The sequence below is a fragment of the Leptinotarsa decemlineata genome, unplaced genomic scaffold, assembly GCF_025532065.1.
Source record: "Leptinotarsa decemlineata unplaced genomic scaffold, Ldec_3_MD MMD2_tig00001719_RagTag_RagTag, whole genome shotgun sequence".
Classification (NCBI taxonomy): Eukaryota; Metazoa; Arthropoda; class Insecta; order Coleoptera; family Chrysomelidae; genus Leptinotarsa; species Leptinotarsa decemlineata.
Genome location: NW_027412569.1, coordinates 185,672 through 329,850, shown reverse-complemented (window position 1 = coordinate 329,850; position 144,179 = coordinate 185,672). Strand labels below are relative to the sequence as shown.

The 144,179-nt window shown below is 36.2% G+C and overlaps 1 protein-coding gene and 1 long non-coding RNA gene across 3 annotated transcripts; both read left to right on the top strand.

Moving 5' to 3' along the window:
• The first annotated feature begins 29,366 nt into the window (after nt 1-29,366).
• Nucleotides 29,367-129,721, top strand: LOC111507341 (cell adhesion molecule 2-like). Of its 2 annotated transcripts, none has more exons than XM_074176219.1 (7): nt 29,367-29,584; nt 63,835-64,037; nt 70,132-70,349; nt 99,404-99,539; nt 115,913-116,046; nt 121,174-121,396; nt 125,381-129,721. In XM_074176219.1, the coding sequence occupies exons 2-7, from the start codon at nt 63,983-63,985 to the stop codon at nt 125,458-125,460; spliced, it is 846 nt and encodes a 281-aa protein (XP_074032320.1). In that variant the 5' UTR covers nt 29,367-29,584; nt 63,835-63,982; the 3' UTR covers nt 125,461-129,721. The 2 variants fall into 2 exon arrangements, with proteins under 2 accessions (XP_074032320.1, XP_074032321.1); XM_074176220.1 differs by lacking the exon at nt 29,367-29,584 and adding an exon at nt 36,653-36,829.
• LOC141482645 (uncharacterized) lies at nt 81,401-82,794 on the top strand. The gene is made up of 2 exons (XR_012465636.1): nt 81,401-81,686; nt 82,126-82,794. It is a non-coding gene; the product is annotated as an uncharacterized lncRNA (long non-coding RNA).
• Nucleotides 129,722-144,179: the final 14,458 nt, after the last annotated feature.

Sequence of the window (144,179 nt, the reverse complement as noted above, 5' to 3'; positions counted from 1 at the left end):
AGCTACTACACCACCAGAATCAAACTTGCGTAAATATCATAAATAAACGAAAGGATGGCATCGTGCGTGTTTTTATTGCTTTGAAAACCAAACTGGCTTTCACTTGAAAGATTGTGGTGTTTTAGGAAAATTGTCAGACGTATTTTCACAAGTTTTTCGATAACTTTGGCTATAGTTGGAATGAGAGATATCGGGCGAAGATTCGCGGGATCATCTGAATTTCCACCTTCATATAATGGAAGGACAACGGATATTTTGAGAAAATCAGGAAATATTCCATTGTGGAAAGAGGTGTTGATTAGAGATACCAATGTTTGCAGTGCCTCAATTGGAAGATTTTGAATAATTTTTATGGATATTCCATCATATCCAGTCGCATTTTCATTCTGTATATTCCTCAAAATTTCTAGTAATTCACTAATAATTGTATCGTCCAATATTAGGTTATCCTCAATTCTGACATCTTCAAGATTTTTTAAGGGATCGTAAGGTACCACTATTTTCTCACTAAGATTTTTTGCGATCGAACAATGATAATCATTGTTTTTATCAGGACTAAGTGATATTCCCACATGTTTTTTTTTATTTTCCTGTAATATCATCGTAAACATATCTACTTTTGTGAAAGTCTCACTTGACGGATCAGAATTTTAGCTTCAGACTATATGTTTTATACTTCGTTGAAATCTGCTCATCGTGGTGTTACGTTTCAATTTAGCACTAGACCTTTCAAGCCACTACGTTACCTTTTGAGATCTTTATTCAAAGGATATCAACAATGTAATTCAGTTACAACTTGATTTTATTCATTTAACATCATAGTAATGGAATCTTCCGTTCCATAGAAAACCATACCTGAAATGTACAAGAATAAATGTATGCTCCCTGACTAACTGCTTTGACCAGTACTTACGCATTCTCCTATTGCCAATCGACGTTGGAGATCCGAAATTCCTCGCTAGGTTGAAATAGTTGTTATTGTTTGTTTCTCAGTTTACTTCGCCTATCATTTTTCAGCCGTTGTCTGCCTTATTCTCTATACCTTCCCAAGAATATTTCTTGCATAGATTGTTATTCATCACTTCCAGAAGGATTACTACATATTAGAGTCATATCGCCTGAAAAACAATATTAGTTAGCTCTGGGTTTCTGAATACTGTTTGATATTTTCGGTAAATATTCTGCATAATATGAATGCTCAAATATTTGTACTGAAAGGGAAGGATGTGGCGACTTACCTTATATGTTTCTATTCCATCGCATGAATAAGGATTGGTAAATAGTTGAAAATAGGTTGGAACATTATTTTTGTAAACATTCGATAACAAGGTTAAGAGACAACTGTTGGTTGACATCTGCCGAACTTTCGTAGTGTCGTTCCGACGACTTACACCGAACTAGTTCTACAGTTGTTCACGGGTGAGGGATTGATCGGTTACTCAAGTTGTCAAGGGTTATTTTAGGGTTGCATTGCTTTGAGAAGGAGTTTTGATGGGTCATGGACTTGTTGATGATGTCTCAAGTGGCTGTGGAGGAATTGATAGATTTATGATGTTGTGCACAGCGCCCCCTTGGTGCTTGTAGGGTAGGTTGGACGCATTGTGGCAACAACTAGTTAGCTGTCAGATGTGGCAGTCTCTTAGAATTCGGAAGTTGGCCTTCGATGAGCTTGGTTCGGAGTTCAAGCGTACTATCAGACTGATTGTAGGATATATATGGTTGTATTTGTGCCATCCTTCACGGGGATTATTTCTACAAGTCAGGATTGTATAGTGGAAGACTGATTGGTCATTTTGGTGTGGATATTTGCAGTCTGAAACTTAAGCTCTTTTGAGGATTTGTGGTGGTTACCGAACTCGTGCCAGGTGGAAGGATTTGCGAAATTAGGTATGTCTGAATCACTGTCGCATCTCTCATGTGGTCTTAGCTATGATATCACCTCTTCAATTCTACAACCTTCGTTTCTCGTCTCTAGATTCATAAGAAACAGAAGGCCCTCAGTCACTCATCAAGTCCCAGTAGGACTTCCGTGCAGAGCACCGCACACGAAGAAACGTATAGAAAACCCCTTGGCCAGGGTAAGAGTTTTACCATTGAATGTGTTTTTAATTATTTTAGTAATTTTTGATTCCATCGTTATATCTCAACTGAATATTAGTATTGAAGAGAGGTTTCAACACTCATTCAATTGCTTGATTTTTACGGGTCATATGGTTATACAGGGCACCCAAAAATATACTCTTGTTATCTTGCTACTTGCTACTTTGCTTAATGAAAATATACCAGGGGTATTGATTAGTCAAATAGTCCCTATTGAATGGGGGTTGAATATCACCTTGTTTTTATCTGATTCTGATTGAGAATTTTCTTCCGTAGGGTTTTTTTTCTTCTTCAAGGGTTTTTTTCCTATCTTCTTCTTGGGTCTTATTTGGTGATCCATTTCTGGTCCAGCTTGTTGTGCCCTACCGGGTGATCTATCTTGGTGGTGCTACAGGGTGATCCATCTCCGCCGTACTACAGGGTGAACCACTTCCGTCGAATCACGGGGTAGCCTAACACCATATACCGGGTGGCCCAAAAGGAGCACGCAAGTTATAATTGATTTAATTGAATATTTGTGATATACTGAGTTATTTGAATAATTGTTGCCCTTCTGTTTATTGATACCTGTTTGATATAGTGTTTGTTTATCGTTTATTGATTAAGAGTTTGTTTATTGATACCTGATTGATATAGATATTTGTGAAACGGAAATTGAGGTATTCTCGTCCTTTCACGATTGCTTGTTGACACCGATGCGCCTACGCCTGAGCTCTCGCGACGCAAACGAGATTGTCTTACCTACCTATACTAGTACTTACGATTTCACCTACTCAATTTCCGTAGTAGTTTTACTTGACGTTTTGTAGTTTCTTTTGAGCGTCGTTACTACCGTAATTTATGGCTGATTGAATTCGTGGTATATACACCGCGCTCTTGTATTGACATTTGAACATCGCGTAGTAGTGTGAATATTGCATTGTTGTCTTAGAAGCGTTGTTGGTTAATCCATGTAAGTTAGGATTACTGAATAAATCATATTGGGGATCTTTATCTTATCTTTTATTTCCAATATTTATTGGTAAGTTATTGATATTGTGAGTTACTTAGGGTATCTGGAGGATTAAATTTACCTGGCGCCCATTAAGATCTATTTAAAGTTGCTAAGTTGTTTAACCCACTCCCGTCTCCACTGTTTAGCTTAGCCGCGGATACCCATCTGTCTTATTTGTTACCGACAGATGATTTAGTCTCCTCTTGTGGTTTGTGAGGTGACAATGGAGCATCTGATAATGCAAAATAATAAAGGGTGATCCATATGAAAAAAATTGTGTCATACACTGGGGGTGCGATAGGGAAAGTTAGATCAAATGTGAATATATCAGAATGTTTCCCCCTTTATACTATTGTTGACGTGTTTTTTCATTTATCCTGGAAATCATTGAACTTAAAGTTATTCAGGGTGGCTAGTTTTGAATAGAATGCACTGTATGTGGTCTGTCTCGAGGGCCAGTAAATGGTAGATTGGTAGATTAAAATTCACCAAATGTTCATACTATATAATATTTTTGAATTAATTTTTAAATAATTTTGATTTCATTTTCATGGAAAATAATGCATTGACACACTTGCTTGAAGAATAAAGACAAAATTGTATTTCAAAATCAGCAGTTTTTTTTATTTGTTATCGACATCAAGAGATTAATTAATTCCCTAATGATGGTAGAATTCATATTGAAACATTTATTATTGAACTATATACTTAATTAGTTAGTGGGAAAGAAAATGATAAAAATCATGAAATTGTGAAATAACAATAAAAACTGACTGGCGCTGCGGGGCGCAGCTGCAGGAAAACTCGAAAAAACCTGCAGCACCACATCATCTGAAGATCTTGATCTGCTAATGTCCTCTCTCTTATAAAACAAAATGTAGGGTGTCTCCAGAGGATCCAATAAATTCAATGCATCGCCAGAACACTTCGTGACACGACTATCGTCAAACTTAAACCAGTCCGTTTCGTCTTTGAACAATGCGTATTAATGACCAGATTCAACGCCAAAACCACAGTGAACAATGATTGCATGATTATAAAAGTGGTCTGCTAGATTGAAGTGTTCATCTATTTCAAACAATCGTAAGAGTTTGGTGCTTCCGTCATTGGTTGAGCCATGCTTGAAGATTATCAGTGTTATTATTAGATTGACTAATGCCTCAGATATACTTGTTTTCTTATGATAGTCAGTTAGTTTGGCGCATGTCATAAAATATTATTATTGAAACTGGACACAGTTGAACACAAGACTAACTATTAATGTTATGTAAGATTCCATTAATCTGCAAATATCAGAATATAGTTATTTTCCTTTTAGTTTCTATCTTTTATATTTGTCATAGTTAAAACGTCAGAGGCAACTGATTGAAATGATTGAGTTGCCACAATTTGAAATAACTTTTTGAATTTATAATTTTTATATCTGATGAAAATGAATGTTCAAAACTTGAACAATCATCATTTTCTGGAAAAAAATTTGTTATATTTAATTTTTACATTATGACATATTAGTTCCTGTCGTAATCCGTTCTTTCATATCTGTACAAAATAATTTTTATGTTTAGCGGTGAATTGGCGTGGTGTTACTGCGCCCGACTCACGACTGGAAGCTCCACGTCGGGAAGAGTAGCTTGTCATATCCTTCAAGGCGCGTTGGACGTTGTTCACAGTTGGTGCCTGAGGGAGCAGATGTCTGTTAACCCCAGCAAAACTGTGTTAATCCCCTTCACCAACAGAAGGAAATCGAACGATCTAACGCCACTTTCCCTCAATGGTGTAGTCATTCCATTTGGAACGTATGTGAAATATCTTGGCATTGTCCTTGGGAAAAAACTCACCTGGAACGCTCACTTGGAAAAAGTTTTACACAAAGCCTGACTGTCTGTATGGACATGTCGAAGGATTTGTGGTGAAACTTGGGGTTTAGGTCCCAAACAAATCCATTGAATTTATGTTATGATTGTCAGACCAATGATCATTTATGGTGCAATTACTTGGTGGCCGAAGGCTTCACAGAAAACGACCCGAGCGAAGCTCTCTGGCTTACAGAGACAGGTTTGTCTGGCTATCAGTGGTGTCATCAGTACCACACCGTCAGCGGCCTTGGAGATCCTTCTACATCAACCTCTTCTTCACATTTTTCTGGAGAGAGAGGCTAGATGGACTGCATACAGACTTGTGCACATTGCCAATTGCACAAATCAATTCAATGCAGAGTGCAATTAACATACTGTTGGTTGACATTGGAAGTCACAGCATTCTGGAAATGACCTCTGACTTTATTTCTCCAACTGTAAACTACGACTTTTCAGTCGCTGCTTCAGGACAGAGATATCAACCTGCCTAGGAACCTATGCGACTGTATGTCAAGCGGAAATTTACGCTATCGAATTATGTGCGAAGAGATTGAAAGAATCCAACCTCATACATAAGTCAATAAAAAACTTTTTGGACAGTGAAGCGGCGTTGGAAGCTCTTGCCTTCTATCGAGTAACGTCTAAATTGGTAGCAAACTGCCAAAAAAGACTCTCCTCGATAGGAATATTTAACTGAATACCCTAATTAATCACCTTGACAAAAATGGATTTGCATACGCAGATGACATAGTTACCTTGCAGACCGGCAAATTTGTGAACACACTGTGCGATAGAGCGCAGGATGGGCTCAAATTGATAGAAACATGGTGTAAGGAACACTCACTGTCGATCAATCCCAAGAAGACTGAGATGGTCCTTTTCACCAGGAAAAGAAGTTTAACGGGCTTAAAACCTCTCGAAATCTTCAAAAGCCAACTAAACTTCTCGGAAGAGGTGGAATACCTTGGTATTATCCTCGAAAAGGAGCTAACATGGAACTCTCATCTACAGAGTAGAGCAAAAAGAGCATACGTAGCTTATGAGCAATGTCGGAGGACAGTGGGACGCGCATGGGGCCTTTCACCCCGTGTAGTCGCCTGGATCTACACTGCAATAATAAGACCTATGTTAACGTATGGAGCCATTGCATGGGGACCGAAAGTTCTACAAGCAACGGCCATCCAAAAATTATATCAAAAACAGCGACTGGCTTGTTTAAACATCACAGGAGCCATGAGAACAACACCAACCGCGGCAATGGAATTAATCACGGGTCTGACACCTCTGGATCTGTACGTTAAGGAGGTTGCGTTAATGGCCATGGTACGATTGCACACGGCTGGTGTAAACCTAGAAGTAGGAATGGGTCGATTGAGGCTGGGCCTATGGCGGGAAGCGCTTACTGCGCAACCTCTGCTGCAGGCAACAAGTGATGCAATTGAACCCAGGTTTGCGTTTAATAAACCCTACAAAATACAAATTGAGCAGAACACAGAGTCAGATGCTACAAATGCAATACGGATTTATACAGATGGCTCAAAAACCAAAGAAGGTTCAGGATGTGGAGTGTACTCCAGATCACTAAGCCTAGGGATCAAATTGGGAATGGGAAGAAATACCAGCGTGGTCCAAACAAAACTGGCTGGTATCTCAATCGCCACAAAAGAAATAACCAAGAAAAGAATTTCTGGCAAAAACATAACAATCTGCACTGATAGCAGACAAGCACTATTAGCCTTGAACAGACACCGTGCTACTTCAGGGCTAGCACTAGAGTGCCACCAAGATTTAGCCATGCTCACCCATGCTCAATCTTTAAATAGATGGGATGAAGTCAAAGGATATAATCTTGCCAGGATCACCTTGGGCGACCCTGGGAAGCTGGCGCCGAAGAAATATCTGGCGATGACCAGGAAAAATCTACGCCTTACAGTAGGATTTCTGACTGGCCATTGTCAGCTAAGGAAACACCTACATAATATGGGGCTAGTGGACACACCTCTATGCAGGATGTGTGAACAGGAAGATGAGACTGTCAGGCATGTCCTGTGCGAGTGCCCGGAGTTATCGTCAATAAGAGAGTGTGAGTTTGGCGAGTCTTGGCCTACACCTGCCGATATAAAGAAGATGTCTCCCAGCGACCTGTCCACCTTCCTGAGAAGGACAGGATGGACGATGACCTAGGAGGACATCTCCTCGGGAGGATGTACAATGGGTCACATGTGGCCTAAGTGCGTAGGCTTACACTCACCCTCCCTACTCTACAGATAAAGATAGGAATATTTGACAGATTGACTCTGGTCTGGATTCCTAGCCATATTGGCCTGGAAGGCAATGGAGCTGCTGGAGGGTGCTGCAAGCGGCTTCATTGGACCAGAACCTGTCACTGGCATCGCTTTGCGCTTTGCTAAACAAACACAGAACACCTGGATGGCAAGAAGAGTTATGGGCTTCTGGCAGAATCTTCCAGGATTGACTCACTCAAAGGCGTTCATTCACCCTTCGAAGCTTGATTCCAAACAGTTGTTGGACTACAGTAGGGATGAACCACGATGTCTAACAGACCTTCTTGCATGTCACTGTCATTTGAATCATCACATGCAGAGACTTGGACTGTCGGAAGACAGTGTGTGCCGCCTCTGTCTGGAAAATGATGAAACTGCAGAGCATATACTTTGTGTCTGCCCCGCTGGGTACCGAATCAGGTTCTTTGAGTTCGGCAGATCCGTACTCTCACCATCTGACCTGAAAGACCACTCACCATACAAACTAATCGGCTTCGTTAAGAAGCTGAGTTTATTTGGCCGAGTGTGAATAGGTGTGAGCCACAATAAACCCTTATGAGTTGTGAGTCCACTTCAGACCTACCTACAGGGTGAGTCCACTTCAGACCTACTTACTTACCTACCTACCCAGAGAAGCCGTGGTGGACATTTGAGAGATGTTGTATTACACACATAATGACATCAATTAATCTCACCCACACTCTGTTTTATTTGAATTCGAAAATGGGAAGCCCCCAACGAAAGATTCTACATCAATGCACACACACTCATAAACATGATAACCTAAGAAATATAAATCGTCAACTTGGTTATTTTTCAACCTTTTCTCTCAACTTTTAATGTGTCTCAATGATGAAGCTACCGTGTAGTGAATTGCATCTTTAATGAAATTCATTGTGGAAATTTTATAATTATCATTATAGATAAACATTTGAGAAGTGTATTTGTTGTCATTTAATGAATTGGTACTCATAAAGGAAAACAACCATCCATTTTATTGCTATTACTGCATTCTTTCATTGTACACTCATTGGCACAAAGAGGTAATTTTAATCACTCCCAGAAATCTCTTTTCTCCATATCCTTCATCCTGAATCTTTATGACTTTATGTAGTATCAGTAGTGAAGTAGCAGTAGATATGTAAAATAATTCATAGGAATGTATTATTTCATTTGCTTGTACTAGTCATGTTTTCGTGCAAATTCTGTATAAGATTGATCCGAACATAATCATAAGAATTTTCTAATGTTTCCACTTCAGAAAAAAAGTGAATTTTCATTCTACAAATACTACACTACAACTACATTTTGATCTTAGCCAAGGGCCGAGACGACAAATCCTTTCAACACTGACAAATAGTTAGTGGAACTGCAAGAATGGAAACAAATCTCAACGAATTGGGGGACATCAGGAATATGATAATCCTGAATTATTACTTATTCACCTGTCACTTTATTGGACAGTAAGCTTTTACGTTTTCTCGCAGCCTGAAAATTCACTAGGGCAATACGATTCTTTTTAAATAAATGGTGGAATCAGCCCCCATAGAATCTGTCTCATTCCAATCCATTTCGGTTTACTGTAAAGCTGTAGTTGAATGCTGATCTCATATAGAATTTACCATATATTAACGATGTGCCATTCATTAGACTTATTGAAATCAAAAATGCTTTATTCAGAATTTTAAACAGTGCATTTCTTTAATGCCTCCACCACTTTAATTTTTTGAACGGGTCAACTCAAAAAACTGAAATTTTAAATTATGAAATCAATGCATGAGTACTTCAGTTTGAAGTTATATTTACAGATGAAACTTTTAATATGGCGACTGGGCATCACCTGGAAAAAAAAATGAATGTGAAGGGTGGTCTTGTGACATACCATTTTGAAGCTCCTGATGAATACTTCACAACCCTAGAATATAAAGTCAATATCTTCACCTACTACAAAATGGCGGAGCATTTAATAATTTCCTGAAGACAGAAACAATAATATTGATATTTCTAGAAATATTCCTTTTCATCTGCCATTCGGCAATTCCAACAACCTGATAATGTTTGTTAAGTTATTTTTTGTTTATGAAACGACAAAAAATCGAAGAAACAATGAATATCATTGTTCAGTTAGAATATTCTCATTTAGTTTTCGGTTTTACTAGTAGAAAAGTACAACAATCTCTAAAATGGTCAATTCTTGTCTATCATAAGAAAAATTTGAAGCGATTTTTATTTACGGTGCGACGCGTAACTTTCACGAAACCAGAAGAATTTTCAATGAACGTTTTCCGAAGTGTCCTATATGTAGAAAATATTTGAGGAAAGTTGTATTCAAATTCACAACTACCGGCATAACAAAAAGCCCCCAGGTCATCTATCCATTCCGGAAAAACAGCAAGTGCAAATAATTGGTGAAATGGTAGTAAATTCTGAACAGTCTGCTTATTCCGTCGAAAATGTTGGTGAGGTGTCTCTTTCTACTGTATGGAGACTTTTGAAGGGGAATAGGTATCATCCATACAAAATTAAAATGATAAAGAGAAGAGAAATTAAACTTTCTATGTTTTCATCACTTTTATTTGTAACTAACTGTAGTTTCGTCCTATACGGACATTTTCAAACTCATACAGTAAAGTTTGTATAAGTTTGAAACTGTCCTTATAGGATGAAACTGCAGTAAAGTTATGTACAAATAAAAGTGGTAAAAAACATAGAAAGTTTCATTTTTCTCTTCTTCATTATAATTTCCTACCACGTAGTAACGGCTACATCCATCAATTTTTTGAAAATTGAGATGGTACACCAATTAACTGAAGATAACCCTTATCGAAGAACAGAATTCTGCGAAATCATGACGGAAACCATTGCAAGGCATCCTACCTATCTCCACAATATTTGTGTAAGTGACGAATCTACATTTTTTTCAAACGGCAATATTCACAGACAAAATTGCCGTTATTGGAGTGACACCAACCCTCCCGTAACCCTCCCGTTTTCCGCGTAACACATACCCAATATCCAGAAAAAATTAACGTTTGGGCAGGAATATTGGAGAACCATATTGTAAGACCTCTATTTATTGATAAAAATTCAATAGGGGAACTGTATTTGAATATGCTGGAAACTACTGTTGATCCTCTTATCACTGAAATCGTCGAAGTGAATCTTAAAGAATTCGATATGGATATTGTATTCCAACAAGATGAAGCACCACCACATTACTCCAGAAAAGTGATAAACTATTTGGATACTACTTTTTCTGGTCGTTGAATTGGCCGTCGAGGTCCTACAGAATGGCTCGCTCGCCTAATTTGACACCTTTGGACTTTTTTTATGGAGCTATCCGAAGCAAAAATTGTACGGAACTGAATCTGCTTCAATATTGAATATACGGCAGAGAATAATGAATATTTGCAGAGATATTGACGATACTGTGTTCGAAAATGTTCGCCGTGAAATGTCGGATAGGCTGTTCATATGTCAAGAAGTTCAAGGCAACCATTTCGAGCATCTTCTGAACTAACTCTACTCTGCTCTTGTCTCTAAGCATTATTTTATAGTTTATATTTATTAATTGTCCCATATACATGTTTTACTTTACTAGACTAGATGTTCATATCTTGGGTAATGAAGCATATTTTGATTTGATTTGATTTAACCTCAAACTCATTACCTACCTCATATTATGTAGTTAAATGTCAATGTATTCAGGCAATTATTGAAAGTTCCGTCATTTTGTAGTAGTTGAAGATATTGACATTATATTCTAGGGTTGTGAAGTATTTATCAGGAGCTTCAAAATGATGTGTCACAAGGCCCCCTTTTCTATTAATTTTTTTTCTCAGATGGCGTCCAGTCGCCATCTGTCATCTGTCAATTTCACTTCAAAAAAAAGTATTCATGCATTAATTTCATTATCCCAAATTTCAATTTTTCGACTTAAAATAAAACGGGAGGGAACATTAAAGAAATGCATTGTATAAATGTCATTCCGTGTCTCATTTGTCTAATTTTCTAATTAGACTTATCGATGATTCATTAATTTTGAAATAAAGAAGGACTTTGTCAATTAATATTTTTGATATATTTATATTTTTCAAGAATTTCAGATAGTCGTCAGTACTTCTTAAATTTATATATCTCAGTAGTTGTGGAAAATTCACCAATTCAATTTTAACTCAGGCAGTGATGATTTTTCAGTATATCAGATCATTTTTCAATACAGGGTGTCCAATAATAATTATTCATTGAACTGCAAGAGTAACCTCTGTGAGGTATTTTGCTCAAATATTTGTCGGATGTAATTCAAACTGGAGTTTGTGATGAATTGGCCGATACTTGATGAAAAGTCATTCAAGACATTCACATATACTGGAAAAAGATTAGATAGAATGAAAAGATTACTAAATAAACAAAATATCACCATAGCATATACGACTGGTAACTTCTTTGGTTGATATATAAAGAACAGCAAGTCACACATTGACAAGGATAACAGATCAGGTGTCTACAAACAAACATGCGGATCATGCCCTGTTATGTTTTACCTGAAATATCTAGGTTTAATCTGGTCTCGAAGAACGAAATATTGAAATTCACTGTTAGTCAAAAAAGTTTTTTTTTATTCTCCTTGTTTTAGATACAACAACTGAACATCAAACTAAATATAACTATATACAGGGTGAAACAGAGGGTAAACAAATAATAGTAAATATAAATACTAACCATGCGCAAACGTTTATGTAGGAAGGACTTTAAAACATTTAAAAAGAAAAATCTTCGAATATGAAAGAAGTTTTGAACTGAAGAAGACCAATTCCACCTATGCGTGCCAGCTTTTGGAGAATAATCACGATTTCAAAACTATCTACGACATACTACATATAGAAAAAAAATGTGAGCTGCCACGGGACGCCTGGTGGATGTGAAACATCGAAATTATTTTGTACAAGTAATATGCATAAAAAACAATTACGACAGGACCTTATCTATACTAATATTATAAATGTGAAAGTTTGTGAGGATGGATAGAAGTATGCATGTATGTTTGTGGCGCTTCCACGCCTAAACAACTGAACGGATTTACATGAAACTTAACATAAATACAGCTTTTACATCAGAATGATATATAGGCTACAATTTACAAAGTTACAAAATTTTTGTGTAATTTTGGTCATAATATAACGATAAGTGTTAAGTAAGTCGAAAAAAATGTTGATCCCTTTGAAACGAAGGTGAAATATATTGGCATTGTCACCGATAAAAAAGTCACCTGAAACGCTCACTTGAAAAAGTTGTTTCACACAAGTTTACACAAGTTCACTATGGGCATGTCGAAGAATTTGTGGTAAAAATTGGGGTTTAGGTCCCAAACAAATCCATTAAAATTATGTGATGATTGTCAGACCAATGATCACTAATGGTGCAATTGCCTGGTGACCGAAGGCTTTACAGAAAACGACCCAGGGGGAGCTCTCTGGCTTACAGAGACAGGCTAGTTTGGCCATGAGTGGTGCCATTAGTACCACACCGTCAGCGGCCATGGAGATCCTTCTAGATCTACCTCCACTCCACATTTTTCTGGACAGATAGGATAGATGGAATGCATATAAACTTGTGCACATTGCAAATTGCACAAATCAATTCAATGCAGAGTGCAACAGATTGTTGATTTACACTGGAAGTCACAGCATTTTGAAAATGTCCTCTGACTTTATGCTTCCAACGGTCACCTAGGAACTGCTTTATAAAGTACTGTTCCCGATTATAGAGGACTGAATCATTCGGGAGAAGGAAATACTGAGAGCAGATAGTTGTTGGTTCAAAGATGGATCAGAAACACATTCCGGTTCTAGTGCACGTGTTTTCAGTCGCAGACCCTGAACAGAGATATCAACTTGCCTAGGAACCTATGCGACTATATTTCAAGCGGAAATTTACGCTATTGAATTACGCTATTGAATTGTGTGCCGTGAGATTGGAAAAATCCAACGTCATACAAAAGTCAATGAAAAGTTCTTGGAGTGTCAAGCGGCGTTGGAAGCTCTTGGCTCCTACCGATCAACATCTAAATTGGTAGCAAATTACCAATAACAACTCTGCTTGATAGGAAGACTCAACAGATTGTCTCTGGTCTGGAAGGCAATGAGGTTGCTGATTACTTTGCAAAGGAGGGTGCTGCAAGCAGCTTCATCGAATCAGAACCTGCCATTGGACTCGCAGAAGGCTTTGCCAAACAAACATTGAACACCTGGATGGCAAGAAGATTTATGGACTTCTGATAGAATCTTCCAGAATTGGCTCACTCCAAGGCGTTTATTCACCCTTCGAAATTTGATACCAAACAGTTGTTGGACTATAGTAGCAATGAACTACGATGTCTACGAAGTTCTTACAGGTCACTGTCATTTGAATCATTTTAGAGTTAGGCAGAGCGGTACTCTCACCATCTAACCTGAAAGACCACTCACCATACAAACTAATCGGCTTCGTTAAAAAGCTGGATTAACTTGGTTGACTGTGAATAGGTGTGAGCCACAATAAACCCTCGCGGGTTGCGGTGGAGAGTCGAATAGACCTACTCACTTTGGACATGATCCAAACCTAACCAAAGCACCTGAAAGCACAACAATTGGCTGGAAAGTTTAGGGCCTCAGTATTGTGGTATGTATGTTGTGTAATATTCATAGACTACCTAGAGAAAAATACCATTAACAGTCATTTATTGAGTTATTGAAGCGTTAGGAGGACGACATTACAAAAAAAGGTTCCTATTTGAAGAAAAAAAAATGTAGTTTCAATACACAATGTGAAAAATCATCAAAAACGATAGCAAAATTGAATGAAATGGGCTTCGAAGTGCTCCCGGCTCCCAGCGACTACTGGCTGTTCGCAGACCTCAAAAAAAAAATGCTCACCGGTAATAAATTTTGCTCGACTGAAGAGGTTATTGCTGAAAGTGAAACTTTTTTTGAGGCAGAGGGTAAATCGTTCCACAAAAGTGGTATTGAAATGTTACAGCGATGCTCCAATGATTGTGTGGCTTTTGATGGAGATTACGTTGATGAATGGCGTCAATTTTGAACAAAAAAAAAAACGCGTTATCTTTCTCAGGCATGGTACTTCTCAGTTCATTTAAGAATTGGAGTCCAGTATGTTCTATTTATTACTACTGATGCAGCTACGGTGTTACCAAAACGCGGTTGAAATAAAAAAAAAATGTGCACATTTTTTAGTTATCATCATCAAAAAAATTGATCTTCTTTTTACCTCTACCCCTTTCCACTGGTAATCTATGATCTGGAATTATTATTCAAAACAGAATTTTATCTCATCCACTTCCAGCAATTACTAAAAACTAATTTTTGCGTTCATACCAACTCTAGGCTTCTACAACTGCTCTATTGGAAGAGACATAATATAGCATGAAATATTTCCACTCAAAATATGGATTAACAACTGGAAATTCGCTTTACACCGCTTCGTTCCACTAGACTGGGATTCAGACTGGAGTTGAAGTAAGTGCTCTCAAAGATCATCCAGTTCGGAAAGAGGACCGTCTTTCATGTCTCAGAATGGAAAACCACCGAGTACTTTCTGAGAGACAGGTACAATTACAAAATAATGAGTTCAAGAACCTCAACTCTATGAATTCGAAGCGCAGCTTGGTAATCATTAATTGAAATTTTATTTTTCCTGTTAACGTGGAAATGGAATTTTATTGTGGATTTTGCGTTATTGAAATTTATTGCGGAATTCTTTGGATTACAACTTCCGGCAGCATTCGTTGGACCCGAGAACTGGGAGGGGTTATGTCAAATGAACGAAAACTGTGTACAGGGTGGATCAGAACTGTTCGGTAGTGCGTGTATACAGTGTGTAAAAGCCAAATGGAATAAATTCGTTATTTCGGTTACTGTACATATTTATAAAAAAATACCAAAATACTTCAAATGATGAGGTTTAGAGCGAAACCGAATAAATCAATTTTTTACAAAAATTTAGTTAGCTGCGAATATCGGTTCATCTTGCTGACTTACATCATATCAGCAAAATATTTACGTGCAAAAACGAATAAATTCTAGTAAATTTTAATGGCAATATTGATGTTTTCATGCAAAACCGAATGAATCCACTTTTTGTTCCATTTCAAATTTCCTACTTTATCTTATTATATAAATGTATAATTCGAACAATATATGGCTAGCATGGACAGGGGTTACCAGGTATTGTGTTAGTCGGTATAGTAAGAAGTGTAAACATAAACATTGGGTGCGGTAGTTTTATTGATGTGGTTGAGTTATAGTCGTGCTGTATATTATTTTTGGTTTGAACTGTTCTTTTAGTGGTTTTTAAATGAAATAAAATACAAGCTGCAGTGATAGGTACTGAATAAAAAATATGGAAGCAAATTTTTTGGGAGATTCAGTAGCTGTGGAAGAAGCCAATCAAGGGAGCAGAATAAGGGAAAAAGCCCCGAAAAAGCTAAGAGGAAAACATGAAACATAAGATTAGGTATGATTTAAGATTAGTATAATAGGTTATTTTGGCATATTTACTTAAAAGGAACTTGTAGCATTTTTGTTACCTATTATTCGACTGCACTAGGGTGTTATCTTTTATAAATCGTAAATATTGTTTCTTAATTTACAATAAAGTTTTAAAGTTTTAAAATTTTCAAGTTCTCAGGCAATTACATTTTGTTCAACCTTATTTATTTTATTCCAGATACGAAGATCCAGATCCAGACCTGAAAAAATTAAGCGTCCTTGCTTACATGACAATAATAAAACATACCAATGCCAAAATGTTAAAATATCAGATATTAAAAATGTAAGAAGCGAGCTGTATAGCGTACCAAACAAAAATATTGAAGAAGTGAAACTTTGTCATATGATAAGCGTTTCCAGTACCATAAGGAAGAGGTCTGTTAAAGATAATCCTCGACAAAGAACAAGGGTTGCAAACTTCTTTTTAACAATTATTGAAAAGAAAAGATCAGAGGCAGTAAAAGTCTGCAGGAATTTGTTATGGCAGCAACAGGTATTAAAAACTACAGGTTGTTTCCCGTATGTAAGATTGTCGACTCAGGGGACTGTCCTAAAGAGCGAAGAGGAGGTGACCATATTTCAACAAAAAGTTTGGACAAGAGGGAGAGTGCACGCGAATTCATTGGTAAATTGCGTGGCACTGAAAGTCTTTATAATCGGAAAAAATCTCAAAGGGTTTATTTACCTGCCCATCTAAGAATTTAAAAGGTACAACGTATGTATAATGAACAGGCTGAAAGTAAGTACCAAGTTGGCTACCACATGTTTAGGAAGGTTTTTCGGCTTCTGATACCTGTTCCCAATGCACGCGTCTAAAGCATTTAATTAAATCTGAAAAAGACCAAAGAGAGAAAACCAAGTATATGACTGAATATCAATTTCATAAAAGAAGAGTAAAAGCCTTTAACGAGCTTTGTAAGCAAGAGCCAGAAAATTCCCTGACATTCTGCTTTGACCTGCAGCAGGTTCAACCCTTACCACGCACACCAATTTCCGATGCATTTTATTCGCACCAAATAAGCCTCTATTCCTTTTGCTGTGTTGGTATGACCTCCAAAAATCCAAGGTTTTATATTTGGACTGAAGATCAGGCTGGGAGAGGCGCTACAGAAGTGTCATCTGCTTTGTTCGATTACCTAAAATCCTTGGAACTTGATACTATAATCCAGATGAGATTGTTCTGCGATGGATGTGGGGGCTAGAACAAAAATTCACATCTGATTCAAATGTTAATGTTTTGGCTGTTGAAGTATTCTCCTGAAAATATCACAAAAGTTTGTATCATTTACCCAGTAAGAGGCCACAGTTTTATGCCAGCAGATAGATTTTTATGGGCGAGTTGCAAATATATTTAAAAACAACCCAACCATTGTTTCTAAAGAAGAACATATTGGTCATTATGCAAAATGCCATCCCTACCTTCAACCCTCTTCGAATGACAGGTACAACCCCCAATTTTTCAAATGAGAAGTATAGGTTAGTGATATATCAGAAGCTGGGTTTATTTGGCCGGGTGTGAATAGGTGTGAGCCACAATGAACCCTTATGGATTGCGGTGGAGGGTCGAATAGGCCCACTCACTTTAGACCTACCTACCTACCTAGTGATATATCGTTTATTACAACAATTAAGATAAAATAAATTAAAATCATGTGGTTACCGAAATTCGATAAAATACACTCAAAAACTAAAATGAAATGCAAAATGTAATGAAATGTAGAATACGAAAAAAACTATGGATGTTGACGAAGTAGATGTTCGAAATGTTTACCGCGAACGTCTTGGCAACATCCTAATCTCAAATAAAACTGTCTGCAGTCAGGCGTGACCGACCTAATTGCAAGCGTTATTCGTTCTTTTGAGTCATTTAAATCTGAAGGTTTAGTTTTGTACATATTGCTCTTTGAATATACCCATAAAATGAAATCCAATGATGACAGATCAGGTGATCGAGTTGGCCATTCAATCGATCCTCGCCTCTCTATCCACCGATTGGATTATGTTGTATCGAGGTATTGCCGGACATTGACTCATTAATGTGGTAGTGCTCCATTCTGCTGAAACCATATCCTATTCACTGGAACTTGAGGGTTTCCTGGATCAGCATATAAATTTGCTAAACTTGGAATGCCATAATTTCGAACTAGTGCCAAATAATTATTGCCATTCAAGTTGCCTCAATTAAAACATCATCAAACATCAACCTTTTGAGGGCATTGCGTGTGTTCTTCTCTCATCCAGTGTAGCGGCAATTTTGCCGATTAGCATGATGATTAAGAGACAAAGTACTCTCATCAGAAAACATAACGTCTTCTAGTGGGATGATATTTGTTATCCACCATGTCCAGATAGAAAAAAACTGATTTTTTGAACAGATGTTCATCATTTGCTCACAAAAATAAGTTCTTCTATCAAAATCATCTTCCATGAGCTCCTGAGTAAGTATCATTTTATAGGGATGAATTTCAATTTCTTTCAATATGTTTACTATCGATGTATGGCTAACATTAAATGTAGTGGATGCATGTATACCCGATGTATGTGGGTTTTCCTCATCAAACTCGAGCATCACATCTAATTGTTGTGGAATTGGCCGCGGTAGTAGTGCGCCTGACTCACGATCGGAAGGCCGTGGGTTCGGTTCTCGCCTCGACCAGATATTTTTCTCGAGAGAATTTATCTGGTTGAAGCTGGAATGATTCTGCACCCGTGTTAGAAATCACACGTTGAAAGGTAAGACCTCGTTGGTCCTTATCTCGCACAAGTTTCTCAACTTCTGAGAGTTGTCGTTCGTATGGAAGCGACAGCTGATTAACGGAAAAACAGATTTTGAGCAGATTTCTATTTGAGTTCATCACTCATTGCATTGATAGCTGCTTTTTTTATCTGCTCCACATGACCAAGCTTGCGAAACTGCTTCTAAATTTTGCTTATTGTTCCTTGAGATATGGGCAGTAAATTAGGAAATTTATCATGAAATAGGCGAGCCACTTCCTGTTGTGTTTGAGTTTTATCTCTGTAACCAATCATTTGTAAAACTATTATTTCAATATTTCCGTTAATCTAACCATCTGTCAGACTTGAAGTTAACGAACTCTAAACTCAAATTGAAATACTGACAACTACTGTTGACAAGGCGTTTTGAACTAACGTTGCTACGGAAATTTTTTAAATTTTTTCAAAGGATACCATCTAAAAAGAACGTTGCTATGGTTGTTGCTTACTTTCTTATTATCAAAATCTCAACATGAAATAATTTTTGAGTATATTGCAATAAGTTTTGAGTGTATTTTATCGAATTTCGGTAATCACAGGGTTTTAATTCATTTTATCTCAATTCTTGCAATAAACTTCAAAGTGATAACATTGTTTAATAGAGAATGCAGAGACCTTTTGAATGATATATCACGAGCCTATACTCCCCATTTAAAAAATTGGTGGTTGTACCTGTCAACCTGTCATTCAACGAGGGTTAAACGTAGGAGTAGTATGTCAGATTCGCTAGAACTGCCAGTTCAAGGTGTGTTCAGAATCAAGGAAACTTTCATTTCGTAATTTGTTAGTTTCATCAAAATTATATATGAATGAATCTGTCTGAAGTAGCAATGCTCCTGAAAATAGATCGATACTTTGTAACCGGTTTCAGCAGAACAGAATATAACAATAATTTTTCACACCATGTCATGTGGATAAATGAAATGAATTTTAAAAACTCTGTGATGTTCAATCAATGTAACAAACATTTGATCTGAGAAGTGAGACATCGGTATCATTATTCTTCGAATATTCGTTGCTGCCCGATATACATTAATGTATTGGAACCCTATTTCATCTGAATCTGAGTGCAAATGAGTTTTTAAAAATCTTAGAGGAGATGATGGACCATCTTCCTATAAAAGTCGAAATAATCGAGGGCGATTTGGTGGCCAGCCCAATTTTCGGATTTGAATCTTTCGAATTCTTATTCGTAAGGTTATCAGAAAAATAAGGTGTATAATACATCCATTTGATCGGTAAATGTTCCCTGCAAGAGCGTTGAAACTGCTTTAGAAACCATACACCAGATGAAATCAGAAGATGTATAGGGTCTTCCATTGAGCGCTCACCATCTTCAAATTTGAATGAATCAAGGTGTATATGAGATATCATCAATTTTTTTCATTCATTCGAGAGGCCTATCGATGCCATAATGTCTGAAATACAACATTGTTCAAATGTCCGCCACAGCTTCTCTGGGTGGAACGCATCCGAAACGTCCACTTTTCCATGACCCTGGCACATAAATCTGGCTGAATTTGACCGATGGCATGGGTTATGTTGGCTTCGATGACCGTTGTGGTTTGTGACTCATTCACATATACCTGCGACTCAAGAGAACCCCACAAAAAAAAGTCTAACAGGGTCAAATCACACGAACATGGTGGTCCGTTTACAACACCTCTACTTGAGATGACCATGCACCCAAATCGTTTGTGCAGAATATACAACGTGGCATGAATTATATGACACATAGCGCCGTCTTGTTGGATCCACATGTCGTTGGTATCCAGAACATTCAATTCAGACCAATAGAAGTTGGCCATTATCGACCTATAGACCTATAAACAGTGATGGCCTGGCCAGAGTCGTTCTTAAAGAAATGATGGACGCTGAATTGGACGCTCTAGGATCCCATGTGGAGTGATATTTTCTCAAATTTCATAATTCGGATTGTTCAACGTATCCATTCATCCAGAAATGGGCATCATAGCTGAAGATGATTTTTCGATGAAAATTAAAATCAGTTGCCAACATTCATCAGAGCCCAAAATCGACTGCCTCGAATTCTCCTACACACTCTCACAGACTATGCCGATTTTTCAAGATCTTACGTTTCGTCGACGTACGGGTGTTGATCGATGGTTAACTAAACCAGTGAACTAGATTTCATCTACCACATTGCGAATAGTCTTCTCGGTAGTACGATTCTGTTTCTGTAGAGTAGGGAGGGTGAGTGTAAGCCCACAGCACTCAGGCCACATGTGACCCATTCTACATCCTTCCGAGGAGTTGTCTTCCTAGGTCATCGTCCATCCTGTCCTTTCCAGGAAAGTGGAAGGTCTCTGGGAAACATCTCCTTTATATCAGCAGGTGTGGGCCAAGACTCACCGAACACATACTCTCCTAATGACCATAACTCCGGACGGATGAAACATGCCTGGCAGTTTCATCTTCCTGTCCACACATCCTGCATAGAGGTGTGTCCACTAGCCCCATATTATGGAGGTGTCCCAGGGTCGCCAGGGTGATCCTGGCAAGATTGCATCCTTTGATTCCATTTCATATCTTCAGGGATTGGGCATGGGTGTAACATTTGGCTAGTTTCGCAATTGTCGAAGTCATCAGGCCGTAGGTGCCATTGGGTCCTAAAATTCTTTGTCCAGCCGTTTTCTTAGCTGAAGAGTCGGCAATGCGATTACCTTTACTCCTGTGGTACCCTTCAACCCACCTCAGGATGATGTTATTATCTACCGAGGTTTTGACTAAATCTTGGTGGCACTCTAGGACTAGCCCTGAGGTAACATGTTGTCTGTTCAAAGCGAATAGGGCTTGTCTGCTGTCAGTGCAGATTGTTATGTTTTTGGCAGAAATTTCTTACCTGGTTATTTCTTTTGTGACGATTGAGATACCAGCCAGTTTTGTTTGGACCACGCTGGTATTTTTTCCATTCGCCACTAAATCCTTAGGCTCAGTGATCTGGAGTACACGTCGCATCCTGAGACTTCTTTAGTTTTTGACCCGTCTGTATATATGCGTATTGCATTTGTGGCATCTGACGCAGTGGTCTATTTTATTTGTATTTTGTGGGGTTTATTGAATACAAACCTGGATTCAATTGCATCACTGGTTGCCTGCAGCAGAGGTTGCGCAGTAAGCGCTTCTCGCCATAGGCTCAGCCTCAATTGACCCATTCCTGCTTCGAGGTTTACACCAGCCGTGCGCATTAAAGCGATGATTATAGCGACTTCAAAATGCTCGAAGTTTACCGAAAGTCGCCCAAACAGAAAACCCATTTTGATAAAATAATTTAATTATTTTCACGTGTTGTTGAATGCTATATGCGTCCATGGTGATTTGTCAAAACAGACTGAATAAATGTCAACTAGTTTGACAGATCTAAGTTCAACAAGATGGCCTTTACCAATTATCAGATTTCGGAAGTACCTGTTGAAAGACCCTATATAAGGCTAATGAATTCTAGAAAATGGTAGACACTTCGAGAACTTACTTGAAATTCAACTGATTTTCAATATTTAAAAAATCTTTTATTGCATGTTTTCTTTTCTGCTGCTGTAAATTTTAGTATTGTATAAGTCAATTTCCACTGACTGTTTTTGGGATTTATTTTAGTAGTGACTTGAATATTTTATTGGAATATATCACGAACTAATACATATGATAAGTGAATATGAGTAGAGATAATTCGATTAGGTTACGAACTGTTATTCTTCTGAACATTGTGAAAACTGGTTTGGTATTGATGAAGACATGACAGTGACTCAAATAATACAAAACGTTGGAATGGAAATCTGGTACAGCAAAATTGAAGGAAAAGTATTTTCAGATAAGAAATATACAAAATAATTCTTAATATTTCTACAAACAGCAACAAGAAACTCAAAAAACGAAATTAATCGAATTTGTTTAGTCCAATATTTTCGAAATCGATCCTGATATCGAGATTTCTTTAGCATGAGTGGACAGAGCTGCAGACTGCAATTGTTCTCCATCCAACCGACTTTCTATGTTTTATAATTCAAAAGTTTGCCATCTTGGCAAAGTCCACATCGGAAAGTGTAGCTTGTAGTATCCTCCAAAGCACTATGGACGTTGTTCAGAGTTGGTGCCTGTGAGAGCAGATATCTGTCAACCCCAGCAAAACTGTGATATTCCCCTTCTTCAGAAGGAGAAAATTGGGCGATCTATCGCCACTTCCCCTCAATGGTGAGGTCATTCCATTTGGAACGGAGGTGCAATATCTTGGCATTGTTCTTGATAAGCAAGCAACTCACCTGGAACGCTCACTTTGAAAAAGTTTTACACAAAGCCAGATTGTCCCTATGGACATTTCGAAGGATTTGTGGTAAAACTCAGGGTTCAGGTCCCAAATGAATCCATTGGATTTATATGATGATTGTCATACCAATGATCACTTATGATGCAATTGCCTGATGGCCGAAGGCTTTACAGAAAACGGCTCAGGCAAAGCTCTCTAGCTCACAGAGACAAGCTTCTTTGATCATCAGTGGTGCCATCACTACCACAGCGTCAGCGGTCATGCAGAACTTTCTAGGTCTACGTCCTTTCCATATTTTTCTGGAGAAAGAGACTAAATGGACTGCATATAGACTTCTGCCCATTTCCAATCGCACAAATCAATTCAATGCAGAGTGCAACAGACTGTTGGTTGACACTGGAAGTCACAGAATTCTAAAAATGACCTGTGACTTTATGCCTCCAACTGTCAAATACGAACTGTCTTATGAAGTACTGTTCCCGAGTAGAGAGGACTGGATCCTTCGGGAGAAAAAAATATTAAGAACAGATAGTTGTTGGTTCACAGATGGATTGAGAACACCTTCCGGTTAATTTCCAGGACAGAGATATCAACCTAGCTAGAAACCTATACGACAGTATTTCAAGCGGAAATTTACGCTTTTGAATTATGTACGAATAGATTAGAAAAATCCAATATACAAATCAATAAAAATATTTTTGGACAGTCAAGCGGTGTTGAAAGCCACTATCCTCTGTAGGAAGACTTAACAGATTATCTCTAGTATGAATACCTGGCCATAATGGCCTGGAAGGCAACGAGGCTGCTAACTCCCTTGTAAAGGAGGTGCTGCAAGCAGCTTCATCGGACCAGAACCTGTCATTGACATTGCTTCAGGCTTTGCCAAACAAAGATTGAACATCTGGATAGCAAAAAGATTTATGGACTTCTGGCAGAATCTTCCAGCATTGGCTCACTCCAAGGCGTTTATTCACCCTTTTAAGCTTGATACCAAACAGTTGTTGGACTACAGTAGGGATGAACTACGATGTCTAACAGGCGTTCTTACAGGTTACTGTCATTTGAATCATCATATGCAGAAACTCGGACTGTTGGAAGACAGTGTGTGTCGCCTCTTTTTGAAAAATGATGATAAAACAGCAGAGCACATACTTCGTGCCATCCCTGCTGGAGACCGAATCAGGTTTTTAGAGTTCGTCAGAGCTGTACTTATACCATCTGTCCTGAAAGACCACTCACCATACAAACTAATCAGATTCATTAAGAAGCTGGGTTTATTTGTTCGAGTGTGAATAGGTGTGATCCACAATTAACCTTTGTGGGTTGCGGTGGAGAATCGAATAGACCCACTCTTTTTTGGACCTAACCTAACCTTACCTACCCATACGATCACATTGAAATAGAAGAGGACCATTGAAATTTTTTACTGTACTGTATATCGTTTCCAGTTGTTTCAATATTATCGAATTTTTTCTATGCCATAAAGAAAGAAAACAATTGATGAATGATTAAGTAAATTCAAACAATCCACTTAAAAGTGTTGAAATTTCGATGATACCAAAAGATGAATTGATAAGTCAAGATAGCCCTGTGCAATTTTCCAAAGATCCCTTCTGTAGTGGTTCAGGGTGCGGAATGCGGAATCGAATTGATTAGAACGCATCATTACCCCTAACGAACGAGAGATACCACCCCAGTTATTGGAATGCCGGCCCTCAAACCAATACCCAATCAATGAATAACTTAATGCGAGCCGCTTGTTATCCTCAGATGATGGGAATATAACGATTGGAAATAATAGGGCTTGTACGCTGTTCTACGAAAGAAGATTTACTTTTCATCTTTCCCGGTCTTCAAGAATACGGAGAGCACAAAAAATACCACCTTTCGATTCCATACGAACTTTTCCTTCACATTGTTGTTCAGAACAATATACACTCAAACCTGAATTTATACTTATAGTCGGACAATGGTTCACGGATAAAAGAATATTATTTTGATAACGGTATATAATGCAATAGGTATTACGTGATTCGCCTCAATTGAATGTTATATTTTCGAAGGAGTCGGGGGGAGTTCAGGGAAGAAAAGATCGATAAAAATACATCAAGAATTATTGAACTTGACATAAAAGAGAAAAATCCCAATCCGCAACGATAACCCTGGATAAACACGAACAAAAACGGGAAACACAATCATTTGACCAGTGTTTCTGACTGATTGACAGCGCACATTCCATAGATAATGTCTGTAGATTTTATTTTGAGTGCTTCGATAAGAAGAAGCAGTGATATTTCGTTGTACCAGACTTTCTTCAAAAAATATAATCATATTCTTCTGTTTCTTGGAAGCTTCTGAATTATCAATTTTTTTCCCATGCGAGTCATGGTGTCAGCGGATGTTCCTGTAATAACTCTTAGGTACCAGTCGAAATGATGGTAAACGACCAGATGGTATGTCTCTCATACCATGGAAATATGGTAAACTTGTGGTATGGGACTTCACTTGTGTTGACACGTTTGCGGCTTCCCATCTAGCCGAAAGTTCGAAGTCTGCTGGAACTGTAGCATTGTCTGGCGATAAATTGAAACGAAAAATATACAAAAATCTTGGTAACAACAATCTGTTCCATCCAGTATCGGTTGAAACTTTTGGTGTTTATGGCCAGGAGTCTCTGTTATTCGTTCATTGACTCGGAAGAAGAATAGGCCAAGCAAAGAAAGATTACCGTTTCACTTCTTTTCTGATAGAAAGTATTAGTATTGCTATTCAACGTGGTAATGCTGCTTCGGTCGGCACTATTCCTTCTCCATATAATTTTGATGAGATCATGCATTACCCTCATTTCAGCATGGAACTGAAATACGAGATGCAGTCCTCGTGGTTCTAGTTACCTTTCAGTGGAAGAGCTTCATGAAGCAAGAGCAAAATCGATCCTTCTATGAAACCCTTCATCACATGGAAGGATCGATTGCAGCTTAAAAATGGTTCTGATACAGATTCTGTGAAACATGTTCTTTCTTACGAATCAGTAGACCTATGTCCTGAAAATCTTGAGAGAAAAATTGGTCTAGATAATTTAGGAAACACTTGCTACATGAATAGCTTGCTTATGACGAAGGATTTCAAGAATGAGGTTTTAACGGTGAACGATGAAAAACAATTGTTCATGCAGTTGAAATGTCGAAAGAATGTATCATCTTTCCCACCAACCGCTTTCAAAATCCACGTGATACTCTTCAGGACAACAAGAGGATTGCATCGAATTCTTGGGGTTCTTGTTGAATACTCTTCGTGAGCAAACGAATAGAATCAATACTTCTGATCGCTCTGGATTGAATGATTCCGTGCAGTCTTGTATTTATAGATCTTTTGCTGAAAAAATTCCTACTCATATATTTTGTAGTGAATGTTTAAGAGGTAGCAGAAACGTATGTGATTTTCTGGAACTTCAACTAGCGTTGAATGACTGATAACCAGGCCGTGCAAAGCTTATTGCTAAATCATCTGAAACTTTTAACAGGTGACGATCGACTATACTGCCAAACATACGCCATACTAACTGACTGTAATAAAAAAACAAGTATAGCTGAGGCACCAGTCAATCTAATAATAACACTGATGAATGATCTTCAAACATGACTCAACCTCTGACGGAAGCACCAAACTCTTAAGAAGGTTTGAAATAGATGAACACTTAAATCTAGCAGACCACTATTATAATCTTCATGCAGTCATTGTTCACTGTGGTTCTGGTGTTGAATCAGGTCATTATTACGCATTGGTCGAAGACGAAACAGACTGGTTAAAGTTTGACGATAGTCGTGTCAAAAAGTGTTCTGGCGATGTTTTGAATTCATTGGAGCCTCTGAAGACACCCTACATTTCGTTTTATAAAAGAGAGGACATTGGCAGATCAAGATCTTCAGATGATATGGTGCTGCAGGTTTTTCCGGGTTTTCCTACAGCTGAAAAAGCAAATGCGCCACTGGAATCAAAGAAGTCGCCCAGGAGCGCCAATTAATTTTTGTTGTGTCATGAGTCCATGATTTGTATTGCTAAAAACTGACAGAGTGCAGCCGTGATCGATAAGGTTGTAACATTTCACAAGCTGAAAGCCTGCTGGACATTGAATATACAGTGTGGTACCTTTAACTGGAATAAATTCAGTAGAATTGTAGCAGAATGTTTCTTGCAAAATTCCTGAGACAGGTCGATTTTGTTTTCAAGAGAGATACATTTCTACATTCTAATTAACCAAATTACATGCATCCCTTACATAGGGTAGCTACCCCCTAAATTTTTTTAAATAGCAATAAGGGTTGATTTGTATTAAATTTTAAAGACATATTATTCTTCTAAACAGCAGTGCTCGATTTTTATAATTTCGTCGATTAGTTTCCGAGATACTATCAATTCAATAATTTGCATAAAAAATTAGCATTTTTCAAATTATCCTCATGTCTTATGAAAAATGCGCAGCTTTGAAGAAAATGTTTAAACATGTCGATTTTGCCTTCAAGGGAGAAACATTTTAACAATGTAATAAATCAAATTACGTACATTCCTAAGCAGGGTAGCTACCCCTAGAAAATTATTAAATAGCAATAAAGGTTGGGTTGTAATGTGCTTTAGAAACAATTTATTTCCCTTAACAACAGTAATCGATTTTTAAAATTCGATCGAGATTATAGTGAACTATCTAGTTTTACAATAAACATAAGGGTTACGGTTGAAAAAAATGCTACAGATAAGATTTAATTTAATAGATGCTCAAAGTGTTCACCATGTACATGCTGTAGATGGATTGGCAGAAGAGGTGCAATTGAGTGGCCGGCACGCTCTCCTGACCTTACCCCACTAGACTTTTTCTTATGGGGATACCTCAAAACCAAAATTTATGTAACGAAACCAGAAACCATACATGAACTCCAAGAACGCATTAGGTATGAAATCCGTCAAATATCTCCAGACATTTTGAAAAATGTAAGAAATGAATTTCACCATCGGCTTGGACTATGCCACCATGTACTTGATGAACACTTTGAGCATCTATTGAATTAAATCTTATCTGTACCATTTTTTTTTCAACCGTTACCCTTATGTTTATAGTAAAACTAGATAGTTCACTATAATCTCCTTGATCAAATTTTAAAAATCGATTACTGTTGTTAAGGAAAATAAATTATTTCTAAAGCACATTACAACCCAACCTTTATTGCTATTTAATTATTTTCTAGGGGTAGCTACCCTGTTTAGGAGTGTACGTAATTTGATTTATTACATTGTTAAAATGTTTCTCCCTTGAAGGCAAAATCGACCTGTTTAAACATTTTCTTCAAAGCTGCGCATTTTTCATAAGACATGAGGATAATTTGAAAAATGCTAATTTTTTATGCAAATTATTAAATTGATAGTATCTCGGAAACTAATCGACGAAATTTTAAAAATCGAGCACTGCTGTTTAGAGGAATAATATTTCTTCAAAATTTAATACAAATCAACCCTTATTGCTGTTTAAAAAAATTTAGGGGGTAGCTACCCTATGTAAGGGATGCATGTAATTTGGTTCATTAGAATGTAGAAATGTATCTCTCTTGGAAACAAAATCGACCTGTCTCAGGAATTTTGCAAGAAACATTCTGCTACAATTCTACTGAATTTATTCTAGTTAAAGGTACCACACTGTATGTACAAGGTCTGGTGAAAATAGCAAATCCTTGCGCGCCATGTCAACGATTTTGTAAGTACGCGTGTGGCAGATATCCAACGAAAAACAATAACAAACTGCTAATGCCGCGAAGAATATTGAAGTAATATCATCATCTGAGCGATATCTATTGTGTTGAATTGTCCCTTCTTACTTGAATAAGGTGTGGGAAATAGTTTTTTGTCATGACAAGTACCAAAAGTTCACTGTCGAACGAGTTAGGGTAATTTGAAATAAATAATGAAAGCGTACGCAGCGCCCTCTAGATGTTACATGTAAATTAATACGAAATTATTATTTCTCACGTCAAAAAAAACTTCGGGTACGAAATTTTGTGCAAATAACTTATTTTTTGCAAAAGTTTTTATCAAAAAAAAAACCAAAAAATTCAAATTTTACACCCTGTATCTCCGAAACGAAGCATTTTCGGACACGAGTTTACTTTTTTCTTAATACGGAATACGTCACTCGATTATTTTACATACTCAGGTTACACCCTGTACAGTACTTATTCGAATATTCGTTTCCACTTTCTTTACATTGAATCAGATCGTAATCAAATCACCAGTTCTCATTATTTCATGAAAAATCACACATTTAAAAAAAAAATCAGAATTCTATAAAACTCTGTCTGGAAACCAATGAAATCCCAGTAGGTTTCATTAAAATATTACATAATGATCTATCTTCATCTTAATCGACAGCCCCCATGCATTATTTACGAGAATAGAATAAAGAACGTGTTAATCAAATACATGCGCATGATTTGAACGGAATTGAGGAGTAGGAGTTACTAGGGACTCGAATCGTTCGCTGTTCTGCAGTTCTCCGTGGATGGAAGTTGGGTAAAGTTGTAGGTGTTTTCCAAGTGGCCGGAAAACTCGCGTGAAAGTTCTGACGTCGAGAAAATTGGTGTGTGGGAATCGTTGAACTTGAACCTGAAGGACTATTGTGATTTCTGTGATCTGTCGTCTTTTGAACTTATTTGCGTTGATGGCAGTGATTTTTGATCGAGAGTTGGATAATATTGCTATAGGTGAGTGTAAACATCTTTCAATATTTCGGTTATTTCAGGAAAGTATTATTCAAACAGAAAAAACATCTAACGCTCCCAGTTTTCATTCTTTTCAATAATTCTATTATTAAACTCGATTGATTTGTACATTTGGATATGTTTTATTTCACTTTTTATCGTCTAACCCGTGTTAGGAATCATACGTTGAAAGGTAAGACCTCGTTAATTCTCTGCTCGCACTAGTTACAACTTCTGTAGGTTGTCGTTCGTAGGGGTGCGACACCTAGTTGACGAAAAAACGAAAAAACTGATTATTGTTGAAATCATTTTTATCACTCAATCAATGAATAAAAATGTTTCCCTATCAATTATTCCCATGAATAATTATTTATGAACACTTCATATCTTCTTGTCATAATATTAATCACAAATTTTCACAATATACACTTTATTTCCAAAACGTAACTTACTATATAGTGGTTTCCTCAGTAAGTTTCCTAAAAATCATCAATTTCAATTGATAGGAGTTACTAGTTGATAAACAAGTATTTTAAAGAACAGCTAGCTCTTTCTCCTATACTGCACCCAAACATTATCATCAACTACCCTGTGAGCTAAAAACTTTTAAAAACACTGAACAATTACTCAACTGTCTAGTCCAGTGTTTCCCAACTTTTTTCAGCCCATGCCCCATCTCAACATTTCTAAAATGTTTATGCCACATATACATAATTTTCAACCTTTGAAAATTTTTCTAATTCCTTAAAAAATATAAGTTATGTGTTTTAGGAAGAAATCACTATGAAATTGCTATCAAAACATCGTAAATAAAATTACAAAACTCATAATGAAAAACTGAAATTCAACATAATTTTGATATTGATTTTTCTCCATTCATGCTTGAATGCTTGCAGAACAGAGATTTTATATTAGTTTCTCAAGGCTCCACGTTGTGGTATATCAAGTCGATTTCTTTTTTATCAGTAAATCATTCACAGCACTGGATCCACATTCAGCTAAATGTGAAGATGGAAACGGTAGTAAAAGTTTTCTTGCACATTTGGTTGCATTTGGGTATTCAATTTCAGTTTCTTCACAAAGCCATGCCATCGCTTCTTTTACATTGAATAAAATTTTTACTGATTCGTCATTTTGTAATTCTGCGAGTTCTTCTTGATACTGCATATTTGGTATATCATGCAGACAAATCCACTGATGTTGGCTGCATCATCCATATTGAGAAATCAATCAAAATCAATCAATGATTGTGGAACCTGGTCCCCACGTTGGGATACACTGTTCTAGTGTCTTGTCCGTTCCATGGCAATACAAAAAGTAATTTTCTACAGCGTAATAGGGACATATAATCAATTTAAAAACAACAAAAATATAAATTGGGATTTTATTTGGTATTATGATTAGTAATATTATGAGAGGCAATATTTTTGTACTGAAAACTTTAAATACATCGAATAAATAATAATGATACTCTCTATTGCTTCAAAGATTTTCACTTTATAGCAAGGAGGTAGCCTTCATTTCTTTTCTTACGAAATATTCAGGTGAACTTCATTTCAAGAGACTTGAAATGAAACAAATATGTATGACAAAACCTTAGTGACGAATATTTTGACTAAACGTTTTATTTGTTTTATACCCTGCTCGAAAACATTATTAGCACATGTACCTAAAATTTTTCTGAAAAAAAAAACTCATTCAAGTAGAGGGGAAAACAGGGGGATGAGTAATATACATAAGATAGATAGATAGATATTTATTCATGTTATTACACAAAGTGTTTTTACATACGTCAAATCAATAATTTGATAAACTCAAAAGAACACACACATACATATACACTAGACACACATAACTCATATAGGTATAAACACATTTACATGTACATAAATAGAATTACACTATTAATTATTGAATTATTAGATACACCTTAGGGTAACAGTAACATTACATCTATCAGACTTCGTAAGATGTACATACTTATCTATTTGAATATAAAAAGAAATCAAAGTATTCTTCGAATGAGTAAAAACTTTCCGCAATGAAAATTGTTTTGATTTTAATTTTGAATCGATTCATATTCAAGGCTACGTCTTTCAGATCAGTGGGAAGAGCATTGTGAAATTTCATTGCCAGATATCTGTAAGAGTGCTTAGTTTTGGTTATTCTTGGTTTGGGCAATCTAAAGTCCATTCTCTTTCTAGTGGGGTATTTATGCATTTCTAATCATATTGCCTTTGGAGATTTCCTTCCTCATGTAGATTAGGCATTCATATATAAAACAGGAAGGAAGTGTTAAAATTCCAAATTGTCTAAAAACAGGTTTACAATGTTCATTGAAACTTTTCCCAGCCATTATCCTGAGTACTTTTTTTTGTAGGGTAAATGTTTCAGCTGAGTGACTCGCGGATCCCCATACTATCAAAGCGTACGTCATTGTTGAATGGAATAATGAAAAATATGATATCCTCAAATATTCTTCCGTTAGTTTGCTTTTCAGCTGTCTTATAATATATGTGGCAGTTGAGAGACGTTTTGAAAGATACTTGATATGATATGAAAAATTCAAGCTCTTGTCTTGTGTACACCGAGTAAATTTACTGGATCTTCATCTCTTTGTTCAACCAGTGTAAAGTTGAGATTCAGAGTTTTGTCAGAGTTGAGGAAAAGGTAGTTACTCTCATTCCACATCCGGATGAGTTCATCAGAATCTATCATAAGGTCTCCTAATGACCGACTGTTTGTGTCACAATGTATTATTGATACATCGTCAGCATAACCAAAAGGGTGAATAGAGGTGCTTAGGCTCTGTATATTGAACATCATATCATTGACATAAATAATAAAAAGAATGGGACCTAGTACAGATCCTTGTGGTACTTCGTGCTCCATGGCTACAAAATCGGATACTTCATTTTCCCAGTGCACTCTGGCTTTCCTATTTACAAGGTATGACTTAAATAAATTTAGTTGTCCACCTCTAATCCCGTAGTATTAAAGTTTTCCAGCCATAATCTTATGGTTTACCGTATCGAAGGCACGTGAAAAGTCATAGAACTTCGCGTTACAGTATTCTTGTGTTTCGAAAGACTCCAATACTTTATCACAAACATCACTCAGGGCAGTAACTGTGGATTTTCCAGATCGATAACCGTACTGAAAGTTAGTAAGTAACTCATTTTTTTCAAAGAATTCCACTAGTCTAATTTTTAATACTATCTCGAAAATTTTTGCTAGGATGGGTATTATAGAGGTATGTTTCCAAGTAAATGGAGAGAAGGGGTTGCCTCCTGTGAAACTTTTTGTGAAAGTCTAGCTCAATGTTAGCATTTCAATATTTTCTAATAGAAAAATAGCGTTTCACAAAACATATATTATACCTTCACAACGCAAAACAATTATATTAACGATGATTATGTGTTAAAGTACGTACCTGACGCTTGAATATTAATATGGAAATAAGAGAGAATTTGAAAATAAGAAAACAACTCTGGGGTAGTTAATACGTCAACAACTTTAGACCCGTACCCAGGGGTAATCCTGTTGTCAACTAAGAAGATATTTTTGTTATGTTGTAGACTATATGATACAGACTGTATTGAGGGTATGTTCAACTGGTTTGGGAAAATATTTTTTCCAAGTTTTTTCGTCGTAATTTTGACATTTGTCCTTATTTGAGCGGTTGTATGAACTAATTTCCAGATCTTATCGTCACAGTATCACTACTAACTCGACTTTTTTGTTATTCTTAATCTTAGGAAATTTTCCATGAAAATAAATTGGGCAGTGGTAATAGATTAACTTCCTGTTGGTCGTTCAACAGGAAATTCGATTGTTATCTTGAAATGATCCAAGTGTTCAATAGATTTTATTTTTGTAGTTCTTTTTCTGTATGTAGGACATCGGAGTTTATGTTGAAATCGTGGTTTTTTTCAATAGATGCCATGCTTGAGTTGAATTTGTCTCCGTTAATTCGAAGTTTTTTGTGCTCTGAGATTCTGGATTAGAGATTTCTACGTGTTTTTCCAATATAAACTTTTGGGCATGAGCCACATTTCAGCTTGTAGACACCTGATTTTTTGTCCTTGTCGATGTTGGATATATTGTTTTTTATATGTCTACCTGAGGTGTTATGAGTCTTGTACGATATGTTGATGTTCTGTTTATGTCAGTGTTTTGAAATGTCAGCATTATCTTTGATGTGGAGGTATACTTTAACGGCTTGTATGAAGAGTTTTTCATTGAGGATGTGATAAAACATGTACGGATTGAAGTTGTTATCAACTACCAGATGTTTTATCACATTAAGTTCTTTACTAAAATTCTCTGTTGAAATATGGCTACCAATGAGGCTGTGGATCTTGCTGTGGTAAGCTTCTACTTTATGGCGATGAAGGCGATCAAAATAGTTGTTGATAGTTGTGTATGTATGGATTGGTTTAAGGATTGCATTGAATTGATCGGTACGGTGATTTTTTTTAGGACAAACCACAAGCACTACTGAAAAATCCTTAAGGCGCTCTTAAAGCGGTGCCTGTGCGAAAGTAGTAATTCACATTGGATTTGAATCGCTGCAGATTAAATCCATTTGGAAAAACGTTCTTAGGAACTTTATTCCACAGCATAAACGCAGTCCTCCAAATGAAAGAGTTCTTAAACAGTGAAGTTCGAGGTGTACAGCATACATGTTATCCAACAATGTATTCAGCCAAGCTAGCGTAGAGATACACACCATATGGAAACTCATATTCAAGCGAAAAATGGCCAACTCCTGCCAAACGGTCATCTCCCACGGAACCAGTGAAGCGGAAAATGGAAAGCGGGGATAAGTGAAAGTACTCGAACGACCTATAAATAGTCATCTCTCGGAGGAATCAGTCCAGTCATCACCCGAAGACGATTGTATATACTAACAATCGAAACGTCGTGAAGTAACTTGGCTTGAAATTCATATGAAACATTGTCAATCACCTTCAATTAAAAGTACTTGTTTCGAAAGTGTTTTTTCTTTTGTGAAATTCAATGTTCATATGAAAGTAGTTGTTTCGAGAGGGTTTTTTTCTAGTTTTTGTCTGAAAGCTTTTTTATGATCTGCACATCACTGTGCTAGAATAATACTAGGACAACTTGACGAACATAGTTTTGAGATAATTGAGTTTTAATGTTAGAATTGTAGCTGATATTTACATTTCTCAAACAAAACTAACTATCAGGTACTATTCCTTGGCATAAAAATGGGAACTTTGATGACGGAAAGTATTAAAAAGGGTATGAATTACTTGAAGTTTACTCTATGTCTGAGTTTCGTTTTCTCTTCGTTGCCAGACATTTCCAGCCTAAAATAAACAAATAAAACAGTTGTGAAAGATGTTAGAAAGAAAGTACAGAAAAAAAACATTACGGAGCTCGTAGACTTGCTAGTTCCCGGTTTGATAACTATACCCTCTGATGGAAAATTATCAGTATTCTGAAAAAATATATAATTACTTCATGAATTTTTGCACCCTGTATATTAAATCGCCGCATTCGCAACATTTTTTGGTGATGCACCACATTTTGCGGCCTCTCTAATTATTCTTCGTGTCCTATTAAACATCGCGAAAACAAGTTTCAACTCCGGTGTCATCCGCTCCCTACTAAACTAATTCTCACAGACAAGTTGCAACCTTTATTTGGTTCAATACAAAGACACCTCCAACATATTTGTAATGTTTTTTGAATATTGAATACTAACGTGGAGCAATATAAAGGTATTTCAAAAAAGCAACCATTATTAGATTGAATATTGTTCATTCGTAGTGAAAAACTGAGACATATTCGATGATGCAATACTAGGATAACTTCAAAAATGAAGATAACTCATGGAAAATATCCTTATAGCTGGAGAAACAGTGAGACGACTCCTACTTTTTCACAAAACAAAACATGTCGCACTATCAAACCATAAATAAAGAAAAATACAAATTGCAAGAGTTATTTCATACTAAATCTTCTGAATATATCATATCCTAGTATAGCTCCAGAAAGAGCATTTTATCAGCATTATTTTGTAACAGATTTCTTAAATTGGTCCTTTTTCAAGTTGTCCTAGTATTGTTCTAGCACAGCAACATGTTTATGGAGAGTTTATTTTGGAAATGATTGCTTTCTTTAATTCTTCGGAAGATTACCAATTTGTTTCTATAAATAAGGAGAGGTAGAAAGCTAAAATCTTCCTTCATCAACAAAATATTATCAGATCTAATGAAAGTTGCTGATGTGTATGGCACTGAATAGATATACTATAGGTTGATCGTTGCTATTTTCAGAAATTCGGTAGGCTGTAACCGGACCCAATTAGTTTGATATATCATCATATCAATAACTACCAATCAATCTCAAGACATTTTTTTCAGATGTGTGAGTGAATAATGACTACGCTGCCTCACCAATAATAATTGATGAACTGACCACGTTACAGGACGTCTCATATCCTGTTTTCCAGATATAGAAATGTATTGATATCGATTTCATACTCCCCCGGAAATTGCGATCCGAACTTCCAATAATGTTTATTCTTCAAAATATATGTCAACATTTTCCCAATATTTTCCCTCAAACATGAAACCAAGCAGAATAACTTCCTATCAAGCAAAATGAGATGAAACGTAATTCAAAAATCGATAGAAAGGGATGAATAGCGTGTTCTGCTTTTGTAAACGAACTCTTCAATTAACAAAAAAGATCTTGATAATACGTACAGTTTGTGAATTTCCGCTCATTGTCGATTTTGTCATTGAATTTTCCTGGACCAATGTTAGGAATTCAATACTCAAGGAATATGAGGGTGACATAATGATAATAATGGTAATACTGATCGCACAGGTACCACTCTTAGATTGCCTTAAGTATTTTCCTGCAGTGCTTGAATTTTTTCCTTAGAAAAATTAAAAAATATTTCACTGTGTGAATTGTAATTATTTCATGGCATTATTTCATAGTGGACTCCGTTCAAAATGGCGACTATCCTCTGCAACACATAATGTCAGTCTTTTTTTAAACGGATTCTCTGTCAAAGTAGAAACTTCAACTATCAAAATTTCCAGTGAAAATGCTAGCCAGAAAATTTCTGCGAACATGACAAATTTGGTGGTGAGACACCACGATGCCATCAACTACCAGCATCAACAAACCTCCGGATCCCACGCATGCGGCCCAGTCCACGGGTACTATCTCGGGAAAACCATCGGAACGGGATCCTACGCTACTGTAAGAGTTGCACATTTACTATCTTATCTCAGAGAGGGGTTCAACAAGGCGATCCTCTAAGTCCTGCTCTTTTCTGCCTCACTTTGAATGAACTGACAAAGTCTATCAACACCGATTTCAATTGTTGGTACCTAGACGATGGTTCAATTGGTGATAATTTAGATTCTGTTCTCCAGGAATTTCAAAAAATAATTTATCTCTCTAATGATGTTGGACTTAAATTAAATTTTGTCAGAAAATGTCAGAAATCATAAAGATACTTTCTTATTCAATCCTCCTGAAATAGATGAAAATATCTGGAGAACACTCTCTCAGAATAAAAATATAATATATTATACTATTTTCATATGAAATTACCTTTAGATATTTCACTCTAACTGAACAACTGCAAAGGTAATCCACTGAAATTAGCTTAGATATACACAATCACTAAGAGCCTATCAGGGACTGTTTACAACCGATAGGGATATGATATTCAGTAGTGAAAAATACTTCACTGAATATCATCAACTCTTGATATAATCAATCGATACGTCAACTAGTCATAACACAAATTGATATTCAATAAACAAAATTCCCCGTGATACCAATGGTCACTGTATTTAGTATTTTTCAGGTGAGTCAACACCATCAAGGAATAATCACTGATATTGCTTCAAATAACATGATTATTTATCATTAAATGAAGATTATTCAATTCCAATTCATTTTGATAGAATGTTATTCAAAGCACGAGTAGTTTCCACACGCTATAAACATATTTTCCATATTGATTTCTTGTACGCCTTGTTTATTTTCACTTCTCTACAGCCACTATCTGTCATCAATTATATGCGTATTCATTTCGGATAGTAAATGAATCAATATCATTACCCGGGTTGTTTTTACAAATGTGCTGTTAGTTGTGACTTCATTTGGAAATTTGTTACTACAATCGTCAAAATAGACCCTGTCATTTCAAAATCGTTGCATCTGAAGGAAAGAGAAAAATGGGAAAATCACATAGTAGTTTTTCCGGATTCTTTTCGAAAAACCTTCCATTTTGTTATCTCCAAAATTGCAATTGATATAAGTAAATTCGATATGACCAATTCAAGAAACACTCATTGTATATTATGGCGGATGATGCGGGATTAAATCCCGCACGATACAACGCTTATAAAAATTCAAAAAAAAATATTTGATGGCGAATGCTGCGGGATCAAGCCAGAATTGTCAATGAAAGAACGTACGTGTTTGTTCAAGCCAATTAATACGGTATTATTACAAATTAAATGTCGACTATTCCGAATACAGGCAAGTTTAACAAATCAAAAGATGTATATTATGAAGAATGCTGCGGAAATGAACTAAAGATGTATTTATTGGCTTCAAAATGGCCCTAACTACATGTTTTTCGAGTATGCCTACAATCCAGTACGTCACGCAGCTTATGACAATTTGAGAAAAAACTATTATATGATGGCGGATGGTGCGGGTTTAGGCCATAATGTTCACGAGAAAACAATATACTTTTCCAAAGATCAAACAATGAATATGCGGGATTTATTTGAACTTGTATTTGTTAGTTTAAAAACGGTTCAATTTTCATACAGTGTGTAACAACGAAAACTTAACAGAGCCGTTTTTGAATATAAAAAGTAAGATTTTTAAAAAAAGTTCGGACACGTCGATTTCTAATTACAGGGGGACACCTTTCAGACTAATCAGGTTTTTTGTAGTACGCACCTACTCGGAGGGGTGCGTTCGACGACCCTTATTTAGATAGGGAAAGTAGGTTGAGTGGCACCTTGTTTTAAAGGCCTTTCGAATACCTTCACACCTCTATTAAAAGAAAATTTTTGTAACGATTAGTTTTCGAGATAATTTGAAGTAGAAATTGTATGCCTAAATAAAAAAATATCGAGCATTTCTTCTTATCAGTTTTTTTTAAATCAAATCCCTTTCTGAAAATCAATACCCACTCCTTTTCTTCCAGTTTTCATTAGTACATCGTTTGATTATTTTGTTTACACGGGTTGTGTATTGTTATTTGTTTAAAAATGCCTTACACTACTGCTGAAAGGGTTTCAGTTATTGCTTTATTTTTTGGCAACGACCAAAATGCTAATAGAACATCAATTTTATTTAACGAGCAAAACCCTGGTAAACACCTAAGCAGAAATCACGTTCAGAATTTGGTCACAAAATTCAGGGAGACAGGTTCGGTTTTAAATGAAAAAAGAAATATTCAGAGAAGGGTAGTGAATGACGATAATGCGATTGGAGTGATTGGTCAAGTCATCGCCAATCACAGGTTAAGTACCGGAGGCTTATCAGCAATGGCCGGAATAAGCCAAATGAGCGCATGGAGAATCCTTAAAAACCACAAATTCCATCCTTACAAAATCAAACTTGTTCAGGAACTCAATGAGGATGATTTTGACCGAAGACAGGAGTTTTGTGAGGGCATGAATGAGATATTAATGCAAAATCCCGAGCTGCTTTATAACATCTGTTTTTCGGACGAAAGCTCATTTTATTTAAATGGTTGCGTGAACCGTCACAATTGCCGTTATTGGTCGGATGGAAACCTAAGAAAATACGCAGAAATACATACCCAACATCCCCAAAAGTTGAATGTCTGGGCCGGAATATTAGGCAATCATATTATAGGTCCATTTTTCATTGATGGAAATTTAACCGGTGATTCTTATTTATAACTTCTTGAAGAGGCAATACAACCTCGTATAGTTGAAATAATTGAACAGGGTCCAAGATGTCAAGATGAATTTATCTATTTTCAACAAGACGGTGCCCAACCCCATTATGCCCAGCAGGTTCGAAAGTTTTTGAATAATCATTTTGAAGGACAATGGATTGGCAGAAGAGGTCCAATTGAATGGCCAGCACGATCACCAGATTTAACACCACTGGACTACTTTTCGTGGGGATATTTAAAGTCTAAAGTTTATGCTACACAGCCAGCCAATTTGGATGAATTACATCGTAGAATTATTGATGAATGCCGAGCTATAACTCCTGAGATGTTGAATAATGTAAGAGCAAAATTTGAACAAAATCTTTATTGTTGCATGGAGCAAAATGGCGCACATTTTGAACATTTACTCTAAATTTCCTATGTGAGTTACCCTTATTAGGTGTTACTTTTTTTGTGTGTGCTTCAAAAACAATTATTGGGATTTATTAACCCTAAAACAGTTTTTTAAACTTTTCTGTATCATCAGCATTCAAGGAAATCAGCAGGTTGTATTCGTTGTGTAGGTAAGTTTTTAGTATGATTCACTTTTTTATCAGAAGCATAAAATATCCACGTCAGAAGGCAACCTTCATAAGGAGGTGCCACTCAATTTACCTAAAATGTAAGGGTGGTAACCAAACCCATCCCCCGAAAAAATTTCTTCGTAATAAACAAATAATTCTTACTTTTTTACGAAATCAAATGGACACGTATTAGCAGGTTGTCATAAAAAGCAAAAATTTATTTTTTTTCATGAAAGTTCTGAACGTAAATTGTACCTTGAAAACAATTCGATTTATTTCAAAAAGAGTTGAACTCAATGAAATTACCTTTAAATCTTCAAATCATCTCGAAAACTAATCGTTACAAAAATTTTCTTTCAACAGAAATGCAAAGGTATTCGAAAGACCTTCAAAACAAGATGCCACTCGACCTACTTTCCCTATCTAAATAAGGGTCGTCTGACGCACCCCTCCGAGGGGGAGCGTACTACAAAAAATCTGATTAGTCTGAAAGGTGTCCACCTTTAATTAGTAATCGACGTTTCCGAGCTTTTTTTAAAAATCCCACTTTTTATGTTCAGAAACGGCTCTGTTAAGTTTTCGTTGTTACACACTGTATGTTTATTTTCCGTATAAATAACATAGTACTTCTCCGATTAGTTTTTTTACAAACTCCGAAATGTAGCACTTTCTAATCGAATAATTAAACCTGACAGATTTTTTCAATTTGGATTGAATAAGCAGTTCGATGATGCACTGTTTAGAAGAAGTCTGTACGGGTATACTGCGTATAAAGTTTGATGAAAATAACTAAAGTTGCAAAAACTTATGACAAAAACCTACCATGTTTTGAAAAAATTCAGCAATCTGTATTTCGAAAACGAATCATTCTTCGTTGAACATTTTAAAGTAAAAAATTGTTTATTTTGACGGGATCCACCACATACTTAGTTTTTGTAATGTTCTCAGCAACTTCAATCAACGCCCTAGGAGCTCAGTAATATGCATTGATATAGAAAATTGTAAATATTTTGAAAACGATCACCTTCAGCGTTGATGAGGATGTGTACCTATTTATTTGAAAAAGTTGTGGGGTTTTTTCATGAAAAGTACAAAGATTCACTGTCAAAAAAGTTAGGGCAATTTGAAATAAATAATGACAGCGTACGCAGCGCCCTCTAGATGTAACATGTAAATTAATACGAAATTATTATTTCCTACGTCAAAAAAAACCCCGGGTACCGAATTTCGTGCAAATAACTTATTTTTTGCAAGAGTTATTTTTAAAAAGCGAACAAAAAAATTCAACTTCAACACCCCGTATCTCCGAAACAAAGCATTTTCGGACACAAGTTCATAAAGATTTTTTTTCTTAAAATTGTCTCAGGAATACGTCACATGAGTATTTTAACGTACTTATGTTACACCCTGTATAATTTCAGTTAGACCCCTCAGCATCCGTCATAATGTACAATGATTTCATTTACACCTCACCGCTCATGAATGAACAAAAAAGCAGTTTACATAATAACGGATGCTGCGGGAACAAACCAGAATTGCCAATGGAGATATGATAGAACCTCATTGTATATTATGGTGGATGCTGCTGTGCCAGATTAAAGTAAAACTGTATTTGAAGGCGTGAAAATAGCTCTAACTTCATGTTTTTGGAGGATTCATCTTATCCCGTTCACCACACCGCTTGTGGATTATCAAAATAGCATTTTGTATAATGATGGAGTCTGCGGGATCAAGCAAGAACTGCCAATGAACGAATATTTTCTATATTATGGCGGATGATATGGGACCAAACTGAAATTGTATAATACGTAGACGTGAAAATGGCTCTATCTCCATGTTTTTTGATGATATCTCCGATTAAGCCACACCGCTTATGAATTATCAAAAAATCGTTTTACATAATGGCGGATACTGCGGGATCAAGCCAGAATCGTCAAAGGAGGTATGAAAAAACCCATTGTACATTATGAAACAAATCCACATGAGATACTCGTATGGAAGCGTCCAATGCATCCCAAAAAAGTCACTGCTTGGTGTGGATTTTGGGCTGGCGGCGTTATCGGTCCATATTTCTTCGAGAACGACGTTGGCCAGGCCAAGAGTGTCAACGGCGAGCACTATAGATCGATGAATACCAACTTCTTTTGTTTTGAATTAGATGATCCGGACACCAACGACATGGTCTTTCAAACGAATTAAAAATGTCGATGACACCTCATTCACACTTTGTTTTATTCAAATTTGAAGATGGAAAGCGCTTAACGAGAGACTCTTTTGTACAAATCAAATGTAGTGTATGTCAAATATGATTTTACGAGTATACGATTCATTCCCCCATAACTCCGCATTCGGTTATGCAAATTCAAATCACTGAAGTTCGATATATAGAGAATTGCGATACTTTTCAAGTGAAAAGTCACTAGACTCACGTTTCTTCTTGCGATAGAGAAGTTGATACCCAACCAGCAAAATTGTTTCATAATTTCATGGTGCTGCAACAGTTTTATTTTGTTGGTAATTTATAAATACTGTCAATTGATTTTGGTTTTTTATAATTACTGTCAATTGATTATATTAGACGAGTCTTGAACATAATTCAGTTGCGAAATAAAAGTATTTTATAAATTTGTCATAGAAACATTTATAAAATAAAATTGAAAATTCGTTATAAAATAGTCAAGAAATTATCACAGAACCGTTTCAACAATTAACTCAATTAACTTGAAAAGCATATTTTCCCATAACAGTAAATTGTTTTGTGGTAATTTTATAGCACTTTTCTGTGAGGTTTTCATGCTCTTTATAAAACTATTTCAAGATTATTTTACAACTGCTTCCTGTAGCTTTAATGAAATTATCTTATTGGAATACTTTCAAACATAACCTTGTGTTCATTACCATATTGTCACTTTAATGATAATTCATCAACTATTTCATAGTATGGTTTATTTACTACAATTTCAAAACAATAAAATAGCTGTTATAAAATCAAATTGCTTTCGCTAATATATATTTGCTGTCGCCAAGAATTAAATGTAGCATTTAAGAAGAACCAGCCGACATTGATTTAGTGGTCGTGTAATGAAGTACAATTTGTCAGTTTTATTTAACTAGCGTCCCAATCGATATATACCTAATAACGTCGTGTAATATTGGTCATTGGAAAAAAAAACAAGAAAAGTGGTTCGTTTTAGACGAAAACCCACGTAACCTAGTGCTTCAATTTTGTTCTTGCTGAAAACATAAGAAAGGTTATTAATTATTAAAATCTGTCGATTTGAGTGGAGCACCATGTTTACATATACAGTCAAATCACTAGCTCAAAACTCCTTCGAAATTGAGCCTTTATAATCGATGAAAGAAAATACTTAACCAAAACATCCAGACAGATAATATTTATCCAAAAAATACCTGAGAAATGCTGCCCTCATTTTTATAAAAAACTATAGCTTTAAAAGTAGTTCGACTCTGCAGCAGAGTCCATCACTTGTAGAATAAACAGTTTTATAGGGGTAACATATAAGCTAAAATAACTCTTGATATTGATACCAAATCATTTTATAGAACGACGCCATTTTGAAATGATAGCAATTCGGAATACCGACATTAGATGAATTGAAAATATGAAATACTGCAAATATAAGTGATATTTATTGAAGAAAGTGAAAAGATATTGAAAGATATTATTTAGAACAAACTGAGTTAATTTGCGACTAGAAAATAAATACGTCGACAGAGTGAATTTTTGTATAATTTATAATTTTTTCCAAAAATTTTAAGAGAAGAGTGGCGCGCTTGAATTTTACTACTGATAGGCTATGTACCGTGTTAGGAATCACACGTTAAAAGGTAAAACCTCGTTAGTCCTTAGCTTAGCACAAGTTTCTCAACTTCTGAGAGTTGTCGTTCATAAGGGGGCTATAGCCGATTAACAGAAAAACAGATTTTAAACAGAAACAGACAGACAGATATATTTGTTAATAAAATTTCATTCGCATCAGTTAAAATATCAATCTTTGAAGCACAAATAATGTATTCAACAGTTCTATAAGTACAAAAGTGAAATTAATAAAATGGTCCCGAAGTTTCTATTTGTTAGTTTTGAGTTGGTGACATATCTATTATATTTTCCTAGTGTCCAATACAAAATTACTTCTTGCGCCTTTAAGAAAACATTTTCAAGACTTTTTTATTTCATCGTTATCGTTTTAGGCTGCATTATATTTCATAAAGCTTACTTGGAATCACCATAGAACTATTATAAAATTAAATTTCTATTATTTTATAAGACTCTTTACTAATAGTGTTTTATAGTAACTTTTATAGTAACTGCCGAAATATTTATAAGACTGTTTTGAACTGTTTGTGGAAGGGCTTACAAAATATTGATAAAGACTATAATGTTTTATAAAACGATGTCAATCTCCTATTTATAGCTGTTTTAAGAACACATTGAAAACATTTCTGGGAGGAAAACAATTTTATAATTTGTTTCTCCGAAACGTTTTCACAACCATTATAAAATATAAAATTGCTAGCTGGGTAGCGCATTCTTTGCGGCAGTAATATCATACCATCGTTTTTCTGAATAAAAAAATTCTAAAAATGTTTCCTGTCCTATTTTGATAATATGGCTCCTTTCAGTAGTTGAGGGGGAGGGACAATTTACCTGCGCACTGTATGGAAAGCTCAGTAGATATGACAAATCCACAAGTGCCACAACACTTCGCAGCACTCCCTTTTTATTTTCTCAGTACAATCTCATTTGGATTGCAAGAACCAACCACATCCACTCGCATATCTGTAACCCCTTCTCCCATTTACATAAATTAAAGAGTCTGACATATGCTCGTTAAGCCGCTGTTCAGAACTCCCATTAACGCAGACGTGACACACGTCGCGCTGAAAACAGCTTTTCGGGATGACCTTTCAGAGGTCCCTGGAGATTTCCGGCTTCAGGCTGAAATGGAGAAATGCAATGATGGTTTCCCGCAGACGAGTTTCTTGCTATTTCAACTCGGCCGTTGGATCGGATGTCGATTTCGAGACTCAGGAATTGATCCGGCGGAAATTTTCTCGCAGAGAAGTGTAATGGAATTGAGTTCGGATCCGTGCATCAATTAAAATCCCGCGATCTATGTGAGGATTTCTTACTGAATGTGGAATAGTCGGCTGGGTGAGATATAATTTCAGAGATTGAACTTCTGAAAGATAGTTTAAAGCAATTATATTTTGGAAGACTGATTCAAGTCGCACGTATATCAAGCTTTCTATGTCGCCTCATTTTCATTGAGCATTCCTGCATTTTGATGTTGATCTTTGACTTTCGTGTTCTATACTTCAATAACTGATACTTTTCTTACATAAAATTTGACTGAAGTATAGTCCAGACTGAAAATATTTCACCAGCTCCACCCTTTTCTTCAATGGGAAACGGGTCGCAGATGAAACATTTCAAAAGTTTTCGAATCGTTTAACACCTGCAGTGGCGTGCGTTTGGGTATTGAATCAAAAATACCTGTTGCAACTGGTACTAATTGATGGATGTTGCCGATCATCACGAAAAATGGGAGATAAAACTTTTTGTTTTTTTAACACTTGTATTTGTAACTGACGTTGATGCAGTTTCATCCTATAAGGACATTTTGAAACGAATACAATAATGAACTGAAAATAATTCATAATGTTAGCCCTGGAATATAATAACAATACATCTATTACATCCGGTCAAGCCAGAGTCCAAACAGGGTGGGTCACTTTCAGAAGGGGTGTATTTCAGTGCGATTCCCTCAGTCCCCTTCTCTTCTGCATCTCACTATTGCCATTATCCGTTGCGTTCAAAAATACTCGGCACCCCCAAAAACCGGAGGCAAAAGGTCACCCATTTGTTTTATATGGATGATCTTAAACTTTATGCCTCTGGAGACAAGGATCTTTATCAGTCCTTGAGGGTGGTAGAAGAGTACACGCATGCTATCGGTATGAAATTCGGGATAGACAAATGTGCAATGGTCCATCTCAAAAGAGAACGATGCGGGAACTACGAAGAGGATGTGCAGCTCGTAGATGGAAGCATCCTACAACATCTGGATGCAGGAGAGACGTATACTGACCTCGGGGTGGAACAACGCCATCTGGTCATCGGAACTGCCGGTTAAGAACAAAGTTGCTGCAACAAATATGCTTGCCGTTTCAATCTTACTCTACTCGTTTGGAGTAGTGAAGTGGACTCGGAAGGAGCTGTATCAACTCGACGTAAAGACCCAAAAAATGATGCATCTCTATAGGAGTTTGCATTCCAAATCGTCCGTTCCACGGTTGTTCTTCCATCGACAACAGGGAGGCCGTGGAGTTCGGATCCCCTCCTCTGCATGGTCCGTGACCATGAGAGATCAGGGATTGGAGCATTTCTCTTCAGGGCACTAGGTGACCACAACTCTGTCACCGAGTTGGAACCCGTTCAGCAAAAAGCTCATAAAAGCCGCAGAGATCACCTCACTTCTGCGGAAACACAAGGATAAGCCAATGCATGGAGTCTTCTTCAATAACATTGAAAACCTTAGCTTATCAAAGCGCCTGACGTTCGCTATTTCCTCAGGTCGAGTGGGCTGAGGTCGAAAGTGAGGGGTTCATCATGGCTTGCCAGGATGGTGTCTTCAACACATTAGTCTACCGCAGTCGCGTGATGGGTATACATGTTCCTGACACAAGGTGCACTTGATATCAGCATGTCCAGCATATGCGGTCTCGGCCTATATCCATCGACATAACGCGGCCCTAAGAGTGCTATATTACCATCTACGGCACTCTTATGGTATTGACGAGACACCGGTGTTGCCCTACGCTCCGGGGGATATTGAATCCTTTGTGGGGAACGAGAAGTGCCGAATTTATTAGAGCTATTCATTCCCCACCCTCAGGCTCATACTAGCTAATAAGCTCCTGGCGAGACGAATATCGTCCGAAAAGAGAAGAAAAAACGGATAAAATATCGAGATTTTCTTTTCGAACTCCGCAGACTGTATCCAGACCACTCTGTCAAGATGGTTAGTCTGATTATTGGAGTCCTTGGTAGAATGATGCCCTTTCTACTTTAGGATCTTGAAATCGTACCGGCTTGCCACACTAAGGCAGAAATCTCAGCCGCACAGATGCAGAAGGCTATTATTCTTGGCCCACTGCGCTTGCTAAAGGCACATGATTCTAGGACCCAATGATCACTCATCCCTCGGTAAGTCGTCATTGGTTGATAATGCTAGTGTGTCTTCCCTAATGTATCGGGACTTGGGGGCCTGACTAGCGCACACTACGGTGAAATAATAATAATAATAATAATAAGTTCATTATTTACCATGAATCCACCAACAATATTAAGTTTCAATTAAAAAAAAACTAGGTGGATAGAAGATGAGAGATCAATTTTCTTTCAACACCAGGAAGAGAGAAACTGGTCTTCCACTTAGACCCTTACTTTAAACTGAACTTAAAACTAAAAGGACGAGAAGACGAGAGGAAAGCATGAGAAAAAAAAAAGATAAAAGAGAGAGAGAAGATAGGAATCCTTTTTATTATTTATTTTCACTTGTGAGGGCAGTTATTCTTTTAAGACATGAAAAGTTGTATGACGACGCTGTGAGAATTTCATTTTTTGCTCTCAGTTGGGAGATATTCTCAATTATTTTTCATTTTTGTAGTTCACGCAAACATACAGTCATGGATTTTTTCAAGGAGAAACACGACCTAGTCGGTTATCTTGTACGTATTCATGTAACTAGCAATATTATATGAAAATCTACGTTTGAAAATTTCCTTTCCATTTCGAGAAATGGTGATAAAAAAGTTTATCGAGTATTTCTATCATGTATTCCAAAAGTTTGTAGAAGTAACAAAGGATATGTAGTTTACGCCTGTTGGTCATATTGAGCCATTCAGTTTCTTTAATTTCATGGGAAATTCCCTACCTGCTTTTTATGCCATATTTAGATAGCATGGAGACTCTCCATGCTATCTAAATATGGCCCATATACAATAGTTGAAGTGGGAAAGCACTAATGAATCACAGAACATTTACCTAAATAGTGTCTTTGTGGGTAAATCATCTTCAAGCTAGTGTAACTTCTTTTCAACATAATAGCAACCTGTTCTTTGAATCTCAATTTTTGATCTAGTAACAAACCCAAGTTCTTTGCACTCACACTAAAAGGTATTGTGTAATTTCCTATCTTCAGTGCCTCAGTAGATATTTACCACACATGTGTTTTGAAGATTGTAAGTCGATATTTATTTATCTGTTGGTTTGCATGACAATATCGGGTTCAAAGTTGTGTGTCATCAGCGTATGTGGTAGTTATAGTGCTGCAGAGCTTCATGAAATGTTACTATTTCATGAGCGATGTGCTTGAGATTATCAATTTTCCTCTTTAGAGAAGTGGAAAGGGCGATTGTATCATTCAGTACTCGGTATATTTTGATAATATTCATATAGAAAGAAAAAGATTTGACGTTCTAACAATAGAAAATTTCCCATATGTTCCTAAACCTTCAACTAACGACACAAATATGTTGAGAATGCCACATGTATGGAAGAAAAGCAATGGACTGAATGGGTTGTTAATTTGTAAGGAATGTCTGTAAAGTGCAGTTGCGTCCGATAGTTTTACTCGGTAAGATACCCCAGACGATAATTTTCTGCTGAAAATTACTCCGAGCTCTAGAAGAGCACTTCAGAAGTAAGTCTGTGACTGATGGTGATGTTAAACATAACTTCATTTCTGAAGTATTCGACATTCATGATATGGTAAGAGTAGAAAGCGATGAAATCAGTATTCTTGCTAGAACGTTTCTGGATTGTACATCGATCCCATGAGTATAATGATTTCAATCAAACAGATAATGGATAATTGCTACCAGAGCAGTGAGGAATGGAGGATCAGGCAGAACAAATTGGCAATCGTTGCAACCGAGCAAAGTAAAATATTTCAGTTTGTATGAAATATAAATAAATGTGAAGTAAATATATCATTGAATATAAAAATGGGAGATTGAAAATTATAACCTGATCACCCAAAACTGTTATTGAAATTCTGGAACTGGTTTCAACAAAGAACTACATGTTGTCAGCGACTTTCTACAATAATTTTTGCGATATTTGTTTTTCAAAAAACAAGCATGTATACCCATCTCTTCCAGGGAGTGAGGCATTGATATCATCAAATTCGAACTTATGGTGCGGTATATTATACAATGAAGTACTAGGACCTTACGAGGGGGTTCCCAGAAGTACCCCGCCTGACCTAGAAATGTCGGTAGTTGTTTGAAAAATATCAGTTTTGTAAAGTAAACAATCCGTAAAATGTTTCGAGTTTGAAGACGCTGCGTTTTTCAGTATTTGTTTGGAAGTCATCAATAACGAACGTTTTTGGTGAATATGTGGAAAATGGAGAAAATTGGCCATCATTATGTAACAAATAATAACAAATACTTATAATAATGTTTATTGCAGTACAAACAGGTGAAATATAAAATATGTTTACATTCTAAGGTATTTCGCTAAGAAAAATAATTTCAGTGGTAATAAACAATGATTCCTGCTAAGGCAGAGCCAGTGCGCAGGAGCATGGTTAATAAGATAATCCTGATATGGTGAATACAAAAGATGTAAGGTAAAGAGAAAAAAAAATTAGTAAATAAAAACATGCACATAAAGATAAAAAAACACATGAATAGTACAGTTATTTATATAAAGTGAAACTGATTTTTATCCAATACAATTCACAAATTACATTAAAAAAAAGGGTTCTGAACTCAACATACACATACATATCAAATTTGAGATTACGGTAAATTAATTATACTTCAAAGGATCTATCAGGCAATGAATATCATTTCGAGGTGTATCAAATAAAAACCTTTAAGTGACAGTTTTGAAAGAGTATAATGATTTTTGGTATTCTATTTCGTCTGGGAAGTATTTAAAAATTATTGGCGAGATGTAGTTGAAGCTTCTCTGTCCCACTGTTTTCATTTGAAAAAGAACCCTCACACATTTTTTTGTTTTTAGTCTTGTGTCATATCTGTGGTCAATCAATAATGAAGAATTTTTTGTTGAAATGTTCGTGTAACTGTTCTTAGGAAACACATCCAAGGAAACACATCCAGAATTTTACATTCCGAAAACAGCGTTGATCACACATATGATCTTCAGAATCTTCAAGTTGCTTCATATGGTACGGGGAAGCAGAACCCCAACCCACTATTCCATAAAATAATCGTGCTTCAACAAGTGTATGATATATTATTTTTAAGTGAAATTCACCTAGAAGTGTTTTTAAGTTTTTGAATTTTGATAACATGACTCTCAGAGATTGTGATACGATACTTTCATTTGAGAGGCCTCAGTCCAACAACTATAAAAATTGGACTGGTGTAGTTAATCCAAACTGGTTTTAAAATTATTATTTTCTATGTGCATCCCACTGAAACATCTACGAGTTTATAGCTGAGTCACCAGTGCAATAATACTTCATTAACTGTCTATCAACCCTTGGTAACTCTTTCACTATTGCCGTGTTTTTTATTCATATAAAATATGACAGCTGCTGTCACCAGATACGAATTTCTCCACATTTAATTTCGGATGTCAGGCAGATCCGAAATAGGCTTGAGTTTTGCCTCCTGTAAGGGGAGGAGGTTTTTAGTTGCAGAGAAAAATTTAAAAAAAAATTCAAAGACACTTCCTTCCAAGAGGTTACTCTGCTCAAAACCTTCAAAAGATACTATATTCAATAATGAAGGAAATAAAGAACAAAATATATAACAAAACAGACAAAGAAAAAAAAAACACCAAAAAAAAAAGTAAAAACAAATCTCGAAAAAATAAAACTAAATATTTGTGCCATCGCCGGAAATAACTATAATATACGAGAGTGACAAACTACTCTAGCTTGACTGATGATTTCTGACCGCTAAATATCCATAAGGCAATTATTAGATCCACTCGGTCGGTAGCCAAGCGATTCAGCGTGTGTGCTTTGTTCACTCAGTCGAATTGACTGCCGTGTTGGTCGGTGGTTCAAGCCCTAGTCTGAACGATCGATCTTCACTTGGTACCGTCCAACCCGTGTTAGGAATAACACGTTAAAAGGTAAGACCTCGTTAATCCTTAGCTCGCACAAGTTTCGACTTCTGAGGGTTGTCGTTCGTAGGGGTGCGACAGCTGGTTAACGGAAAAACATATTTTAAACAGATTTTTTTAAACTCTGTATACAAATTAATTATAGCTAACTCCTTCCCAGAATTATAAAATGGTTAGTACACACGTACATTTTACTCAGCACTGCTTTTTTTCTGTTCCTGCCTTCTTTAAATTTTTGCACGATTTCCGCTCGAACCTTACACGCTCCTTTATTCCTACGTCAAAATAAAAGACTATCCAGAATCGCGCTAACCACCTGTTTTCCAAAATGAATAAAAAGAAAATAAGATTCAACCCAGGAAAACTATCTCTCAAAACAACAAAACCGCTCTTGACCGACCGTTGAGAGAACCCTTCAAACTACAAGTTCTCGATTCTCCTCAAAATTTGGGTAAACTTACTTCCCGAAAAATTTTGGCACCACTCTGAGACTGCTGCGCCAGGCAATGAGCTCCCAGAACTCTCTGTCTTTTCTGCTTCTCAAAACTCCCGATTTCAATGCTGGGATATTGCTATGCCCATTTTTATATCCTGCGCGGTTTTCAGCTATGTGCACCTTTTCAAAACACGCCGATGCACTGTGTTTATATAAACAGTATCAGTCGGACCATAATTTTACATTGTATGAGAGACAGATTCGCCGTTTAAAAAATTTTGAACTGAAGAAATCTGTCTCTTCCCGAAGTTAGAATGTATATTACCATACATAGCTTTCGCTAGGCATTACACTGAAGTCTACCCTTAGTGATTCTGCTCCTTCGTGAAAAATTGGGTAGCAGAGATTAAACGAGGTCATAGCTCTTCCCGAAGTTAGAATGTATATTACGCATAGCTTTCGTTAGGCATTACACTGGATTCTACCCTTGGTGAGACTGCTCCTTCGTGAAATATTGGGTGGCAGAGATTAAACGAGGTCATACGAGCGGCCAAAACGAGCATAGCAGTGGTCGACCAAATGAGGTGGCAAGTCCAGAAATGGTGGAGAAAATGCATAAAGCGGTACTGAATTATCGTCGACTGGAAGTGCGCAAGCTAGCGGGAATTTCAAAAAGTGAGATACATCGTATATTATCTGAAAATTCAAACATGAGAAAGCTGTGTATAAGATGAATGTCGAGTTTTCTCACACTCGAGCAAAAACAGTATCGTGAAGATGTTTCGAATAGGTGTTTATCGAAGTTTCACAGCAACAAAGCAGAATTCTTGCATCTTTTCATAACCATGGATGAAACATGGGTCTATCACCTCACACCAAAGACAAAAGAAATATCAAAACAGTGAACCCAAAAGGAAGAATCGGCTTCAAAGGAGGCGAAGACTTCTTGGGATGCGCCTGGGATAATTTCCATCGACTACCTAGATAATGATAAATCTATCAACGGCGAGTATTATGCGAACGTGTTGCAACGTTTGAGTGGATAAATCAAGCATAAACGGCCGCATTTGGCTGAGAAAAGTGTTGTTTCATGAAGACAATGCTTCAGCTTACAAATCCATTATCGCAATGACCAAAATTAGCGATTCGAAGTTTGAATTGCTACCTTATGCACCCTATCTGCCAGATTCAGCCCCCTTGAGTTATTCTCTGTTTCCACATTCGGAAAAATAACTCAGTGGTAAAAGATTTTCCAAGGATGAAGAGATGATGCCGGCAGTTGATGGTTATTTTGAGGAGCAAGACAGTTCTTGCTATAACAAGGGTATTGAAGGTCGCTGGGCAAGTGTATAGAGCTACAAGGAGATTATGTTGAAGAACAAATAGTTTTTTCCAACATTTTTTGTGTTATCTTTGTTGAAACGGGTACTTCGTATTTCAGTGAAGGCAATTCAGTTGAAGAAAAATACATCAAATCATGCAAGAAGGGTTATATCACTGAGCGATACGGTGAATTTTTAACAATCAAATGAGATAGACATGTCCACATAATTCCAGGATAATCAAGGATCATTTAAATGATACAGTTTCAAATAGGATAACACTAGATTGAGACCTAATAGATTTTCTATTCATGTAATTATCTCAAAAATGGGGTGCATGACACTACAAAACTTTCACAGTAGCGATTCTTCAAGTGAAGAATCGCTACTGCTTGGGGAAGAGTTTGTTTGGAGTTTGAAATCCATGACAAAAAAGGGCGTATCTCTCAATGATGATAATTTTGAACAATTTCTATTTTCAATCATAGAAAATTTATGTTTCAGAAACATTGGCAGTTTTGTTTCAATAATGGTTCTGTTTTCATCATAAAAATTTGATTTGGCTGCCTCTAAAAAGGTTTCTTCTATGGATCATTCGATAAGAATGATTCCGTTTTCTCAATAATTATTTTCAGTTCTCATTTTTATCTTCGAAAATAAAGTTTAATAATTCTTCAGTTGATTGTTTTACTGCAAATAAATTGTTTTTTCAATTAGTATGAATCATTCGAAAATGTGTTGAATGAGATGCCAACCCCAATGGGTCTATATCCTTTTGGTCCTAGAGCTGTTAATAAGAACTTCACAACATCCACAATTCTACCACTAACACAAGCGGATGGTTCAGTTGCAACAACAGTCATATACAAAGCAAATCTACTATCTGAACAATTTGCGTCCCACTCCATGGTACATTTTTAGGGAAAGGTACCACCCACTATTCCTACACTAGAATCCACAATGCCGTAAATTACTTTCGACAAAGTTCAATACGGCGAATTCGTAAACAGGTCAATAGCAACAAGGCGTCTGGTCCTAGTACACTAGTATTTTGCAGACTTCCCAACCTATCTCACAAGAAAGGAGTTTTTTCTCCTTATTGGAAGATTACTCGCGTTCAGCGTATTCCCAAAAAGGGCAAAAAATCTTCCAAATGACTGTAGCCTAGTCGTTTTGCTATCAGCGAAAGCCATAAACCACCATATCCTTTGATATTTGGGAGGCTTCAACATCTTGAGGATCATCAATATAGCTTTCGGAAACAAGATTCAACAGACGACTTTCTATCATATGTCACCCATATTTGGGATAACGCAATCGAGGAACATGGAGAGTCAAAAGCTGTAGCGCTTATTTCTAAGACCTTCGACGTTGTGTGGCATGAGGGTTTGCTGACCAAACTTCGGTGCTATGGAATACTACTAACATCTATGCTGGTGTTCCCTAGGAATCTATATTGTCTCCAATCATCTTGCTATTGTATAATAACGACTTATTGGAAAAAAAAACAAGAATCCAATATAATGCTTTGCTGACGACAGCACACTTGTTTTGTCATTCCATTTGGATTTCAGGACATTGGGGTGAAAATAACTAGGTTCAATTCAATGTCCCAAAAACCCAGGCATCGGTTTTCTCCAGAAAGATAAATGCCTCCGAACCAAAAACAATAATGTCAGGACAAACAATTCCACTTTCTACTTCGATAAGTTTGTTGGAGAAATGGACATCAATATGTCGTGGCAAAATCTTGTAGCTGGAATTGCAAAAACCGATCCTCAAAAGCTTGGAACAGTGTTTCGAACCAAAAAATTGTTCACACCTCAGCAACTTTTGATGTTTCATAAAGCTCAGATCAGACCTTCTTCGGAGCATGGTTCTCATGTATGGAGCTTCACCCCTAAGAGTCATCCGCCCGATTGAAGATACGAGCATGACTTGCAATCTTGATAGTCTGGAACATCGAAGAAAAGTTGAAGACTCGTCTCTCTTCCATAGATACTTCAACGGCAAGTGTTCGAGTGACTTCGCACATACCATTTCACCAAGAGAGGAATTCACTAAAAGTTTGCAGAAAACGAATAAGCATACCGAACAGTTCCTGAACAATCTTCCTAGAATACAAAGCTCCTTCTCTTCCGGCAACTGGGGATGAAATACTGGCTGGAATAAAAAGTATGGAAAATTCCCCCTGTTACGACGTTTATGGATTGATCAGTATAATATTGAAAAAAATTGCTAATGGTTTACTAGATACCCTAACCAACCTTATCAATATGTGCTTCTTGACTGGAACTTTTACCGATGTATTCAAAAAAACCAAAGTTATTCCGATTCACAAAAGTGGCGACAAGGACAGCCCAGCAAATTACCGACCTATTTCAATAACCCCGATTATTGGAAAGAAGAATGGAGAAACTTGTGAAGAAAAGATTAATACTGTACTTGGAAAAGTATAAAATTCTAAATAATACACAGTTCAGTTTCAGAAGTTGTAGATCTACGGTTCAAGCCGTGAAGGACGTGGTGGGCGATATACTTGAGAGCCTTGAAGCAGGTAAAGTAATTGCCATGGCACTTTGCGACGTCAGCAAGGCTTTCGATTGTGTTTTTCATACAATACTTCTTCAGAAACTTGAATATTATGGAATACGCGGAACAGCTCACGAATTTTCCTCCTCCTAATTTACCGACAGATTCCAGACAGTGCAAAACCAGGATTCTCAATCAGAGTTTCGAATCATCAAACATGGGATACCTTAACGGTCTGTATCATGCATGATGTTTGCAGATGATGTAACTCTATACGAATCACATGTTGATAAGCAAATATTGTCAAATTCAATGGAGTTGGCGAACCGTAGAGCGGGAGAATGGTTTCTAACAAACAAATTGAAACAAAACCCTAATAAATTCCGAAGGATTTCCATTTCAACTAACTGCCGTGAGAACTCAGCTGATGAAGTTGAACTTTTGGGTATAACCTTGGATCATTCTTTGAAATGGAACTGTCATGTTGACCAACTGTGCTCTAAACTTTCTAATCAACTCTCACTCCTAAGACAACTGAAAAAAGTAACCAGTTTCGAAGCATTGAGAATATCTCACTTTGCCCTGTTCCATTCACACATTACCTGTGGTATACGACTATGGGGAAACTCTAGTCTCTCACTTGAAGTTCTCTGAATACAGAAAAAGGCCATACGGATAGTAGCTTGTGTGGAATATAAGGAATCTTGTAGAAACTACTTCACCGAATTCAAAATTATGTCACTATAATCAGCGTATATTTTTTATTGCCGGTTACAGATCCACAAGAACATCAGTATCTACCAAACTCACTCCGATACGCATACTTTCAATACAAGAAACAATAATCCAGTTGATCAATCGGCGATACAGACTCACTACCTCGACCAAGAATTCGCTAGACTTGAACCTCTTCAATAAACTTCCCGCCCACATTCAAAATTTGAGCAAAAACAAGTTCAAGAGAATAATTAAAGTAGTTTTCAATAACAACGCATTCTATTCTCTTGATGAATTTAAGAACTGCCAACTGAATTATATGAATAATGAGTTGACATGTGAGTGATCATCCTGCTATGACTTCTATTCTCTTAACCTGCTGTGATATCTTTACTCTAAAGTCTGATTATTATTTTATTTGTATTTATAACTCATCTATTACAAATTCATGTATATGTGTATGTATATGTATATATATATATATATATATATATATATATATATATATATATATATATATATATATATATGTATATTGTTTTTTTTATTGTGAAACTTCAAATTGTGTATTCTGTACGGCTTGCTACAAATGTGGTTAAATAAAATATCTATATATCTATCTATCAGAAATACGCGACGGACTGTGGCTGCTCATCGTTCCGAGGTTCAACTCAATACACCTCGAACCTCACTGTTCTAGAACTCTTTCATTTGGAGAACAGCTTTTATGTGGAATAAGCCTTCTAAAAACATTTTTCCAAATGAATTTAATCTTCATCGATTCCAATCCAGTGTGAATTGGAGAATTTTCATGTAGTGAAAAGATATTCCTGAAATTACAGAATCGTCAACAAAAAATGAACCCGATAATTTCTGTTTTTTTCTGAAAGTGTACCTAATATTTTCGATTTGTTCACACTTATGCGTAATGATTTCCTGAATTGATAACTTCTACTCTATTTGACCGTTCCTTAAGTTTCTGTAGTTTGAAAGAATCCAATACAATTCCAAAAAGTCACCCGGTATACCATTTTATAATTTTTTTTCATGGAAACCATCATTATATTCTACCCATTCTCTATTCATTACCGTTATTCACCATCCATCGTTAATTCTACCTTCATGAAGTTCCAGATTATGAATAAACCAGAACAAGGAAATGTCCCATTAAAACTCGTTGTGTTTTCCGCTTGAGGCTCATGTATTATGAACACATTAATTAGTGGTATTACACATTAACCCCAAAACCTTCCCTTTGCCATTGTTTTCCGAATCTATTCATGTAAAATTAATTCCTGTATGCCTCTGAATTACATTGGAAGCTTGTCTATAAATTATTTGTATGCTGGTCCGAAAACGCCGACACGCATCTACACAAATAACTTCATTTCATGAATCAATTAACATATCTGTTGAACAATATGAAAATTGTCTGCTTATTTAACAAAAATCCATATATTATAAGAGAATCTGATTTTACGGCCAGAGAAATAATTGAAGGGAACAAAATCTTCGCTGTTAGACTATGGTCCAGATACTACCTTTTTTCTCGTATTCAAAGCATATATTTCTGAAGGTGTCTGCCGCAGTTGAGGACAAAACGTGTTTGGTTCTATAAATTCCATTCGATCACAGTTCTTCTCAAATATCCATGTTTTCATTCAGGTGTTGGTATATTAGATGGTAGGAAGACATCAAGACAATGAATACACAGTTTTCTCAAATATCCATGTTCATAAAGTGGCGAATTTTCATTCAGGTGTTGGTATATTAGATGGTAGGAAGACATCAAGACAATGAATACCAGTTATTTGGTAGTTACCTTTCATAAGCAAGGAGGGATTTGCCATTCCAGAGCGTGAGAAAAAGTCATTCTTGATGGAAAAAATCTGTTTCGTCCTTTTATGTGTTACGTATCAATGAGATAATATAGTCAAAATTCCGAAAACACTATCTGGGAGCTTTGATGTGTCCTAGGTCTTCGATAGATTCAGTATGACAGTTTACTTTCTAAACCTTGTTATCAGCTCATCCATTGTTTTCCAGCTTTTAACAGTCAGTTTTTCTCGAGTGCTACCTATACTCTGTCGGATAGCATCACCAACCTTATCTGGTGTCTCTATTCTTGTCATCGATGACTTATTGGAGATTGAATTGTGTTGATCTGCTAATGATGATGAATTTATCGAATTTCACAAATGAAATTTCAAGAATATTTCAATTTCTTGTTGTCTAACTTTCTTCATATTCAGTATTATTACAAAAAAATGAGGTTTGAAGGTGGTTGGCAATGTTTTGTGGTGCATTTCATCAGTTGGGACTTCCATTGTCTGATATAATATGAATTGATTTGAAATCTCTGAAAAATTCTGTAAGAAATTCAAAAGATTAGCTGAAAAATAACAATTATATTGCGAAAAATAACTGAAATTACAATGAAATAAAATACAAGCAACAACCAAAAAATCAAAGAATAGAACTATTAACACGAGATGAAAATTAAAAAAATTATTAACAAAACATGAAAATTAAAAATTAACGGCTCCAAGCCAAGTTATTTCACGACGTTTCGATTGTCAGTATACACAATCGTCTTTGATCTCCTCCGAGATCTGACTATTAGTAGGTCATTCGAGTGCTTTCACATATCCTCTTCTCTCTCTCTCTCTCTCCGCTTCTTGGGTTTTAGAGGAAGCTGACCGTTTGACGGAAGTTGGTCGTGTTTCCCTTGATTAGAAGTTCCCACATATTGCGTATCTCTACGCTACCTTGGCTAAATGGGTTCTTTGAATTTTCTCCTAAACCAGTGTTCCTGTGGATGATTTCAACTGAAAACCACTTGATGTTATGTTGATGAGTCCAAACATTCCTGCTTTGCTGGTTTCTCCTCGCTGTGTGTGTTTTTTGTGCTCGGCAATGCAAACTAATGTGGCCTCTTAGTTTCACCGATGTATGATTCTCCGCTGAAAAATTTGGGTTTCTTTTTCTTGGACTCTGTGAAGTATTAACTTCACATCAAATTTTTTGGATTAGTAGGCCATGTCCGAAAGAAAACATGAATTCGGCCTTTTGCACGAAGAAAAGGTCTTAAGTAGGTTTATCTTAGAATTTTGAGAGTTTGCAGCTTTTTTTTTCTTTTCTAGGAGGTTACGGAGTTGGAGTTTTGAAAGAAAACTCGACTTTGTAAATAAAATATCATATTGAATAATAAAAAAATAAAAAACTGAGGAACAACAAAACAACAACAAAATGTAATAATGAGAATCGGTGGATGATGAACAAAACGAAGGAAAACAAACTAAATTTCTGGTATGCAAGACACGAAACAATTAAAAAAAACCAAACAGTATACTGAAGGTACTACTAGTTTTCACTTCCTAACGTCAACATCTATTTTTGCGTGCCTTCGCCGACTATGCTATCGTATACGGAGAGTGATTGTAATATTCAGCTCGACCAGCCTATGACATTTTGATACTGGCTTGAAACTTTAAAAGAATCAAAACACACGAAAAACATTTGCGCCACTCTGTATACTACTTTTTGGCTAATTCCTTCCCAAAATTCATACAAATGTTATTCAGACAAGTACATACATCTCACCAACGACTACTTTCCAAATTTTTCCTCGGCTAATCCAAAGGTTTCGATCTCGAGTGGACGTAGTAATCCGTTATTCAATGTCGTGGAAAGACCTCACTTCACGGAGAGAATTCACTAGCTTTACCGGCCACGGTAGACAAAATTATTATTCCGAAATTTCACTATAAATCCGCCAGATATTCGCTCATACGCTCAAATTAACACTTATTCATTTCCCTAATAAACCCATATAAATCGCGCTATTTCTCCAATCTTTAGAACATTACTTATTATCGCTCAAATAAGACGCTCGACCGCGCGTTCTTTCCGCTCTATCCCCTCGATCCCCTACGCTTAAAGACCGCCGTCCACGACTCTTCTTTTCCCACTCTCTCTCCCGGCCACTTTTTCAATATCCAAAATCTTCGTCACCTCCCTCGACCAATTCCGGGAGGCTCTCTTTCTCTCGGGGTCAACTTCAATTTGTCGAGATCATGATTAATTAACCCATAACCCCGGCTTTTTTTAATGGACGCTAACCTCGGTTTCAAGTCTCAGAATTCCGACTTCCCACGAAATTGTTCACTCAGCAAAACTTCGAAAGCCTTTTGTTTAGATTACTGTCACCACTCTACAAGTCTTTATGACCTAGGCTTTTTATCTTATCCAAGATTTTCGTCCAGCGGTCCCGTATTTGAAATAATAATATATGACCCACAAGTGTTCTTACATAAACATTTTCTCCTTCTCGCTAGTTAGCCGAAAAATTTCAAACTGTTATTTCCTTCATGACTGAAATCGTTTTATTTTTTGTTTATTTTTTTCTTAAAGCGATAATTTTTTTTTCGAACGTCGCCGGTGAAATTTATGGATTTCATGCAAATGATTCTATATTTTAAAATACTGACATTGCTAGGTGTTACACCGCACTCGCAGGGTATCCGGTAAATGAAATTCTTGGAATCACAGTCAGCGTTTGGTGGCTTGGTTTTCGTCAGGCTGCTACGGATAGTGTTCCCAGATCTGAAGCAGGTTCTGATGTTATACTTGGAACCGATTCTTCTCATTCTTTCCGACAATCCTCTGATGTAGGGAAGTACAAGTCTGGTTTTGGAAGCTTTTCTTCCTTGTGAGGCTCTTGCTGTCTTCTAGCTAAAGTCTGTTTCACCATCACTTTGGAGTAACCATTCTGTTGAAGGTCATTTTCCATGATGTTTAGTTTCTTTCGGATTACAGAGCCCGAGAGCACGGTCTACTAGAGTCTTGATGATTCCTCTCTTAGTCGATTGATGGTGGTTGTATTTCTGGTTCAGACACTGTCCCGTATGAGTGGATTTTCGGTTTACAAATGTTTTCTATTTAGTGTCCCAGAATGGCAATTCGTTGTGGACTTCCTTCTCCATTGTGAAAGTGATGGAAGGGCGTACGTTGTTGATGTCCTTCAGGAAGTTTTCCAGTTCTGGATTCCCATGGTTCCATATTATAAAGGTGTTGTCCACATGTCTCAACCTGACTCAGGCCTTCTTGTGGGCTTCTCTAATGGCCAGAGTTTCAAACCACTCCATATATATGTTGGCTATAACTGTTGAAAGAGGCGATCCCATTGGCAGTCCCTCATCTTGAGTAAAGAATTCGTCCTTCAGTTGGAAGTAGCAGGTTCGTATAAAATGAAATGTAATGAAAAATAATTACATTTGAACAATTTTGGCATCATTGTTGGTCAATGTGTTATTTCCGTCAGAGAAAAAGTAAAAGTGCAGTGTATTTAAGTAGTGTTTTCAAGTTTAGGGACAGAAAATATTCTGAGGGGGCTAGATTTGGCAAATAGGGTGCATGAAAAAGAAATCTGTTTAAATTATGTTTTTCCGTTGATCAGATCTCAGAAGTTGAGAAACTTGTGCGAGCTAAGGAATAACAAGGTCTTACCTTTTAACATGTGATTCCTAACAGTAACAGGTAGCAGATCAAACTTTAATTCATTGATTTTGATCATAGCGATAATAAATTTGTGAGCTAGTGCATTATTTTGATGAGATAACACTTTTTCCCATTCAAATGCGGCCGTTTTCGCTTGATTTCTTCACTCAAATGTTGCAAAAATTTCGCATAATACTCGCTTTTGCTAGTTTTTCCTTTTTCAAGATAGTCAATGGAAATTATCACACGCGCATCCCAAAAAACCGATCCTAAACACTCAGTTGAAACATCTTCACGACACTGTTTTTGCTCAATTGTGAGCAAACGCGGCATCCTTCTTGAAAACAGCTTTCTCATATCTAAATTTTCAGATAATATTCGATGTACCTAACTGTTTGTATCCTCATTCACAAATGTACCACTCGAGGAATCTCTGAACTAAAAAGATGTTTCCATAAGATATCAACTTATTTCGATATTTACTAACGATAACTTATTTTCAATGGAACAAGTTGATAGAGTCGCCATAGGCAGTCCACTTAGCCCAGTAGTGGCGAATTTCTTAATGGAAAAATTTGAAGGAAGAGTCATTCAAACTTCAGAAAAACGACCGAAGCACTGATTGAGGTATGTAGATAACACGTTTGTTGTTTGGAGTCCTGGAAGAAGAAATTCAGAACTCCCTTGATTATCTGAATATCTTTCATCTGAAAATCCAGTTCACTATGAAATTGGAAGAAAACCTCCAAATCCGTTTCTATGATGTTTTAGTCATCAGGAAAGGTAATCAACTAGGCCATAAGGTAAACAGGAAGAAAACACACATAGATCGATACCTACATAATGGATGATGTCGGCGAACAAGGAAAAACACTAAAAATAGATTCTCTGGGGGAAATCAAATACTTGGGCCTCTACATAGAGAGAAATTTAAGGTGGGAATCTCATATATAATATACAGGGTGTTCCTTAAACACATGCTAATATTCAAGAAGGTGATTCTTAGACCCATTTTAAGAAAAAAACGTCCTATGGACGTATGTCCTGAACGCCTTAACTTTTGAGATACAGGGTGGCAAAGTTTTCAAAAATAATCAGTTTTTTAATAATAACTGAGATAATTTTGTATACATCTTTGGCATATTTGGTAAATATGTTCCATGCCTCAAGGCGCATTTTGTGATGTACAATTTTCTTAATTTTCTCTGCCAGTGGCGTACGTACGAGTTATGAAATGTATATTTTTGACGAAAAAATACTACGCCACTGCTTTATCTTGAATTAAAAGTTATTTTTAAAATCTCCATACATTTTTGAGCACATTTGATCTGTTGGGTTTTCTTTGTCCGACGCATGATTTTCGCTCAAAAAATTAAAAATCGCTTTACTTAAGGATAAATTCCTTAAAAATCTGATGCGGTATCGTCCAACGACTGAAAGCAAACTAAGAGATCAGATTTGTTGCAAAATAAATGAGGATCTGAAAGGTATTTGTTTGTTGTCAGATGCACTGTTCTCAATTAAAATTACGTCATAACGCAGCACCGCTTAATACGTTTTGAAAACATAAATTTAGTTATCCTGGAATAAATGACGTGTAGCAGAATTTATTTACTGCACCTCTTGGAAATATGGATTTTGTCGATATGTGATTTCTTTTAAAGATTAAAATCAGAAAAAACAGCGTACCTACCATAGCAATAAAAAACGAATTCTCTGTATGTACAAACGTCAGTAGCTAATATTGATGTTGGTTTAAAGTAAGGTGTTGGTGTTAAAAACTGTCACAGCGCGTTTTGATTGATTTTGAAGTTTTATTGAAGTTATTTTGGTAGTCCGCTGTTTTTCTGAATATCAGTAAATATGGTAAATTATAGGAATGCGGAAATTGCGCAAATGCATTACGTATATGTCCTTGCCGATGGTAATGCAACAGAAGCCAGGCGTTCATCTAGGTCAAATGACCTAGATGATAATGATGATGATGAAAAACTGCATCCTCACAATTTTCAATGGAACCCAACACGAGCAATACCTGAAAGACTTTTCATTCGTATTTGTCTTTTACAAACTCTGTTTCACTCTTTTTTTCTTGTTTCAGGATGAAGTCCGATAGATGTCGCTTACAAATGTGAACTCAGGAGAAACATTGCCCATTAGCTCGACAGATTCCAAAATATAGTGATAGTGAGTGTGAGTGCAAGAAACTGTTTCAACTCAGTGAGTGGGTGAATACGAATTCGAACAAAATGGAGATTTATCCGTGGATGTTCATTTGTTGCATTTCATTGTATAATGTGAAAGGTCAGTAGTACTTTTCATAAACACGAGCATGATACTTCGCAACGAAGGTTGAAAATTACGTAGAATATCAGTTGTTGGTGAACTTGTGAAATATTTGTTGATGTTTTTTTGACCTATTTTATATTTAGAAGTGGAATACCTACGGTATTCAATAAAATCGAAAACATAAAATAACTTGACAGTCTGAAAAAAATGTTTCTGTCGACAAGTATTTCGGAAATTTTATTTGTTTGGGAGAAATGAAACATCCTGCTCCTTTAGGAAAGAAATCCAAAATTATTAGACCCATATATCAGCTGTTTCTTGACCCTTTTTGTTCACATCATATTTTTTGGCAATTTTGTTTCAGAATATACATCCAAGTCATGAATCATAATAATACCATTTTTTTATTTCAAAACTTTGTTGATGAAATTGACAAAAAAACTGACATAAAACTTAGATTTCCGTATGTGTTTATCGAAATGAATAGCAGAAAGTTGGATTGTTGAATTGGGCATTAATTTTTTCTGAAATGCAAATCTATCTGGTTTTATTTGAATAATTATCCCAAACAGTTACAACTTGCTGATGGCATTTATTCGCAAATTTAATTCAATCACAGTTATAGGAAACTTATTTGAATTGAAAGGGTATATTGTTTGGAGAAATAATTTTTTGAAGAAAATAGATTGTGGCTTTCTGTTCTTCATCTCCATGCAAAAATATGTGGAAACTATCCAAAAAAGAAAAGATGATCTGAATATTTTTTGTAAATAGTCTGATTATATGTTAGGAATCACACGTTAAAAGGTAAGAACTCGTTAGTCCTTAGCTCGCACAAGTTCTCAACTTTTGAGAGTTGTCGTTCGTATGGGAGCGACAGCTGATTAACGGAAAAACAGATTTTGAACAGAGATTGAACAGATATGTGGTTTCCACATTTGTTGTATGAATATGGAAAAGTAGAAAGCCAAACCCTTTTTTTCAAAAAAATCAATCTACCCTGAAAATTTACCTCCTCCATTTTTAAACTAATGGTTGGTTTCATGTTTCAGTTTTTACCAGTATCTGTATTTGTAGAGTGAGGAGGGTGAGTGTAGGCCCACAGCAGTTGTCCTCCTAGGTCACCGTCCTTCCTGTCCTTAATATCGGCAGGTGTAGGCCAAAACTCGTCGGAACATACACTCTCTAATTGACGATAAATCCTAACACTCTCATAGGATATGCCAGACAGTTTCATCTTCCTGTTCACACGTCCTGCCTAGAGGTCTGTCTATTAGCCCCATATTATGGAGGTGTTTCCTTAGTTGACATTGGCCAGTCAGAAATTCTACTGTTAAGCGTAGATTTTTTCTGGTTATCGCCACATAATTCTACGGCTCCAGCTTCCCAGAGACGCCCAGGGTGATCCTGGCAATATTGTATTCTTCGATTCCATCTCATCTTTTCTGGGATTGAACATGGGTGTGACGTTTGGCTAGTTCCGCAATTGTCGAAGTAATCAGGCTGTAGGTGTCACTGGGTCCTGAAATTCTTAGTTCAGCTAAAGTTCAGCTGAAGAGTCGGCAATGCGATAACTTTCTCTCCTGTCGTGCCCTTCAACCTCAGGATAATGTTATTATCCATTGAGACTTTGGCTAAATTTTGATGGCACTCTAGTTCTAGCCCTGAGGTAACACGTTGTCTGTTCAAGACTAATAGGGCTTGTCTCCTATCAGTGCAAATTGTTATGTTTTTGCCAGACATTCCTTTCTCGGTTATTTCTTTCGTGGTGATTGAGAAACAAGCAAGTTCTGTTTGAACCGCGCTGGTATTTTTTCCCATTCCCCCGAACTCTAAAAACCTGACGAACTCTAAAAACCTAATTCAGTCCCTAGCGGAACAGGCATAAAGTATATGCTCTGCTGTTTCATTGTTAATGAGGTAGTCGGATAGTCAAGGTGCAAGATTTTCATCTTGATACCCGCGACAACCTTCCCATATGAGGGTTTTTGCACGTCAGCTACACCTGACAATGCCTTAGATTCAACGGTGCAGGGTTTTTTCGTGTTAGGTTTTGGTGAATCATCACTTGAGCGCGAAGTGCTTTCATAAGGTACTCCACTCTTGAGGAGACGATTCAGTCGGTCAGTTGGAATCGTTAGCTCGACATCCATCTCTTCTGTAGACTCAGCGTCAGAAAGAGTTTTTAAGTTTACTCTGTCCATAAAAGTTCTACGAGTAGCTAGGGAAAGAAGGTCAATCACGGCAGAGCCCCGCATTACCGTGACGAGGCGATGCTAGGACGAGAGGGCGCCCAGTATATCGAAGGTTCTGTAGAGACAGCTGATAGGCTCAGTGTCATTCATCCTCCTAGCACGGATACACACACCTTACAATTGAGACATCGTTGGGATGCCATTCAGTTAGGGAATAATAGAACCACAAGTGATTCTGTCATTGTCAGTGGGGCTACGTGGAAGCAGGCATCCGATGGCCGGTTTGCTCAACCCCCACATCCCAAGCCAATGCACTCGCCAAAAACAGCATGCACAGTGGTTCAGTCAGTGTAAGATTAACAAGGACAGCCAACCCGCCATCTGCATCTGACTCTGTGTTCCGTTTTATTCGTATTTTGTAGGGTTTATTAAACAGAAACCTGGGTTCAAATGCATCACTGGCTGCTTGTAGCAAATGTTGCGCAGTAAGCACTTCTTGCCATAGGCTTAGCCTCAGTTAACCTATTTCTACTTCGAGGTGTACATCAGCCGTGTGCAATCATCGTAATATGGCCATTACCGCAACCTCCTTAACGTACAGGTCCAGAGGGGTCAGAACAGTAATTAATTCCATTGCCGCGGTTGATGTCGTTCTCATGGCTCCCATGATGTGTAAACGAGCCAATCGCTGTATTTGATATAATTTTTGGATAGCTGATGCATGGTGATTAATACATGATGAGCAAGTTATTTTTAATCTGAAAATACGAACTATATATATATATATATATATATATATATATATATATATATATATATATATATATATATATATACAAATAGAGATTTCATCGAGTGTGCATGATACAAATCAAAAATGAAACAATTCGTGAACACAACACTCCAAAAAAAGGGGGGCAAATCGCGGACACGTGTTTCTGGCTATTGGCCTCATCAGCGCGGCGCAGCCAAGTGTAAAGATGTTCAACACTTGTTTGCCGAAAGCAGGAAACAACACATACGCACGGAGTCAACAACAGAAGCCAACCGCACATTTGTGGTTCCAGTTAGAAGACCTAGAATTCCCAGGCTACATCTAACATGACCACGTAGGCAGCTATAGCTACCTGCGTGACATCCGGGTCCAGGATATAAATACAAATAGAGATTTTATCGGGTGTGCATGATACAAATCAAAAATGAAACAATTCGTGGACACAACACTCCATAAAAGGGGGGCAAACCGCGGACACGTGTTTCTGGCTATTGGCCTCACCAGCGCGGTGCATCTTTACACTTGGCTGCACCGCGCTGATGAGCCCAATAGCCAGAAACACGTGTCCGCGGTTTGCCCCCCTTTTTTGGAGTGTTGTGTCCACGAATTGTTTCATTTTTGATTTATATATATATATATATATATATATATATATATATATATATATATATATATATATATATATATATACCGTCCCACATTTTATGTGACAGGCAATATCTGGTTTGTTGAAGGAGATACACAAAAATGTTTCATACAAAAGTTTTAGGAGTTCATGAGAGCTATATTTTGATACAATTTTTAAATATACAGGGTGTTTGGTGTAGGTGCTACAGACCGAAATTCAATTTTTTAAAATAGAACGCCCTGTATATCATTACATATTCAGATGCTACGTTGAATTCTGATATCATTTCATGTTTGGTTTTTGAAATTCGGTTACGGCGTTGTTGAGTTATTGCACTTTTCCTTAAATATAAAGTTTCAAAAAAACTTATTTACTCGTACACGAATCCAGTCTATATCTTTGATTAAATTGAACTAGACTACTAGTGAATACAAATCATTATTCTCACCTCTACGATACGATATCGATATCAGTTGAATATAATATTGAAATTCTTGAGAATGTGACTAACTTGAGGGTGAATTGCTTTATATTGCACAATTTCATCAAGTAGCCTATGCTTGTTGATGACATAGTAACAAATGTTGTTGAATTGTATCTACTTGTCAGTTCGATTCAGTGATTCTTTGCAAAACAGTAACTGTGTTCTTTGTGCGAAAACTCCAGTATGCCTTTCACGTTTAGTCCAAGTGATTGCATTGATATGTTATTAATTTTTGGGGAATGTCAGAAAAACTGCCGTCAAGCACAACGTCTATACCAAGAACGTTTTCCAGACAGACCCATTCCGTCACGAATGACTTTTTCGAGAGTTGTAGAAAAATTGCGAACTGGGTCATTTCCTTCTACTATAAAGCATCGTCATCATACGAGATCTGTTAGAACTGAAGATTTAGAGATCAATGTGTTGGCTTATATTATTATTCATCCACATGTTTCTATCCGTACTCTTGCAGAAGAAGTCGGTGTGAGTAAATCTAATGTACAGAGAATTCTGAAAGAAAATAAATACCACCCATTCAAAATTCAGTTGGTACAAGGTTTGAAACCCACGGACTTTGAACGACGACTTGAATTCATTGCTTGTATTCAGGTAATATTACATGAAAGTCCTAACATATTCAGTCAAATTTTGTGGGGCGATGAATCGCGATTCCACAATAATGGAGTTGTGAATCGACATAACAGTCACTATTGGTCTCAAGAAAATCCCCACTGGGTCCGCGAAAGTAATTTTCAAACTACTTGGGGTAATAATGTATGGTGTGGATTGTTCAATGGCCGCATCATAGGACCTTACTTTTTCAATGAAAATCTCAATGGATTGCGATATTTACATTTTCTAGAAAATGATTTGATCCAGTTGATGGAAGATATTCCCATAGCAGAACGACAAGGAATTTGGTGGCAACAAGATGGTGCTCCTCCTCACAATTCACAGGTTGTTACTGAATATCTGGATAGAACGTACCAAAATAGATGGATTGGTAATAAGGGTCCAATTCGGTGGCCGGCTCGTTCCCCAGATTTATCACCGCTTGATTTTTTCCTATGGGGTTATTTAAAAGATATTGTTTTCACTACTCCCCCTTTGAATGTGGATGATCTGAAAATGAAAATTCGACTAGCGTGCAGTGATATTACGCCTGATATTATAAGAGCGACTTGTACGAGAGAAGTGATTCGACGTTTCGAAGCCTGTATAATATGTAATGGGCATCAGTTTGAACAATTTTGATGACTTATTTCTAGGTACCTACCATTCTTATGAAATTATTTATCAAGTTATATTATTTACATTTTTATTAATTAAAGATTTTTTTCGAATACACCTCTTTCAATTTCGCAATTGTTCCATATTCAAAATGATTCATGACTGAATTCCACAACTCAAAATTGAAACCATTACTTCGAACACCCAAAATTTTGACTAATTTTCATGTGATCTGATGCAGAGAGAATAATTGTATGAGATATTTTTAAAAATAATAGTCGTTCTCAAGACTTTACATTTTAAGCAATAACTCAACAACACCGTAACCGAATTTCAAAAACCAAACATGAAATGATATCAGAATTTAACGTAGCATCTGAATATGTAATGATATACAGGGCGTTCTATTTGAAAATATGGAATTTTGGTCTGTAGCACCTACACCAAACACCCTGTATATTTAAAAATTATATCAAAATATAGCTCTCATGAACTCCTAAAATTTTTGTATGAAACATTTTTGTGTATCTTCTTCAACAAACCAGATATTGCCTGTCACATAAAATGTGGGACACCCGGTATATATATGTTTCAGCCTATTGGGCATCGTCAGTACCGGGCAGGCGGTCCGCGATTGAAGACAAAATGGGAAAAACCTAGAAACTACTTGATAAAAATAGCTGCGTAAACGCAAGCGAAACATAAGTGTAACCACCTATTGGTAGTTATATGTATATTTTCTGATTTCTCATTCTCAATTTATTATTTGCAATTCTCAGTGAGGTTGTTTTTTGCAGTAAGTTCGGCAGTAACCACGGGACTAAGGTGGGTCCGAGTGAACGTACCACAATACAGGGTACCAGGCGAAACAGCGATGCTTCAGTGTGACTATGACTTGGGTAATGACACACTCTATGCTGTCAAATGGTACAAAGACCACGAAGAATTCTACCGATTCGTTCCGAAAGCAAAACCACAGGCCAACTGGTATGAAGTTGAAGGTGTTCACGTTGACGTAAGTACATATTTTTCTCTTTCAATATGTGAGGTCACTACAGAATTATTGATGACATCAACATGCAACTCTTTGAATGAATTCAACTTCGACGTGATGAAAATTATTGAAATTATTCACTGAGGGCAAGATATACCTATACTTTCACTAGTTCGGACTTCCATTGTCTATTAGATGTCTAATAGACAATGGAAGTCCGAACTAGTGAAATTCATCACGAAACATTGTCAATCACCTTCAAATATACCTATACGTTTAGAGATTTTCGATGTCTATTTTTCATTGATGGGTATAACATTTTTTTCTTATTCTTCTGTATATCTATCATGGGTTATGAATACAAATCATTTATACAAATATATTTATACAAATCATACAAATTATTAATTTATTATACATTATTCATCTTATATATTTGTGACTTCCATCAGTCGATAGTCGACTGTTGGATTGTCTTATCTTCAGAATCGTACGCTATTTGTAGTATACAAAGGACACTGATCAAAAGAATTCACTTCAACTAGTGGTGCTCCTCAAGGAAGTAATCTAGCTCCTCTTCTATTTTCATTGTTTATAAATGATATTGTTTCAAATATCTTATGTTACATATTACTCTTTGCTGATGACAAGACCCATTGAATCAACCGAGGACTGTCTTATTCTGCAGAAGAAAGTTAATTCGAAACAAGCTTCTACTGAATATTCAAAAATGTAAATTTGTGAAATACACCCTCAAGCACAACAATATACAGTTTGACTATGCAATAAATGACGTCATATTAGAACAAAGCACAGAAACTAAAGATCTGGGCATCATATTCGATAAGAAACTTAGCTTCACGTCACAAATAAATCAAATCACACCTGAAAAAAAATGCTTGGCCTTATCTCCAGGATGTGTAGAGACTTTCAAAACCAAGAATTTTTCATAACAATTTTTGATGCATATGTCCGATTTCGTCTGGTATATGGCTCCCTAATCTGGTCACCTATAAACAATGTGTATATACAGCAACTCGAACCCTGTCAAAGAATCTTTATGAAATACATGTCTCACAAACTGGATGGAGCTTAGCTATCCCAAGGAATTGATGATAGAGTGTTGTTAAATAGATTTGCCCTCTTATCCTTAGAAAACAGAAGAGCATATTATGCCTTCATATATAAATTGATTCATAATCTGGTTGACTGCCCAGATTTATTATCTCAACTAGATTTTCACGTACCAAGATGAAGTAGTAGAAACGAAATATTTTTCTTTTTGCCTTTGCCTAGAATCACCGTTTTAATAAAATCCCTAATTTATAACATTTGTAAAATTTATAATAGTTTCTATTCAGAATGTGTATTTTTGTTGTTCCATTTGGACGGTTTAAGTACCTACATATTTCGTAACAAATTATTTTTCAGGCAAGTCGAACTACAATCTAATTACAATCCATAAGTGAAATACTGTGTTTCAACTCTCTGCACACTGCCAATTCTATTAGAATTCTACAGTATATGCTTTTTTCATTATTCTTATATGAATGTATCACTGTTTGTATAATTTACTATTACTCTGCTGATTTTATATGCTATCCGTTATATTCCCTTGTACTCATACTTAGTCATAGCTGTTAACTTAATTATATTTGTCTTGTAATTGGGATTCCTCCTGTTAGACAGTAAACATTTTTTTTTGTTTTTCTTTTTTTTTCTAACATTTATCATTACGCAAATAATAATCAAGTGTACTTCTCTTTTCAGTTCCCTGACATTGATTCCGCTCAAAACCTTATTAATCGTGATCTACAGATTATCTTTGATATTTCTCAGCTCATAAATTGATGTTAACCCCCTTTATGATGTTAAACTGCCTTTTTCAACTGAAGCAGAGAACTTAGGCCTGTGGTTTGATTCTGAACTGCGTTTTACAAAAAGTGTTAGCCATTTGATTCAAACGTCTTTCAACACCTCAAGGCAACTGTTTCCAAATCGGGACTCACCAAACAACCAAACTAAAATTAAGTGAGGCGCTAATCATATCGAAAGTTTCATTTTGCGATAGCATTTATGGACCTGCATTACTTCAATCTGATTGACCCCGTCTTCAACGAATCCAAAACAGTTGTCTTCGTTTTTCTCTTAGCATTCGAAAATACGACCACATATAACTGTTCATGGAGGAATCAGGTTGGCTACAACTAGAGAAATTCAGAATACTTCAGCTACTCACAAACACTCACAAAGTTTTGAAGACCAATATGCCGCATCATTTAATGAAAAAGTTGAAATCTTTCGCAAATATTGATAGCTTTTCCACTAGAAACAGGTCGGTGCTGGTCATTTCTAAACACAGGTCTTCTGTTTCTACTCGCAGCTTCTCATACAACGCAGCTCTACAATCTCCTGCCCAGTGAATTCAGATCCTACACATTGAAATTCTTTAAAAAAAAAGACTCAAAGAGCATTTATTTGAGTAGTTCTCTTTCCTCACGCTGACCGTGGCTCATGCGTTTACACAAAAGGTTTGGTGGTTGGAAAATGTATGTATGTACTGTAATTTTGAATTTGAAAACAGCTTTGCTGACACTCACCCTCATTCACCTCAATATTTTTGGTATATTCTGTATGCTCTCACTTCAGGTGAATAAAGACGTTTTATTATCACCTGTATTATCATTATACAGGAAAATGTGAAATGATTCTAACAAAAATCAAAAATACTATTAACGGGATTGACAAACTAATCCACCAGATGATGGGTCATGAAAAAAACAATAAAGTACTTCAGGTTGTTTTGTCGGATATTGGGGACACATTTGCTAATACTTCCCTACAATCAATTTTTCTGGCGTCGAGGAGGAGAGGGGAAATGATTTCATACTCACTTTTGTTAGAAAATAGTTGACATTGTTTCATAGTGAATTTTACCAGTTCGGACTCCCATTGTCTGATGTGATTCTAATTTGATTTGATATACATGAGAGAAACAATGAATAGCTAAAATATCAATTATATTGATCAATATGAGCATATGAAATAATCAAGATAAAGAATTGAAATGACCACAGAGTTAAAATAAATGAAGGGGAATGAAAGTAAGCAAAAAATTAAAAAAAGAATGAAAAAATTTAATAAAAAATATTTTGAACCGGGTTACTTCACCATTTCGTTTGTTAGTATCCACAATCGTCTTCGACGACTGACCAATTCCTCCGAGAGATGACTACTCGTATTTTATAGATCATTCAAGCTCTTTGGATTATCACCCTATTTGCTCTCTCCACTTCATCGGTTTAGCGGGAGTTGACTGTTTTTTCGGTTGATCACAGGTTTCTATATGTTGCGTATCTCTACGCTAGCTTGTCTGAATGCGTCTTCAGACAACATATATGCAGCTTCTTTGAACTTTCTCTCAAACCAGTTTTTCTTCCTGTGGAAGGTCTCAGCTTGGGATCACTTGATTTTATAATAATGAGTCCAAACAAGCTCTGCTATGGTTTCTCCTCGCTGTGTGTGTTTCTTTGTTTGAATATCTTTTTTGATTATTCCAAATTTCTTTTTGAACTTCTTCAATTTCTACTTGAACTTTTCCTTCAGTTTTAAATTTATTTCTTTCAACTCTGTGGTCATTTCCATTTTTCATCTTGAATATTTTATCCGTTCCATTGTATTTTGATTTTCATATAACTGTCATTTCAGCTATTCATTCTGATTTCAGTCTCTATTGAAGTTGTGCCATTTCTATCTTATTCTACAATTCATCAGCTACCATGTTGCTATCTGCTACTGAGAAAAAGATAAAAAGTCGGAGATTATCATTTCTTTCGACGGGCATGTGCCGAACACGGTCTAGCAAATTCAATAAAGAACAAAAGGAAACATTTGTCAAAACTTGCGTCACGATTTAGAAATTCCAGTCCGCATTTTTCCATCCTTTCCCCTAATAATCTGCCTTGATCGGTGGGATGTGACTGGATTGAAAAGAATTCACTTACAGGGTTGACACTGTGGCAGAAAATTCCCTCATGAAACAGCCTGACATATACTTTGCATCCATTTCTTAGGGGAATTTTCTACTTTGAATATTCACTGTACAATAAGGATTGAGCATATAGAATTCTACTGCAATAGTTGGGAGAACAGAACAGTTTAACGCAGCACGTGTATACAATAGCAGCTATACAATAGCTGCATCAGGATCATTCAGTATGAATAAACTTTTCATGTCAAATATATGAACGATAGCTATTTCACCTCTACATTGATTAGGTTACGTTATTATACTCATTATATCAATCATTCTGTTTCAATGGTGACATACAACATGTGTACAACTCAATGTTTATTGATAACCGACAAAAAATACGTATGGTCTGACAGTTTAATATGTTTTCGTTCAAAATATTTCATCCGAAAATCCAATACAAATTGTTCAAAACTGTACAGTTTCGAACAACTTGAGTTTGTTTTGAAGAAAAAAATATTATATATAAATTTTCATTGGGATATGACTCTTTTTCCCTTAGAATATGTTTTTTATTTTCGCGAAAAGTTTCTCTCTAGCAGTTAGCTGAACTTTCTAATTAGGTTCATTCCGATTTTCACTATAACATATTCACAATGTTCTGTTACACAGGACACGTGTCACGGTTTTGTGAATCTTTCATTTTCATCAAGTACCGGCCATTTCCATTAAATTTTTTGGCAATTACCTCTTAGCGGCGCGAAATTCATGTGATTGAATAATCCCTGCTGCAGCATTTTGAAGTAAGATTTTCTCTCAAATTATCATCATTTAAGAGATTGATGATATCAAAAACGGAAATGGGTAATTCATAAAGTAGACCTCCTCACCACAAAATAAAAACGTAATTGTTAATTGAAAAAAATATCTACAATAACATAGATATATATTTTGCACTGTTTTGAGTAGGAGAAAAATCATTATATAGGATTGAGTGACACCAATGTTGAAATATAGGAGGGTAATGATGTCAATGTTTTTCTCTTCAGATACACTACATAAAGATACGTAATTATCGCTTTCATTCTGAGGATTATCAGGGTCGTGAAAATATGATTCATCTGATTATCGAATTACTGAAAGTATCATGAATATCAGAGAAGAAAATTTTTTTATTATTGGGAAAAAAATCTTAATAAATGAATATACAGTGTCACACATAAAGTTCGCGACATATGAAAGTTTTGTTATTGATAGATACAATTAAATTTTGGACTCTTCAGTTGACTCTACAGTTGTAAAGAAGCCTGTTTTTCTTTTGTCATGTCTAAACCTGTCAAATTTAACATTTTTTCGAAATTCATCAAAAAATAATTTTTTGGAAATTTCCAAACATGCCAAAAGAAAAGTTGCTCACTTTCCAATTTCATACCCTTTCTCCAAATTTGGACTATCTACTGTCACTTCGACTTTTTCCAATTTTTTTTATTTTTCGAATCTTTCGCTCTATAGATTCGAATGAAACATGATTCAAATTCCATAATTTTGATGAAAATGAGTATGAAAGTCATATCTTACCCAGAAAATACCCGCATTGGCCTGTTACCAGAACACCTTCAGAATTTGTCTTTGTTCTTACAAAATTAATGTGTGTTTTTTATTTAATTGTTAAACTGATTCAGATTTTCAATGCATGGACGGACGATAATATTTCAGTTATTGAATAAACATATTTTTCTTCATTCTTATTACACTCGTAATCCTTTATTTCCGAAAATATCACATGTTTCGCTATAACACCAACTTTCCTGAAGTAGTTTTTCACCATAACTTTCATATATACCCTACGTAATAACTAGTGAGAACCACTTGCTCAGGTGTATTCTCAATCATAATTACCTAGAGCATACATCATTTCTACATCCACTCAACTTTTATTCACTTCAGGTACATACCCAATTATAATTACTTTGATCATACATTACCTACTTCTACCTAGAAAAACTAGGATAACATCGGTTTCTAAAAAAACAAGTGGTTCAAATCCAGTTGGTTATTCAGTAAAATATTCTTATATTCAAGTTTACTAATTTCCAACGTTTCCAATAATAAGGCTTCAAACCTTTATTTTCTATGTGCAAAATTTCGAAATATCCGTTAAAGAAATGATTTTTTTTCCAAAAGATGATTTCAATACATTGAACTTGTTTTCTCATTTATATGGTTCATATGATGTTCCTGGATTCAGTTTGACCTCAGGACAAGTTCCACAATTTGATTTATATACTCCTGATTTCTCGAATTCGGATGTTTTGTCTTTATTATTTTTGACTAACTTTCCCAACGTAATACCTGTTCTATATATGCAATTTTAATATCTCGTTTCCCCAAAAATGAAGCCACTTTTTCTTTCGTTTGTTCAAAATACGTCAAAGCTCTATAATTTTGATTTAGATTATCTAACTTAACAATAGGAAAAACGTCCCAAATCTCTTTTGCGTGGAATTCTTTGGATAATATTTTGTCTCTTGATTCAGTTTTACTTAATTAAAAGACGAAATACTTTCCTAGTCTGCGTATCTATATAAATAATATGCTTTAGGTAATCATGACTGAGTATGTACATGGGCAGGTAGTTCTCACTAGTGATCATGTGGGGTATATCAAAGATGTAGTAAAAAATTTGTCTTCAGAAATTTATTCATTACGCAAAAGATACTGTGATAGCAAAACATGTGATATTTTTGAAAATAAAGTTTGTAAAGATCAAATTCTTTGCGGAGTAGTTAGTGAAATAACTATGGATCTTCATCAAGTAACGGCCGAGTCACTTAGAAAAATAAAATAAAATAAATTTAGATTCAATGAAATTTCTGTACTGATTTATTCAATAGTTTTTAGAAATTAGGAAAGTTCCATATATGTATCACACACTGTGTACTTTTCATGTAAACTATGTAGGAAAGTCAAATGGTTAGCACTTAATATGAAACATCAATCATGAGAAATGATGCCAAAAAACTGTTTGTAGACTATAATTTGAAAATTGGTTCATGTAAACCTATTTATTTGTATCTTCATCGATTCATCAATCACTTATATCACAGTGGTGTTGATAATAACAAAAGATTTGAACAATTTGCTTTCAATCACTAAGGCACGAAATCAATAATGAATGACTATTATGAAACCAGACTGTTGAAAATATATAGTGTTATAAAGATTTGAGGAATATAAAAAATGTTTCACTTGGAACTAATGAAAGTAATTGAATTATATCTTATTGAAATATATTCCAATATACAAGGTATCCAGCTGACAAGTATCATATCAAAGTTAGGTTTTCGGAAGGGGATAACGAATATTGCTTTCCATATAAGGATTCCGTCAGAAAAGTTTTTTAGAAAATATAAGACTATTTTGGTTCATACCGATCGATGACGTCAAAAAATGAATTTATTGACCCATCCCAATTCACAATGAAACCTCATTTGAAAAGTGTATTTTTTCATGGATATATTTGTTCTGATAATGTATTGCATTCATATTCACTTATAAAACACTATAGTTGTCAAGTGGTGATTTCATGAAATCAAAAATTTTTTATTTCATGACAGATCTCTCTTTCCCGAAAACTTGATCTCTCCTCAATATATACCCCTCCCAATTTACACAAAACAATTTTTTTTGTCAATGTGATATTACCCAAAAGATGATTTTTTCACTGATGAGATATTGGGAAATTCAATGCATTCATAGATCTCATGTTGTGAAGAACCTAAGTATGTCCAAAAAATTCCTAGTACTTTGAAGCTCGAATAAACCTTGAATTTTTATTATTTTTTGTGTTCACCAACAGACTTCACTTTATGGTGGATGAACTACCATTACAAAAAGCTCTTCTTTTATAATCCCGTAAGGATTTATTCATTTTTTTTTCATTTTCACTGATGTTGAGAGGGATATATTGTGAAGAACAATTTCTATTATAACCTCTAAGTATTTACCTCTACTTCTCATATTTTTGAAAAGGAATCTTCTAGTGAAAGCCACATTCAAGAAAAATATGTTTGGAAGCTTCGATTGACCTAGTTTCAGGAAAAAAATCATAGTAAAGTTATTATTATTATTATTTTTTGAACATCTCCATAATACGACACTATATTCCTCAAGTACTTTTTGGCAGAATCCAAATGTGGAAAAGAATATATTTCAATTAAGAAATACCCACGCTCCTGTTGAATATTTTGTACATTGGAAAATATTTCAAAAAAGCACAATGTAATGATATGTTAAACTTTTATGGAACATTTTTTATATTTTTTTTGGGACAAAACGCAAGCACTACAGGTGCTTGTGCGAAGGTAGTGATTAACATTGGATCTGAATCGCTGGAGTTTGAATCAATTTGAAAAAAAGTTCTAAGGAAGTTCATTCACATTAACACCGTTCTCCAAATGAAAGAGTTCTTAAACAGTGCAATTCGAGGTGTACTGAGTTGAACCTGAAAACGATGAGCAACAGCTATTGCTGTAATCAAATGTGCCAAGTCACTTATAATAATGATATTTATTTTCCTTTTGACATCTAAAATGTATAGGAATAGTCATTAATAAAATACAATAAAATAAAGTGGTTACAAAACGAAAAAAAATACCACAAAAACTGGGTGTCACAATAAAAGTGCATGAAAATACATCAAACAAGCACAAGTTATTATCAAAAATTTTCTTTGAAATACTCATCTAGTGGGTAATAACGTTTCTCCAATAGAAAGTCATTTGAAGCTTTTTTGAAACAAAATAGTGCCTTTGTTGCTTTTATAATTTCAGGAAGATGGTTATATATCTTAGGTCCAATACAATTAGGAGAATTTGAGAATTAGGAGAATATTGAGTCTCGCATATGGAACGTGAATATCAATTTTTTGCCTTGTGTTCAATGTATGAATGTTGGAATTTTTATAAAATTTGTCAATATTCATGAATATATAGACGCATACTTCAAGAATATATAAGTTTGCTAGAGGTAAAATTTTATAAGAAGGGAAAATATTTCTACATGAATGATCATAGGAAACTCCTGCCATTAGTCTCAAAATTTTCTTTTGGCTAATGAAAACATACCGTGCATGGATTGTATTACCGCACAGACACAACCCATACCTTAGTCGTGAATTTACTTGAGCGTGATACAAAGTTATCAACTGATTTTGTTCCAGTACTTCTTTTGAATTCCAACTTTGACACTAACTGTTCACAATGAGATTTCCAGCTAAGAAATTCATCAACATATGCACCTAAAGATTTCACGGTTTCTGCAGTGCTACCGTTCGGTTCATTATCAGATGTAAAAGTGAGTTATATGATGGAATTGGCCGATACTTGATGAAAATCCATAACTAACTAATTAAGACACGGCCGAGGAAGCCATTGTATGGCGAAACTCATGTTGCGTTTTTGTAAAACTGTCTAGCGAAAATCACACAATAAACTGTTTTTAGAATACGTAAAAGTGAGTTTTTGCTGAAACGTTTTTTGCCTAGTATGAAACCTTACGATTTGTGTTTTTGACTGGTTGAAATGTAGGTCATTACCGCTATAGTAGGCAATCAATTTTTCCATAAACACATTGCATTTTTCTTCAAGGCGGTCATTATCAAAATCTGATAGAATTAACATAGAATCTTCAGCGTATGCTGTGTACATTTCATTTCCTAAAACATTCGCTATATCATTAACGTAGAGAATGAAGAGGATAGGACCTAAAATTGATCCCTGCGGAACTCCCATATCGAGTTTGATTTTATCTGAATTTTTTGTTATTATCGCATCATTACATTTATATTTCATGCTCACATATTGAGTTCAATTCTGTGAAAAAATTTAATACTTCCTGTTAAAGTTCTATGGAAGAGAGACAAATCTTCAACCTTTCTTCGATATTCCAGACTATCAAGGTCGCAAGGGACGTTCGCGTCTCCAATCAGGCGAATAGCTCTTTTCTGGATGGAATTCAGCAGCTTCAGGGTATGTTTGGGGGCGGAGATCCATACCTGAGAACAATACTCCAGAGAAGGTCTGATCTAAGCTTTATAAAGCATCGAAAGTTGCTGAGGTGTGTACAGTTTTCTGGTTCGGAACAGTGTTCCAAGCTTTTGACGAGCAACCTTTGCAATTTTTGCAATTGGTGTCCATTTTACACCTCACAAACTAATCGAAGCATAAAGCGAAATTGTTTGACTTGACATTTCTATTACTATAATTATTACTATATTTGAGTGTAAGTAATACTTGTTTCCAAAAACTTACTGAAAATATTTATGAGCAATGCCTTAAAAGTTTTTCCTTGTGGAAATCAGTTAGACTTCTAAATATTATTTAATATTTGTAACTGTTTTTTTCTCAGATTGTGAAAGATCAAAATGCTAAAAAAAGAAACTGTTGGAGATACATATTTAGTAATATCCTGTGAATATAAAATCAGCTTCCCCCAAGCTACGCGTATTTTTTTCTGTTGGTAAATCTCTTACACCTTCTGCACATACATCAAGACAGCTGAACTTCGAAGAAACTTTTCAGTGAGAAGATTAACTTGTTCGCATCGGCAACGTTGCATTCCGGAGGCTGCCTGTCAATTCGGTTAGGACCAGCCGCGAGGCGGTAAAAACTTTATTTTCCCTGCCAGGCGACTTGGATATTTTATTTCGGGTCAGTCCTGCCAGCTCCAACACTTCATAAGTCACTTCGTCGCACCATATTGACGAACAGTGAAAAAGGGGATTGTTCACTTTTTGATGAAAAGAATTCGATTTTGTTGCGGTGATGGTCCATATCATAATAAAAGGTCTTTCATTGAGCGCTTTCTATACAGGGTGTATCAAATTCGATCCTCACTATTGGGATCTCGGAAACTATGAGAGATACGAACATGGTTTAATTGGAGCCGTTGAGAAAGTTCTGAAATTCTGTGTATATCCGGAGATATCCCGAAAAAAACAGAATTTTTTGCTATATAATGATGTTTGCAGATTTGCTATGCGACGTTTCGTCTTCCGGCCACCATCATCAACTTTATTTTTTGTTATGGGCGCTATATCGCACCCTTAGAATGAAAGTGACTTAACTCAAAATTCCTGTAATACTCGATTTTACCATAAACTGACCTTATAAAGCAAACTCTATAACCCTGTAAAGAAAAAGTCACCTATCTCTAAGTATAACAGGGACAGCGCATGTTTCGGTCTCTTTTACTGTTCCCGCTATTCATTTATGCATGTTATGTGAAAGAGGCAGAACTAGTATTAAGTCAGAAGTGTTTTCTAGTGGACGTGTAAAACATCGGCGGATCTCGAATTGTGTCTGTTTATTGCAAATACTGTGAAGGTAGGTAACAACAATTTTTTTGTAATAAAGTGACCATTTATAAAATAGGTCTGTATAGAACAAAATATGTTATAGTGTTCAGTGACCATTAACAGATTAGGTCCATTTAGTAAAAAATAATAATTAAAGACAAACGGCTCTTATACGAATAGGTCTTTTTTTGACTAAAATCATACTTATTATTTTTGTTATTCTGAATATTGAGCCTGTTTAGTAGTAAAAATAAGAAGGATTAGTTGGCTATTTTTTTGAATACGTCACCTTAATATAAAAGTTTTGTACGTTATGTACCGATTTAAGTACTAAGTATTTTAACAAACCGATTGTTTGGGCATAAGAATGATGATCACGATCTTTAGTAATGAAGGATCGACTATGATAGAGAGAGAGTTTAAATCCAAACGATGAATTACAGTTTAATAAATTTGTTTTGTTTCAGACTTTACTTCACAAGTTTACTAGTTGAAATGACAACATCAAGACGAGTTCAAGAGATGTTTAGTTTGATGGGACTAACACCTCCAAAATTGCAGACTGATGAAAAAGAAAAACAAGACAGGGAGCCTTTAGTTGAGTGTCTCAATAGCGATGTTGCTCAATGGGTAGAAAATCAGTATCGTGTAACAATCACCAATCCACCTATTCCGAATGACTGGAGTTGCGATAAAGAAAACCAACCTAATTCTGATGCTGTATATCATAATGAATGCTCATTACTACACACAACACTTCCGTCTCAAATTGAGGACTTACATACACACGTCCACCTAGATCGTGATGTAGGTGAAGTAATTAATGACAGCTACGAGGGTAACGTGGAAAAAACTCTGTCACAGAAAGCCATCATTGATCCTGAAATAAATAACATGTCATCATCATCATCGAAGATTTCATCTGGATCTCACCTCAGAAGAAAATCGACTCCAATTGATACATACAAGATGTCACCATTACACTCCGGCGAAAACGATGTGGACCTAAGCGATTGCGATCCGACATTAATTGTGCCAGAGAAGAAGGGTTCCAAAAGTCGTGAGAGTTTAACTAATTTTGACTCCCGCTCATCTCACAGTCAGACGTCTCCTCCTAACAATTCACCTGCCCGTAGTTTGTTGTCAAAAAAAAATCTTCCCGTCGTAGTTCATCTTCTATGAGTTCATCCAGTAGCAGTTCTTCATCTAGCAGCAGTTCTTCATCTAGCAGCAGTTCGTCATCAAGTAGCAGTAGTGCACAATGCGACAAAAACACCAATCAAGATAACAATTATTTTTCCAACAGCAGAAAAAGGAGACGGGATACCACGAAATGGAAACAGACGTCCGCTAAAATTGCAAGGAATAGTGGGCAAGCATACACTTCTATCTCTAAATCAAAACGTCAAATCAAAGCACGCTCCGTAAAACCACCGTGTTCTCAAAGGTGTAGGTTGAAATGTCGAGACAATATCAGCGAAGAGCAGAGATCAAGTCTTTTCAAAAAATTCTGGGATTTGAATGAAATTGATCTACAGCGCTCCTTTATCAATTCAAGTATGGCCGAAATATCTCCAAAGTTAAAGTTGACGCAAATATTATTCAAGATATGAGAGACCACATTAATTCTATTCCCCGGATAGAGTCTCATTATTTAAGAGCACAGACAACACGAGAGTACATCGATGGTTCAAGAACGATCACAGAAATATACAGAGATTATGTTGATAATCAAAAGCAAAATGATAAGACCTACGGAAAGTTCAACAAGTTCTACGAGATATTTACTACTGAGTTCAATATTGGCTTTTTCAAGCCAAAAAAAGATCAATGCGACTTATGTAATCAATACTTACTATGTCCAGAAGCTAACAGACTAAATATTCAAGGAAAATATGACACCCATTTGAAAGAGAAAATTTTATCCCGAGAGGAAAAGCGAACAGATCGCGAAAACGTCAGTGATACGACTGTTTGCGCAATTTTTGATCTTCAGGCTGTGATGCAATGTCCAACGGGCGATATTTCTGCCTTTTACTATAAATCGAGGCTCAACAGTTTCAATTTTACCATAGTAGAATTGGATAAACCGAAGGAAGTAAAATCTGATTCTAAGTATTGCTGTTATAAAAGCGTAAATTGCTATTTTTGGGACGAAACTCAAGGTAAGAGAGGCTCAAACGAATTAGGATCTTGCTTATTCAACTACCTTCAATCTATTGATGCACGATCCGGAGGAAAAAAAATAGATGTCATTTTATATTCTGACAACTGTGGTGGCCAGAATAAAAATAAATTTATAGCGAGTTTCTTTTCATTTGCGGTTGTGTATTTTGAAAACATCCATTCCATAACTCATAAATTTTTGATACAAGGCCATACAGAAAATGAAGGGGACAGCGTGCATAGCTTAATAGAGAAAGAAGTGAAAAAGAGTCTTAAGTCTGGTCCCATATACATTCCTCAACAATACGTCATCTTGATGAGAAGTGCTAAGAAGAATGGATCCCCAATTCTTGTTCACGAACTTGATTTTCATTATTTTTTTGATTTAAAAGATCTACAAGTTCAATGGGGCTACAACTTCTCAGAAAATGAAGATAGAGAAACGTGTAACTGGAATAATATTAAATTGCTGAAGTTTACGAAACAAGATCCATTTCTGATCGATTACAAGACTTCTTACAAAGATGATTTTAAAATACTTAACGTCAGAAACAAAAGGAAGAAAATGCCGACACTAGAACAATTGGAACTTAGAAAACTGTATTCGGAAAGGATTGAGTTAAGTACTAACAAAAAAAAAGGATCTCCGTGAGTTACTTAAAAAAAACTTGATACCAAATGTTTACGCTGCTTTTTATCAATCTTTATTTAACAATGAGTAAAAAACCCTATTAAAACAAAGTTTTTACTACAAATCTTACTCGTCGTTATTAATGACTAATTGAAAAGATATTTTTTATTCTGCTATATAAGGATGTGATTTTTATTTTCTGTTTGAAATAGTAACTCTTTCATGTGATTCTCAGTTATTAAGAGTTTTGATTTTGAATGTTATTTTTCATTAATAAGTTTAAAGATATATTTTGTTTTGTTATCAAAGTATGTGAATTTTAATTTATAATTTGCAAAAGTAACTCTTTTATGTGATTTTCAGTAAGGTACTGTTTGCTAAACTGATTAAACATAAGATTTTTTAGTTTGTAAGCGTAATGTAAATTACGGGTAATCTAAGACTATGTTTCTAAAATAATGTGTTATTTGCTAGTCAAAAGAGGCAATTAGTTACTACAACCTCATTAATGATAAGACTTAAATGAAAAGTTATTGAGACTGTTGTAAAAACTTGAAATAAATAGATACATTTGATTTTTAAAAATTTGCATTTCAATTTACTACGTTGTATTCACAGAACTCTCAGTACAACAATGACTTATTATTTATTATGTCAACAGAACGCTCTCCAATATGCGTCATAAACAGACCTAACTCATAAAAAATCTCAAAAAGTTCAAAAATAATTTTGCAATAGTGACTCAATTTGTAACTACTTTATATTTAATGTCAAAATATATATTAAAAATATTATAAATACAAAATTACTTGGCCACGGTGTACTCAAAAGGCTAATCCATAAATCTGCTAAAAATCGATCTAATGCGTCGGAACACAAAAGAGTTATATTGAGATGTATTCAATACTATACTTTTTTGAAAACTTTCTTGCTCATTTACCACAAACTGCATTTTTTGAATTCAGTCACTTTCATTCTAAGGGTGCCAATATTATTGGCTCCTTTCTGTTTTGAATAGAACCAGATTCTACTTTTTCAAAGATGTATCATAAGTTATCATTCTTTTTCGAAAAATTCGAGATAGTGAAAAAAGTTAACTCGCTGAGATTTTGATCCAATAACTTGAACATAGTTCGATGTGGTAGTCGTCTTTCGGGATACAAGTTTGAATACATTTCTGATGTCCTAACACTGTTTCTATCGTACTTGTAATGAATTTGTATCATATCTTTTTTTCTTCATTCGTGAAAGCCATTTCCCGCCGAAAATTCAATGACTTGTACAGTAACAAAATGTCATTAAGTGTAACAAATTGAAAGTCAAATTTAAAAACATCATAGTCAAAGCATATTATGATAAGAATAATTTATTTTCAATATCTTCAGTTTTTTGAAAAAGAAAGATAACTTATGATACATCATTGAGAAAGTAGAATCTGGTTCTATTTAATTCTATTCTATTCTCATCTATTCTATTCTATTCTATTCTATTCTATTCTATTCTATTCTATTCTATTCTATTCTATTCTATTCTATTCTATTCTATTCTATTCTATTCTATTCTATTCTATTCCATTCCATTCCATTCCATTCCATTCCATTCCATTCCATTCCATTCCATTCCATTCCATTCCATTCCATTCCATTCCATTCCATTCCATTCCATTCCATTCCATTCCATTCCATTCTATTCTATTCTATTCTATTCTATTCTATACAAAAAATAAAGTTGATGATGGTGGTCGGAAGATGAAACGTCGGATAGCAAATCCGAAAACACCATTATATAGCAGAAGAAAAGTGGTAATGTGTTAGTTCAATTTATTGTGGAATCCTTCGAAAAATGAAGCAAGAAAAAAATAAAAACCCTTTTCCGAAATTTATGTTTTTTTCGGATATCTCCGGATATGCTCGGAATTTCAGAACTTTCACAACGGCATATTGTTAGTCAGATAAATGCGCAACTTTGCCCCAATTTGACCAACTTCGTATCTTTCATAGTTTCCGAGATCCCAATGGTGAGGATCGAATTTGAAACACCCTGTATTTAGAATTTTTCATTCGTTCGAAAAAACTATTGCTGCCATTATGTGTGGAATATAACATCGCTAAAATGTCCGCCATGACTTCTCATGACTCCGCCCTATGAACCTGGCTGAATGTTATCGATGGCATGGGTTATGTTGGCTTTGAGGACCACTGTCTATGGACCACTGTCTTTGTCTATGGTCGTTTACCTTCAGTTCCTGGTTCAGTTAAATTTTGTACAGGTGCAGGCTCAAATCACGACACCCAAATTCGCCAAGTTGTGGTCTGCGAAAGGCCGAGTTCTTGAAAGCGACGCGAAATCGACTGCTTTGGATTTTCTGCACACCCTTAGAGACAGTGGCGATGTTTTCACCGGATGTTGTGTTTCGTCGACGCATGGGTGTTGGTCAATCATTTACTGAACCAATGGACTCTAATTCATCCACTACATTGCAAATAGTCATCTCGGTAGGACGATTATGGCGACCGTAAAATGGGCGAAGTACATTGCACAAACAAAACATTTTGATAAAACAAATTCATTATTCGTACGTGTTGTTGAATGCTTTATCCGTCCAGGGTTATTTGGCAAAAGAGACTGAATAAAGGACAACTAATTTGTTAGATGTAGCTCCAACACGATGGTCGTTATCAATTGTCAAAGTTCGGAAGTACCTGTTGGAGAATCCGTAACAATTAATAATCAAATTGAAAGGGATATAGTTTTCAGGCTGAAGCTGAATAGGAATCCGTTCAATTTATTTTTCATTTAAAAGTGGTTGTTTCGAAAGTATATTTTCATTTTGCAATTCAATGTTCATGTGTGAGTAGTTGTTTCGGAAATGGTCTTTTCTTTCAGATTGTTTCTGGTGCAGGTGTTTTCAATTGCAGGCCCAGGACAGAGATACAACCTGCCTAGGGACCTATGCGACTGTATTTCAAGCAGAAATATATGCTATTGAATTGTGTGCGGAGAGATTGGTAGCATCCGATCTCATACAAAAGTCAATAAACATTTTCTCGGATATTCAAACGGCGTTGGAAGCTCTTGGTTCATACCGAGCAACGTATAAAGTAGTAGCAAATTGCCAAAAACGACTCTCTCCAATAGGAAGACTTAACAATTGTCTCTGGGCTGCATTCCTGGCAACCCTGGCCTGAAAATTGAAGAGGCTGCTGACTCCCTAGCAGAGGAGAGTGCTGCAAGCAGCTTCATCTGACCAGAACCTGTCATTGGCATTGCCTAAGGTTTTGCCGAACAAACATTGAACACCTGGATGGCAAAAAGATTTAAGGACTTTTGGCGAAATCTTCCAGGATTGGGTCACTCCAAGGCGTTTATTCACCCTTCCAAGCTTGATACCAAACAGTTGTTGGACTACAGTAGGGATGAACTACGATGTCTTACAGGCCACTGTCATTTTCATCATCATATGCAGAGACTCGGACTGTCGAAAGACAGTGTGTGTCGCCTCTATTTGGAAAATGATGAAACAGCAGAGCGCATACTTTGTGCCTGCCCCGTTGGGGACCGAATCAGGTTTTTAGAGTTCGGCAGAGCCGTGCTCTCACCGTCTGACCTGAAAGACCACTCACCATACAAAATAATCAGCTTCGTCAAGAAGCTGGGTTCATTTGGTCGAGTGTGAATGGGTGTGAGCCACACCCTTTGAAGCTGGAAAACAAACAGTTGTTGGACTACAGTAAGAATGAACTACGATGTTTAATAGGCCTCCTCACAGGTTACTGTCGTCTTAATCATCTTATTTTTGTTTGGTAAAGCCTAAAGCGATGCCTATAACAGGTTCTGGTCCGATGAAGCTGTTTGCAGCACCTTCCTTTGCAAGGGAGTCAGCAGCCTTATCGAACACCTGAATGGCAAAACGATTTGAAGACTTCTGGCGAAATCTTCCAGGATTGGCTCACTCCAAGGCGTTCATTCAACTTTTGAAGCTGGAAAACAAACAGTTGTTGGACTACAGTAAGAATGAACTACGATGTTAAATAGACCTCCTCACAGGTTACTATCGTCTTAATCATCATATGCAGAGCCTCGGACTGTCGGAAGACAGTCCACATCACGCACAAGCACATCAAGAGAAAAATATGAAATCGCTTACAAAAACTTTATGGACTGGCAAATGAAAGCCAAGGTAAATGCTTGTGCCGAAAATACCTTGTTAGTTTATTTTGAAGAGTTATCAAGAAGATTGATATCATGAATATTATGGTCTCAGTACTCGATGTTGAGGAGGAATTATCAAAAACTGTGTTGATATATCAAAAAACGTGAAACTACGTGCTCCAAAACAGTCAAAAACATTAACTCTTCATAAGATGCACCTGATTAAAAGTATTTGCTGATAAAGGTATGAATTGGAAATTTTTAAATTGTTATCGAAAAGTTAATGTTTGGTTTTGATTTCAGGCTGCTTTAGCTATTGGCCTTACAGGGGCATGCCGTTGTGATGAACTTCAAAAATTAAAAATTGATGACATGGAAGATCTTAATTCGAGCCTTTTAATAAAATTACCCGATACTGAAACCAAGGTTTCTAGAAACTTCAAAGTCACAGGAGAATTATAGCAAATTTACAAAAAATATGTGAAGCTTCGACCATGCACTTTACAAAATTGTTCAAATATAACTGTTGATTACTATTTTGAATAAGATATAAAATGAGTTAATGACATACAAGTATTGTTATGTATGTATTTTAATTTTCAATACTTTAAAACAACGCAACCGTAGAAAAAGTACAGTGTACAATGTGTGAGAAAATGACATATTTCTCACTTATTGTACAATATACACATTACATATACAATTACATATTACAACACTAGTGTTGTAATACTCTTGACAACCAAAAAAATGTCACTTTTAATGACAGTTGAACAAAAATAACTTTATAGAAGGAATTGTGAAACTTTCCATCTATTAAATGAGTACAACTACTCCAAAAATGAAATATGATAGCAAAAATAATTGAATAAAGACACTATATACAACATGAATCTGTAGTCAATTATATCATGTTTCAACAAAAAAAAATACATTCTGTTTCAAGAAAAGTTATTACTATCTGAAGCTAATCAATACAAAATTCCGTTCTCTGCAATGACGACAACAAAACCTAGAAAAAAAGACCTCTTTTCGAATGCTTTGAAATAATTAAACGTTGAAATTTTCCACATTTCCGAACGTTCTAGTCCGATAAATATCGCGGACCCGGTTATTGATTTAACAGCGTGTGGCTAAAATACGTTTCACTTTAACTGCGTGTATCGCTACATCCTAAAACGTGTTTTATTACCTGCAGTCATGATTTTCGAATTTAAAATCCATTTTGATATTTCCTTTCGATAAAAATAAATTGCAGAAATCCATATTCACGATTACATCGGATTTTTTTTTGAGTTAAACACCTTCCATATATTCTACTGGAAGACAGGATTTATCGACGTGCAATACCGTTGTGGGAATTTTTTGATACTATCACTTCTCATCACGGAAGGTTCAGATAGAATGTATGTTTTTCAATACTATTCATTTACTGTACGAAAGTCATTTTTTGTGGAGGAGAATCAGCTTTTTATCGACTTTCTTCGGGTATTTTCACCTTCCACAATCTGAAAAATATGAAAATCATAATGAAGAAAGGGCAAATTTTTAGTTTACCCCGATAAGTTACTTCGTGAAATCGAAGTATTTTTCACAAAGAAAAATGTTCTAGTTATCAGTAACTTGTATATACAATTTTACCCATCAAAAAAATTGCTAAGAAATAATACAATACTTATCTTAACGTTTAGGAGGCCAAAATCTGCCTCTGTTTTCAGAAATGGACAAAAAATTCAATGATATATGTAGTTATTCCCTTGCTGATTATTTATTTCTCAACTTCTTCGACAGATGTCAGAGGAGTTTTGAAATGTGAATTATGTCAATGTTTTTGATTGACTACTGAAATATTCGATGTTATACAATGTACTTACTCTCCGATATCAGTCTGTTGCAATTTCGCCAGTATACAAATGTTTCTTCTTTGATTTTACACAGTAACTTAAAGGGGTAAACTGAAAATTTTGACTTTTGAAGCAGTTTCATCAAACAATGATTGAACACCTGGATGGCAAGAAGATTTATGGACTTCTGGCAGAATCTTCCAGAATTGGCTCGTACTGTCAGAAGACAGTGTGTGTCGCCTCTATTTAGAAAATGATGTATCAGCAGAGCACATACTTTGTGCCTGCCCCGCTGGGGACCGAAGCAGGTTTTTAGAGTTCGGCAGAGCCGTACTCTAACCTTCTGACCTGAGAGACCACTCACCATACAAACTAATGGGCTTCGTTAGGAAGCTGGGTTTATTTGGACGAGTGTGAATAGGTGTGAACCACAATAAACCCTTGCGGATTGCGGTTGAGGGTCGAATAGACCCACTTACTTTGGACCTACCTTAACCTAACCTAATATTGTCGTAACTAACTCTACTTACCGGTTGTTCTGTGAGAATTAAAAAATCATTATGTATCTCCAACCTCAGCCCTCTTCAGGTCTGGCTCCAAAGCTTACCTGATGGTTACATCAGGTAAGCTAGCATGTGTTTTTTTCTGAAGTAACAATAGCAATGAGGACCACACTAACGAATGCACTGGAGATAATCTTGAATCTACTCCTGTATTATCTTGAAATAACAGCAAAAATGATGATAGGCCTATTTGATCTAACAAATTCATCGAGTTACTAATGATCGGGTAAAATTCAAATTGCGGCATATCCAAAAAACTCTGATATACATACGGGGCGAAGATACTTCATACCACCCCCACTATCGCTTGAGTGTGAGTCAGAATTTCCTAAAATACTGGGTTATTCAATGCTTCAATAAAATAACAACTTTTATAGGTATCAATAAAAGTAGAGCTGTAATGAGAAATGAACTATATCGTTTCTTGTTGGATAACTGCTTCTACAGTATGGATGAATTTCTTGCTTTCAGTGCTCAGATAAATGACATAGTTTCTTTTATGCATGTAGTTTTTTTTAAATTTGTTCAAGATCAAACATTTGTATTTAGCTTTTAGCGTTTTACTTTTTTGACTAGAACATGTTCACAAACCTCGTGACATGATCATGAATCTGATCATGCACCAAAATACAATACAATGCAACTTTCACGGAGAAATAGAAGAATATGCTGAGAATACTATCAACGAGTTTCACTTTGATATGTTCGACGACAATAATGAAATCCATATTACAACTAGCAGGGTCAGAAAAACGAAACTGGAGACAAGTCATTTGAAAATATATTTTGTAATCAATTCAATTATCGGATTACCTTGAATCAGACAAATACGTTTTTTGACGATGTTTTGAAAGAAATTTTCTGTGACGGAAAGTATGAGTGGCATAATTGAAGAGGTTGGAGGAGCAGATGCCACATAAATCGGGAAAACAAACCAGAATCGCAAACAATTTAAATAATCTCCTTTCAGGCCTTTTTCTGTCGACATTCAGCGAGTGTTGGAATCGATGAAACGTGATTATGCGATGAAGGTTTCCGTGATTTAGCTCTATACATATAGGGTAAACGATTTTGTTCAGTGATGGTACTGGAAAGGCCACCTTCGAAGATATAGTGTGTTTTTGAAAATTCCTCTTGAGTTTCCGAATTATATGGTATCGATTTTCAAAAAAAAAATAGATTGCTATTTTCATCTCTTGAAATATTAGTGATTTCATCTAAAAGTATGGAGTATCATTCATCAATAAAAGAATCTAAATTACCTATTCAATATCTGTAATCGAATAGTCGTCAGTGCTTCAATAACCCCCTCAATTTTCTATATCCCGGCTATGATTTCCACTCTCGATTCAGACGTATCTTTGGAATATCTTTTTTTATCAGAAGCGATCTCTCCTGTCAACGAGAGAAAATGCTGGAACTCCGAAACTTTGATATTATGTGGTTTAAAATAATATCACAGAAGATCACCAAATTCATATGCTGCGTTTATCGACCACCTGTGATACACAATATAGGTTACTATTCTCTTCACTTGCGAACATCATTGACTTTCTGCAAATCAATCAAGCCAGTGCTGAAATTTCCATATTCGGTGAATTCAATATCCACAATATCGAATGGCTCAAATTTTCAAATACTAACGACAAACAAGGTCGCGAAGCTAAGGCTTTTGCAACAAGCAGTGGACTTAGATTATAAATGAACCAACCAGGATTCCTGACCGTGATGAAGAATATGCTAGTTTTTTGGATCTGTACCTAACAACCAATCTGGAAATTTACACGGTCATCGTTAGGTTTCCATTGGGATCTTCTGACCACAAACTCATTTCAGTGTTGGGTGAATCAGCGATGAACGTTGGGGAACAATCTAAGCCGCACAAAGTTTGGCATTACAAAATGGTAGGATCTTCAAGATCATTTTTGAAATTTCCCTGGCTGGATGTTTGTTTCAGCTCTGAAGATCCATCAACTTGTGTTTCTGAAGTTACGGAAGTTATTCTATCATCCACGGATGCATATATTTCTTTTTCAATGAAACGACCCTGTAACGGCCTTGGTTCAACAAAAATTGCGAGCAGCTATCGCCTCCAAAAATATCGCCACCGGCAGTGGCGCAAAAATCCCAGAGCCAAAAATAAACTAGGTTTGTTGATGCTCGCAACAGCTGGAAACTTGGAATAAATGAAAGCAAAGAACTTCACAATCAAAGAATTAGGGATGAACTGCTTGCCAATTCCAACAGGTCCAGATCCTTCTGGTTAGTAGCTGAACCTGCTGATTAGAACTTTACAATATCCACAACTCCACTACTAACAAAAGTGGATGGTTCAATTACAACAACAGCCATAGAAAAAGCAAATTTACTAGCTGAACAGTTTGCGTCCCACTCCACAGTCGACTTCCTGGAAAAGGCACCACCCAATATTCCCACACTAGAATCCACCATGCCGAAAGTTACTTTTCGACAGCGTTTAGTCGGGCGAATTTTGAAACAGCTCAAAATCAACAAGGCGTCTGCCCCTGATGAAGTGCCCGTCATCGTACTTGAAAAGTGCGCAAATGAACTCGCACCAGTATATGGCAGATATTTCAACCGGTCTAACAAGAAAAGAGTGTTTCCTTCTTGTTGGAAGATTGCTCGCGTTTAGCCCATTCCCAAAAAAACAAGAAAAATCTTTCAAATAACTATAGACCAGTAACTTTGCTATCAGTGCTATCAAAAATCATGAATGGAGTGTAAAACACTATATCCTCAAATATTTGGAAGGCGTCAACATCTTGAGCAATCATCAATATGGCTTTCGGAAACAAAAATCAACAGGCGACCTTCTATCGTATGTCACCCATACTTGGAATGACGCAATCGAGAAACATGGGGAATGAAGAACTGAAGCGTTTGATATTTCTAAGAGCTTTGGCCGTATGTGGCATGAGGGTTCGCTGGCCAAACTTTGATGCTATGGCGGGTCGAATCATTTCTGTGTATTGCTCTTCAGCTTCCTGAAAGAACGTTTCCTGCAAGTGGCCATCCATGGATATCTCTCGGATACTTTCACCATCAACGCTTGTGTTCCCCAGGAATGCATATTGTCTTCAACCTTTTTTATATTGTCTATCAATGACTTATTGAAAAAAACAAGGATCCAATATATTGCTTTGCTGACGGCAGCACACTTGTCTCGTTATTCCATTTGGATTCCAGGACATCGGCTACGAAGGCACAGTTTCACCGGCAGCAGGAGGTTGCCTATGTTGATGAGGTTCTAGAAGTGATTTCGAATTGAGGTGAAAGTAACCAGGTTCAATTCAATGCCACAAAAACCCAGGCATCGGTTGTCTCCAGGAAGAAATTCCAAAATCCACGGCTCTCGAACTCGAAAAGCAATGACACTGATAATATAGTCGTATCATCTGCGAACAAGGAACATCTTGCTTGTTTTATGAAACTGCATAGGTACATCATTTATTCAGATCAAGAACAATAGTGGACCCAAAATGGTGCCTTGAGAAACGCCTTACTTCATTTCTTTGAGGTCTGACTTTACGTTGTTCACTTTAACTTATTGCTACTTATTTGTGAGATGAGACGAGATGAGCTTGAGAGCTATGCCCGGACACTATAGTACCTTATTTTTTCAAATGAAAATAGTATGCGATACACAGTCAGGAGCCTTTGTCAGGTCGCATAGAGTCAAAGAAGAGTGCGCTCCCTGATCAAGACCTTTGGCCATGTTGGATAATAGTTTGTGAGCTTTTTGAGTATTGGACCTATTTTTTAAAAAATTATATTATGGACTGTTGAAGTGAAACATTTTTTCGAAGAGAGAATTGAGACGATTTTTCAAAAGTATCTCAATTACTTTCCAAATCATAGATATTTTGCTATTACGTGTTCTGACCAGAATAGCCAAACAAACTCCAATCAATGATTGACATAAAATTGATGGCTCAAATTGATTATATGGCTTTCATACACAGTCAACGAGTCACTGAATTCATTTGAGTTGTCTGGTATCGTTCTAACTGACATTCTCATAGCTGTATCTGCAGCCGTCTTATAACTTATAGTGACATGTTGCAAAGGGTTCAACTTCTGCTATGAATAATTGCATTCCATCATGTGTGAGTTGATTGAGCTTGTACGTTGTTTCGTGAGTCCCTTCTCATGAATGCTTCTGTTAGACGCTTCATCCGCTACTGGTAAAACTAGTTCGAAAAGCTAATGACTTCTCTTCCTGCTATATTTGGGTGTGCGATGATATCTCCATTTCGTTCCGCTTTCGCAAACGATATGAATTCCTTTGCTAAGTTGAGACGGTAATCATCCTAAATGACTTGTGAATATTCAAAATAAAGTTGGACTCAGTTATGTGAGTGATCCTATAAGATGGGTTAACATAAGGATACTGATAGTGTTTAGTTCAAAACGTATATTATTTCTAGAGCACTAGTTTCATATTATAGTGCTGTTCGTTATTCGTTCAACTCATCAAATCATCACTGAAATTATCCTCATTATAATATAACTGTAATATGGTGTTTGGAATATAATTTTTCATTTTCTTATGGAAGAAACGGCTTTCAAATTTTATAACTTGAGGGATCGTAACAATTCTAAACTCATTTCAAAGTCAAGATATGTGCGGAAAACAACTCTGTTAGTTGCCTCATCATCTAGAAACTAGTTTAAAATCATAAGAAAGTTATTATTCTATAATGAAATACATGTATATTCATCAACTCCAAGTTGTTGAAGCTGTAGTATCCTGAAAATGCGTAGAGATGTTTCGAATTTTCAAACAACGCTCACGATATGACGGTTAAAAAAATATAATATAATTATCTCAAGGGATTACTATACAATGTAAACGAACAGTAAGTTACCAGAAAGTGGATTGTGATTGCTTGTATAAAATGATTTAACTTGCTAAAGTGGTGGTCTTCAAAAATAACATTACTTCATCAGATTGGCCTGAGTAACTATCGTGAAAGGTTGACAAAGTTGAAGTAACGGGCAATGATGATGTGAATCCAGATAAGCAGTTCTGACATCAGAACCTCATGTCTAATAATAGCAGCACTAAATGAAGATGATGACATAACAACTGGAAACTTCAGACTTTCAAAGTTTCACCCAAGAGTAAAATACCTCAATATAAGAACTAGGCGGTCCCTCAAATTCTGTATCACGTTTGTGTCTCTTCGAAATGAAAAGGTTTTACTAATACCAACAGTTCATCAAACGTGATATGATTCATGAAGAAATTGTTTCTATAGTCCTCTGGCTTAATGCCGCTCATTTGATTCAATACGAAAGCATGACAATACTGTTAACATTTTTCCAACTCATCCAGTCTTCACATTTCATTTGATGTATTGTAGCTGTTACCATAATTAGAGCAACAAACGGTTGATATTCATCAATTATTAACGTCTTGCTTAATATACACTCATATTGAGGTAAAAGAAGGTAAAGATGATAATAATAATAACGTGTATTGTGCAAAAACAAGTTTTATACACACCCGTCCCATAATTAAGAAAAAAAATAAGCATACAGTAAGACTATAAGTAACAGTTACAATATACACAAAAATAATTTAAAAAAAAAACTATTATGGAGATAATACAAAAGATTACAATCATTTTTGAACATCTAAGAAATGAATTTTCAAAGTTTTTTTGAATTGATATATAGACAAATGAAAATACGGTAATAAATTATTTAGATTTTACCTACTTCGGTCCAAAGTAAGAAAAACATCCCTCAAATTTGGTGGTAACATGATATGGAATGGTAAATGTATCTTTTCTTAAATTGATAGAATGATTATCAGATCGCTTACTAATTAATCTGCACAAGTAAATAGGAGTGTTGCTTTCCAATAGTTTATGTAAGAATACAGATATGAGATAACGAATTCTAAACTCAATACTCAGCTGATCTAATTTCAATAAATATGGAGTTACATGATCACCGTAGTTTATGCAGCACACAAATCTTATACAAGCATTTTGTATGCGTTGAAGTTTGTGTTTATTATAGTCTGGCAAGAAGTTGTAATACACTGAGCAGCAATACTCAATATGGGGATAAATCAATGATTGAACTAATTTCAGTTTTGTTTCTTGAGAAGGCTGGAACTTGAACTTGTATAAGGATTTCAGTTTAAAAAAGCAAGTTTTGTAAATGTGTTTAACGTGCTCGTTGAACGAGAGAGTGTTATCGATATATACACCTACATTTTTTGCTGAATTCACCCAGTCAATCGGTTCATTGTCAAAAAAAAGATGGAAATTTGTTTCAACTTCATTTCTTTGTAGGTCAGATCCGAAACACAGGGGTACTATTTCATTTGGATTTATTCGAAGGCCATGATTTTCGGAAAATAGAAGTGTATTTTCTAAATCTAAGTTTATACTGGTGATAGCATGGTAAATATTATTAGATTGACTTGACAGATATAATTGAAAATCATCAGCATATAAATGTACGTCGCACTGGGATAACGTGGCAGGAAAGTCAAAAATGAAAAGAGAGAACATTAATGGACCTTATTACTTTAAAATAATAAGGTATCACTGTTAATTGTAGAATTTCCAGTAACATTGAGAAAAAAATTATTAATTTCTTCTGGATTATGCAGTTCTTGCGGTAGACTGTTGATTTGTGAAGAACGTTTTGTATTCACGCCCCAATATGACTGATTTTTCCGAATTGCTTAGGAATCTTTTTTATTTTTGTTTAGAATATATTGCATGTATGCTGTTTTTTCACGTTTCAGAGCGTCATTAACGTAATTCCATAGAGTAACATAATACTTCCTTGAAGCCGGTGTTCTCAAAGTTAAATATGTTTTATGAGCCTTATCTCTGGTTTGCATCATAAGCTTAAGGTTGTATGTGACGTAAGGCAGAAATTTCTTTTTACAGTTCAACCTGCGGATAGGAACATGTTCATCAAATAAATGTATTATAGGTACAATCATTCAAAAAGTTTACTTTAGAGTTCATGTTTTGTAAATTAACAATATCACCTTATGGTATATTCGCAGCGTCGTTATAAAAATTAGTGAAATCGAAGTTTTTGTAACTTCTGAAGTATATTAAATCAGTAGGTGATTGTTCATTTCGAAAGCTGGTTACGCAGCTGACCATTAGGTGGTCTATAATACCATTCATATCAATAGTATTAAAACTTCTTCCTTATTTATACAGATGACATCTATGAGATTTTCAGATGTATTAGTAATACGAGTGTGATTCTCTACAATTTGACACAAATCAAAGACAGAAAGCATATTAATGAACGATTGAGTATCGTTAGAATTTGGATTCGGGAGATTAATATTAATATCACCTACTGAAATTATAACCGTCGTTTATAAGTAAATTCGTTCTAAAATTTCACATAAATCATTAAGATATAAATCAACACTAGTTCCTGGTGGAAACTCCGAAACAATTTTACATTCATTTACGTGAACGATGATCCACAACTGTTCCAAGCCATGAGCAGCGATGCCTGAGTGATACACTTTATATTTGAGTGACGACTTCAGATAAATACAAACACCTCCGCATCTACTGTTGCGATCTGGCCGTACCAAGTTGATTTGAGGAATTGAAACAAACTTATCTGGGTATTCTGGGTTAAGCCATATTCTGTCACACCATCAATTGCAAACTCATTTTCAAGTATAATGTCTTTGAATATATTATAGCAATTATTTAAGGAACATATGTTTATTTGACCAATTTTGAAATCTGATAGTTTTTTGAGGAGGCGATGGTGGGAGTACCATTTATGTATCCCTTTTGCTTGCGTTTGTTCAATTCCTGCAATATCTTTTTCAGGTAATCTCTTTGAAGTTTTGTTTTGTCTCTGTTGATTTGAATGTTTATATTTAGATCGTTCAGTTTACGCTTATTTTTCAGAATAGTAATTACATCTTCTTCACTATTGAGCGTTACTTTCAAAGGTGGAGGGTTGACCCCATTCCTTCGGCCAATTCGATAAGTAGTAATATTATTGCTGCCTACAGTTGGTGCTATGGTCTTAATGATTTTAATAGTTTTGTTCAAATCGGTGTCTTGATCATCTCCATCAAGTTTGTATATAATTAGATTTTTTTCTCTGCGCTGTCGTTCAGATACTTCGTTTATTATAACTTCTGTAGTATCCTGATTTTTATTCGTTTTCAATTGCATCACCTTCTGTTTTTTGTTTTGAAATCACATGAATTTTGAAAGTGAAAGTGATGTCATGATTGATGACCGTTTGAGGGTAGCTAATCGTTTATCTATTACTGTGTGAGTCGTTTATTTTCTGTATTCATTTAGATGCAGTACATAACTGTCACAATCATCATCTTTTGTTACAGGTGACCAAGTCTGATAGTAGAAAAGTGGTGATCCATTCAGTGAGTTGGAAGACTAGTGGTCTCTTTCGCTGTGAAGTATCTGCCGAAGCTCCATCATTTGCGTCTGCCCAGAGTGAAGCTAAAATGGAAGTTGTCGGTGAGTAGTTGAATGAACAAATTCCAGTAATTCGTATTGTCTCAAAAAAGATAAGCATAAAATGACGGTTATAGAATTGCCTGCAAGAAAGATAGGATATTTACGAATTAGATATTCTTCTTATGAGGTTAATGTTTCTATTGCAGATGACGTTTCATTGCAAATACCATACATTCCTGAAATATATTCATGACTTGGAAAGATGGCTCAGTGATTGATTGATCAGATATACAAACAAGACCTACAAACATATTCATTTACGATTTTAGAGTACAATCATTTTGTATATTTCTATCGAACTCATTCCGTAGAACACGAAAATACAATTCACAGAGAACAAATTATTTATAACTTCAATAACTGCATTTATTCTTATGTAAGAAACAACTACTAGTAATTCTGTTCTCTCGTTAACCAGCTGGACTGACTAGAAATATATACAAAATAATGGATGAATCATCTAAATCATCCCTACTGATTAACACCTATTTATATGGGTTGTTTCATTTTTGTGGCCTACCAAATAGAGTTGTGCGAAGGTAGCGTATTTAAAAAAAATTCTGCTCCGTGTAAGTCATTTTTCTTCCGACCCGTGCATGATATAGAAGTTTTGGAAGCGATTAATTCACTAAAGGACTCCAAATTTTCAGATACTTATGAAATCAATAGTCGAATACAAAAGGAAACCTCGTCTATAATAATCCAACCTCTTACTTTACTGATCAATTTGATCTTATGTACTGGTATATTTCCAGATATCTTCAAGTTTTCTAAAGTAGTGCCCATTTTTAAAAAAGGTGATGAGAAAGCCATTGATAACTACAGACCAATAAGTATTATTTCGAAATTTAGTAAAGTGGTTGAAATCATAATTAAAATTCAGCTATATGCCTACTTTGAGGATAATACATTTTTCAGCAACTCACAATATGGTTTCAGAAAGTCGCGCTCAACAATAGATGCAGTGTTCGACGTCGTGTCTGGCGTGATTGAGGAACTTGAGCAGGGCAATCACACTGCGTTGATGCTTTGTGACCTGTCGAAAGCGTTCGACTGCGTCTCACATGAAATTCTATTGGAAAAATTAAACTATTACGGAGTTAGAGGTATTCCGCTTCATTTAATAAGAACCTATCTTACTAATCGTCAACAAGCAGTGATGCTCAACGCTACCTTACCAAACTTTCAAACTATTAAGCATAGCGTTCCGCAAGGGTCTGATTTGGGCCCGCTCTTATTTCTCATTTATGTGAATGACTTGTGCAAACATATGATACCGTTTAAATCGGTCCTCTTTGCGGACGACACCACTTTCATTCTGTCGGATAAACATAATGATATGTTACAGTCTCATCTCGATGAGGTATCTAATAGTGCTAATCAATGGTTTCTATTTAATAATCTGAAACTAAATTGTCACAAAACACAATACATCTAGATTTCTGCCAATAATCAAATTAGCTCTAATTGTGAAAGTAATAAAGTCAAATTACTGGGCATTACATTAGATAATAGACTCAACTGGTCTGCACATATTTCTCAACTGAAGAGAGAACTTTCGGGTTCACTATTTGTTCTTCGCCAATTGAAGTACTTCACTATTGCAAATATATTAAAAACCACATATTTTTCACTGTTTCACTGTCATATTAGTTATGGTGTACAACTTTGGGGAAATTCATGCCATTCTATTCAAATATTTAGGATGCAAAAGAAGACATTGAGAGTGCTGGCTAATATTATATACAGGGATCACCGTCAAGAATATTTCAAAAAAACTCAGAATTATGCCATTGCTAACTTTATTATTTATTACGTTTTGATTAAAATCCATAAGAAGAATCATATCCACGAACATAACACATGAAACGCCCACCACATTAGAATGAATCGATTTCGTCTTCACTTATCGTAAAAAAATTCCATAGATTACTCTCTGTACAATATTTTGCTCCAAGATTTCAAGGAACTCAGTCTAACCACATACAAGAGAAAATTGAAAAATTATCTGTTGAGGCATTGCTTCTATTCTGTCAATGACTTCAGAACACATTTTTGTGGTAACATACAAGTCACTACTTCTTTTTGATTTTCGAAGTTTTTAAATATGTGATTGTTGTGTAAATTTTAACTTGTGAATGTTATGTAAATTTCAACTTGTGAATTTTAAATGTAAAGCCAAACATGACTTGCTAAAAACATATTGTATCATGTAACGTAGTCAAGTAAATATTATTATTATTATTATGTACGGCTCTTGGTGGATTCACATGTGGATTCGAGTCACTTGAACGTCTTACGTGTAATTATTTATAGAAGAGAGATAAATCTTCAACCTTTCTTTGATATCAAGGTTGCAAGGCTATCAAGGTTGCACGTGATGTTTGCGTCTCCAATCAAGCTGATGGCTCTCTTCTGGATGGAATCTAGCAACTTCAGGGTATGCAGAGCTCCATAGATGAGAACAATACTCCAAAGAAGGTCTGATCTGAGCTTTAGAAAGCATCAAAAGTTGCTGAGGTGGGTAAAGTCTTCTGGTTCGGAACAGTGTTCCAAGCTTTTGAGAAGCAGCCTTCGCAATTCCAGGGACATGATTGAACCAAGACATATTGGTGCCCATTTTAACCACCAACAAACTCATCGAAGCAGTAAGCGGAATTGTCTGACCTGACATTATTATATCTGGTTTGGAGACATTTATCTTCTTGGAGAAAACCGATGCCTGGGTTTTTGTGGCATTGAATTGAACCTGGTTACTTCCACCCCAATTCGAGAGCACTCCTAGATCCTCATTGAGATATGCAACCTCCTGCTGCTGGTGAAGATGTACATCCGTAGCCGATGTCCTGAAATCCAAATGGAATTACAAGACAAATGTGCTCTCATCAGCAGAGCAATATACTGTATTCTTAGTTTTTTCCAATAAATCGTTGATATACAATAAAAAGAGGGTTGGAGAAAATATGGATCCCTGGGGAATACCATCGTTGATGGTGGAGGATGGTGCTATCACGAGCACTTGGGTCTTTTTGTCCTCGTTTTGGATGATGATCGCCTAATCTTCTAGGTTCTGGAGGAATACTCAAAGGTTCAATCGATTGCTTTGACTGATGTTCTGTTCTTTCAATGATAGTCTTTTTCGTGATTCAGCAACGAAAGTTGATCATCGCCAATTTCTGTATGTTTTTATTGAACTCAACAAAGGACACAAAAATAGAATTCACATCGATAAAACTATCTTCAACAACCACAGCAACTGAATGTGCATAAACAACTACTCGATTAACTGAGGAATATTTACAGAGTGGTGAATCATCACAAATCACCTTACTAATAAGAGAGTAGTGTGTGAAATTGCACCATATTTTCCTTCTCCTACCTGGGAGGAGGATGGAAAGTAGAAAAGACGGAAAGAGGATCAGTAGGGTGATGGTCTGTGAGATCTCATCTATTTAACATTTCCATTAAACATGTAGGATCTAATATGAGCGATATGACTGAATCCATTTGGAAAAACATTCTCAGAAAGTCTATTCCACACACAGCCAGTTCTCCAGATGAAAGAGATTTTCAAACAGTAAAGTTATTGGTGAATTGAACCTCAAAACGATGAGCAGTGACATTCCGTCCCTTATTTCTGATATGTACCCCTCTTCAGAGCTACTAATATTTGAGATTGATTTTTAATTTCAACTTTTCCGAAATGTCATTTTCAAAGCTCCATTCGTAGCTCAGAGTGAGGTACAGAAAACAACAAATCGACTTGATTCATTTCTTAAGTTATCTGATATGGATTGCTTTGATCTTGGGAACAGGAAAAAGTTGCAGGGGGCGCCGCAAGTTGCGCATAAGATAATATTTCTTGTTGGCGATACTACTTTGTGGTAAGAACTTATGATACACTACGTCACGGTAATTAGAAAAAATCAACAAAACCTTGACATCAGATTGAAATCGGCGTGCTTTTTTGGTATTGGCTCTCCTAGGCTCTTCCATTGGAACCACAGGAATTTGTTTTTGATTTCATACCCGTGACTCGTCATACCCATGACACAAGCAAATGTGGATAGCCGTTTACGTCATTCAACAATTCCTGGGCGATGCTCATGTGACGGTTACATGGAACACTGTCATCCTTACTGGTATACATCGATGTTCGCCTCAAAATAGTTGCCTTAAGGCTCTTCAGTACCAAATTGGATAACATTATAGAAAATACACACAATTCATTCATGAATTACGAATTCGCCTTGCCGTAAGGCAAGTGTCTTAAGTGAAACATCGATGTATACCAGTGAGGATGACAGTGTTCCATGTAAGAGCAATTTGTTCATTCATGAATTAGTGAACAAAGCACCCACGTCGAACCGCCCTGCTACCGACCGACCTTAATCAGACTTAGTCCCTCTAGAAATTATAATCAACGTGTTCTTTGAAATTTTCGATTACATATCCGTTCCTGATTAGCAAGGGAGGTCAAGTTTTCATTAGAACGCCCGTTGATTATTTGAAGTGCCCCATTGTGATGAACATATAATGATTCAAAGGAGTTCTGTTCCAAAACAAAACAAAAATTTTGAAAGCAGTACAAAATAATTTGTACATACTTTTCGTGGCTGCTCAAAAAATGGGTTGAATGTTGAAATTTCGCGAGCTACTTACATTCGATTTGTGATTTTTGATTCTCTTATATTCGTTAATTCGCCTTCAGACATATATTCACAGCTCTACTTGTTCAGTTTGTTAGTGGAAGGCATGTAAGTTAGCTGTGTTTTGAGTGATTTTCTGCCATCGAAAAAATGGACCAGATAATGTTCATCAAATTTTGTGTAGAAAATTCAATCAAGTGCTCAAAAACACTTGATATGTTGACGGTGGCATACGGTGATTGTACTCTGAGTCGGAAAATGTTCACAAACGTTACACGCCTTTCACAGAAGATCGAGAAAATGTGAATAACGACGCTCGCCCTCGACGTTCCGGCACATCGACAACCGAAGAAAATGTTGAGAAAGTGAAGAAAATAGTTATATAGAAAAGTCAAATCACTATTAGAAAAGTTGCTTAGGATGTTGGCATATCAGTTGGACTATGCCATGCCATTTTTTCAGCATATTTTAGCAATTTGGAGCATGAAGCGTGTGGCAGCGAATTTCGTTTCAAAATTTGACTTTCTACTTTTGACTTTCTACTACTCCATCTTGATACAAAAAAGGAGGAGGGAATCTTCCACAGAAAGGAAGGAAGTAATCAATTTGCAAATGAGTAACTCTATACATGGATGTGTAGATCATGCAAAGAAGTAACTTTCAGCCACAAACTGGAAGAAAGTCCAAGATATAATTGTTGTCACTGGAGCGATGTGAATCCTCATTTGGTGATGAAAACACATTCACAAACTCCACGAAAATTGAATTGAATGTCTGGGTCGGCATTCTTGGTGATCATATTGTTGAACCATTCTTCATTGAAGGTAATCTCAATGGAGACACATACCTTAATCTATTACAAGACTGTGTAGATCCTATGATTACACACATTTTGGTCAATTATGACAATTTATTAGAAAATGAAATAACATTTCAGCAGGATGGTGTACCCTCACATTTTGATGTTCCAATGCATTGGATCGGCAGAAGGGGTCCAGTGGTGGGCCAGCTAGATCACCTGATGTCACACCAATGGACTTCTTTCTGTGGGGACATATGAAGTCGAAAGTGTACTCTACTAAGCCTACAAATCTAGAACACCTGCGACAGAGAATTGTTCAGTAATACCGATTGTCGAAAATACTTTTCTTGTGATTTCCTCCATAAAATGAGCGACAGCGAATTTTCTATTTTATTTTCTCAACTAAAACGTTCAACATTCAATTTCCTAACAAAAAAGCAATTTCTGAAAAAATAATCAGAGGTAATAGAGGGACAAAAAACCTTTCAAATGATGTATCTCTCGACCCCCATACCTTTGAAATAAATAGAGGGGGCGGTTGCTGACCGCAGGGGGGTGAAGTTTCGGATATGATTTCCATATTAGAATTAGTCCCCCTAGAAATAACAAATGACGTGTTCTTTGAAATTTCAGATTACACGTCTGTTTCTGACTTACAAGGGGGGGTCAAGTTTCGGCTTTATTATATTACTATATTATACGTCTGTCTTCTATTAAGTTGCAACAACCATCTGCATATATATATATATATATATATATATATATATATATATATATATATATATATATATATATATATATATATATATATATATATGTATATATATATACATATATATATATATATATATATATATATATATATATATATATATATTTCTGAACACGTAACGAATACCAGTATAGTAAGAAGTGTGTTGAGCAGGGTCAACAAACGTCTGAACACGTAACAGCACACCTACAAATACCCGGAAAAACCAGTTTAGCATATTCCTATCCGTGAAAACTTCAGATATAATATATATATATATATATATATATATATATATATATATATATATATATATATATATATATATATATATACAAGGATACTTTCCAGAAGTTCTGAAAAAATCACTCGTTATACCTGTATATAAAAAAGGAAACCCCACAGAAAGGGACAACTATAGGCAAATATCTTTGTTATGCTCGATATCTAAATTATTTGAAAAAGTTGTAGCACGTAGGGTTATGGATCATTTGGAATCAAATAAGCTGTTATGTATGTCTCAGCATGGTTTCAGGAAAAATAAATCTATAGAAACAGCTACCTATCATCTTCTGAATTATATTTACACAGAGATTGATAAAAAAAATTATGTGATCTCACTTTTTCGATCTATCAAAAGCGTTTGATACAGTATGCGCGGAATTTCTCATAAAAAAACTGTCATTGTTCGGGTTTCCACGAAATATAATAAATTGGATACAATCCTATATGACAAACAGAGAAATGGTTGTGATATGCAATGGAGTTACATCTGAGTCAAAGACGGTAAAACTCGGGGTGCCACAGGGCTCTGTTCTAGGACCTCTACTGTTTCTTCTCTATGTTAATGATCTTCCTCAACATATAAAGGGAGGCTACGTCACAATGTTTGCTGATGATACAACGATAACCATAGCAGGCAATAATGTTGAGCAACTCATCAGCAAATCTGAACATATTATTGATCAGTTCAGTACCTGGTGCCAAAGAAATAAGCTCATTCTAAATACTTCTAAATCGATCAGTGTTAACTTTCACTTCAGAAGAAATATTCCAATTGGTCGACACTCTAGTTATGACATTGAAACTTCTGAAGAAATTAAATTTTTAGGGACGTTCCTAGACGCCAATCTGAATTGGGAAAGGCAGGTGGACTATATATGTGCTAAGTTAAATAGAGCATATTATGCCATCAAACAGCTGAAATCCTGTTTGGATGAAACTGCCTTACTCAGCATATATTATGCCATGGCCTACCCTCATATAAGTCTTAATATTATGGCTTGGTGCAGAGCAAGGGATTTTTCCAGAGTGTTCATATCACAAAAACGCATCATAAGGCTAATCTTCAATATGGATTTCCGGGATAGCTGCCGGCCAGTCTTTATAGACAAAAAAATATTGACAGCCCCTTCCATCTTCATTTTTAAATGTATTTCATTTGTTAGGCAAAACAATAAATTATATGATAAGACTGCTTCAGGTCACAGTCATAATACAAGAAACGGTGATCTTCTAAAAATCCCTCAGCATCTCATGACAAGCTATAAAAAATCCCCTCAGTATAATGCCATTACGTGCTTCAATAAGCTGCCAAATGAAGTTAAAAAAATCACAAGTGACAAGGTATTCCTATGCTTTTAGAAAGAGGCTATTACAGTTACCAAGATTTTTTAATTGACAATCTCACAAACAATCAAATTCACAGTGGACGAAATTTTATTTAGATTAAATTATGTGAATGATGTAAATGTTTAGTTAATTTGAGGGCATCTATGCTTACTTGTATATGTGTGTATATATGTATGTGTATATATGTGTATATTTAGAGGTGATTCTGTGTTCAATCTCCAACTCTTTTTATCTTTACTAGCCTGTAGTACAACTGACTTACCATATATACCCAAGTGTATCAAAAATGGTGAATAAATATTATTATTATTATTATTATTATATTTATATATATATATATATATATATATATATATATATATATATATATATATATATATATATATATATATATATATATATATATATATATATATATCGTTCAGTTATGTTTATGTATATGATGATACTCCTAAAATGTTTGTATTTTCAACTCATTGATACAAAATTTTCAGTTTCATGTTGATTCCCGCCATTTAATCTCATCTGATAAACATTCTGGAAAGACTTTTCATAAATTTCGCAGGAGAAACTTTTACAACTAGTTGTAATATTTCCTTAATATCATTTTCGTCTGCGGTAGCGCAATATTACAACTATTCTGTCATTTTGAGGTTTATGAGTTTCTCTTAACCACATTCACTAACTATTCGTACAATCTTATGGATGGAGTAATAGTCTCCGAACTGAATTTCTGAAAATATAACTTCCTCTAATTGATGTTCTGGTGGTGGATATAATCTAATGAACTCTATTACAGAGGGTTATTTGGAATTAAAACTAACAGGGACGTATTAAGGGTGGTCTGGAAAGATTCCGACCTAACAAACAAGAAATTTTTTCAGTTTTTACAGTTGTTACATAATAAGTAATGAAAAATTGTAAAAATAATGATTTCCAAAAGAAACATTTAATTTCCCATATTATTCCTTGTGAGGTCCAGGGATATGCAATTAGGTCGACTTTTTTTTCTTAAAAACTAAGCAAGATGCGAAGAAAATTCACAAGACAAAAAAGTTGAATTTTCTATTGCTCAATCCACAGAAATAATAAAAATTGCACAAAAGTCAGAACGTACATTTTTAAGTCAAAAATATTCGTTCAAATCCCGCTCGAGACGCCACCGGACTCAATAAATTGAAACACGTTCGGGCTAAATTTGCTCCTTGATGTTATAAAGGATATTTAAGATATTTACGAATAACTTTTTTTTATTTTAACACTCTGTATCTTGAGAACGAAGGATTTGCGGACCCATGTTTATATGAACATTTCGTCTCAAAATTACCTAAAGAATCGACTGTTGAATTTATGGTACATACTTAATCAACACACTGTATATTGTAAGCTACAAATAGCTATAATTTTAATTCCTTAATTGTTCCTTGTGTCCCTTATCTTGGGAATTATCCGCCATTATGACCTTTTCTACCTATGTTAATCCAAACCTCTGTCTGTAAAAGATTGCGTTTTGTAACATCATCCATTACATGTCAAACCTTGTAAGAGTATAGTTAGAATAAATCTTTTCTTGTCTTCAGTACATCTTGCCAGTTATTTTTCTTATCTTCTCTTTTCACAAGAGTTATTGTAATTCTTGTGTCCAATAAGCATTCATACTCACGATAAAATAATCGTGGGTCAAAACACCCAAAAAACAGTCGCCATTACTTTTCCAGACGAAAAAACAATTTTTGATTTTTTGGAGCCGGTTTCTCCTTTGCAGTTCACAGTTTGGACTGTATTTTTGTTTCGGGCGTAAAATGGTGTATCCAAGTTTCATCTACAATTCGGCGCCAAAACTCAGATTTATTGCGCCTGAACTGCGTCAGTAGAACGTTGGAAATGTTCATTCGAACACGATTTTCGTCTAACATGGGAAAACACGGCACTCAACAAGCGGACAGCTTTCTCATGCCAAAATGTTGATTCAATATGTGACAAACACGTTCTTTTGACTAATTCATAACCTGTGTTATCTCTCTCACTTAATTCGGCTAGAATCTAGCAACATTTGGTGAACTTTGGCGATATTTTCGTCCAGTGACGTTCGTGCATTGGAGAACAGGGGAGGCTAAATTCGTAAAGACTATATATACACACAGAAAAGCCCGTCGGAGGCGCGAAAATTTTTTGGGGTACCGCACTTATTTAAAGCAAAATACGTAATATTTGCATGAATGCAAACAAAAATTGTGTATTGCCGATAATTATACGTATAAAACTGACCATTAAAAAAAACAAAAACAAGGAAAAAGGGTTGTCTTTGAGTCATTTGATATAAATGAACTCTTCTCAATCAATGAATAATACTTTTCTCTTCTAATACCTGTTTTTATGAGCACAAGTATGCTCAGAAAAACAGGTCTAAAAGTAAATTTTAGTGTCCAGCAAAAACCAACGGGAAAGTGAGAGTTGTGTCTTGCCAGAAAAGGAAAGAAAGAATGGGATAGGAAGGAAGGTTAAATCTGGTTTATTTAAGTGAATTCACAAGGCATCCGCAAAGTACTTTCAATTGGCGGTCATTCAAGTTCAACATAGTCTGCGAGGGTCCCGCTTTTTGAAAGGTGAATTGAAAGGTGTATTTTGTAATTTTAGATAGGAAGAAAAAAAAAAAAAAGAAATTTCCCATGCAAAAAAAGAAACACTTTCATCTCCTTGCTCATATTTTCCTTGATAATATATGCCACAGTGTCTATAAGCTCATTTTGGATGGTTTTTTGAGGTGCCCGAAAAAACGCTACCGTTTAAAGAAGTGCCAAATTGTGAATCATATTTGCCCCATAACATTAAAAGTTCCTTATAATTGCCGCGATTAATCGAGTATTCGGTTTCATCGTGTCCACGAAAAGCGAATTCTTGGGAACTCAAATAAATCGTAATATCGATAAGTCTTTTTGAATTCAACCGATTTTCCCTGACCGGATTATCAAAAGAAATTATGGCCTTTTTTGAGCTGTATCTAAAGCTGTTGCTATATTTTGTTTGCTGAACAATTTTAATTTACAAGACGAAAATATGCTCCTTAGATTTGGAATGTCTTTCTGTAGAACGAGGTAAATTTTTTAAATCGAAGTATCCTATTTCAGACCACGTTTGGTAATCGGTTTGTACGGAAAATAAAACACAGGGCTAACAAAAAAGTTTTTCTCCTTCAATGGAGCCGGGTAACCAATCGCATTTATCGTGCCAACTAATATTAAATCCTCGATTTTGTCGATTATCTGACGCTTTAATTGAAATAAAATTGTGTTGACGCCTTCCCAGAGTTTTGATAATGTAAAATTTATTATTATCAACCAACTTATCCATAATACTACGTAGTAAGTGATAGTGTTTTATCGGGCATATTATGTATTTATATCAAAAATTAATGGTAAAGTAATGATACTCAATTATTTGTCAATATCTTTTGATTTATTGCGATGAATAGCCTCAAATTTTATATGGAGGCTAAGCCTCCCTTGCCTTCTCTGACGAGTTTGTCTGTCTAGCATACAATATTCGTTCACCTTTGCAAACAGAAAGAGACCTGATATTGGTGAGAGACCTGGAGAGAGACTGGAGAGACTAGAGAGAGACCTGATAATTGGTGAGGTGATACTAAATCCTGAACAGTCTACTTATTCCGTCGCGAATGTTTGTGAGGTGTCAACTTCTACTGTGTGGAGACTTTTGAATAGGAATAGGTATCATCCATACAGAATTGAAATGATACACCAAGTAACTGAAGATGACCCTGATCGAAGAACAGAATTCTGCGAAATCATGTGAAATAGTGGCAAATGTACATTTTTTTAAACGGCAATGTTCATACTCAAAATTGCCGTTATTGAAGTGACAGCAACCCTCACGTTTTCCGGGAAACACATACCCAATATCCATAAAAAATGAACGTTTGGGTGAGAATATTGAGAAACTATATTGTAGGACCTCTATTTATTGATCAAATTTCAACAGAGGAACTGTGTTTGAATATGCTGAAAACTACTGTTGACCCTCTCATCACTGAAATCGTCCAAGCGAATCCTAATGAATTCTTCGATATGGATATTGTTTTCCAACAAAATGGAGCACCACCACATTACTCCAGACAAGTGAGAAACTATTTGGATATTACTTTTCTCGGTCGTTGGATTGGCCGTCGAGGTCCTACAGAATGGCTAGCCCACTCGCCAGATTTGACACTTTTGGACTTTTTTATAGGGCTATTCGGAGCAAAAGAAGTACAGATTGAACCTGCTTCAATATTGGATATACGGCAAAGAATAATAAATATTTGTAGAGATATTGACGTTACTGTGTTCGAAAATGTTCGGCGTGAAATATCGGATAGACTGTTCATATGTCAAGAAGTTCAAGGCAACCATTTCAAGCGTTTCTTGAACTACCTCAAGCTTATTACCTTATATTAGTCGACATTTTGTAGTAATTGAAGATATTGACATTATATTCTAGGGTTGTGAAGCATTCGTCAGGAGCTTCAAAAAGGTGTGTCACAAGACCTCCCTTCATATTCAATGTGATTCCCAGATGGCGCTCAGTCGCCATCTTGAAAATTTCATCTGTCATTTTCACTTAAAGTTCATTATCCCAAATTTCAATTTTTCGAGTTGACCCGTTCAAAAAAGAAAATGGGGGGGACGTTAAAGAAAAGCACTGTATACAATTCTGTTAACTTTACTACTATTTGAATAGATCCCCCATTTGATATATTTCAATAAAATTCTCCATCATATCCATAGTAACGTCTGTGTTGTCTGTAAGTTTCAACTATCCACATTTCCTCTCATAAATAACAACTGCCGTATAGAGATACTGTTATGGGGCTTTGTTTGTTAAATGAATTATTCAATTAAAAACATTTTCATTTCTGAAAACCGCATTTTTTGTTGTTCGTCGTGATATTTTTTCAAAGCGGGATCATCATTTCATTCGCCGACGGGGTTTTACGACGATTTCATGTTGTTCACAACGAAACGCCTGAAACAAAATTCATATTATTTCAAATATAACGAAGTAATTATATTTTCTACATAACGTTTGTATATAGTCAGGAAGAATAATCTGAGAAACAAATGGGTCACTTCCATTGGAAAACTTTATTCAAACTCCGAAGACTCTACACAGGGCCGTCGCTATGGGGGTGATGGGGGGAGCTTCCCCCTTGCTTTTTCGACTTGGGAACAAGTTGGGAAATTTTGGGCCGTGACGATAAAACAAATAATAGTAACAAAATGAATGATAATTAAAAAAATAAAAATGAGAGAAAAGAAAGGGAGAGGTAATGAGAAAAGGGAAAGAACCGGGAGAAGGTTGGGATTTCCCAACATGCATAACTTGGAGAGCCCATACTTTGAAATTCTGAGTTGTTTGAAAACTTCAAAAAAGTTTAATTTCTCCCAAGAAGAGAACAGTCCTGAACAGCCCACAAATTTTGAAGTGACAATTTTACAGAATTCCCAACTTTTCGCTGTTTTTTCGACTTGAAAGAGTTGGGAAATTTCGGGCTGTGAAGATAATAGTAGAAAACAATAAGCACTATATTATTTAAGTGTTGTTTCCTTTCATGTGTATTGAATATTCCTATACATGGCGGATATGGTGAAAGACCAAGGACCTTGGTCCAAAGTAGAATAATTCCCATTATTATTTTGATAATTACCAAAATCCATTTTTGTTTGTGCATACCCTAACAGGCATAAGCATTCAGCCAATCTTTGGATAGCTAAGTAAGAAAATTAATATATTGCAGTATTAACTAATCTCTCGGCTTTCATTTTTTCGAAAGTTGCTAAATTTTGCTGGTGGGGTTGGGAAAATTTTGATTTCCTTCCCCCCTGGTATTTCTTTTCGCTACGGCCCTGACTCTACCCAAACAAGTCTGTTAAAATGTTCGTTCTGTTCACTGACGCCCTATTCTTGAGACCTCAGAACATAACGGCTTACTACTTTTGAGTGTTCTCAGGGCATATGATTCTCGGTACTATCCAATTATCACTTTTAATTAGTGTTTTGTGTTCGGATATGTCATTGGTTATAGTATTGGTATATATATATATATATATATACGAACTCACAACTTCCCCACACGTATATATATATATATATATATATATATATATATATATATATATATATATATATATATATATATATATATATATATCAATGATCTTTCCGAACAAGATACGTGTGGGGAAGTTGTGAGTTCGTATATATATATATATATATATATATATATATATATATATATATATATATATACAAGTCAGTTGTTTATAAAACTCAACCTGCGTCACTTGGGAAATTGCGAGAAAGAATTACACAGGCATGTTGCGCCATTACTAGAAAAACATTTCCCCAAAGTTCGTGCAGAATTTGAAAATAGGCTGTATTATTGTTCACAAAACAACGAAACCCTTTCTGAACATTCACTTAATTGGCATTTTCAATAAATTTGCAGTTCAACAAAAACTTCATTAAACATTCCATTTGAATTAAAGTTTCACAATTATTGCTTCACCCTGTACCATCACTATTTACACCATTGGATAACATTTTTTATAGTCTTTTCAATGATATATCACAAGTAGGGGTTTGCAATTTAAACATTTTCTGTTTTTTGTGTTTTGGTGGGTGGGGCCTAGGAGGTTGATGGGGGTGAGTTCTCTTTCATGTCACTTTAGTTCCCCCTCACTATCCTAGAAACGGTTTCAAGCATTTTTCGATATCAGCGTTCGTTCGTGAGATATAGCCCATTGTAAGTTTGAAAATTGACACACTGTATAACACTTTGGAACTTGTTCTCCTGAGAGTAGATAACTGTGCGTGAGAAATATGTGTCCAATACGTAAGCGAGATAAGATAGTTTGTGTTCGCCGTTTCTCAGGTGATATTTTCCATAGTGAGACGAATGGTTTGACTCTGGAAAGTTTGGAATTGGATGCATTCCATTTTTGTTTTGTTGCCAGTATAATGTGACGTTCTTTTTCACTGCTGGTTTCATGTCCTGTTAAATACTTTTGGTTATTTGATGTGCAGATCCATCACCGCTTGCTACTTCTTTTGCTAATCTGTCTGCTTTCTCGTTGCCTTCTATTCCGATATGAGATGGGCTCCAGAGGAACTGAACATTTTCTGAGTTTTTCTTCTGAGAAATTTCTAATTCGGACTTTATTTCAATAAGGGATGGGTGAGTTGGGTATAATTGTGAAAGTGACTGAATAGCGCTTAAAGAGTCTGAGACGATTATCCAATTTAATGTTGGTTTTGTGTTCAACTGACGTAGGGCTTACTCGAATTGCTATGAGCACAGAGCCGTTAATATGGTGGTGAAGGGTGGTAGTTGGAATTTACAGAAAGACTAAATGGTTGTATATGCACTTTCAGAATGGGATGCGTCAGTGTATATGAACTGGAAATTTTCAAATTTTTTGATTGTTTCTAAAAAAAGTTTTTTGAATAACAATGGATGATTTTCGGATTTCTTCAGATGGCTCAAATTCAGGATAGTAGATGGAATGTGTATTATCCATGGAGAAGGGGTAATGATTTCGGTAGGATTAATTGTTCCAGGTAGGGTTGAATTCAGTTCTGCAAGGATTCTGTTTACTCTTTCGTAGAAAAGAATACTTATCCACTTTCTGTGATTGAATGTTTCCTGAAACCTCTTTTGCAAATATATGTCAATACACTGGATTATTTGGATAGGCTGATATGTTACTGGCATATGATGATGCTGAATATTTCAAACGATCAGTCGGTAGCCAAGCGGTTCGACGAGGGTGCTTTGTTCACTCACTCGAATTGACTGCCGTGTTGGTCGGTGGTTCAAGCCCTAGTCTGAACGATCGGTCTGCACTTGCTACCGTCCAACCCGTGTTAGGAATCACACGTTAAAAGGTAAGACCTCGTTAATTCTTAGCTCGCACAAGTTTCGACTTCTGAGGGTTGTCGTTCGTAGGGGTGAGACAGCTGGTTAACGGAAAAACAGATTTTTTTTAAACAGATCAGTCAGTCGGTTCTCCGGATTCGTAATGTAGGCTATCGATTGGGCTAGTACAGAATGCTCCAAGAGCGCCTAGAATTTCGAAATATGCAGGTAGGTTCTTTGTATAGCGTAAGTAAGTATCAAGAAAAGGAATCGGGAATTTCCACTCCAAAGGAAAAATAGGGGATCAAAGATTGCATTGAATTTTGTCAGTTTTCAAGTCGTGAACCTGAAGTTTTGAGTTGATAAAAAATATTGTAACTATATGTTTAGAATGGTCTATCACAAAACCTAATGTGACGAAACAAATTCTACGCGGGCAACAACTAGTATCTCATGAAAATCAGTTTTTTGCTCACTCGTTGGATTCATTACTCTTTTTATTCCAATAAAAATCCTCCATAATCCTGAACGAATTTTAACGTTTTCCCGAATCATTAATATTTCAGTCACATCGTTCGTTCTTCGAATAGAGTATTATCATTATCACAATGTTGTTTGTTTCAGAACTTCCCACTGAAAATCCTGTCATTACCGGGGTTGAAGAGGATTATCAAATCGGCGATGAAATAAATTTGAATTGCACGTCCGGAATGAGCCATCCAGCGTCCATACTTCATTGGTATATTAACGAACAACAGGTAGGATTATGTTTTTTTTTTCAAAGAGATCACTCATATCGAATGAACACTGATTGAAAAATATTTGAATTATCAGAATGAGTGACATCATTATCATTTTTCAGGAATTTCTGGAGAAATTGTGTATAAGGAATTTTAGAGGAAAGAAATCAATTGTTCTTTGAGCCGTCTGTATAAATCCGTATTGCATTTGTAGCATCTGACTCTGTGTTCTGCTTAATTTTTTTGTAGGGTTTATTAAAGGATGTGGAGTGTACTCCAGATCAGTAAGCCTAAGGATTGAGTGGGGAATGGGAAGAAATACCAGCGTGGTCCAAACAGAACTGGCTGGTATCTCAATCGCCACAAAAGAAATAACCAAGAAAGAAATTTCTGGCAAAAACATAACAATCTGTACTGATAGCAGACAAGCACTATTATACTTGAACAGACAGCGTGTTACCTCAGGGCTAGTACTAGAGTGCCATCAAGATTTAGCCAAAGCCTCGGTAGATGATAACATTATCCTGAGGTGGGTTAAAGGGCACGACAGACGTGAAGGTAATCGCATTGCCGACTCTTTTGTCAAGGAAGCGACTGTACTAAGAATTTAAGGACCCAGTGGCACCCACGGCCTGATGACTCCAACAATTGCGGAACTTGTCAAATGTGAAACCCATGCTCAATCCTTAAAGATATGGGAGCCGTCTGTATAAATGCGTTTTGCATTTGTAGCATCTGACTCTGTGTTCTGCCTAATTTGTATTTTGTAGCGTTTATCAAACATAAATCTGGGTTCAATCACTTGTTGCCTGCAGCAGAGGTTGCGCAGCAAGCGCTTCCCGCCATAGGCCCAGCCTCAATTGACCCATTCCTACTTCGAGGTTTACACCAGCCGTGCACAATCGTACCATGGCCATGAACGCAACCTCCTTAACGTACAGATCCAGAGGAGCCAGATCATTGATTGATTCCAGTGCCGCGGTTGGTGTTGTTCTGGTGGCTCCTGTGATGTTTAAACAAGCCAGTCGCTGTATTTGATATAATTTTTGAATGGCCGTTGCTTGTAAAACCTTCGGTCCCCATGCAATGGCTCCATACGTTAACATAGGTCTTATTATTGCAGTGTAGATCCAGGTGACCACACGGGGTGAAAGACCCCATGCGCCTCCCACTGTCCTTCGACATTGCTCATAAGCCACGTATTCTCTTTTTGCTCTACTCTGGAGATGAGAGTTCCGTGTTAGCTTCTTGTCGAGGATAGTACCAAGGTATTTCACCTCTTAGACAAGTTTAGTTTGCTTTTGAAGATTCCGGGAAGTTTTAAGCTCGTTAAACTTCTTTTCCTGGTGAAAAGGACAATCTCAGTCTTCTTGGGATTGATCGACAGTGAGTGTTCCTTACACCATGTTTTTATTCATTTGAGCCCACCCTGCGCTCTATCGCACAGTGTGTTTACAAAGTTGCCGGCCTGCAAGATAACTATGTCATCTGCGTATGCAATTATGTAGAATCCATTTTTGTTAAGGTGATTAATTAGGGTATCCAGAACTATGTTCCAGAAAAGGGGTGATAAGACCCCTCCCTGTGGACATCCCCTCATGACCAGTCCTTTCACTGTGATGTCTTCTACATTGATACTTATTGTTCTACTAGAGAGCATCTGGAGTATCCATTCTCCTACTACCAGGAGTACATTCCTGGAGTATAGTTGCTGGGTAATTGTTGCAGAGGTTGTTTTATCAAACGCTCCCTCGATATCTATGAATATATCCAGGGTGGATTATTTGTTGTCCAATGATCTCTCGATTCTGCCAACCACATGGTGAAGGGCCGAATCAGTAGATCTTCCTGGAGTATATGCATGCTGATTTGGATGAAGTGGGTTGTGAACAAGTACTTCATCTCTTATGTACCGCTCACATAGCCTCTCCATGGTTTTTAAGAAAAACGATGTGAGACTAATTGGTCGGAATGCTTTTGGTAGGATGTAGTCCATCCTACCTGGTTTGCGTATAAATACTACTCTCTCTCCACTTCTCTCGACTTACTGGGAATACACCTCAGAGCTAGAGAGGCTCTGAATATTCCAACCAGGTGCGGCATAAGAGTGTCCAGTCCCCACTGAAGTAGGGCTGGTCTTATACCATCAGGTCCTGGTGACTTAAAGGGGGAAAAGCCCGATATAGCCCATCTTATTTTATCCTCATCAATTACTGTACTAGCATATTGCCAGTCGTATTGTGAGGGTGTTGTTGGTACAACCGTCCAGTTCGTCATTCCAGGAAAGACAGAACCTGGGAAGTGAGTTTCTATAAGAATCTCAGCACTCTCCTGGGGGTTGGCGGCTTTGTCGCTATTTTCCCTCGTCAGAATGCCGATACTCGTATGGTGATCATGTGAGAGTGCCTTCTGTAGCCTAGAAGCTAGTGGGAAGTCTTCGACTGCCTCACAATAGGCTCTCCAGGCTTCTCTTTGCTTTCATCTGCAGACTTTTTTGAACTCTCTGAGGTTGGCTTGATACATACCCCAGTCCTCTTCGAGTCTTTTACGTTTTGCCTTGTAAAAGGTCGTTCTCGCTGTCTTCCTGAGGTGTTACAATTCAGGGCACCACCATGTGTTGGTTGTGCCATGTGTTTGAACCATCCTCATCGGACAGGATTCCTTATAGGCAATGTCTATTTTGTTGTGTATAGATACGGTGTACCTTTCCAGTTCTTCATTGTTGTCAGGTGTCAGGACCTCTGTTTCCCGCATAGCTCCTCTTAAGCGTCGATTGTAGAGAGCTACATACGTCCTCTTCAAGTCACGGGATTTCACGTTGGTCCTGAAATCTTGGCTTACCGTATAGGTCAGCCAGCGGTGGTCTGACATAGAAATATGGTCCGAAACTTACCAGTCTTGGATTTTGTTTGGTATTTTAGCTGTCTTAAGCGTGATATCTATTAATGTTTGGCTACAGGCGTTAATAAATGTTGGCACTGTGCCTCTGTTCAAGATTGTTAGATCTTTCTGTATTATATATTCATGCAGTGGCTTACCTCGGGCGTTGATATCCTTGCTGACCCAGCTCAAGTGGTGAGAGTTTGAGTCGTAACCCAATATGAGCTCCACTATCTGGTTGATGCAGTGATCCACTAGACCTCCATTTCTTTGGTCGGTGGTAGGGTGGCTGCATCTGAAGGGAGGTACACCGATACGATTATCAACGCCATATAATTGCCTTTTCCAACTGGACATTCAACTTTAACCGCAGTGGGGTCTGCGGTGCTGAATTGTGCCATCGGAAACGCTCTGTATTTCTTAGGAACGTAGACAGTCATCCTAGGTTGCTGGTTGCTGGTTGCACCCTGCGGCCATTCAGCTGTCGGCACGATTCCTTACACCATAGCTTGGGTAGGCTGGTCCGCGGTGGCATGTTTTGCAGGGCTTTTGGGGGGATTTTAGTTCCCCTCATCCAACATATTTCTGCCACTGACCAGGCAACCCCGTCCGTAAGGCCACATTGGCTTCCCGGACAGGGCCTCCAGTCCCCTGGCCGTTCCCCTATCCGCCACCTGGGGACGCGCCCTATAGGTAGCCCAACCCACGGGACAGTCATCTGTTATTGGATCCAAATTTCCCTCCAGATTTCGATATTTCAGTTGTGTTTAGTAGACCTGTTTCAGTCCATATTCGATTCCCAAGGCTTCAGTACTCCAGATGTATGCGTCCTTCAGTACTATAAATATTTGGAGTTTGTAGTTACGTCTTGAATAGCAGATATATAGACATTTATTTTTGGGACCAACAGTTGCCACTTTCGGTCGCAGAAAATGCTCATCGATTGTCTATGAAATAGTTTGTCAAAGCTATCAAAGGTATCAAGGCTTTCAGTTGTACATACGTCAATTTCAAAGAAACTTTTTTTTCATAATTCCTGATGTAATTTTCGAGAGAGTCTCCATCTACTTAATATTCATTTGCCTCAATTAACCTGTATTTTACCCCATTGTAAAACCTGAACAATTTTATTTTAGAATAGAAGCCACAGTAGTACATCTAATATTCAAGAAAATCTTTTTCTAAAGTATCGTAGACCTCACTAAAGTCGTACTGAAGTTTCATCAAAAGCCTTATCAAATATATTAAAGTAGTTTGATGATAGTAGGATATATTAAACTAGTCATAGATTCCTAAGATTTTTAACAGTGGGAGTGAAAGTGGAGCGTTCACATATGAAAATTACCTTTTCATCACTGTTTCTCTGTACCGCTATATTTTCGGAGGCTGAAATTTTGTATGTAGGTTCGTTTTATGTTAGGCTGAAATTTCGTATATAGGTTCGTTTCATGTTGTAGATGTGCCTTAAGGAAGGAGTTTTGGAAATTGTTACTGGAGAGCCCACCTGTGAAAAAAAGGGGTGCGTTTCCATGTGAAAATTACTTTTTCATCACTGTTTCTACCTACCGCTATATTTTCGGAGGCTGAAATTTTGTATGTAGGTTCGTTTTATGTTGTAGATGTGCAATTGGAGAGGATTTTTGAAAATTGTAACTGAAGAGTCCTCTGGGGAATGAAAGCGGTGCGTTATCATGTGAAAATTACATTTCCATCACTGTTTTCCCTAGTGCTATATTTTCGGAGGCTGAAATTGTGTATGTAGGTTCGTTTTATATTGTTGATGTGCAATAAGAAAGGATTTTCATGTATTACAACTGCGGCGCCAGCCGCGGGAAAAAGGGCATGTTCATAAAATAATGTTACTTGTCGGAGGCTGAAATTTTGTATGTAGGTTCGTTTTGTATTGTAGGTGAGCAGTAAGGAAGGATTTTTGAATATTTCAAATGGAGCGTCAGACGCGGTGATAAAAGGGGAGTTCATAAAATAAAGTTAGTTTTCATCACTCTTTCTCCCGGGCCAGTTATATGTCGCTTTTTCAAAAAAATTTCTGAAGAAAACATGTGTGTATTGTCTACTGTCAAAAACACTGTGAACGTTGTATATAAAGACATTCTGTAGTATATTCAGTATCAGCATTGCACCCGTGCGAAGCCCGGGTAGATCGCTAGTTTACTGACTTACCTACTTTCTCTATAAATCCAAATAGCATAGAAGTGACTATAACGTATAATTCTTTGAAATATATCACGGTTATTATTGTTTCAGATTCAAAAACAAGAAGCTTTGATACAGTACCCTGTAGAACATTATCAACATGGCTTGGTATCTTCAGTATTGGGTTTGAGGTTTCGACTGAGCAGTCATCACTTTCGCGGTGGATCTATGAGGGTGAAATGTGTAGCGTCAATGATGCCAATGCTGTTTCAAAGTGACAGAGAAAGTGTTGTTCAAACTCAGACATTACCACTCAGAGAAGCGCTACTTCTCGGTGAGTATTGCCATTTCTTGTCAAATGAGGTGTGTGGGTAGGGCTCTATGTTGATTAGAATTTGATATTTGGGTTATTTTCCAGCCAGCTGTTTTGAAAAGCTGGAATTGTATGTTATTATATTTCTTTGCGAAATATTTGTTTATATGATTGTTAATGGCTTCGATAATATTTTTAACTGATCTAAATATTTTTGAAAATCTAAGTACAGATACACAGATGACTATGGTAACCTGAACAAAGTATTTCTACAAATAAATTTTGGTTTATTCACTTAGTATATTTCATACACGAGTAATTTCATTTGTAATGGGTAATTTCTTAAGATAATTTAAAATTTGTGATCACATTCATTTTTTCAAAATCACGTACTTCGTTGAAAAGAGTGGAAACCATTACATAGTCTTTATCGAGAAAAAATGAATAATGGCAACTAGGTGCATGAAGAATAGCGACCTTAAAATGTTAACAAGTTTTGATTTTCAATAACTTATTATTTTCAGGCCGATTTCAATACCTTTTTAACAATTGAAAGAAACTTCATCACAGAATAATAGGCTTTTTTCAAGGACAAAACACAAACACTACAGGAAAATCCTCAAAACGCTCTTAGATCGGTGCCTGTGGGGAAGTAGCGATTCACGTTGGATTTGAATCGCAGGAATCGCTAGACATTGAATTCATTTGAAAAAACATTCTCAGAAAGTTCATTCCACATAAACACAGTTCTCTGAATGTAAAAGTACTTGACACATTTCCTTATGAAGCCATTATAAAGTTAGGTTAGAATCTTTCTCTATGCATTCCTTTTGTACAGTGTGTAAAAGTAAAATGGAATAAATTCATTATTTCGGTTACTGTACATATATAAAAAAATCCCGAAACACGTCAAATATAAATTAGAATTTATCATTTTTTAATGTAAAAATTCCATCCCTACCTTTACCCCTCTTCGAATAACAGATACAACACCCAATTTTTTTAAATGGGACAAATAAGTTTGTGACACATAGTTTGAAAGGTCTCCTCATTCTCTATGCGAAAATGTTATCGCTTTCAAATTCATTGCAACAATTGAGATAAAATAAATTAAAATCATGTTGTTACCGAAATTCGATAAATTACACTCAAACTAAAATGAAATGTAGAAAACGAAAAATAATTATGAGTATTAACGAAGTAGATGTTCAAAATGTTCACTGCAACATCCTAATCTCGAATAAAACTGTATACTAACATATCAGGCGTGACCGACCTGATCACAAGCGTTATTCTTTCTTTCAAGTCATTCAAATCGGGAGGTTTAGTTTTGTACACATTGCTTTTTATACATCCCCATAAAGAACTCTAATGATGAAAGATCAGATGATCGCGCTGGCCATTCGATCGATCCTTGCCTCCTTATCCACCGATTGGGAAATGTTGTATCAAGGTATTGCCGGACATTAACTTGGTAATGTGGTGGTGCTCCATCCTGCTGAAACCATATCGTATTCACTGGAACTTGAGGGTTTCCTGGATCAGGATATGAATTTGCTAAACTTGCAATGACATCATTTTGGAGTAGTGCCAAATAATTACATTCAAGTCACCCTCAATGAAAAAGGGATCAATGATATGGTTTCCTACAGTCCCTGTCCAAATATTAATCTTTTGAGGGTATTGAGTGTGTTCTTCTCTCATCCAGTGAGAATTTCACGTTGACCAGTAGCGGCAATTAGCATGACTGTTGAGAGACAACGTACACTCATCAGATAACATAACGTCTTCTAATTTGATGATATTGTTATCCAATATGTCCATCATTTGCTCACAAAAATAAGTTCTTCTATCAAAATCGTCTTTCATGAGCTCCTGAGTAGGTATCATTTTATAGGGATGCATTTCATTTTCTTTCAATATATTTACTATCGATGTATGGCAAACATTGGAAGTAGTGGATGCCCCTTTACTTGAAGTATGTGGGGTTTCCCCTAAACTTAAGCATCACATCTAATTGGAGTTTATCACTCATTGCATCAGCAGCTGCTTTTTTTATCTACCCCGCATGACCAAGCTCGCAAAACTGCTTCTTTATTTTGGTTATTGTTCCTTTAGATGTGGGCGGTAAATTTCTCATGGAATAGGCGAGCTACTACCTGTTGTGTTCGAGTTTTATCTCCATAACCAATCATTTGTTGAAGTGTTATTTTATGCATTTTCGTTAATCTAACCATTTGTCAGACTTGAATTCAACGAACTTAAAACTTGAATTGAATATATTGACAACTAATGTAATATACAAAGCAAGTTGACAAGGCATTTTAAGCTAACGTTGCCACGGAAATTAATTACAGTTTTTTAAAGGATATCATTTAAAAAAAAACATTGCTATCGTTTTTGCTTACTTTTTTTATATCAATACACCAACCCCAGTCAAATTATAATATTAATTTGGCATGTTTTGGGATTTTTTCAAAATATGTACCTTAACCAAAATAATGAATTTATTCCATTTGGCTTTTACATACTGTTTTTTAATTCCATTTGATATCACGATCTGATTCAAATTCATTGCATTTTATCCAGTGCTCGAATATACTCCTGAATCATGTTATCCTACTCCTTTATAAGAACACGAAGATCATTTTTGTTCATAACACTCTTTTGCGATATTTACGTCAACTTTAGTTCAGAACATGCAATTCAATTTCTTCATTTACACTTCAGACAGCTAACCTGAAGCACACCAGGTGGGTTGGGGTTGGTAAAGCCGCACTGCATCACCCTTTTTGAAGCTCACTGGCAGCGGCTTTTTGTCAAATATCATTTTCTTATTCTGTCGCTGGAAAGCTGTAATTTGGTCCTGGCAAATTCGTGTACAATTTTCAGTCTTTACTTCAGGTCATTCACATACTCTGAAAGAGGTACCTCTTGAGAGGTGATTCCTTAAATTGTCTGTCCGTATCCCTGGACAAGGGACCCTTACAGGTTACTACCTTCCCGGTCAGAGGGAACTCGAAGCGGCGGGAGGTAGGGGAGCTTATCTCCCTATCAAAGCTGTCCATAAAGGAGTCTCTGTCCGCTACCTCATCACGTCTGGTGGGAAGTTCTTCTTCTGGTAGCTGGGTATCCTTGTCCTCCTGACGTTAGCAAAATTTGCATCCGGATGTCAGGCATGGTCTTCTTGAGAGGCTATCTGCGTTTTCGTGACTTTTTTCTTTCTGAAGTTTCCGGAAAACCTCTTCAAATTCATATTCGACTCCTTTAAGCTTCTTTTCAAATTTCCTTCCGTATCCTTCAACCGTCTATTCAAGTTTCCTTTCAACCCCATCAAACTTCTCATCGAATATTTGTTCCAATCCCTCCTTTGTTTAATGAAATACTTCCTTCCTGTTTCTTTCTTGTTTTTCCAGAATATCTAGTAGTAATTCACGATCTTCGATTCGGCGTAATCGTTCTTCATCTCTTCTGTGTTCAGTTTCCTACCTTCTGTGTTTTTCATTCTCTGCCATGCTCGTTGGGAAAGCCTCGAACATTTTCTTGAGTTCGTCGTAATCGACACTCATTGTCTTCACCATAAAACAGAAAATTTCAAGTAAATTATTCCACTTCCGTCACCAAATGTTACGTTTTACCCCGTGGGTTGACCAAAAATTTACTACACTGGATAATGAAACTTAACTTTATTTCACTTTAAATACACGAACACTTCAACTGAAACTTCAACTATTATTGGAATGTCTATCGCCCTACTGGATCACTTCACGTACCGCACTGTAGCTTTCACTTGACGAATGCCGTAGAAATTTTTCCGAAGTTCTGTCGAAGTCGGTAGCATTATTCTCGCTGCTTCTCGAGTAGCGGGGAAACATCGTGCATTCGCGCACTCTTAGCTACGTCACAATTGGTTTATGGTTACCATATGGCGGCCGGAGTTATTTTCTTTCGGGCACCATTCACAACAGTATTAGCACACAATTCATTATCTCTCTTTTGTTTCAGTCAAGAGCTCAACGAGTAGAAATATGGCCTCTACAGTCCTCGCTATTACTCTGATAGGAAGCATACGTCTCTTGTCGTGAGTTCACCTGATTGTGTAAATGTAAATAATACTATAGTGCTAGCAACTAACAACTGTACATAAATGCATTCTGTAGTGTTGCTTCGAACTGAAATGGTGTATTCATTGATTTTACTTCAACTGTGATAAGAGAGGTCCTAATGAGAATAATATGTCGTTTCCTTATATATATATACGATTTTTAATTGTCCCACGTTTAAACAAGAACTGCCCTTTGAAAAAATCAGCAATTTTATGGATATTTCTGTAAGCCGTAAATAAAATGAGAAATTTCCAAAATATTCAATAATAGATGCACCGAAAGTCTGAATCTTTGAAACGGAAGACTATATGAAATGAATTTTGAAAGGTCCAAATACCAGATGTGTCTGCCGAGTTTTCCGTTTATCAAAGTTTGTGAACATACGAGGTCTGTTAAAATATAAGGTGAAGGTTCAAATTTCGCGGGGTTCGTACATTGTATCAGTGACTTTATATGTTGGTACACTCGTTTCGAACATATGCTCACAGTTTCAGCTGTTTATCATGTTTTGTTCGTTGCCGAGAGGCAGAAGTGTTTGGCGATTTTATGCTATAGTGAAAAATGCATCAAAGAATTTTCATTAAATGTTGTGTAAAATGAAATTGGGTGCTCCAAATCACCTTGAATATTGACAGTGGTATACGGTGATTGTACTCTGAGCCAGAAAAATATTTACAAGTTAGGTTAGGTTAGGTCCAAAGTGAGTGGGTCTATTCGACCCTACACCGTAACCCGCGAAGTTTTATTATGGCTCACACCTATTCACATTCGACCAAATAAACTCAGCTTATCAACGAAGCCGATTAGTTTGTATGGTGAGTGGCCTTTCAGGTCAGATGTTGAGAGTACAGCTCTGCCGAACTCTGAAAACCTGATTCGGTCCCCAGCGGGGCAGACACAAAGTATGTGCTTTGATGTTTCATCATTTTCCGAACACAGGCGACACACACATGATGATTCAAATAACAATGACCTATAAGAAGGCCTATTAGACATCGTAGTTCATCTTCACCATAGTTAAACAACTGTTTGGTATCAAGCTTCGAAGGGTGAATGAACACCTTAGAGTGAGCCAGTCTTGGAAGATTCTGCCAAAAGCTCATAAATCTTCTTGTCATTCAGGTGTTCAATCTTTGTTGGGCAAAGACTAAAGCGATGCCAATGACAGGTTCTGGTCCGATGAAACTGCTTGCAGCACCCTCCTTTGCATGAAAGTCAGCAGCCTCATGGCCTTCCAGGCTAGTATGGCCAGGAATCCAGACCAGAAACAATCTATCGAACTTTCCTATCGAGGAGAGTCGTTTTTGACAATTTGCTACCAATTGTGACGTTGCTCGGTAGGAGCCAAGAGCTTCCAAGGCCGCTTGACTGTTCGAGAATAATTTTTATTGACTTTTGTATGAGGTTGGATTCTTCCAATCTCTCCGCACACAATTCAATAGCGTAAATTTCTGCTTGAAATACAATCGGATAGAATCCTAGCCAGGTTGATATCTCTGTCCTGGGTCTGCGACTGAAAACACCTGCACCAGAAGCGAAAGGTGTTTTTGATTCATCTGTGAACCAACAACTATCTGCTCTTGATACTTCCTTCTCCCGGAGGATCCAGTCCTCTCTACTCGGGAACAGTATTCTATCAGGCAGTTCGTAGTAGACGGTTGGAGGCATAAAGTCAGAGGTAATTTCCAGAATGATGTGACTTCCAGTGTCAACCAACAGTATGATGCACTCTGCCTTAAATTGATTTGTGCAATTGGCAATGTGCACAATTCTATATGCAGTCCATCTAGCCTCTCTCTCAAATAAAATGTGAAGAGGAGGTAGATCTAGAAGGATCTTCATGGCCGCTGACGGCGTGGTATTGATGGCACCATTGATAGCCAGAGAAGCCTGTTTCTGTAAGCCAGAGAGTTTCGTCTAGGCCTTCGGCCACCAGGCAATTGCACTATAAGTGATCATTGGTCTGACAATCATCACATGAATCTAAAGGATTTGTTTGGGACCTAAATCCCAAGTTTCACCACACATCCTTCGACATGTCCATAGGGACAGTCTGGCTTTGTGTAAAACTTTTTCCAAGTGAGCAGCGTTCCACCGTCGTTCTAAATGGAATAACCTCACCATTGAGGGACAGTTGCATTAAATCGTTCAATTTTCTCCCCTTAGTGAAGGAAATTATCATAGTTCTGCTGGGGTTGACAGACATCTGCTCCCTCAGGCACCAATTGTGACTGTAGTACAAGCTTTTCACAGAAGGTCGAGATGAGGTGAATGACGACCCTCGCCCTGAACGCTCCAGCAAATCAACAACCGATAAAAATGTTGGAAAAGTGAAGAAAATTGTTTCGGAGAATCGTCAAGTCACTATTAGAGAAATTGCTGAGGATGTTGGCATATCGGTTGGCTTATGCCATCCTTGTTTTTGAGATTTTTTTGCATGAAACGTATGGCAGCGAAATTCGTTTCAATGTTGAATTACAACCAAAAAGATCGTCGCATGAGCATAGCTCAGGAATTGTTGAATGACGCCAACGGCAATAAAGTTTTGTTCAAAAGGACCATAACTGGTAACGAATCATGGGTTCATGATCAAGAACTCGAAAACAAAGTTCAGTCGTCCAAATGGAAGAGCCCAGACGAGCCAAGACCAACAAAGCACGCTAAGTCTGATCAAATAATGTCATAGTTTTACCTACTGGTTTTTTCGATCGCCGTGGCGTTGTGCATCAAGAGTTCTTGTCACATGGTTGTAAGTTCAATGAGGAATATTATCTTAAGTTATGCGTAATACAATTAAAAGGTTCAGTATTGTTCAGAAACAATGCATGGCTTTAGCATCACAATAATACACCTGCCCACTCGTCATTGCTTGTTCCTGATTTTTTGCCAAAATCATCATCGTAATCATGCCACAGCCACCGTATTCACCAGATTTGGCCCCATGCGGAGTTTTTCTGAAAGGACGGTGCTCATCAAAGGAAGGCGTTTACGACGGTTGAGGAGGTACAAACAGAATTGCTGAGAATCTCAAGGTGATACCAAAAAGTACAGGTCAGAACAATTTCGCTGGCACAAGTATATCATTCGTGAGAGGAAATTTTTTCGAGGGTACAGAATAGAAATTGATGAATAAATGAATATTTTTGGGAAAAATTAAAATTTGACAAATTTTTTGTATAGCCCTCGTATAATTCAAAAAATTTGGTTTTCAAATTTCCTGCAACTTGGTGAGTCCTTTAATATGAATCATAATACTACATAATATCAGTATTGCCATTCACTTATTATGAAATTCAAAAATATCGATTCGAAAGTGTTTTCAGTAATAGTTTTGCGTCATTTAGCATTATTTCCAAGCAAGCCAGACGTTGCACCTTGCCTGATTCGCAAGTAACTTTTCATTATAGGTATTTCAGTGAATATTTCGATTATGAGGAGTCTAGTTATTCATAGTGCATAAGCCATAGGCTAAATAATTGTACTAATGCTGATTTTCATCCTGATTTCCATCTCCTTCATGAAATTTACTTGTTTTCCTGCAAAGTATCTCAAAGAATTTTTGCTGACCCAGGCTAGTTTATAATCACAAATACGTAATTTCATAGCTTCAAATGGTGTTTAGTGGCCGGATTATATTTATTCAATCTTTTGAATACCATTTTTAGTTCCACAATCCTACACAGAGGTAATAACAATCTCTGAACTTTCCACATAACAATGAAATACATTTTTCTGAAGAACTCTCCCACGAAATCAACGAAATCACTTCCATAATATAGTTTTACCTTTTTGAGATTTCCTGTAATATTTTGAGAATTTGATATTTTTCGATAATTTTGAATGGATATCTCATTTCCTTCGTTAGATAATAAAAAAGCTTTCGTGCAAACAGAAAGACTGACGACAAATAAAAGTTGATGTTCGATTTCAGAAAATTTTATTGAATGTTTTGGAAAATTTCAGTTGTATAATGTTTGTATTTCTCATATTTATATGGATATCCTTCACCTGCTTAGGTGGTAAATCACATATCTGAGAAATATATACTGCAATATTTTCAAAAACAATTTTACCTTGTTCCTAATAAATGTATCGTTCATTTCCAGTCACATATATTTATTGTTATTACATCAACTCTTTGATTCAGTTTGGAAAATGCCATTCTGTTGATATTCCACTACATTGTCAAAATATGTATTGATGTAAATAATGTTTATAATATAAAATTGACGAATACAAACGTGTTTGATTTCGTATTGACCTCAATACTCGATTTATCGTGCTCCACTCTAGATAGTAAATAAAAGGCTATAAAAATGTGGAGATAAAAATAATGAATCTAATAAATCGTCTCCATTCAACATGGATTGGATACTTTACAGAGCATATGAAAACTAGTAAAATGATCATTCTTGTATGTGGAATAGCCAGTAAACGACCATTGACAATGGCATGTGTTCGCTGAATGGGCTCTGGTGCAGTTGGCATCTGACCTCAATGTTCATCGAAAATTCATCTTCAGCGATGAGGCCCGTTTCTGGATGAATGGATACGTACACAAACAAAATTGTTGAATTTGGGATGATACCAATCCATATGAGATCCAAGAGCGTACAATGAATGCATCCTAAGAAAGTCACTGTTTGGTGTGGATTTTGGAACAAAAGTGAAATAAAGTAATTTCAATGTTGAAGCTTTCTCGAAGTCTTTTGTTTTTCTAACTAAGAATCCATACATGCGATGAGCTGCTGTTAGAGTAGTGTCAATATGTTTATTGAAAGAGAGGGATGAATCAAAAGTAACACCTAGATCAGTGAGTGTGTCAGGACGCTCCAGAACTTGATTATTCATGACTTAGTTGTGTGAATTCAGGTTGGTTTTCAATGAGTAAGACATTACATTACATTTGGATATGTTGAGAGATAGATTAATCTTTCGACACCATGTAGCAATGCGATTTAAATTCAGGGCGAGACGTTCGCAATCAGTAGAACATGTTATATTGTAATAGAGTTTCAAGTCATCTGCGTATAACAGGAAATTGACATCAATCTCAGCTCCGATATCATTAATGAACATATTGAATAGTAGGGGTCCTGGATTCGATCCTTGTGGTACACCAGGTGTGGCTATATATTCCATAGACTTGAGGCTATTGAGTTGGACGTACTGCTTACGGTTGTAAAAATACGATTTGAAGAGGGTAATTAAGTCATTGGATAACCCAAAAGTCGAAAGCTTGTTGAGCAGGATACTATGGTCAAGTCTGTCGAACGCTTTAGAAAAATCAGTGTAGATGACATCACTCTGAGACTGACAATCAATACCCTCTGCAATACATTGAGTGATTGTTACAAGATTCGTGGTGGTTGAACGACCTTTCATGAAACCATGTTGATTGGGGCTAATAATGTTGCTGACATGACAATAGATTGTCTTCTCGAGAAGCATCTCAAACACTTTACAAAAGTTGCATATGATAGAGATTGGTCTGTAGTTTTGTATCTCACTTTTATCCCCTTTTTTTAAAATTGAGCAGACTTTCGACATTTTCCATATTGATGGTACAGTTGATGTTTTCAGGCATATAATAATTAGAGTTGTTGGTGGTTCAGCCAGAGCTGAGGCACAATCTTTAATGATGAATGCTGGAATATGATCGGGTCCCGCAGTAAATTTAGGCTTTAATTTTGTTAGGGTATGATAAACATCTTCAATACTGAAGTTTTTGATTGCTAAGCTTGGAATATCACTACTGTTGTTCGCATGGTCACTTAATGTTGACACTATATAAGAACCACTGAAGAAATCTGCAAAACCATCAAGAATATCTGAGGGATTATCGAGTAGCTTGCCTTCATGTAACATTTTATCTCCGATTCCATTCGTATGTTTTGACTTGTTAATGAATGACCAAAACCTATTGGGGTTATGGATGATCTGGCTCTCAGTTTTTTGAATGAATTTTGACACGCAGCGATCAAATACACTGTATAATTTTTCATAAAAGTGGAGACAGGCATCATCAGCATTGCGAAATGCGCCAGAGTTATGGAAAACTGGACGTTTTGGATGCCCCCCACCCAGACAAACCATGGCTGACATTTGAGCGATGTTATAATTCACACATAATGGCACCAATGGGCCTTTCGAAAGAATGCACACTTTGTTTTATTAAAATTCAAAGATTGGAAGCACTCAATGAAAAACCCTATATATTTCCACTGAACAGAAATTACCCCAGAATTCATTTACTTCATAGGGGACAGCGGTGGCACTTGATTTGTTATCACCTAGTGAGATATTAAGTAAAATAATTATGCCAACCAATCAATTCACTGAACAAGGCGAAAAGCAACAAGTTTTCTGAACAGAATTGTATGTATGTGCAAATGCTCTGTAGCCAAAAGGAACAGAACAAGTCTCATTTTTTTCTCTGGATCATTTGTGAGTGTTATTGTTTTATTTATCAGTGAGAATATTATCAGCCTCAATAAAGTCACTTCAGAATCATTTCAAAAGTTCTGGAGGCAGTAGTTGATACCTGAAAGAGATGTGTTTGGCTGACGAAATTACAGGTGAGTATGAAGTGCGAACATCATGACTTCTCCACTGGGAATGAAGTAATTGACAGAAAACTAAAACGGTACCTATCGATAACCGAAGATTTCAACGGCAGTTTATTGCGAACTCAAGATTTGATATTGGCCTACAAATGGGCAATCTCATATCTGTTTTTATCCGGGTTTCAATGTAAGAGGAGACACCTGTATGATCTGTCGATCTGCCATAGATATTCCATCAGTTATATTGGTTGCATCTTGAATACAACTTCCTGGGTGAGATGTGTAAATGACGACGCTATACATGGGATAGATAAAAAATCCTTACTCTATCCCAAGACAAATTTGTGATCAGTCTGTCGATGTGACGGTTGGCGTCTCAGTAAAAGGAGTCGCATATCAAATTTTCAAACAGGTTGTAGCACCATTTGTAAGATCTATGGCAGATTGAAATAGCCCTGACTGATACTGGATTATAAATGTAGTCATGGCCATTTAGTAACAGGTGAGTAGTTTATCGTTAAACTATTTCTCACTTACAGGTATATTGGCTGAGTAGGATACTTTCATGAGCCACCCGCTTCGGATTTTTCTTATTTGTGATCGAAACAATTTACTGACATGTTTCTGCAGAGTTACTCTTCTGATTTTGTATCCAAGCTGAAGGCCTTCATCTGTTGTATATGGATTGGTAGCCAGCTCGCAATTTTTTGTGAAAGAAGCTTTTTTTAGAAACACATTGTTCGGCAGTGTTTGGCAAAGTTTCTGGGCAAGGAAGCAAATATTTCTTGTCGGTGGACCACGAGAAACATTGACCAATGATTTCATAATCGATATCAAGAATCATTCAAAACAGCTAATTGAAGAAAGAAATAATGTCAAAGATGAAAATATCATCTTCATTTGAAATTACAGTTGTTTCCATTGAATATCCTTCAATAAAAACAAAGTGGGATGTTTTGTATACTTATCGCATCGCTTTACTGAAAAAAATCCGAAATTCAAGAGAAAACGTCTGCATTTGGCATCTGGTCGTCAAAACAATGAACCACTTCACAAACTCGTTATTGCTTGAGTCAAATCCAAACATTTGAAGTTTGAACTGCCTTCTCAGGCACCCCACTTGTCTCCTCAAGTGATCTTCATTTCTACAGTCCGTCGCGTATTTCTGATACGTACCGCTCTCGGTGGAATCAAATGTGCCAAGTCACTTCCGTGAAAGTATCTATAGAAGAGGGACACATCTCCAACCTTTCTTCAATATTCCAGACTATAAAGGTTGCATGTGATGTTCGCGTCTCTAATCCAAAGTTGCTGAGGTGTGTACAGTTTTCTGGTTCGGAACAGTGTTCCAAGCTTTTGATAAGCAGACTTTGCAATTCCAGCGACATGATTGTGCCAAGACATATTGGTGTTCATTTTGACCACCAACAAACTTACCGAAGCAGAAAGCGTTCATTTCACAAACTTGAGAAAATGGCTTGGCAGTGATAGATTCATCAATAATGGAATCTGCGATTTATGACAATTTTCAAGAAATCGTTGAGAAAGGAGTTCATGTGGAGAAATGAAGATCATGATGATAAAGTTTGCTTTTAAAATCTTTATAATTCCTCTTCCTTGACAGATATTCTTGGAACCCCCCTCGTAGGGAATAAGCGCATAAAATTTCAACATTGACCAAAATCCCCGACATTTTGAACATCGATCTTTATGATTTATTAATTTGATGTTCCAAGAAGGCCACGTGGGCCACTAAATTTCAGTAGGGCAAGGATATATGTCTTTTTGTTTCTCGAAATCGATTTCGATCTGACCCTTTGCGTGGAAACGTGACTGGAAAAGTTCACATCGGGAAATGATGCATAATTCAGGGTCAATAAAAGTTTTACACGGAGAACACCGAAGAAAGCGGTTGCGAACTCTATAAATGTAACGAGATTCTGGAACAGATGTGGGAAGATGCAGTCCAGGTTTCAGACTATTGATAATAGATAATATGGGCAGTTTTTGATGAGCACAAGCTGCTATCTTGAACATTTCACTGAACTGTCTGCACATTCAATTCTAGTGAATGATTCCTTAACTGGCACTACTAGAAATTGTTGCCTCTCGTTCCGCCTAAGTTGAGAGAAAAATCCTCTCTGAACTTGACAAGAATACCGTTTCTCTCAACGAGAAAATGCATTTTCTTGTCATGACTTCTTTTGACAAGAGAACATCATTATTCATAATGTTCAGTAACCGGTGAGCATAGCTTGTTTTCCAAAATATACCAAGTTTGATATGAAAGAATTGGAACCTGTGACAAAAAAAGAATATCTTAAAAACATCTCCTGATGATTTATGGGATCCCAACTTTAGGAAACAATATATATAGGGTGCCCCGTAAAACCGGTCAAGTTTCATTTATTTTCAAACAGATATAATTCAACTTTTTCAAATAGAACACCCTATATTTTTTCATTTGTATGAAATGTTTCAACAGTTCACTACATTTTTTTATAACAAATTATACCAAGTTTTAGTAATCGTTGTAACCACAAAAAATGTATTTTCTTATGTTCACTTACTCGAATTTATTTTTCGAATATTCAAACTAATCGCTAGTACATTAGCATTTTTCATATCATCTATTGATAGTTATCAGCGGTTTCAGCGGTAAGAGATGCGTAAAAAACCTAAAGAATATTTATACTGCTTTTTCCTTTAAAAGTCCAGTTATCGATGACTGACATCAAAAAATGACTCTCGGAATTTGTCAATAACGCCATGTGTTGAAGTTTCTTTCGCGTGTAGATTGAATCATTTTCATTATGAATTATGTATTGAAAGATATGGTGCATGCTTTGGGGAAAAGTGACGGAAATTGCCTTCTTGCATTTAGGATTTACAATAGCCTAGGCGAGCCCACGATGCAAAATGGGGATTTACTCGAGCGTCATTCAGACATATTAGGTTGCAAAGCTCAGATAACAAGAAGAAAAAAAATTTATATAATATATACCTTTTCATCGGTGGCGGAGGCGGCTATAGATTTTTAAATATGTAAAAAAATACTGTTGCATGGACATACTTGAGCGCGTCAGATATTGATAGCATCAATGTCCTACGTATTTTTAATAATGTTGGTATGTTAATCTGATCGTTTGCATGATGTGGCTGGTTGTACGTAAGGGTTAAAAGTGAAAAGAAAAAAATTCAATCGAGCGCGTCAGATTTTCTAAGGGGGTGTTAAGTGCAACAAAAAAAGCTCTCATTCAATAACCTGACGATTTCGATCTGATGCAAACTCGCGGTCATAATTATAATGTGCAAAAAAAAATTCGTCATTTTGAAATACTCAAGCGCGTCAGATCAAGATATATATGGTTCATCTTTATGTTTTAGACGTGCTGTCTCATGATCTGACGATTATCTAGATGGATTCGCCTAATCTGACAAAAACAATTTTGTTTTTTTTTAATTCATTGAACTCAATCAATTGAAAAGCTCAGGAAATAGCATGCAAATAAATGAGTGTATGTTTTTCAAGTAGAATAATTGTATTTATAAGAAAATAATTTTAAAAAAATATTCAATAAAATTAAATTTTTTATGATCAATTGATTAATCAATGAAGAAAAGAGAAATGAAACTTTCTATGTTTTTTACCACTTTTATATGTAACTACCGTTACTGCAGTTTCGTCCTATAAGGACATTTTCAAACTCATACTTATACTTCTCAAACTTATATTATCAAACTTATACGTTACTGCAGTTTCGTCCTATAAGGACATTTTCAAACGTATATGAGTTTGAAAATCTGTTTAAAAATCTGTTTTTCCGTTAACCAGCTGTCGCACCCCTACGAACGACAACCCTCAGAAGTCGAAACTTGTGTTAGCTAAGGATTAACGAGGTCTTACCTTTTAACGTGTGATTCCTAACACGGGTTGGACGATAGCAAGTGAAGATCGATCGTTCAGACTAGGGCTTGAACCACCGACCAACACGGCAGTCAATTCGAGTGAGTGAACAAAGCACCCACGCCGAACCGCTTGGCTACCGACCGACGAAATGTCCTTATATATTGTATACGTTTGAAAATGTCCTTATAGGACGAAACTGCGGTAACGTTAGTTACAAATAAAAGTGGTAAAAAACATAGAAAGTTTAATTTCCCTTTTCTTCATTATGATTTTCTACCACGTAGTAACGGCTACATCCATCAATTGATTGAATAATTAATCATTTTCTTCATCTTCATCACGAACGAGTCTCTGTGATCAACTGTCATGGCGTCATGGCAACAGAATTCAGAGTGGGGACGGAGTGATAGAGTAATAGATAGATAGAAAGTGGATAGAGAATAGAGGAATAGAAACACAGCTGCACGCATTAAACTTTATCGACGAATTTTTGTTATTTCGGCTTGCGGAATTTCGTTATCCTTGAATTTTTACCTTCAAAATGAAAAAAATTAGCTACGCTCCAGAATGTCGAAATGACGTTATTTTTTCACAACTTTGCTGCCCTCCTCTTTCTTTACGTCACTCTCAAATTGTCAGATTACTGGAATATATACTTTTTAGCAGGTAATTAACTCACCCTACCTTAATCTGAAGCGCTCAAGAATTTCTGATGATTAATTTTTTGTACTAATCTGATCCTTTATCCCTCACAGGTGGCCTTATATATATATATGAAGCTCATATTTGGTGGAGGTACTTAACCGGGTACAAGGTATCCCCCTGTATATTAATCTGCCGCGCTTCAGTGAATCCAGAAATCCCCGCTTGGCTCCCCTATTACAAAGAGGAGTTCCCTGAAAAAAGACAAACAGATGGAGGGACATGTCAGGCTCTAAAAACAAGATTTGTAAGAACCGGTAATGTCAATCACGGAAAGTTTGAAAGTGTTTGCCCTGTTATATATTATTAATTAAAAATTAGAAATTAAGGGAATACATTTCAGATTGCCCTTCACCTTGTTGAGAATGCCCATGTGAGTACCCGAGACCTGAGCAGGGATTTAAGATTCCCTCAAACCAGCGTGTCAAGAATGATGAGAGCAAGCAAATTTCATCCTTACCACATGCAATTGATGCAAGAGTTAAGAGAAAGAGATTTTGAAAAACGTGTTGAATTTTGCCGATAGGGCTTAGAAAAGACCATTCAGGAAAATATTTTTTTCGATTTCGTGTTATTTTCTGATGAAGTGATTTTTCATAAGAATGGAACTGTGAATCGGCATAACATGCATTATTATGCAACGGAGAACCCCCATTTTGTTCGTTGCCTGAACCATCAACACCGTTGGTAACTGAATACTTGGGGTGTAAATCTCTGAAAAAGAGTTATCGGTTCATATTTTTGGGATGGGCATCTCACTGGAAAAAAATATGTAAGATTTCTTCGGCATGAGTTTTCGAATTCATCGGACGGGGTTTCACACTTAGATATACCAAGACTCAGAATATGGCTACAACAAGACGGTGCACCCCCACATTCCAAAACAGAGTTACGGGAATAATACCCCAACGATAATTTCAATCAAGAATACATAGACAGGGGTGTGCCTGACCTGGTCTGACAGGTCATCTATAAAAGACATGAAACGAAGAATCACTAGAACTTTCAGGGAAAATCCCAGAGGATATGCTGGAACGTCTAGTGGATTCGTTTGAAAAAAGACTGACATTATGTGTTGCAGAAAATGGTCGCCATTTCGAACATCTTCTGGACTCCTCTATTCAATAAAAAATGTAGGCGTTATTGTTCATATTGAAAAATTTTGAGTAAGTGAATGTTAATAAATGAATTTTTTGTGGTTACAACAATTGATAGGACTGGGTATAATTTGTAAAATATTCGTTTTTCTTATAGTACACTTCTGATAAAAAATGTGGAGTATTCAAACATTTCATGCTAATGAAAAAATATACGGTGTTCCCTTTGAAACAGTTGAAGTATGTATGTTCGAAAATGGATAAAACATGACTCGTTTTAACAAGCACTCTATATATTGTTTCCGAATGTTGAAATTTCAGACTATTCTTAAAAATAATATACCTAATTACTATAGACATGTGGGTGGTGAGTTAATTGTCTGCAAAATAAGTTTTTCTGGAATAACTTGGCAATGCCGCAATGGAAATTCAAAAACAAAAAATTCCTTATAGAGCTTCAAAAATACTGAATGGAATGTCGTATTATCATTCTGGGTGTTGCATTCACGCTCTGCTGAATCACCCGTATGCGAGAAAATAATTTTAAAAGATAATATTTATCGATATGACTGAGAAAAAAAATTGAGTAACTCAAAAAGTGGTTTTCCCTTACAGCAATAGACCGAGAGAATCTTGTTGACTCCACCCTGTACAGTATGTCTCACTTCTCATGGAGGCAACTCTGTATCTTTCGTAATTATTGGGGTAGAACTCTGTGAACGTCAGGTTTGGTTCAGGACGAGTCCAAATTTCGTCTGAGGTTGATCTGCGTGGCTTACACGGCCCACCAGGGACGAAGGAATCACCCAGCTTTGCGAAGAATAGTATAAAGAAACGATGAAGGCTCAAAATTTTAATGAATTCGGAATCAGGGTAACAATTTCACTACCAATACATATTTTTGCTGAAAAAAAAAAACAGTTCTTACAGGGAAACAGGGAAATTCTTAAGATGCTCTTAGAGCGGTGCCCGTGCAAAAGTAGTGATGCACATTGGATATGAATCACTAGAGATTCATATCCAATGGAGATCATATCATGGAGATCAAACCGATTTGGAAAAACTTTCTCAGGAAGTTCAATCCTAATAAACGCAGTTCTCCAGACGGAAGAGTTCTCAAACAATGAAGTTCGAAGTGTACTGAGTTGAACCTCAAAACGATGAGCAGCCACAGTTCGTCGCATATTTCTGATATGTACCGCACTTGGTGGAATCAAATATGCCAAGTCACTTGAACGCTTCCCGTGACATCATCTAGAGATAAATCTCCAACCTTTTTTCAATATTCCAGACAATCAAGGTTGCAGGTGATGTTCTCCAATCAGGCGGATGGCTCTTTTCTGGATGGAATCCAGCAGCTTCAGGTGGTATGTTTGGGGGCGAAGCACCATGCATGAGAACAATACTCCAAAGAAAGTCTGATCTTAGCTTTATAAAGCATCAAAAGTTGCTGAGGTGTGTACAGTTTTCTGGTTCGGAACAGTGTTCCAAGCTTTTGAGAAGCAGCCTTTGCAATTCAAACGACATGATTGTGTTAAGACATATTGGTGTCGATTTCAACCCTCAACAAACTTATCGAAGCAGGAAACGAAATTGTCTGATCTGAAATTATCATATTCAGTTCGGAGACATTCATTTTCTTGAAGGAAACCGATGCTTGTAGTATGGGATTCCACTGCAAAATTATGTAGGAATGATGTAGACAATCAAAATTGAATTTTGAAGTAGTTTCATAACTAGGAGAATTCAGTTTTAATAAGGTGCCAGTTAGTAATTACCCGCCAGTACTAATAATTCAAATATGAATTATTGACTTTTGAAATTAATTTCGTTTACATCTTATGGAAATAAAGCCTACAGCACTTCACAATAGTGTATTAGAAAGTCACAGTTGCTGCTGATTATTTAGCCGCTACCTCTACGCAGCTAGGTGTAAATAGGTATTATTTTGTTTACACTTTTCGTTTATACCGTATATTTATTTCATTTACACCACATCAAAGATAATTTTTTTCTGTACTGTATTTTATTAAGGTGCTTGTAAAAAAAACCGCAAATCAAAGTTTCCTGACTTTAAAGATGCTAGGCATTGAAAATAAAGTGGCAGAGATTGAGTGAGCTTCGCTACTGGTAAGACAAGGACGCTAAATACCAGCTGTACCCGTTTTTTGAGCCATTGCGCATGCCTTGATAAATAGGGTTCTCAATCAACAGTCTAAATAGTTAGAACGACTCTGATTAAATGCTTCTGATATTATTTATAATTGAAATATCATTGTGTGTATTTTTAATTCGCAATAATAAATGTTTTTTGACTCTCACAATCAATAAAATTATTGAAAATAGATTGATCACTAATTAAAAGTTATTCTTAAATAATAAACATTTACACCTACAATTAATGTTGTGCAAAAAGGTTGAAACTCTTCTTTGTCTTTTTGTTTTGTAACAGTAATTTTCTTGAAACAATCAGTATGATAACCGAAGTAATCAGTTGATTCTACTGTTAATATAATGTCATAATATTTATATTTTTTCTTTGACGAAATGATAACATACAGAAACATTTTTTAAATGATACTTCATTAAATTTGTGTAAATTATTTAACTTACTGCACAAAAAACACTTCGACATATTGTTAATTTAAGCTTCACATAAACAATAGTAATAATATTTTAATTTTATTGAAACAACAACAATAAAAGGAAAACGTATCACTGGCTGCAAAATAGTTTGGTTAGGATTTACAATCAATACAAAACCTCAGATCAGCTGCTTGACTGAGAACCCTATTTATTTGAGACATGCGAAATAGCTCAAGAAACAGGTACAGCTGGTATTTAGCGTCCTTGTCTAACTAGTAGCATCGTGCACTTACTCTCTGCCACTTTATTTTCAATGCCTAGCATCTTTAAAGTCAGGAAACTTTGATTTGCGGATTTTTTTTACAAGCACCTATATTAAATTGAGTACAGAAAGAAATGATCTTCAATGTGGTGTAAATGAAATAAATACACATAATAAACGAAAAGTTTAAACAAAATCATACCTATTCACACCTGGCTGCGTAGGGTTAGCGGCTAAACAATCAGCAGCAACTGTGACTTTTCAAATCTTTCGAATACACACTATTGTAAAGTACTGTAGGATTTATTTCCATGAAATGTAAACGAAACTTATTTCTAAAAGTCAATTATAAATATTTCAATTAATAGTACTGGCGGGTAATTAGTAATTGGCACCTTATGGAAAATGAATTCTCCTACTAATGAAATTACTTCAAAATCAAATTTCAATTGTCTACATTATTCCTACATAATTTTGCAGTGGGATCCTAGACTATTGGATTTTTGTGCATTGAATTAAACCGGGTTACTTTCACCCCAATCACTTTTATATCCTCATTAAGATAAGAAACCTCCTGCTGCCGGTGAATAATGATTTGACGTTGCTGGCCTCTCGTTATTGTCGACAAAGATCTTGTGTTTCCCGTCGGACAGAAAGGTTTTGAGATTGTAACCATAGAAAACCACGACAAAACTCGGAATCTCCTTTATCAGTTCATAAAACAATTTTTGGAATCACGAATCGTGTTAACCAGTTATCCCTTCTGACGAATAAGCACGATACTGCAATTATTATATTTTTTTCATCCTTCAGTCAACTCATATTGGCTTTCCAGTCGTATCTGTCCGCTCCAGTGTACCGAAAACTCGTAACAGGAAATACTCGAGTAAAATTAATTAACCATCATTCACGTTCGGAATTCACACCAGATGATCTCTCCAAAGCGATCAAAAAGAGAAGCCCCGTCGTGATTTCAATCAATCCTTCAAAATGAAACAGGTCATTTTCATTTCAACGGATACGCGAAAAAAACGTTCAGTTGAATTAAATCGAGCTTCGGACGGGAGAGGAAGCCGCAAAAACTTCTCTCTGTTGTAGATGATCGCAGAACATCGAAATATTTTTCCTGGATTGAATTCTATTCAGCAAATGATGTGGAGGATCTGGAAATACACTCCGATTTTGGCTATTGTTAGTATCTTAATGGAAAATATGATGCTCATATTGATATGGAGTTACTCTTGAAAAACTCTTTTCAGATTTTTATTGGAATAAACGGGCATGATATTGCTTTGCTTCCGATAAATCAATATGAAGCGGATGAAGGGGAGATATGTCATTTCTTCCTTTACTCCTCCATAACGTTCATTAATTCGAATGAGTGGGACGTAGAATCAACTCACTGAGAATTTTAAAAATACATCTGCAATCATACAGAGATCAGTTGGTCACGAAATATAAGCAACTGAGTGATAAAAAAATTGAACAACCTTTCTTCATAATATTATATGCTCTCGAAAGCAACATTTGAAATAGTTCAACAGCATTATTCCAATGAAAAACGAAATCTAATGAACTGTCCACCTGACTTTTTGGACGTTGATTTCAAAAACCAATGTTTTCACTCTCAATTGAGAAATCAACATAATTATCAAGATTATCTGGAAAAACAGCCAAAAATTCATAACGAAATATAAATGATGACATTAGAATGATAAATCAAACGCCAATAACTATCCTTCCATTGCTCAAATTCAATTATCTGTGTGAATAATATCAGTCAGCTGAAAAAAAATCTTCCAACTGGTATGAAACATGACGATTTCATATACTGCTTCCTCTCTGGAAAGCAAACAATGGGTCGAAGATGGGTAGCAAACTCACGTATTGTCACCAACGACTTATTGGAAAAAAATAAGAATCCAATATATTGCTTTGCTGATGACAACACACTTGTTTCGTCATTCCATTTGGATTCCAGGATATCATCTAGGAAGACACATCTTCACAGGCAGCTGGAGGTTGCGTATCTTAATGAGGATCCAGAAGTGATTTCGAATTGGGGTGAAATAATCAGGTTCAATTCAATGCCACAAAAACCCAGACATTCAAAAAGATAAATGTTTCCGAACCGGATATAAAAATGTCAGGTCAGACAATTCCGCTTTCTACTTCCATACGTTTGTTGGGGGTTGAAATGGACACCAATTTGTCGCTGGAATTGCAAAGGCTGCTCCTCAGAATTTTGTAACACTGTTTCGAACAAGAGAAGTGTACACACCTCAGCAACTTTTGATGCTTTTCAGAGGTCAGATCAGACCTCCTTTTGAGTATTGTTCTCATGTATGGAACTCTGCGCCCAAACATACTCCGTTGCTGGATTCTATCCAGAAAATAGCCATCCGCCTGATTGGAGACACAAACATCACTTGCATCCTTGATAGTGGTTGATTTTTTTCAAATACGGACCTCTAGTTTTTTTCATCGATCTCATTTGAAGAAAAAATAGAGCGCTGTTTCATCAAAACACGGCATCGTGTCAGAAATCAAAGAACATGATGGCGAAATTGTCCAAATTGGGCTTCAAATTGCTTCTGCATCCACCGTATTGTCCAGATCTGATGGTCTCCAAGGACTTTTTCCTCTTCCCAGACAATGCACCATGTCAGAAATAAAAAAACACGATGGCGAATTTGCCTAAATTGTGCTTCGAATTCCTTCACTACCCACCTCATTCTCCAGATCTGATGGCCCCCAGCGATTTCTTTCTGTTCTCATAACTCAAAACAGGGCTTACTGGAAAGAAGTCAAGCGCCGATAAAGAGGTTATCGTTGAAATCGGGGCCTATTTTGAGGCTACAGAGAAATTGTACTTCAGAAATGATATCGAAAACCGCTGTAATCGTTGTATTTTCATCGAAGGCAAACCATGTCGAATGATGAAATCATATTTCATCAAGTTTCATCAAGAACATTTTTTGATGTATTTTATCATAAAATGCATATATATATATATATATATATATATATATATATATATATATATATATATATATATATATATATATATATATATATATATATATATATATATATTTCAAGCGAATGAATAGACTATACTGTCGAATATGGAAAATGGTCGTGAAATAATTCAAATTCATTTAAGCGAATACATGAATTGAAAGATGTTACAACCCCAATTTCAATTTTCTAAAACAAAAATAGTATTCAGAATTCCATCTTTTGATATCCCAAGTTCATAGACATCGAAATTGATACGATCACAGGATATAGAAATATAAAACAATCTCCAAATACGCAAACTTTGCACAGATTGAATGCTGAGCATTTCACCTTACTAAATATTGAGGGAGGTTAAGATCATAAACAGACAGTATTCAGAAATTCATTCGGTATCTATTGATCTAGAAAGACGTTCCAGCCATGCAGCACATCTCCTTTTTTTCGATCCCGCTGGGTGGCAGCATAACGTGAGTTTTTGGTGTTTTATTGTATTTTTTATCAACATTCGAGTGTGAGTTTATTGCTGAAGTATTTTCCCCGTTTCGCTACAA

Excerpts from the sequence above, each read along its gene's own strand:
- LOC111507341 (XM_074176219.1), top strand. The coding sequence starts at position 63,983 with ATGGAGATTTATCCGTGGATGTTCATTTGTTGCATTTCATTGTATAAT. Across the intron at positions 116,047-121,173 it reads GGTATATTAACGAACAACAG|ATTCAAAAACAAGAAGCTTT; the intron begins GTAGGATTATGT and ends TTATTGTTTCAG. Across the intron at positions 121,397-125,380 it reads CAGAGAAGCGCTACTTCTCG|TCAAGAGCTCAACGAGTAGA; the intron begins GTGAGTATTGCC and ends CTTTTGTTTCAG.